The following is a 122,595-nucleotide window of genomic DNA, read 5'->3' on the forward strand; positions in this document are numbered from 1 at the left end:
CCAAGACACTAGGCCATGGAAAGCACTGTATTGCAGATTAGGAGCCTTCAACAATATTCTCTGTTCAGTGGGGAGGACACAGTGGTGTGCTCACAGCAATGTGCTGCTAAGCAGACGGGTTGCTTCATTTTGTAAGTCAGAGCTTTATCAGAGTGGATAGCTTCATTACTAGATAGCCCGAGTTGTAATCATCAAGCCTGGAGGTCACACAAGCATGTATTGCCGCAGCTGGGTCTGTGCCTGACACAATGGGAGATAATTTTCTGGCTAGATGCAAATAGAAAGTGTTTTCTGAAGCCATTGTTTTTTGGGCTGTACTTCCTGCTGGAGTAGGAGGGCTAACAGAAGGATCTGGGCCCATGTTTCTTTGTACATTGAACACTTCCCCGATGCATGTAGCATGGTTTATACGCTACTCCCCCACTCACTCTTTGTAAAGATTTCTATCACTTGCGTTATGCTTGCCCTTTGTAGTTGTTGCTGGAAGGAAGGAGAAGAAAAAGGGAGCTTCAGAGCCTCTGTAACCAGGACTGCTTGAGCCAACAGCAGAATTTTAAAAGGGCATGAATCCCTGCTGCTTAGGCTAGAGGTCTGAACTCATTAACTGAAAAGAGCAGCAGCCTAATAATCCTCTAAGGTGGATCAGCCATTAGACTAGGAGGAGACACAGACCCTGTGCTAAATACTTTAAGCTCTCCTCAGTCTGTGGTTCCTTCTGGGTCTCTCTTGGGAGCAGGTGTGTCCCTTCAAGCAGAAATCATGCAAGGGAAAGGAGGAAGGAATTAGATACTCATGACAAAGTGGGCAGAGACAAAAAGGAGGAAAAAGAAAAGAAAACAGGCAAGGCAAAAAAAGAATAAGGAAATGAACTGTTAACAGTACGCTGCTAAAGAACAAGTGCTCTAAAAGCTTCTATGTTCTGGATTTCCTTTCAGTGCCTTGCAACTCAAGCAAGTGACTGGCAAGTTGCGCACTGCAGTGAGGGATGAGCTGCAGAGTGAAAATTAGTTTCTGAGTGCTGAGACATGAAATTTACCACAATGCTGCACTTTTATATGGTTTCTACAGCAGTCCATGGACTCCTAAGAGAAGTCACAGCAAGAATTCTATCAAACAAAAGAATTAAACTGTTCCCAGAGTTCACCTGTCTAAAAATTACTCTCAAAGGCTATGGTTCCACTAAGCAGGATTTATTTCCATGAGAGTTAATAGAAATATTATACATGCATAAAAAAACCTCAATTTACCTGCATCTACCCTTACAGAATCAGGCACAAACTTATCATGTTGCACAGGTAAGGTGCCAATAAACTGACTTTGGGGTGACAAGGAGGTCAGTTATTCCATAAACAGCGAGTGATTGTAGCTTTCTACTATGACCAGATGTATTTACCCTGACTAGACACATCCTCTTTGGTGTATATGATGCACAGATGTACAATTTAGGATCTTTTCCAGATTCATTGGTCATAAAAGTGATGGCACTAGGCAAGGTCCTTCTGTTTGTAACAATGCCACCAGCCATAGTGAAAAATATGCTTTGAATACACGTTGGATTGCAGGCAACTCAGGTGCTGAACACTATATTTGGACTTAGCTATTTTAAAGTCTTCTCTGGCATCCAGCCTTTTGTCCTATAGCTATTCTGTCGCTAAGACCCAGATTAACCAATTTGCCCAGGCAGTCCAGCTTCAGTGTAGAGCAATGATGCCAAAAGATCCAAGGTGTGTGATACATATACATATACACACACACTTTTTTTTCCAACGTGGAAAGTCAGAAGACAAAGCAACAAGTTTTTGCTCCTGGCAAAATGAATCTTTTAGTTATTAGAATAAAATTTATACTAAGTTTCTGTGACTTAATCTACTTGTGGCCGTGTGGGTGGCTGATGCATTTAAATAGAGTGTATATATGATGCCTGGTGATTATTGGTGAAAATATCCAGGCTGAGGCATATAGCCATGTTGTCATATTGTATGCATGACCTGAAAGCTAGATTTCTGTTTTTTTCCTTGGGAAAATATCAGTCACAGCAACAAAACACATTGACAATCTTTCCTCTCCCCACAGATCACCAACTCTGAAGCCCAAAGACAGATCAGAAACAAGGGCCAGTACTTCCGAGGGTGTTCATCAACTTCATTTGAGATGCTTTATGCTGGATTTTTTAAGGTCCCACTCCTCAGTAATCCTTAGCACCCTTGGGGAAAAAAAACCAAGCAAAAGGACACGTTGAAGAGTCTCCAGGGCAGTGAAATAGGAAGGGAGAGACAAGAAGCTAGCCAGCAAATTGCTCTAAGAAATGTTAGCTTGATGAGTGGAACATGAAGACTTTTAAAAAAGAGAAGTGGTCATTAACAGCCATTTTAACAATCCAATGCAAGTTACAATGCAATTAAAATTTAATGTAAACACAAAATTAGTGAATGCTTTAATTTTTAAAATCACACATTTTTCTGGCAGTGCACATGTTCTATTTTATCACCCCTTACAAGTCCCCAAGACACAATTGAGTATGAAACAGGAAGTTCATCCAATCTCTCATGAAGACATCTCAAATCTCATTGTGGGTAGTATCTAGTATCTCTTTCTGAACTCATCCTTTCCAGTATACTCCTTCTAACCATGGAGACTACAGGGTTACCATGACCAGTCTTTCCACCTTAGCCAATACATAGCATGGTGCTCTGTTTCTGGAGAAGGATACAGATGTTCCTAACTTCTATACAAGCTACCTGAAGCTACAACTACTACAGGTTGAATAATTAACACAAGATGATCCATGTGTGTAATTTACACACAATAGTTACGTTTTCCACACCAGGGTGTTCACACAAACAACATGCAGTATATTATTTCTCACTATGTTGTCTATTATCCAAATCATCTGACAGTGAGCAGTTTATGTAGATTGTATATTGCCTAACCCCCTTTCAGGGGTTTGACATGGATGGAAACTAAAAATTCAGTACCACAAATGTCACCTGTTTCCTCAGGCTGGACTACCATATTCTCTCTGAAAGCATGTATCCTTCCCTCACCTTCCTCCCAACAACACCCCCAAAATCAGCCTCCTAAAATTGGGACATCTGTATTAACTGGTGATGCTGATTTTCTGACTAATAGAAACACACCCTGCTTTCATACCTGTTCCACAGTGCACCATCTCTGGCATTACTATTCAGGCAGCTGAGCAAGTCAATTGCTTAATAGTTCATTATTCTTTTCCCAGGTAGTGATCATCTCTGTTTTTTAAAAGTCTTAATGTTCCACTTACCACACAGACTTGTCCAAGGGCAATTTTGCTGTCGACTAGCTGTGCCTGCTCTCTCTCCTCCTGTTTCACAGCCTTGGGGACTCTTTACCTCTTTTCAAAATCATAGATCCACCCATTGAGACAATCTTCAGCAGAAGCTACAGTTTCAGCTTTAGTTCAGCTGACTCAGCCTCGCTTTCTTGCTTAAGATTAGGTTGTGTCTCTGCTTTATGCAGCTGCAACTCTGGAAATGCTTTTCTGTTCATTCTTTCAAAAATGTAAATATATACAGTATATTACAGGATGTGTTGTATACGAGAAAATATGGTATTCTTCGAGTTTTCTGTGGGACCTTTTCTGTCATTTTTCCCGAGCCGGGGGTGGGGGAAGAAGGGGGTAGGGGTTTTAGCCCTGCTCCTTTTGGCTAGAACTGAGGAAATCTTCCAGTATATATTTGAAGGTAAGTGACAGCTATTTCTTTGGGTTGCTTGATCCAGAACTGAATGTCACCTCTTATGTGCTATTTAAAATAAGTTGTTCCAAAACAAGCCAAAACCATTTGAATATTGTTCCTACAAGCTTTGTCTGCATGTTAGATCCTAGAACCTGTAATACATTTATGATCATGCTGTTTAGCACAATGAAACCAGTACTAGAAGTTGAGGGTGAGCCATGCTTCAATTTTTTTTGTCGTCTCCTATTTGTGGTCATTTTATTTGCATGATAGGATCTGGACATATAAGTTGCACTGGAATATTCCCCAGTGAGCCAGTATAACTCAGACGTGACCACCAGTCCACATATCCATGGTGAGATGAACTTACTCCTCCCCTCAGTTCATTTATGTTTGTGTATTGCATTCTGGGAATAGCAGCACATATCTATTGAACATAATTATTTTTAAAGAAAGAAAATCCAAGGCAGGACATGCTAACAGAGCCAGCTGCAGTGATAAATTTTTTGAATGTTTTGCTGGAAAGTACAATGAATGGCAACATCAGTCCACAGATTTCCTTTTTAATGTTCTTACTGCAAACATGCAGATGGTTTATTCACCGTGTGCTTAGTTTCCAGGGCCAAAATTTAATGCTGTTTTGTTTGCCTTGGACTAAGCTTACTCAGGCACATGAAGGTTGGCTGCAAAATTTCTCATGTTGTCCATGCAATAAAACAAAGAACCAAACAAAAAAATCCACACACCTTCCAGGGAAATTTTCCCCAGGACACCATTGCACTGTTTGTTACATATTGGAAAGCAAAGAGAAAAGGAGCTAGAGGGCTGCATCCTATGAATAAGCGAAGTAGCTTCTGTGCAGACTTGATGCTTGTATATAACCTTATGGTATCCCCTACAAAAGTCATCTGCTCATCAAGCTACAAAATCAGCATGCAGATACCTGGCTTCATTATTACACTCACATAATTCTGCTGGAATCATTATGAATAAGAAAAGATAAAAAGGTTGGAAAGACCAGCTATGTAAAGGTAAACCATTTTGAAAGTATCGAGGTGATCCTAAATATGTACTCCAAAGATCAGGGAGATTTGTGTCACAATTTCAGTATTCTTAGCCTTTAGTTTCCTAGGTATATACCAGTTAGAACCTCAATTATCACAAGCACCATATGTACGAGAAAAATGACACTTAACTGTGTTTTAACAGCTGCATTGTTAAAATGTGTTAGCTTTGTCTTTTGTCCATGGACAAAGGAAGGTGTTTAAAAACATGTAGTCTGGTCCCCAAAGGGGATACCATCCTGTCCCTAGTTTCTTACTAGAAATCTGTATCTTCAGAACAATAAATATAATTGTCTCCACCTCCCTCTGCTCCCTGCCAGGTGCTTTAGCTGAAGTGCAGAGGAAAAGGAATGACTGGCTCCAGGACTAAAAAGTAGTCTCAGCCATATCAGGTTCTTTCCGATAACCAGCTTCTGTCTCTCTAATTTCATGGCCTTTTGCCACCATTCCCCAGGATCTCTGTCTAAGTGGAACTGCAGCACAGAAAAAGCCAACAGTTTATTAGGCACCTAAATATATAGATAAGCAATGAAAATCAGGCATCTGGGCACTTTTGAAAACCACACCAGCAAATCAGGCAGGGAGCAGACATAACAGCAGGTCAGGCTGGGAGCAGAAAGCAAAGCAGCACACCAGGCAGGAGAAGAGAATTTGAGTGGCACTTGGGGAGGATAGAGGGCTAATTTGTGGCCCACTTGCCGAAAAGGTTGCCTCTCATTGGTTGGGATCATAAAGTTATTCTGGATACAAGACTAGACAAGTGTACCTGACTCTTCCAACCCCCTTGGTTTTGCAGCTTGCAGAACATTAAGCTGACCTTGAAGTTACCCTGGTGTTGCAGATAGACACCACTACAAGTTATTGGTGTGATTGCACTGTCTCAGAAAGCCAAGAAAGGTCTGGCTTAGATGTCTGCTTGTTGGATCTTGCCTACAATCAAGCACTAACCTGCTGAGATCACATATAGAAACAGTGAAACAGTTACAGTCACATACAGAACAAGTGAAGAGGTAAAGCCTTACCTTGATGAACTCGGTTGATCCATAGTTCTGCACTTCTAAGCTTCTTGGTCAGGACCAGTGTAGCTCTATTGAATGCTGAACTGGGGCTTTTCTTTAGTATAAACAATATCATGGGATCCTATTACTCTTGCCATAACCCAACTCCTCTCCCTCAGTAATTCCTCCCACTTCTAGTAACCACTGAATTTGGCTTAGTTGAATCACTATTAGCCTTCTCCACACACTCTTTACACCTATTTTCTCTGGCAGTACAGGAGGATGGATGTTACAGTGCACAGTGTTTCCAAGTAAAACACAGTATTCACTGTTTTGACAGCAGGACCTGGTCATTTTACAGTGTACTTATGGGTGAAAGAAAACAAACAAACAAAATCCCTACACCATTTGTGCTGAAGTTATCTAGCAGCAATCTCTTGCAGTTGAGGATGATTATCTTCCACGATTGCTTTATATGTGGGTCTTAAGAGGGCTGACCAGGCCGATCTGGGATTGACAGACTGTGTTGCAACTCAGGCACATGTTTCTGTCCAGGGTGGGTGTTTCCAGATTCTTGGCTCAGTCTGCAACATCTGTTTCTGCGCTTCTGCTTTTCCATCTCCTGTTCTTGTAAGGTTTCTAAGCACCGAGATCCTTGTAGCAGACTTCGCCTCCATTTGGGGCAGTCCTGGGCAATAGTCTCTCATAAACTGATGCCATAGTTACATTTTTTTTCAAGTTGGCCTTGAGGATGTCACTGAAGTGCTTTTTCTGCCATCCTCTTGAGCTGAGAGAATAAGACTTACTTTTGGAGTCTGGAGTCAGACATTTAGATGACATGGCTGGCCCAGCAAAGTTGATGTTGGATGATCATCACCTCCATGCTTGTGGTGTTTGCTTGTGAGAGGATGCTAATGCTGGTGTGTCTGTCTTCCCACTGGATTCAAAGGAACTTCCACAGGCAGTGCTGATGGCACTTCTTCAGCCACTTGAGGTGTCTCCTGGTATGTAAAGTGGGAGATCATGACTCCTTGATAAACCATGAGCTTAGTTTCAGATCTGATGTCATGATCTTTGAACACCCATTTCCTCATGGGGGACTTTTTACCAACTTTAAATTTTCCCAGAGCCTGATGAAAGGCCTTTGAGCCCAAGAACTTACAAAAAATGAGAATTTTTTTTGCGATTTCCTAGTTGGTCTAATAAAAGGTATCATTTCTGAACCACGAGTTCTAGATTTCTGCATTGCTCAAAGGCTGCACTTGTACTTCTAAAGCAATGTTGGATTTATGTTCATGTCACCTTTGTGTGAGAGATGGCTTCCAAGGTACAGGAAACACTCAACCTTCTCTGGAGTCTCACCGTAAAGCTAAAGTTATACACTGATTTGGAAGTGACAGATGAAAACTAAAAAGAAAAGAAAACTCTCTTATTGCTGTGAAATCATTGCTGTGTGCTGAACAGATTCTCACAGCAGGCAAGCAAAACCTCATCAAGCATGGGGATCTTTAGGATAAACAACCTCGCAAATTTAGATGGATATTTCAAAACTTTGGCTACATTCCCTGTTCAGGTTTTGTATGCTATGTCATGAGAGCCCTTTCTGTATAAATATAGACCTTTTCCCTTAAAAAAAAAAAAGGAAGATGTCCTTTGATTTTATTATTTCATTGAAATGTGCAAGTTTTTAGTGCCTTCTTAATAGTCTGGCTACAATGTAGGCAACATATTTTATTGTATTAGGACAGTGGTTCCCAAACCTTTTGGATTCAAGGTTACCTCCCCTTAGACTTGAGGCACCCCTCCATAACTTCTGTTAACCAAGTAGCATCCCATTTTAAAAACCTAATTTATGGATTACAGTACTTGCTTCCTTGCAGAGGGGCCTGGCAGTGGGAATGGAGGGTGGCCCAGGCAGGTACAAGCATGAGCTGGAGCTTATCTGCTTAGTTTAATCTCCTAAAATCTCATTTAGCTTCTCACACAATAGAGCACTCTTCCAAAGATCTAGAGACTCCCCCCTAGGTACTCCAGCACCCTGACTGAGAATCAATGTATTAGGAATTCAGAAGAATTTAGTAAGAAGAATTAGGTTTAAAGAGCAATGGAACTCCCTGTCTGTTCTTCTTGTACTATTCACCTGCAAGGATATATTCATGCAGGTAAGACCAAACTTCCCAACTTGGCATTGAAAAGGTAGCTGTGAAGGAAGTGATACAGTCGCATGCTCTGTGGGTAACTGGGTTTCATCTTCAGTGACATTCAGATATTTACAAGTTGGTTATACCTCGTGTTTGCTCAGACTTTTCAGGAATGATATAGAAGTACATCCACCATCTCTGGAATACGTCCCCTTTGTACATTACTTTGCCATGCTCCATATTTCATACGTTATGCTAAACGCATTGTCTAAATTGCTTGCAGAGCTCTTAGCTCACTCCCCGATCCATGTCTCCTGCATAATAGTGCAATGTGCTATCGCTAAATACCCTACTGGGCCAGACAAAATTAAACGTCATCATTTGCCAACACTGGAATGGAATGAGAAATCGTATCAGTTGTTATTACCACACTTTTTTAAAGATAAAAATAAAGTCTATTTACAGAGAAAAAGTGTTTAGATTAATAGCATCCCCATGCAGCAGGCAGGCAATTTTAACAAGAAAAGAAGGCAGTGGAAGGTACTATATTTCCACATTCCAACTTTGTGTTCAGATGCTTAATGTTTCTGACCAGTTCATGCAGCAACTTCTGTTTGCTCTAGCCACTCAGTACAGTTTGTTCAGTGGTAGCCTGATACCGGTTGAAGTGGGTCATTTCCTATTTAACCTTTATTTTCACTCCTGAGCTAACCACTGCTAATATAGCTTAATTGCCTGAAAAAAAATCATTTCACAGTATTTGCCCTGTAAACATTTAGCTTGGTTTTATGAAGGTCACCCTTCATGGAAATTTAAGGTTGGAATTTTAAAGGACATCACCTTCCATTCTGTTTCACTGGGAGTTGGATATTTAACTCTCGTCCGGTTTGTCATTTTACATCCCCCAAAGACTTTCTATGGTAATTTGGGAAGACAAATTTCTCCCAAACCAAACAGAAGTCTATTTCAATGGCAGCCAACAGACTCCCCATTGAGTGTACACCCAGTTTGCCATCTGCTCTATTTGGCCTCCATATTGCACTACAAACTTACAGGAGGCAAGAACAAAATCCTGGAACACGGTAACCCTCCAGGGTCATCAAGAGCTGATCACCATCTCTTCTATTCAACACCCACAGCAAACATATTTTCCAAGTCTGAACTGAATAAACGGAGTAGTGACTAAGAACACACAAAAGTTCCCATGACAGAGGACAGAGGTTTATGATAATAGCTGCTCTGCAGTAACTGCCTATGTGTAAGCTCTTAGTCCTCCAAAGGAAAGCTAACTAGTGAAGTTTTACCCCTGCTGAAATGGAGTTAAACTGATCACATGGTAGGGCACTCTCTAATCAGCTTTGTCTGGCAGTCAGTTTAGAGTGTAATAGAAAGTTGCTCACTGTCCATTTTGGAGGACAATAAGGTATTGACTGCATGTGGTCAGACAGGCTAATGCCATGATTTGCGGGAATCCTTCAGTAGACTTGAGGCATCTCTCAGAAAATAGCAGGTCTTATGTTGCACTCATTTTTTGACTATGGACACAATAATTCTTTTAAAAAATCCCACAACAGGTCAGAATATTTTTGACCCTGTGGACTCCTATTTGGATCACGTGTAGATGTTTGAACACCTAATAGTGCTACTATTGAAGCATTCTGCAGCATCCTTAAAAAGGATATCACCCCAAGGTGCTCTAGCACCTGGATTAAGAATCACTGTCCTAGCGGGCCTTGACCTAAACCCAAAGAGCTCTTGTTATGAGAGCACTGAGCTAGGGAACAGCATACAAGTCTATTATTGCTTTGTCTAGGAATTTGCCTACACAGGGACGTTACTTCTATGTTACAAGTTCACTAGCTACTCTCCACTAACTCACTTTTTGGGCACTCTTAGCATGAGGTGTCTTAATCCCAGTATTCAAAAAGAAGAAAATGCAGTCTTAATGCATACTAAAAGCACCCACAGAGAGAGTTATTGCAGAAATAGATAGTGCAGTGCAAATTTACACTTTAGCTTACTGCATGGTGGAAGCAAGCCCTAAGGTCTGCAGAGTTCTGCTGTGCCTAGCAAGGAACAACTGGGTCTGAAACCTTTGCAAAGTCGGAGTTATGTGCTTCAACTACTCCACACACCTGGAGAGAAGCTGCCAGCCACGCCGTCAAGAAGGCTGGAGTTCTGAGACAAGGGGTTTATCTTATCAGCATGAATATGAAGAGGGTCAGCCCTGGCCTTGTGGGATGGGGATGCGAGAAACAGGACTCCTCACCTCCATGAAGCAGACAACCTGGCCTAGAAAAGGCAAGGACTGGCACCACCCGAAGACTACCCAGAAGGGAGGCTTAAAAGCACAGATTAGTGGGACCTAAAGAGTAGTCTGGAGACTATTGGGCAGGGGGTGCTCAACCAAGGCTGTGACACTTGCTCTGGTAGCAGCCTTTTTAATCTTGCAACTTTTAGGTGGAATATGTCTCCTCCATTAGAGAAAAAAAGTGTACTTACAGCAAATCAATTATTATAAGTATCCAAACCACTGTGGGGAGAAAACATACATTTTCAGGTGACTGACAATTTGAGCCTTTTGCCATATAAGTTACCATCTGAAGCCTATTCCAGAGCCGTGGTTGAAAATATGACTCATATGTATTTAGTTGCTGGTAGCTTCACAAGTCCTAACAAAACAAGTCTGACTACTGGAGAAACTGCTGCATAAGAAGAGTCATTTTTAGTCATAACCAGTATTGAATACATTGAATTATTATACATTTACCCCTCAGCAGATATCAAACTAGTTTTGATGCTGTAAACCATCCCATCCGAGTTCCTTCCTAGTTTCCACTAACTAGTGCTATTGTCCTTTGAGAGCCAGTAGCAAAAATAAAGGAACAACATAGACTCTAGCACCAATAATCATGGTAGTTTTTCTCCCCCACTCCCAAGTCAACCCGAGCAGTGCTGAGGAGAAAGAACAGCACAGACAAAGTGAATAGCGCAAAGTGACAGGCTGAAGTCACAGAGATACATTCTAGAAAAATAAGAGTGTTGAGTAAATACGTCAAACTCAGCCTAAGGCTCCATAGTACCTCCCTATTGCCAGGTCTGGTAGAGTAGTTCTGCTGTCATCTGGGATCCCTTCTGGGTGTATAATTTCAGGACAAGCTCCTCTCACCTTTCTGCTCCTCTCAGGTGAACAGAAAGTTCAACTCACACTCCCAAATCCAGGGAGTCATATATCCAGCCTTGGGGCCTCTCCCTCATTTAAGGCGTACTAGTCCTTAAGCTTGGGATGGCTTAGACGCCATCTTGTGCATCCTGGACCTGTGTAGGGGGATGGGCTATGTAACCCTCTACATCTGTTCTAATACTATGATTTTTTTGAGTAGCCATTTTACCTTGAGCCATTGCATCACCTTGTGGAGAAGGGAATTCTTGAGCTCCAATCCAAGGACTTAGCATTAAATACCATAGAGCTGTTCATTTCTCTTTCACTGATTCTTGCCTTACTTGTTTATATATTCCCTACACCACATGTGCTTTCTACCATGTCCTTTCCACAACTTCTTTCCATCAAGAAGCTCCCTTTCTGTCTGAGTCGTAGCCTTTTATAGCAGCTGCTTCTAATTGGCTGCTTAGTCACAGTTGCTGAAGGTAAGATCCTTCCCAGGCTGCCGACACGTGGACTGTATGTACCCCATTACATGAATGTAAACACCACATCAAATCTAACATCAAAATCCTTCCTGATTTCCAAGAGCCAAAATGTAAAAACAAAAGAGCCTGCTTGGGAATCAGTAATTCTGTTGGAGCACCAGAGTCAAAGAAGCAATTAAGGGGGATAAAGGTATCAAACAGAAGATAAATTAATTCTTTGTATCCATCTTAATCAAAGATGATGGTTAGGGCTGACTCTTTCCAGGTCAAACAAGGCAACCAGGGACTGATATGTCAAAATAGGAGGCTCTAAAACAGATGTATAAATTAAGGAGCAGTTCTATACCATCTGGTCCTGATAACTACTTGAAGTGCTAAAGGAAGTTAAGCACTTTGTAGATGACCTAACAAAAATAGGTAAGCATCCTCTCTTACTAAAAGAACCGAATACACTGGAAAGCAGGGAGGTTTGGATGGACATTTGCTGGTAATCTTTAAAACCAGGTCTTAGAGGGGTTACTTCAAATTCAGACCACAGAGGTTTTCTTCCATACTAAGTAAATTGGTTGAAAATAAATTACAGAAAGTATCAGACAGTCAGATGAACATGAAGTGATGGGGACAAACCCAAAATTGCTGCTGTAAAAGCTCTCTAGTATCCTGAAATTCATTATTTGAATCACACAAACTGTGTATGTACTTTTGGCGGCAATAACATAGTGCAGTGCTTCTGTGAAAACTAGGCTGTTATATCTGGCTATGCTATATGGTTAAGGAATGCCTTACATAAAAGTCAGTTGGCCAAACTCAGGTCGCAGATACAGCTCATGTATGCAACACACTGAAGTAAGTGGGAATTGCATATTTAAGAACTGCATCTGGCTGTTTTAATTGCTGTGCTGGGATGACTTTATTTGTATGCAATCATAGGATATTTTTTGTTATTCTACAGCATCATACATTCATGATCCCCCTTCCTTCCAGAAGGCTATCACACAATCTGTGTGGAACACTTGACCTGTAACTAAATATACCCTTTCCCCATAAAACAGAAAGCCAAAGCAAACAGCAGTACTACATGAGTTTTTTAGAACAGGTAGACCAATAATAATGCCCAAATAGAAAGTGAAAGGACAAAAAATTTAGATACACAGAATATCATTATCTAATCCAAAATTAGGTCAGGGACTAACACTCCCAAGTAGCCAGAACATCATACAACAACGCAGTTCCCCCTAACAAGATGTTGGGGTCAGGGGGCTATTACTGACTGGAAGGCATGAATACTAAATGTTGAATTACCAATAGCATTTCCTGTAGCAGTTGGGTTCTGACTTGGAGGTCTTCAGGAGGCCTTCTCTGATATGACCCTGCTTAGCTTGAGATCGCTGCCCAAGGTGGCATAGTATTAAAGCCTGAGAATCATTTTCACATCTAAGACTCTTCTAATGGTTAGAATCTGGGTCACCCTGGAAATTGCTTTTCAGCATCTGGATTGCTTGCCCTTTTCTCTTATAAGAATGTACCAGTGAAAAGACAGACACTTGCTTTGCCGGTAGATAAATCTGAGAAAATCCTAATGCACAAGATGAAGGCTAACATGGAAGCAGTGTATAAATGCCTCAGGAATCTGTTGATGTTAGAAATGTCTGCTGTTGTGCCTATATGTCTACTTATTTCCATACTAAAGACATTTACTGTATATGTTTGCCACAAGGGAAAAACTACAGCCTACAATTCAGCAATATTACTGGAAGAGCAGTACTGTGTTTGTCTTAGTCAGAATCCTGCATTTCCAGTTATATGCACAGATCCTCATTCTATAGCTCTCACTTTGAAAGACTCCTTTAAAAATTGTTTCACTTCCCAGCCAATTAGTGAAAGTGCTCATTACGATCCCTCTGCCTGTAACACTAACTTTCAACAGTAATAGAAAAGATGCATTCTGCTTATTGCGCTTAGCAAAATAAATAGCTGTTTTGGCACAAGGGGGAAAGGGTTACCATGTACAGACTAGTGAGAGAGGGTTGAGATGCAAATACAGCATTTCTTGTAAAGTAAATTAAGCTAACAACAAGGTAACAAACTGCTGTTAACATTAGATTATCTCGTTTGGCAAGAAATGAAATCAGAAGAGCTGGATTGTCGATAGCCGAGTGTTCAATAAAGCTAATGTGGTTCAGGGAAGTATAGCATCCATCTAAAAAACAGATGTAAAAATCATACTGGAAGAAGAATCAGCACAGAGATAACTACAGCGTTAAAGAGGAATGGAAAGGAACTTTCTTATCTCAAAATCAAACTGAGTCACTAGCAGCCATTGGACCACAAAAAGACCTTAGATTTTTACACTTACAATCTAGAGTCTAAATACCACTTTGATCTAAGATAAGGAGGCAAATGGCGAATAATTCCTAAGTTAAAGCAAGTTGCATGTGTTTTGTCAGCATCATGGTGCTGCAGTGATTCTGTTTGACTTTAAGTAAGAATCATTAAGGCTCAAGCAGAAGGGTCATTGGGAGTCTTATTCTGAATGCAGGGACTGAGGCAAAAGCTTAAATGTCATACTATATGCCAGTGGTCACTAAACTGATTAAGCTGTGGTTATCTTTAGCAGTAAAAAGGCTATCTGCTAATACTAGATTATTAGAGTCTAAAATGCCATTTACTCTGCTCCGATTCCTTGAATGAATATTTATGCCAAGTGATGACTATAACACCATCAAAAGGCTTTCGTGTTCTGTTCTTCAGCGTCAGTGATTATTCAATAGCAAGCCTGCACTTCAGCACTTGTTTCTATTAAGCAAATGCACAATGTTCAGACAAAAACTCGGGATTGTGTTTTCCTTCTGGATTTTTCTTGCCTTTTTTCTTTTTTTTTTAAAGAAAACCTATTCTCCCTCTTACAACTGTGGGTCACAGTAGGTGGACCTTACCTAATAGACATATAGGAACAGGGCTATACTGACATTACACAATTTTGCTCACACATTTTACATGAAACAACTGGACATTTGCTGTGCTCTGATCAAAAGACAAAACCATAATCTGTGCTGGGCTTTCCTCTACCTTGCCCTCTCAGGTTGACTTTCTGCATGCAACATGAACATGGGGGTGAAAGGGGATGTGACATAAAGGGAACTCCTTATTAGGCCTAAGGAATCAGATTTAATCAGATCATAGTTAATCATTTGCAGCGACAAATTAATAGTCCGGCTTATCGAGAATGAACTATCCCTACATGTATTGAGGTGATCAACCACATTCTTTATGCAAATCACAGATGATAACGTTTAAGATGGCATGCTTTCCTGTGGTAAGGTATAGGAAGTCACTGAAAGGCATGATGAGCAATAAAGTGTTAACCAAAACATATGTCCTTGCAGTCTAATTTTGACTCTTTGACTAAAAGTGATTCTAGCCTTCAAACATTGAAAATAATATTTTTTTCATATTTCTAGTACCTGCCACCATGACTTCAAAATGCATCCCTAGTATCACGAGGAGAGGACAATTATGTCCCTATTTTGGAATGGCCAGGAGAAATGAGAGGCAGAGAGAGAGGCTCACCTGCCTAACTGGTGGGAACACAGGAAACAGAAGCATTACCTGTGATTCAAAGTCCTAAACTGTAACCCCAAGAACATTACTAGTGAACAGTACTTCTGAGTATGGCATGTACTCTTGCATTTTGCCCTAATGCTAATGATCAAAACCTAGGCCTGAACTTCTAAACATAGTTTCATAGTTGGTAGGGTCGGAAGGGACCTGCGCAGATCATCAAGTCCAACTCCCTGCCATGGCAGGAAAGAGTACTGGGGTCAAACAACCCCAGCAAGGTGTTTGTCTAGCCTTGTCTTAAAGACCCCCAGGGTAGGAGCCAGCACCACTTCTCTTGGAAGTTGGTTCCAGATCCTAGCTGCCCTGACCGTGAAGTAGCATCTCCTGATGTCTAATCTGAATTTACCCTCTGCCAGCTTGTGACCGTTATTTCTAGTCACTCCTGGTAGTGCTTGGGGGAACAGGGATTCCCCCAATGCCTGCTGGTCCCCCCTGACTAATTTGTAACAGGCTACTAGATCCTCCCTCAGCCTTCTCTTGTGGAGGCTGAACAGGTTCAGGTCCCTGAGCCTTCCCTCGTAGGGCCTGCCCTGCTGCCCCCTGATCATGTGAGTGGCCCTCCTCTGGACCCTCTCCATGTTGTCCACATCCCTCTTGAAGTGCGGCGCCCAGAACTGGACGCAGTACTCCAGCTGCGGCCTGACCAGTGCCACATAGAGGGGGAGGATCACCTCCTTGGACCTGCTTGAGATGCATCTGTGGATGCATGACAAGGTGCGGTTGGCCTTTCTGACTGTATCCCCACACTGCTGGCCCATGTTCATCTTGGCATCAATGATGACTCCAAGATCCTTTTCTGCCTCTGCACTGACGAGAAGGGAGTTCCCCAGCCTGTAGGTATGGTGCCGGTTGTTCCTCCCCAGGTGCATCACCTTGCACTTGTCAGTGTTGAATCCCATCCTATTCTCATCTGCCCACCCCTGTAACCTGTCTAGGTCCGATTGTAGCCTATTCCTCCCTTCTAGCATGCCCACATCCCCCAACATCTTAGTGTCATTGGCAAATTTGAACAGGGTGCTTTTTACCCCCTCGTCCAAGTCACTGATGAAGATATTGAACAGTGCGGGCCTGAGGACCGAGCCCTGGGGGACCCCACTGCCCACATCCCTCCAGGTTGAAAATGACCCGTCCACCACCACTCTCTGGGTGTGGCCCTCCAGCCCGTTGGTGATCCATTTGACTGTGTGGGTGTCCCCCCCCAGTTTCTTAATGAGAATGGGGTGAGAGACAGTATTGAAGGCCTTCCAAAAGTCCAGAAAGACTATGTCCACTGCTACCCCTGAGTCTAAGGATTTGGTGACCTGGTCGTAGAAGGCCACCAGGTTGGTCTGACAGGACCTGCCTCTAATGAACCCCTGTTGGTTGCCCCTAAGCATAATCTCCCCTGCTGGCCCCTTGTGGACATGTGCCAGAATAATTCTCTCAAAAAGCTTGCCCGGGATTGAGGTAAGACTAACTGGCCTAGTTTCCCGGGTCCTCCTTCCTCCCTTTTTTTGAAGATGGGAACCACCTTGGCCCTCTTCCAGTCCTCTGGCACCACCCCAGAGCACCACGAGTGCTTGTAAAGCTGTGCCAGGGGTCCCGCAATGACCTCAGCTAATTTCCTCAGCATGCTGCATAGAAGAGCATGCTGATAGGAAAAGCTAAGATAGAAGAGTCAGGATAACTATATATAATTTGACCATGGGTTTTTGGCATGTCTGATTGCATGAAAATGTTTTACATGGAAACACGGGCAACTGGTGCCTCTCGAATCTGGGCGGGGACCTGCAGAAGCCGGTAGCGGTGACAGGGACAGGGCTAGCAATTACCTGCAGAAGCCACTGGTGGCGTTGGTGGTGGGGATGGGAATGGCAAGCACTTGCAGAAGCCACTGGCAGTGGCAATGGGGATGGCCCTGTCGGGGGGGGCGCATGCCCACTCATGCCCCCCCACCAGTCACCTATGCATGGAAATATGCAAGTAAAATAGAAGTTTGCCTGAAGGAGATGCACCAGAACTGAAATTATGGAGTTCTGCCAATGGCTGGCTTGTGATAAGGCTCATGAGCTTTCCCCTTCACCATCCCATCAGATACTATCCACTTGTCTTTTTTTGTAGGGATCCATGGGCCATGATGTCTACAAAAATCTTGGTGAGGGTTTAGCATTGTCTCATTGCTTCCTTATGCTCATCCTTTCTGTTTGCTATAATTATCTGTTGTCTCTTGCCTTGTTCTTAAATTGTAAGCTTCTCAGCAAAAAAAAAAATTGCTGTTTATACAGTGCCAAGAACAGCACGGCCCCTGATCTACAATTGGAATCTCTAGGCTCTCACTAGTATACTAAGTGTAAAGGCTGTGTAAAATGCAAAAGACACCAGAAATTTGTGCTTTACAACTTTCATTTGGGATAGAAATTTTCCAGTGATCATGAACACTTTTTACAATTGCATGCAACGGTCTGTACAGATGGAAATAGTCTTTTCCACTCGGGCATTCTCAAACTTGAATAAACAGGCTAAAATTGATGATGCTCTTTTTTCTTTTATGAGCTCTTGGAACCTGTATTTTCTAGGTTCTCCACTCCTTTGGTTCACTATTAGCATGTTACATGATACTGTTATAACAGGCATGACTACCAAAGAGAGTATTGTTGTCTTTCATTGTTTTTTTCCTCGGCCATTGTGACTGGTGAAAAAAGAGGCAGGATGTGAATTGGGGAAGGAAACAGAAAAACAAGGCAAAAGAAATAGAAGAGGGTGCTGTAACAGCACATGGCAACTTTTGCCTTTTGTTAATATTGATTGATTTCTGCCAAGTCAAAATTTCATTTAGCTTTGTTGGCAAGCAAAACTGGTGTTATACATCTCAGCCACATTCATATGAATGTCTCACAAGAAAGGCTACAATCAATCCTTCCAAGTCTTGTTATGTACCACTATCCTTCCATGATATAATACTCTGAATTCTGAGCACTGATGCAACTGATTCCTCACTCCCTTTTTGCACATCACAAGTTGGTGTACACTCAAGAGATCTGGTCCTGACCAGCTAATGCCTCAGCTGCTACATTCTGCAGCTGCGCCTTCTCTTTACAACCTGAATTTGACCAGACTGAAAAGTCTATAAAAAAACCAGGCAGGATGAGAGCTTAAGGACGAGGTCTTTGTGGGGAGATTGTACCTTTTCCAAGGATTTTCTTTGCCCTGCCACCAGTGAAGAGATACTAATGTTATTGCGTGTGTTAGTCAGTCACTGTGTACGTAATCACTGAGCCATGTGATAGCATCCTCAGTGGCCATGTGCAGTTCTTGTAGCTCACCACTGAACTCGAGCAGGGAGCAATCATCAAGAATATGCAACATGGTGTCACTTGCCCTTGAAACCAGGAAGTGAAGCAGTACTAAAAAAAAGATGTTACTATGTTTAGCTTCTGAACTTCAAGGAAACTTAGTTCTTTGATTAGGGCACATCCACCAAGTCTCAAATATGGGTTATCTCCTTTTTGCTGTTTATATCCAACACATTCATTAGTTTTTCTAACCACCCCCAATCTCTGTAGCAATGTTTTTATGTTTCTGCTACTTTACTTTTAGCCCTAATCTCGCTCCTAGACAGCATTTTGCTATTTGTAGCTATTTTGGTCAGCGTTCTGTGAATTTCTTTAAATCTTGCTTTGCAGTTTTTCATTTACACCAAACTAATCCACTCATCAATCTAAGCCCCATTTTTGTTTTTGGATGTCACCTTCATCTGATATCAGCCTATAATCTCAAGAGGGGTGCCAGGTTGCGTTTGCTGCATCATACGTTGCCACTAAACACCCCTCTTAATTCATTCAGTTATAAACAAGATGGTAGAAGAGACATTTTAATGGCATTTTTGGTACGGGAAGACCTTTATCCTAAAATTCACTTCAGTTAAATCTGAACCCAGGCAGTTGTGTGCAGCAGGAACAGCAAGCTACAATTTTGTTACTTTATCTTAAAGGCTCTGTGAATGCTTTGTCAGTAGAAAATATGATTCAGTAGGAAAACGTTCCCATGTGTACAGAGAGAACTTTCTGAACAAGACACATTTATTCTTTTTATGTGCCAACTGTTTCAGTACAAGACACAATCATGTGGCCTTACAAGGCACCTCTGGGAGGGCTCAACAGGCTGGTTGTCTTAGCATAGAGAAAGGATTCTGATTCGTAAGAAGGAATCTCTCTATACAGGAAACAGCCATTTTATTAAGCCAAAGATCTAAACAACCTAAAAGCAACTGGATATATTTTTTTCCTTAATGCTTTGCGCTAGTGGCTACCTTCATTGTCACTATAGGATGGGAATGGGTAAGTGAAACTGATAGCCAGATACCTTGGCAAATGTTTCAAAAAGACATTTTCCATGCTTCTTTTTGTGAAAGGCTATTATGCTACATAATTTTAAAAAGTCCATGTTTCCTAGTGAGGGTAAGTACTGTTTCCTAAAGGAAATTCCTTAACTGGCACCAAACCCCAGGTAGACGTGACAGGGGAGCTAACAAAGCTGAAATTCCTGCTCTCTCTATTAAAAAGATACCCCATTATACAAATGCAGCCATTTTAGATTATGAAAGGAACCACAGATATCAATTTTTTCTGTGAATTTGGTGCACTTAAAAGATGGGTTAGCCTGGATACAATAGCTCTTTTAAATTCAGGAGACAAATAGTTTGAGTTGCATAAGTGAAGAAGTTCCCTTTACTGTAACTAGAAGCCCCATATGATCATGCAGTAAAGTGCTAGTGTAAGGAAACTATTTACTCCTCTGAAATATTGGTAAGTGGGATTAATTAATACCAAATATCTCTGCTGAAATATTGGTAAGTGGGATTAATTAATACCAAATGGAGCAGTGAGTTGCTAAAAAGACACCTATAGACAAGGAACGGAGTAAAGACCAAACAGTTTTTTCAGTAGGCCATCCCAATTTGAAAATACCTGCCTCCAGAAAAATGAGAATGAGCTATCAAGAGGGGTTCCAGGCTACATGTTGCAGTTTATTAGTCCATTAGTAAAAGCTCAGGGTTTCTTTTAGGTTTCAGGTAGTGGTCTTTTTTCCCTCCTCCCCCAGATTGGGGTCTGGATGTACAGCAATAGGTATGAAAGTCCAAAATCCATATATAGCATTTGCAGTGCTGAGAAAACAAGCTGCATTTGATTCAGGACGGGTAGTTTAATATTTAAAGTTATATTGGTACTTCTTTACAGATCAGGAACAGAAGGGGAAAAAAAAACAGCAGCTGGAGACGAACACAAGTAGAATTTAAATATTTGTTCAGTTACTTTTCTCAAGTGCTACCTGCACTTACACAACAGGGATCCTAGACAGACGTAAAACTTCCTCGGTATAGTAACAAGCATTGCACATGAATTGTGTAAGCTTGTAAAATAGCAGAGTACAGTAAATTGAACAGGATCCAGTGCTTCTCTATAGCAGCTGTTTAAAGCTGACCAAAGATAAACCAAAAAAAGAAAAAAAAAAAAAATCAAACAGCTTTTGTTGTGTGGGAGGTCTAGGCACCTAGTACGTAATAACCAGAGGAGTCCATTAAACAGGTGGTGTAAGTTCAAAACTAGGTTTCATTTGAAGTCCCTAGCATCAAATATTTTGGTGCCTGTTACTTGGGAAGCTGATGCCCTGTATAAAAACATTAAACCCTTAATCAAAGCCTTTGAAATGAATAGTCTGATTGGTCATTGACCACCTGTTGTCAGGGCTGCTGCGATTCCATTCACTGGGATTCAGACTACAGAGATACTGTATAGTAATGTGTCAGTAGGGTTCTTGGTCATCACACTGCTGTCTCAATTGATGCATAAGAAGAAAGAGACCAGTGCCCATAGTCAACAATTGAACACATTATTTAGAGTAGTCTCTGTAGAGATTGACCAGGGATATGAAGATACTCTGGCCCCCTCGTGCGTTTCCTCTCTTTTTAGGCCATTGTTATTTTGGAGATTAATATTGATTTGGTTCCAAACAAGAGGCTTAGGTTTCAGACCAGCACTTCCTTTTCAACTATTTTTGAGTTTCTTTACACTCTTTCCTGTGATTTTATTTTGTGCGATTTCCAGGGAATTGTGCATCATACACTCACAATATATACATTTTTATTTATAATATAGTATATATAAATTATATTAAATAGATATTTTATATATTATTATACATCTTACACATTGCCCTCTTCCTGCCCTTCCTCCCCCCTTGACTATTGGAAACAAAATCACAACCAAAATGACCAGGAAACATTCATAATTTTTAATTCACACCAGTAATAAAATTGCATTACATTTTTCATAAAATAAATGTTCCAGTTTATATACAGAAAACAGACTGTACAGAGCCCTCCCCCAGACCTCAAAAACTCACAAACATACAGGCAATGCAGTGCTCAGCTAAGCAGGCACAACTGTACATCTAAAATTGTAACTGCTTTGTGTTGGGGGGGGGCCGAAGGGGGAAAAGTACTACAATGTATATAGTCCTTTCTGGACCAAGAATTAAAAAAATATTGCAGGCAAGCTGACAGACGCCCCTCACTGCTTGTGTGGTCGAACGTCCATCCCACAGTGCTTCAGTGAAGCAGGGTTCGTTATTGAACTTGGGATTCAAAGCTTCCGTTAAGCTGCCCTTCCTCATAGTCCATTTGACACAAGATCATGTTGTTCTTCAGGAAAAATTTGTCTCCCACACAAAATCTGAAATGTAAAGGGGGAGAAAAAAAAAAAAGTCAGCTATCTAAAATGTAATTGTTTTTTTAACCTGGTGGCTCTATACTGAAGGGGAAAAAATGACAAGAGAGTAACATTCTAGATGGGTTATAAAGGACATCATCAGTTTTGCCTCTCAGATGAGAATTGGAGAGGGCACAAGTTCTGTGGATGAAGACTGATCTGGGAACCAGGACAGCTGTGTTGTAGTTTTCAGTGAACAATCCTCTAGATGAGCCTTGGTTAGCCATTTAACCCCTCCCTCCTGTCCCCACAACCTTTGTTTGTGCTGCCTACCAAGATTGTAATTTGGGACAGAGACAGCCTCGCACTAGGCCTGTGCAGAATTTAGCACACAGGGCTTCATTCCAGCTGAAGCCCCAGGACATTACTATAACTAAGAATAATTTGACAGGAGGATGAAAGAAATTTGCCCCAATTGACCAGACTTTCCAGAACACAAACAGGAAAGTCAGAGAGGTTTTATTACACGGGAAAAATGAGGCATTCTTTGGTATTCATATTTCCATAGCCTTCGAGGTGAGGCTGTATTTACACTAATTTATAGGCAATGACAGGCTATTAAGTCCTTTTTCACCCCCTTATGTACAGTACAGAACAATAAATAGAAATTTCCTGATGGCTAGACTCTTAACCTTTATCTTCACTGAGAGGAGCATAATGTTCTCTATATACCATGTAAATTGTTCTGTTTGTATTAAAGTTGACAGAGAGGCTTGTGATATTTAGCAATTTTATTTGACAATTAATGTAAAAAAAAAAGTTCCACATATAATGCTGGAAAGGTTCAAATTGACAGCCAATGACCTCTTCATACTTCCTGTTTGCTACACACATGCAGGCTAATCTGGGTGTGTGTATAATTTTTAAATTTCAGTGTATTCCTGTTCAAGGACAAATTTTGTCTCAACCCATTCAAAAGGGGGTCATAGCAGAGCAAGACAGAATAGCATCCTCTACTGTAGCCTTTTGAGCGGGTACAACAGGCTAAGTTCATCCATGCTAAGGCCAGTTCAGAAGGGCAGACACTGTAAGTATCTGTCCTGTAAGGAAGCAGTAAACAGCAATTTTAAGACGACAAGGATTTTAGCCAGGGGTATAGGAGGAAGAACACAGACCCTATGCACAACAGAGCCCACAAATGCAAGATAATTCCTTCCTCAGCAAATTAATTTTAAGTTGTCAAAATCTGCCTCTTCCCAGGGACTGGCTGGAATATTTTTAGAAGCTAGAGTTTTTGCATGAGGCTAGACATATTGCATTACAAGAGAGGTGTTCCTTTAGGTAAGCCCTATGACATCCCAGCCTCTCCTATGGGTCAGCGGATTCCTTGCATAGGAAGGCAGTGAAGTTGTGGCTTTCTTATTTTGTGACTTAAACTAAGCATGCTGCAAGTCTGTGCTCTGTATAGTGGTTTTGAAATGTAACTACCTAACTTGTAGTACAGAAGAGAGATAAAAGCTGCTTATCTAAGATGAGACTGAAGTTAAAAAGTAGCCCTGTGCACATTCTTATGAAAGTTACAGCCCCACCAAAGGTTTTGCTCAATTTAAGGTAAAGATACAGCTGCTTATTTCTTGTTACTTACTATTATGTTAAACTGAGAAGAACTTAACACCCGAGGAGAAGTAATGCAACCTGAAGTCCTGCCACTACTACAATCAACAACTGCCTTCTGTTAGACCTAGCTGGGGTTTACCACTGCAAGGCGGGAGGGAATAAAAAGCCTAGGAATCGATTCATAAAAGTTGTGTGTGGTTTTACTTTGAAAAACTGAATCAAAATTGGCATCATGGGTTCCCCAAGTTTGTCTCTCAGAATTTATAACACCAGGAACTTTTTTTCTTTTAACTGCCAGTCCTGCACACTCAGCCAGGACCCAGTGGGCATCTTCCTTCTCGGGCATCTTCACCAACAATAGATTTAGCAGGCCAGCTTCCCGCTCTCAGTTCCACTTGTGCACACCTGGCAACTTTCCTCAGGGCAATGCGCAAAGAGAAAAGAATTGAGCTTTCAAACTCAAAGTGGCCCTCCTTCAGAAAGACCCATCTCACTGAGCAAGTATCAGCAGAGATCAGAGCGCCACAAAAATGGAACCCACACCTTTAAAAAAGGAACATGGAGTTAAGGCAGAGAAATACTGCTCAAGTCTAAACAGCAGCAATGTGCTTTGAAGAGAAGAAATGACAAACATTTCAGATGGCATAACATTTAAAAAGTGTTTCCTACTCTTGTATTATGACCATGCTAAAAGTAGAAGCAAATGGTCCAACAGAACATTGCTGTTCAGCTTTGATGCAAAAGGGGACAAATTTATAGGGCAACAGGGTAGTGTAACCAGGGGTGGGCGAATGGGGAACCAGCCCCCAGCACCGACTTACAGTGGATGCAAGAATGGTGACCATCCCAAGAAGCCCCTGTAGTGGGGCAGCTTCACCTGGGATATGGGAAGCCCATTCTGCAGCCACAGTAGTCTGCTGCCAATGTGCAGGGAGCCGTGGCAGGTAAGGTTCTGCCCCTACCTTCTGCAAATCAGCACAACAGCATTTCCCCCTCCCCTGGCCCAGGGTGCCTTAATAGCTAGTTATGCATCTTGGGCCAGAGGAGAACTGGCTATACCATTCATAGCCTTTCCTCAAAGCCCAGCCCTGATGTTGTAGTTTTCAATTATATCCAGATTGAACAGCAGACTCATTTCCATTGGGTTTCAAAATGTGACCAGTCTCTCAGGAACAACTGACTACATGACACTCTTGACATTAGGGCTTTAAAAAAAATCTCCTGAGAACCTGCACAAGATTTTGGATTCTTCAAGTTTGAGCCATAGCATGATACAGCCATAGGCCTCAGCTCTGCTTGTGTGACATGTCTTCAGGCAAAAATATGATCCTAATTCTCAAAAAAAACCCCAAATCAAAACAGTTTAGGCTTCTTTGCACTGCACTGTTGTTCTTTCCTGACTATGGCAAATACCTGTCCTCCTCTTGTGTGAGGATAGTCTTGGAAAGAGTACCAAAGCACATGCAAGCAGGGTAGGTCTTAACTGTACACTACCAGGAGCAGAACAAAGGGAGAATAGTGTTCTGTATTTCTTTGTTCTGTAGGGCCATGTTGAAATAGAAGAGAATGAAATAAAACTTATCTTTCACAATGAGAACTTATGTGGTGCTTTTCTCTATAAAATGTTTTTGTGAGCTCCCAAGGAAAGCACAGCCATTGTTTAAATTCAGTTTTAGCCAACTAAAAGTACAATTACAGCCTGGTATTTTCCTTCTGCTTAGGGAAACAGGGTAGTTAGGATTACTTACAAGTTAGTTTCTTGTCTCCCCTAACCTTAACTTTGCTAGTCAATCCCACAGTCTGAGCCAGGTTTAATAGCTGGAGCACCATTTTCCTGTGTGGCAGTGCTTGGGATCAGTGAGCTCTAGATGATGAAGCCTGCCACTGAAACGCATGGTACAATATCTGAGGAACCAGGAAGAAAGCACAACTGGGAACTCTGGCTTGGGACACTATGCCCTATTATGAGCACCTTCTCAGGAGTGGGGTGGGTGGAATAAAGTGCTTGCCACCTGCTGGCATGGACACAATGTGAATCGGCTTCCCTGAGCTTCTGAATGGCAGTAACAGGATGTCAGAAGCATATTTAAAAAAAGACAGGATTAGCAAGATCAGGTACCAATGTACTTTGATGTAATTTGTCTTCAAGTTTGTCTCTGTCCAAACACAATAGCCACTAGATGTCACTGTAACCACAGTGGAATAACCTATCAAATTAGACAGCTTGATTTATTACAGTTGCCAGCATTAATAGGAAGGCATTCTACCCAAAACAAGTAATACCAGCTTTGTGCTTGATACAGTGACTTCAATTAAAGCCACCCAAACTACATACTGAGTTCTTGATCCTGCTCTCATGTGTACTGTTGTAGTGGCTGGGCACAGCTTCACTTACTTCAACAACTTACGCTGGTGGAAAATTAGCTTGAGGAAAGAAAGTCAGTCCCAGTATTTTTGTGCATTCTCACCAACGCAATATGGAGCTGGCGGGGCATTGTGCATGGAGATGCATACTTTGCCATACGCACATTTTACAGTGCTCCCTCCCTCCCCTAAGTGTCCCATACTGACAGATTTCAGGGTAGTAAACATGACAAGTTATACATTTTAAAGAAAAATATTGGCTTTGAAGCAAGTAGCACTGGACTCCCCTAAATGCACCAAGAGCTGCATCACCTATCTGCATCTCCTTTTCCTAACACATCCTTCACAAATAAAGTCAGTATTAGAGCTGCCTACTTGATCCAGCAACTGGCAAAACACCTCTCGACTCCCAAGACAGAATCCAAAGTACAACTGGCCTTTGTGCATTGAACAGTTATCATTCCCCCTACTTAACTAAAATGTAGCAATGTGTTTTTAGTCCTGTTTTAGCTGAGAGGAACATCAGAAGTTTAAAAAATAGACTCATGTCTAAAGGGGAGAATGTGCTGCATGTACTGCAGCAGATTTCCAGGACTCAAACTTAGTTCTACTAAGGTCACAAGAGAAAGCTGAGCCCTAAAACCTTGTCATACCAGTCCTGACATCCAGTCAGCTATGGACACCAGTAAGGCAGGCAGAATTCACATGTTCTTTTACTGTACATCCTTCAGTTGTTATTTGAATGAATCTCATTTTGGGTTATACCACAAGCATACCTAACTACAGTAATTAAGCAGAAAATGGAAGGGAATAGTTCCTCGACTTGGAAAGGGCTTGCCTTAAAATCTCTCTCTTGTCCCTGCCTTCTGGGTCTACTACAAGACTGATTTTAAGCAAACCTGAGTTAAAAAGCACACAGGCAAAACAAAATCCTCTATCAACGGATGTTCAGCAGACAAGCTAGATGCTAAAAGAACTCAGATACTATTCATGTGACTTCAGAGCAGCTGTGTAGTACACACTGAATCCAAATGTGCAATCTTCTCACCCACCAAAAACCTTCTGATGGTAAGGAGCAACTACAAGCAAAAGGACTGCAGGGTAGACAGGTATTGTACAGGTAACTACACAAAAGAGAACTCAACCAGTTCTAGCTGGAGAGTTCCTCTTGCTTGAGAGTCTCAGAAAAGCAGTGCAGATCACACAGATTTTTCTGTTCCATGGGCAAAAAACAAATTAGTTTGTGTGGCATTTTGTTTCATTGGGGGGGGGGGTGTATAATAACTGCATCCTCACCGCTGGTTGCAGAGCTGGCAGGCAAAGCAATCCAAATGGTAAACATTATCTCTGGCCCTCATCACCATCTCAAAGGCAGGGATCAGTTTACTGCAAGCAGCACAATTCCCGGTGGTACCAAAGAGCCTGCCAAAGAAGCACAATCATTAGAAGCCATTTTAATTAAATGGTGGAAGGACTAATTAAGTGTAATTAGCAGTATCAAATACTGTATTGCACCAATAAATAGAAGTTGCCATCTCCATTTCGCTGACCAACCAGTGTGCAGGAACTTGGGATAAAACTGCCTGGTGAGCAAGCTCTGCCTGTTGAGATGAAACTTCACTCAGCTCGTGAGCCTAGGGCCAATTTACTGGCTAATGGAGAAAAACATTAAACACTTAGAATGTTATTTTGGGGCTCACAAAATTTCAGTCACAACAAACTCTCTGGTTATCTGGAGTAGCAGGGTTTGTTCTCTGCATATCTTGCTCTCTTTTCTCTGCATTCTTGCCCCATTTGCTCTTCACTGTGACCTAATGGACTGACGAGACTGTCAGTAACCTAGCTATGTCGGGCAAAAGTGCAGGAGACTTACAAACTTTGCCACCTCTAGCACAGCTCAGGAAGACACTAACTTATCTCCTGCATAAAAAAGCAGTGTGCATTCATGTTTTACGAGCCACTTTGCAGGTTTTTCTTCTCACTTCCCCACCTCTGTTCCTAACCCTATCCTCCTGGGAGCCAGCTAAGCTCTTATACCAAGGCATGGCATGTTGAGCTGTTCCACTTCAGCTCCCAGATCCTTGAAGATAGCCCTTCAGCACTGGAAGCTTTGCCATTTTCATCTTGGCTTTCCCTATCTGTCTCCCCAGATGTCTGCTGCTGTTACCGCTCCCTCAGGGGGATAACGAAAGCTACAGTATCACTCCCCCAGCTCTGACCCTCAAAAATAAGTCCCTGCAGACCTATGATCCAGAACCACTCCTTGGTGATAGGCACCACCGCACTTCTAAATTAAAGCCATTAAAATCAGTTTTCAGTTGCATTCAATGTAGTCCATGAAGCAGAAGTTTCAGCTGTAGATTGTGAACAATCAACATACATGTGGTTAGTTAATTTCTATTTAGAAGACAGCTTGAAATTTAACCTTACTCTTGAAGCAATATGGAAAACACCTCTCTCATACTAATCATTAGCTGTGTGTACAAACACATGCTTGTAACACTTCCCCCCAAACACTGAACATATTTGGCATCCCCCAAAGTTTTGAAGCTAGATCTTGTGAATGAAGATGCTAGCTATTTTCATGAGTACCTAGGTAGGAGAGAGATAGCTAGCAGTCTCAAGTTCGGCAGAAGGCAATACAAGGCAGCACTTTATGAACTCGCTCATTCAGATGAAGTAGGCTGAAGCCTATGAAAGACTCATGCCTCTCTAAACACATTAATTTATGCAATCTGCCCACCTGGACAGGAGATGTAGAAGAGTTAGCCCAGCATACATTGAAAACCTTTGGCTGCTTTCTCAGCCTGTAATTTCCTCACTTTATCAATGCTACTGATCTGTGTAGCAGGATCTCTGAAGTGGTATGATCCTCAAAGAACTAACCCCCCTCCCCTCTTCTCCCTCCAACCGTTTGTGGGGTTTTGGGTACATAAAGTAAAATCTTATTTCTTGTGTCACGTGTTAAAGTACACATCCATCGTTCTTCTGTTATTCCTGAACGAGCAGCTCCTGGAATTCTAAGAAGAAACAAGAAAGAACAGTTTTCTTTGGGAGACTAGACATTTTCTCCTGCCACCTTGCTAAATGCCTATAGTACAGGGGCTATACAGAAATCTCATAAAAGAGTGATACAAGAACTATATAATCTTGCTTTAAGACTTCACCATATTGGGTCAGAAAACCTAACAAAGCAAAATGGCAGAGCATTTAAGTCTGTATAGCCCAACATAAGGCAAATGGAAACATGTTCACCTTATGGCACCACACAACACAGGCTCTAACTTCTCTGCACTGCAAGTTAAATACATATTAGAAAGCATCCTCTTTTGCTTCTGCTCTCAGTTGGGCAGGGAGATTTCTAAGGAAGAATATGGATCAGTAGCAAACTGGAGCAGAAGGTGCTGGTAGCCCACAATTTCCTGCCTGGAAAGCTCCAGGGCTAGTGTGGTTATATGAAGTCCTTTATTTGAGACAAACTGTACAAGGAGATTCTAGCCTCCAATTTGTTTTTCCTCCATTCACAGTTATTTTGCTCAGTAACACAAAAGCATGCTTCTATCACTCCTCCTTGTTACCGTCTCCTCCCACTGTATAAACAGGACCTTTCAGACCAGCAGGGACAGTCATCTGTTTTGGTTTCCTTTCAAGACCAGCAGATTGGGAGTACAAGGGTATTTACAATTTTAGAATGACCAAGTCACAGCAAACATTAAAACCCACCCCCCAAAAAACACCACAGCAAGAACAGCTAACCTGAGTGAACCAGCCCAATATATCTGGTAGAAGAAAAAGGGAAACTTAATCCTAGATTTGTTCCAGGCACGGTACTGCTGCATGTGCAGCCATCAAATATCCATTATTCATTAGCATCACAGTTGTGCAGAGCTCAATCTAGATTAAACAAAATAAAGGGGCCCCAGACAGCACCATTTGCATTGTTAAGCAGGCGCTTTTCTTCACGTTCCAAATAGGATACTTCTCTAAATGGAAATGATGGGGAAGTTTGGACAGATGTTCACTTAACTATTTAAACAGTTAGCTTAAGAAACATGAAAAATGTATTTGGCACTTAATTCACCTGTCTTTTTTCAGGGGACTGACGGCAAACAGATTGTTTAACTGAGCTGAATGTTTGCGAGAGACCTGCAGCTTATGTTCTGGCCAGCTGAAATCAGTTGTTTTCTAATGTCGACATAAGCATAACTTCCAGCTACTCAGTGTATTAAACTTCTTTCCTTCTACTGAGCTGCAGATATTCCCCACTATCCTTTCTATACAGATGACTATTTCACAATCAGGGTGGCATCCCATGTTCAATTTAATGCTAAGTGCAGTAAAACAATCAAGCAAATGCAAGTTCAAGGAGTATAGCACATGTTAAATGCTCGTGGCAGTTGCAAAAGTTGCTCCCTTTCAGGCCAGGTTTATATCCTAACACCCAACTTTAAAAAGGTTACTACCATCCAATATTTTGCAAATGAAGTGAAGGTGCAATAAAGCTCTCATTCTGGCAATTCCCTGAAAAAACAGGATTAAAAGTAGGAAGCTTTTTATATCTGTATATTCGCTAAAGCTAAAACACACACAGACGTTAAATGCTGGGGTTACCTGGGGACTGGCAAAACGGGGGAGGGACAGTCATATGTGTGCAGCTTGAATGGCAATTAACTTGAATTAGCCACTACTGTCCCAGGGCAAAGTATTAATTCAGATATTTCACAGGTGCTTAACATGGGACAATGAGCTTGTCCATCTGTAGGATCCTAGGATAAAACACTTTATACTAGGAGAAATCCAAGGCCTGCTTTAACTTGTAGCTCACATATCAATTCTCTATTGACCATCAATATAGTTCTTGGTAAAACAGCCACACACTGGTCTCCTAGATATATTTTCTAGCAGAAGGAAGCTTGTCATTTAAACAGAGTGCAGGCTTACTAGAGAAATGCATCAAAAAGTCTGCAGTACTTAGGTGATTTTAACTGGCATGATACCACCAGCAAGAATATGACTTGGAGATGAAGGAGTTTTTTTTAAGCCAGGCTTTAAAAAAACCTGCCCCCTTCCCCCCCAAGTTAAAAGACAGCAATTTTTAAGTGCAGATTTATATCTCCTTATGTAATGAGAGGATCCAGCCAGCTTGTAAATAAGCTTAGACTATGCAGATTTAAAATTTAACACAATTAAACTTTTACCCTGTGGTAGTAATTATGTTTAATGGCTCTTACCCTGAACTTAACCATGTCTATTGTCGTCAGCCAATCTGAAAGTAGGAGTTTGTCCAAGGACAATTTTCTGTAGTTTATAGGCACACTAAAAAACTGGCTAGTCTATACACCGATTGGCTGTTGATGTCACTGTGTATAGTAAAAATTAAAAGCTAATTGGCATACGGAAGCAGCAGCGAATATGAATGGACTGATGAGGAAAGAAGGGAGCATTTTGTGGAAGTGCTATGTGAACGTTAGTCGCTGCTTTTATTTAAAGAATTATGAAGTCCTAGCAGCGGTCTTCTCTAAAACAGTCTGGAATCGGCAATTCTCTGTATGTACTCTGAATCAATTATGTGTATAGGAGGAACAATTATGCAGAACTTATTTATTTTTTTTTATGAAGGGGACAAACAAGAGGCTTACTGTGGTAAAAATGGGAAAAGGGCTGCACTTCTTTAAAATGGGCATGATTTCCTACACATATCTGTCACTTACAGAGGCCCATCAAGTTTTCAAGAATTTTCCTCATTGCTTCACTCACATTTATTTGTGGTCCAAAATCCAAGACTGTCAACTTATTTCCTGCACTACTCTAAACCTACCAATATGCACAACCAGATGTCTAATTCCATGTCCAGGTCCCTAAGATAACAGCAAGCTAATGGGGGGAGGCAAAAAACCCCCAAAAAGTTTTGCTGTGAAAAGTTTGGGAATGTTTATGTTAGAAAGGAGATGAACAAAAAGGATACAAGCATAGATAAAAACAACAAATGATGGAGAGAAGATGCATTGAGAATTCCTACTCTCCCTATTTTATAAAAGATGAGAGGATAGGGAAAGTTCAATGAAATTAAAAATGACAATTTCAAAATGTATGAAAGGAAATGCTTTTCCTATTTAAAGCATAAGACGTTGGAATTTGTGGAAGTTGCAGGAAGTGGAGGCCAAGAAGTTTACAGGATTCAAGAAGGGTCCAAATGTGTAGTTGGATAACTGGTATAAGCTAATAACAGATTTAACAGGAGAGATTGAACGCCCCATGCTTAGATTAATCCCTAACTGCTGGGATTAGGCCTCTTCTTCCATGCTCTTTTGAAGTTTCTGGTGCTGGTCACCATCTAGTTGCAATATAGATATGATGCAGTGCAGGAGTTGCTACGTTCATTTGTCATACCTTAAAATACACAGCTATGGGAAGAACAGCTTTTTCACTTGTACCAAGTGAGCTGGACAGACTGCATCAGTATTATTTCCTACAGCATGCACATGATGCTATTAGAATGAGACATTTGGGTATCTTTAATGTGAATTGACAAAGGTACTGAATATGCACATAACTGTACAGAAAGCTTAACTGCAAAGTCAAGACTGTCTGACATCTCTGTAGCCTGCCTTTGTCCAGTATACAAAAGTAACCTATTCTTACCATGTGTTTCTCTTTCTGCTTTTCTATTTGAAAATTGAAAAAAAAGAACCCCACTAACCAACAAATAATCCCATCACATGCAATGATTACGTTAGGCAAGTGCATCCTCCTCAGTGCAAGAAAGTTAAAGCTGCAGTGGAAACTGCATCAAATTAAGGATAGGAAACATATTTTGAAAATAATTAAATTGGTCTTTTCAAGATACCTTTGACTTCAGTTGCAGAGAATGCATGTCTCATATGCCAAAGGGTTCGTCATTCATGGATAGCTTACAGAAGGAATTGAACCAATGTAATATAAAGAGCCCTCTGCCTGGGTGACTGCACTAGCTTGGAAACTAGTAGCCATAAATTTTGGGGTTGCTTAAGGGTAGGTCTTCATTTAAACAGCCTGTATGAAAAAACTGGCCTGTCACCAGTTTTTGGGGGGAGGCATTTGTACTTGGTATGAAGCTCTTCTACTTATTGTAGAGAGTTTAAGCTCAGCCTTTGTCCACTGCCCCAACTTCCCATTATAACCAAATCACAACTTTCCTGGATACTATGTAAACACACACAGAGCCAAGTTTCCAAAGTGCTAGAGGCATATTAGAACGTCAAAGGCTAAGAGAAAGAATTAGTCCACGTGGGGGTTTTTTTTGTTTTTTTTTTTAACCTCATTGAAGAGGTTTGGGAAAGAGTCAAATAAACTAACAAACCAACTGCACTTTGGCATTATCCTGGAAAGTGCCGAGTTGCACACGTGAAAAAGCCTCCAGACCAGCTACCATGTATAAAGTAATCTTTGCTTTGACACTTCAAATTATGACAATAAGATTGAGATGCAACTATAGTTTCAAAGCAACATTTTCACTGTCATTCTGTTTGGCCACAGAGTTCAAGGCAGGGAAAGGCTGTGCACGGTATGGTCTTGACCATTTGAGGCAAGTTTGTTTAGCTAACCCTAACACTTTATTAGGCTTCTCAAAAATAAAATAAGAACAACACACAACAACCACCACCACCACACCTGATTAATCGTATTAAAAAAGGAAAGTTCATGTGTGGCTAGAAACAAATTAACAGAAAACCTTTGAAAGCAGATTGCTGATGAATGATATGTACCCTAGAGAGACCATATATGCTGTGTATTTCCTGAAAGAGCATCACTGCCCTTCTTGGAAGATTCTTCAGCTTTAAAAATCCTTTTGGAAGATGAAAAGTAAATTCAGTTGCACCAACACTTAACAGATGAGCTCAAGTTCCTCTACTTATGGAACAGATGAGATTCAACTTTCAGAGCTTTGTACTTTGAATGTACAGCTGCAGCTGGACCATTTGGTTTGGTGCCATCATCCTTCCTTACATGTGGAAGCTCACTAACTAGATGAAGCTCTATGCGTTTCCTTGCCAAAGGGAAGCAACACTTATCTTCAGAAGTCACTTCTTAGTCATCTAAATAAATCCTACCTATTTGCTGAGTATGAACCTTCTAAGGAAAAAGCAATTTACTATTAAACAATTACAAGTTGCATCTCTAGCCAGCACTTGGGCAGAACGGAGCAGACAGGAAAGGTTGGGTATTTAATGTATCTGACTCTAGGAACTCTCAATGCATTGCTTCTGCCTGACCCTATTCCAACTGAAATTGGGTTAAAGGCTCGCTTGTAAGCAGTGTCTTGGATTTATTAATAACCATATAAGCTGAATGCCCTCGTTGACCCCCTGCCAAAAGCTGGGATAAGAAGATCAATCCACTCCTAGTCTATGCTGAAGCACTGGAGTACCATACCCAATTGAAAGCTGATCAAAAACACACAAAGTCAGTTAAGTGTCCTGTTAACTCTGCTGGGAACTGGATCAGGCTTCACAGGAGAAATATCTGTTTTAGGCAGCATTAGAGTTTTCCTTGGCAGCATCTTTGATCAGGTAGATTTGTTTAGTTTATCAAAATCCAACTAATCCTAGTCTGTGTAACAATTAACAATATATAGAAGTTAACTGCTCAGTTTGTCATTTTGAATCTGATTCAGGAATAACTTCACTGAAGTTTAAAGAGTAAAACTGGCGTAAGAGGGGAACATCATGAAGACTTCACGCTAAAAAGTCTAAAATAGGCTGACTGTGCCACCAGGGAAATCCAGATAGGGTTCAGAGCGATTGCCTGTGTCCTTCCCACTGAGTGGATCTTCAAATCTGTAGATCATTGAAAAGAACTAGTATTTGTATAAACAAAGCAGCACCATGAAAGGATTTCTGTACTTTAGTGGAATAGTCGCTTCCAATACTATTTGCGTATTCAAAATAAACACATTAAGAGGAAAACACACAGGGAATCATCACTATTAATTGAACACTAGATCTATATGTTCCGAAAAATGTATCCGGAAATATGTGTCTAAATGCAGCTGGAGACTAAGGCAGGAGTACAAGAATAACAATTTCAAACACCTTAAGACCTGGTTTCATTTTTCATGGTTTATGAAATGTGAAGGTTAACAAACGTTCCTTCAGAAGCAATGACGACAATTTATCTCGAAACAAATGATTAAGCTATAGTCTGCTAACAATTCCTGAAGCACATTTCTTCTGAAGAGTCATTTGAGGACATGTATACACTCAGGGGTGGCACCAGCCTTTTCTCAGTGGTGGGGCTAGTCAGAAAATTGGGGCACAGAAGGGGCTGTGCTTTACATCTTCTGGCCAAACGTTCGCTTTTTAACAATACCCGTTTAAGGCGCTCTGCCTGTGCGGGTGGGAGTGGTGTGTGTGGCCGCAATGCTGGGAGAGGTGGCTAAGGGGGGGGGGGGAAGCTAAGGTGAATTTTGGAGGTGGCTATAGCCTCCCCAAGTCCCCCTCTCCCAAGCACTTCCCTTGTACACACTACTGAAAGCCTGCTACATTGGACAACAGTCTGCTTCAAAGCAATGAAGGCAAAGCACATGTCCAGAACCTATACTGAGGTTTGCCCCACTCTAATGAAGAAGAGAAAACATTCAGGCTAAGTACAGACAGTGAAAAAAGCCCATGGCTGAATCAATTCAGTCTTTGTAAGTTAATCTAAGATGTGTAGGTTGAACAAGTAAGCAAGTGAACAGACATTCACTTTTGATTCCAGAAATGCAGCCACGTGCCTGCAGTAGCCCATGTGTAGCTCAGCTGGAGCAGACAGCTTGAGTCAAGGCCAGCCCACATCAAGGCCAGCCCGCCCACCTTCTCAGGGGAGGTGCAAAGCTTCCTGGGATGCTGGTGGTTTGTGTGTTAACTTGAGTCAGGAGAAGATCTGGGACAGAAGTTCAATAAAACAATTTAATCTAAATCAGTACTACATCCATCCAGGTTTATCTTAAACCTGTTTCAGCCATTTTGAAAGCAGTTTGTGTACGCTGAATTCTGCTGTTACAGATTTGAACCGGTTTCAGATCACTTATGCTGGTTTGCGTAATTTCTGTCCCTAGCCTCAGTGTATAAAAAGCTAGTCCTCACCCAACTTGCATGCATCAGCCACAGGGGCTTAATTAACAGGATAGCTCTTCTTCCATGAAAGATCTGTGCACTGTGCTGACCACTACAGAAAGCTCCAAAGCAGAAGTAGCAGCATGTCAACAAACAGACCAGTGAGGAAAGCAGAGCTCCTAAATACACAGTCAAAAGCTTGCATTAAAAAAAAAAAGTGAGCACTGAAGCTGAAGCAACATCAATCATTTCATAAAAAAAAAAAAGGACAGGAATTTATAAACATATGAACACCATTAATGCTCATAGAAAATATAGCCTTTGTTTCAAGCAAGTTGCCAGAATGCTAGGTGCCTTTACATCAACAGTAATAAGGCCTGTTGCAGGTTAATAGATTTGGGCCCTGACCAAGCAAAGCAGGAAGGAAATTCCACAGCTGGGTTGCTCACTATTCAAGGGGCAGTGCTTTCTCAAACCACAGACTGGCACCTTGAGCTCTTTAGATTATCTCAACTATTACAGTACCACATGGGTAAAAACAGCCATTCCAAGAGGCACTCTGCTCTTCAAACAGACACCAGGGAACTCCAATAGAGCACATGCTCCTACATTTAAATTGTAGGAAGTATTTTTTCTGATTTCTTTTACCTTTGCTCATATCGACAGACCTCAAACTGGTTCACTGCTTTGTAAATAAAGCCGATGCACCAAATTATGATAAATACCCAATGCTGCTCTCACCAGAAACTGCATTCAGCAAGTGGTCAATAATTAATTCCTCTGAAGGTCATCATAATGCTGTAAGTCATCATTATGTACTTATTTGAACATAGCTGTAAATTTATAAATATAGATTTAACAGAAAATGTCATTATAATTTGCTGGTAATTCACTTCTACTTGGTCTAAAGCATGCTTTCTTTTTTACCTTACCTGAAAGAGCATGGGTATTGGCTCCAAAGCCATTAAAGGAGTCTAACAAGAAGGCTCATTCACTGGGACTAAAGCACAGAGATCTGAGAAGCAAACAAAGGACTGAGGAAACATTTAGAAAAGAACAGTTCTAAAGTCTGTGGGCAAGAGGGAGGCTCTCCAGCCTCAAGAGAAAGTGGTCCAACTTGAAGGCTGGCCAGGTTGGTAAGGGAGATGACAATGGATGCTCACTGTACCATGCAAGGCAACCAGGGCACGCAACACAAAAGACGATACTGAAAAAAAAAAAGCAGAAGTGTCTGCAAGAATGCCTAGTGGTGAGCAGGGCAAGGAAAGTGTCTACTGTATTTCTAGTCTTTGATGAATAAAAACAAAAATCCTGTTCAGCTGGTTATTAAAATTAAAGGACAAAATGACTGGAATATCAATAGTTATTGATATTTTGAAAAAAATCTTGGCCCTGGTTAACATTTGTTTTCTATAGTTCAGGAAAGCCTGAACTATAGAAAACAAAATGTTAACCAGGGCCAAGATTTTTAAAAAGCTAGGTACTTAAAGTTTGGCTTCAAAAAGTCCGTAATTTAGTTACCTAAAGACATGTTCCAAATGTTCAAACAAACTGAATACCAAGGAGATCAAGCCAATTTCAGCAACAACAGTTACCATTAGGCACCTCAGGTGGGCATCCAACACTGCTCCACATACTGCTTTTACAGAAGTCTAACCAAACAACAGTTTTGTTAAGTACTTTTTGTGATGGTACCTGACTGAGGCCCAGAGACAGAGTAATGCTACTAGTTAAATACCAGAACTCCCCGTCTTCCACATGAGCCAGGATTAGACTCGACGTTTGGTACTTTATAAGGAATGCAACAGATAAAGGAAAGCACATTCATTCAATTTTCTGACATCACAGAATGGGAAGGGCTGCACTAATCAGGCTTAAATGGTAAGATCCACAAGAGTCCAAGGAAAAGCCATAAACAGAATTAGCAGTTTGAGGAAAAAGAGAAATGGAGTAAAATGGGTAAAAACTGGTCAAGAACTACATACTAAAAAGATGTACTTCTTCCTGGCAAGAGGATCGGTTCTACTCTTCTGCTGGGTATGTTAGGATCCTTTTGCACGTGAATGAAAAAGGCAGTAGTACAGTTTAGAGATGTGACTAATGACAGAGGTTGAAATGCAAAGCTCCACAAATAAAGAGTTGACACAGATTTGAACAAAAAGCCAGGAGGTTATTTTTGGCAGCACAGAAAAAGTACTACTTTCATCAAATCTTACTAGATTAAAATTAAGAAAGAACTTCCACTGAACTAGAAAATAATTTAAAAAGAAGTCAGGTAGACACATTTGCACATGGAAATTTCATCATTTGAAGTAGTTAAAAGGAAGTGATCAGCTAGACATCTAGAGGCCATTTGGGAAAAAGCCAGAAGTATTCTGTATCCTGTAGGGATCAAGCCAAATGACTGGGGGGAAAAAAGAGGGGGAACCCCACAGTTTCTTTATTCATGCTACCTAAAAATCCTTTATTATAGAGAAAGCCCGAGTCAATCTTACCTGTGCCAGTCTTACTAGGGTACTTGCTACTTGGATCACTACCATATTGCTTTACAATTTCTCCGTGTTTAGCAACCACCCATCTTCCCTCAACACTTCTGAGCTAAGATAGTAGTAATGTATTGTTACAACAATTGGTCTACCAGATGGAGAGAGGTACTTAAGTCATGTTCGTCTGAAGTCAGGCAAAAGGTAGGACAGGGTGGCACTTTTCATTCAGACATTTGTAAGTAAGTAGAAGCTTACTTTGTCAGTTGCCATGAACAGACAGTCAGAGGCACTAAATGACTCACCCAAGGTGCAAGAAAGATCAAATTAAAATGCTAGCCCAAAATATTCCCTCAAATAATATCCACAGCAAAAATGAATGAATTAATAAAATTCTTCAAAGACTGAAATAGGTCACTAGTCAGAAAACTTAAGATACTTGGGTTGAATTTCTGACTAATACAGATTTAAAGTCTTTTTGGAAATCTCTTAATCTGCCCTCTTTTGGCTAATTAAAGTAGAAGGTGGCAAAAACCATGTTCCTAACTCAGAAGAGTGTTGCAAGGGTAAGTTGCAAATAAACCTGATGTACTTGCATGCTAATGCTGATAAGTGATAAAGGCAATATTGTTGATATCAGTTTGCTTTTGTAAAGCATTTTACTTGAAATGGGACCACTTTCAATTAAGAAGCTACAATACAAAATCTATATTCATAGATTCATAGATGTTAGGGTCGGAAGGGGCCTCAATAGATCATTGAGTCCAACCCTCTGAATAGGCAGGAAAGAGTGCTGGGTTCAGATGACCCTAGCCAGATGCCTGTCTAACCTCCTCCTGAAGATCCCCAGGGTAGGGGAAAGCACCACCTCCCTTGGGAGCCCATTCCAGATTCTGGCCACTAACTGTGAAGTTCTTCCTAATGTCCAGTCTAAATCTGCTCTCTGCTAGCTTATGACCATTATTTCTTGCAACCCCCAGGGGCACCTTGGTGAGTAGAGCCTCACCAATTCCCTTCTGCGCCGCCACGATGAATTTATAGGCAACCACAAGGTCACCTCTCAACCTTCTCTTGCAGAGGCTGAAGAGGTTCCAGTGCCTTAGTCTCGCCTCGTAGGGCTTGGCCTGCAAGCCCTTAACCACATGAGTGGCGGTTCTCTGGATCCTCTCCAGGTTATCCACATCCCTCTTAAGTGTGGTGCCCAAGACTGGACTCAGCAGTCCAACCAGCGCCTGATAGAGAGGAAGTATCACCTCCTTAGTTCTGTTTGTCATGCATCTGCTGATGCACGATAAAGTGGCATTAGCTTTGCTGATGACTTCGTCACACTGGTGACTCATTTTCATCTTGGAGTCTACTAGGACTCTGAGATCCCTTTCCGCTTCCGTGCTGCCGAGCAGGTCATTTCCTAGGCAGTAGGTGTACTGGACATTTTTCCGCCCTAGATGCAGCACTCTGCATTTCTCCTTGTTAAATCACATTCTATTGTTTTCTGCCCATTTGTCCAACCTGTCCAGGTCTGCCTGTAGTTGTTCCCTGCCCTCTGGTGTGTCCGCTTCTCCCCACAGTTTTGTATCATCCGCAGACTTGGACAGAGTACACTTCACTCCCTCGTCCAAGTCACTGATGAAGACATTGAAGAGTATTGGTCCAAGGACCGAACCCTGCGGGACCCCACTGCCCACATCCTTCCAGGTCGATACCAACCCGTCCACCACCGCTCTCTGGGTATGACCCTTTATCCGATTTGCCACCCACTGGACTGTGTAGTCATCCAAGTTGCAGCCTCTTAATTTGTTCACCAGTATGGGGTGGGATACTGTATCGAAGGCCTTCCTGAAGTCTACGTAAATGATATCTACCCCTGCTCCTGCATCCAGCTGCTTTGTAACCTGGTCATAAAGAGAGACTAGATTAGTCAGGCATGATCTACCTGCTATGAACCCGTGTTGGTTTCCCTTCAGCATAATTTTTCCTGCTGGGCTCTCACATATGAGAGCCTTAATACTCTTTTCAAATTGGAGGGGTTAGATCTGACTTATAACAAAGATTACATATTTTGAAAACATGCATAGTAGCAAAGATTCAAGCAGTGATGCTGGAGGGTTTTTAAATCAAGTAGAAAAAAAAAAAACATACTACAAGGTTCACTGCCTGGAAACTGAAGCCATGAAGGCATGTTTAGATTAGAGATATAGCAGTATTTTTGTAAACTGTGGAGACAACTGGCTAGTGGAACAACTTACCAAAAAGTTGTGGTGAATTCTCCAACAATGGCCATTAAAAAGTCAAGACTAGATTTTTAAAAATAGATTATATATTTCAAACAGAACTTAAGCCGGGAAAGTCCTATGACCTGGAAAGTCCTGTTATGCAGAAGCTTAAATAAAACACCAAGATAATTTCTTCTGATCTCATAATCAATTAAAGAACCTGGACAATCAATCAATCAGAGACTGAACTTGAGGCCTTAAGGCAGTTTTTCCCCATATGCAACCATGCCCCGTTTTACAATTCAGCTAATAAACTGGGGCAGAACAAAGCCTAACCTCCTTCCTTAAAGCACCTCAGTACTTACTGTCATTCTCATGTACGTATCTTCAGTTCCCAGCAGACATCAGCTAAGCCACCCTCCCTTTATTGTCCAGATTTACCAAAAACAGTCTTGCCTGCTGTCCAGAAGCATCCTCAATTCCCACTTCACCCACCTCTTTTCCTGATGTTGCTAGTCTCTTATTCCCAAGTTCTCTCTTCCCTGTCCACATTCTATTCTCCTGCGCCTCCACAGCTCCCAAACAGTTCTTTCCTCTCCATTAAATCCTACTAGACTCTGCCCCCAACTCATAAAATATCACCTCCACAAAGCTACAATTCAGGGATGCATCTTTCCCTACATAATTATACCTGCGTCTGCAGCAGTCGAAGTTTTATGATTCTCTTGACAGCAGAGACACTTCACATGTCCTCTTGAGAGTTTAAATTCAAACAGCAGAACAAACTGTAACTATAGGAAAGATGCTCTGTAGTCAGTCAGTAGAATCAGAAAGCAAGGATCCACTTCCAAAGACCTCCAGCAGTAAATGATAAAAGAGAAACGCATAACTGTTTCCTCTTAGTTTTCAAGAAGGAATTTAGCAAAATATGAGTTAGTAAATTTTAACTATTATAAGTTTCCTTCTGATGTCAGGATTTCTTTCCCGCCTTTATCCTTTTTAACTATACCACATACTTTAAATTACTGTCACTATGGCCAGTCACTGCCCACTTCAAGGTTAGCCGTCATTAGAACACTTAAAAAGTAATAATTTCTTGCTGAAAACATACTTGGGGTTGAGGCTAGGGAAGGAAATGTTATGGGGACAGGTGCTATGGAAGTAAAAAAAGGTAAGGAAAAACCAGAACTAATAAAAACCAACAAAATCCATCAACAGTAAGCTCATACAACATAGCCCTTAATAAGGAAGTTGTATTAAGACTTGTTATAGGAAACAACTAATCTGAGCTTCCATACATGTAACCATGCAAAAAAAAAAAGTCTCCATCTTATTTCTTATAAAATAATGCAGATGAGTGTTGTTCTACACAAATATAAAAGTCCCCGTTGGTCATTGTAAATTCCTTCTGTAGAAAAAATACTTTAAGAAATTTAATTTTGTTTGGTTAGTTACTGAACAGACAAATACTTCACAAAGGGGAAAACCCACTGAAGATGAACACTGAAGGTCCATTGTAAAAAAAAAAAAAAAAACAAACTACTACTGAAGAGGCAAAAATAAGACAAGAGTTTCAGGGTCAGACACTCAGCTGATGTGTACCGAAGTCAATGGCACCATGTGGGGCTAGCTGAAGATTATCCCTGTATTTTTTAAAGTGATAAATATTATATTCCATAGCAGGACCGTAATACCAAAGCACGTCCTCCCCTCTCTACCAACTAAGCACTTAACGTTGAATCAAAAAAAAAACAAAAACAAACAAACACACTTGAAATGCAAATTAAAACCCATCTTTAAAAAGGAGATGGTTCAGCTACTAAACCAATGAGTATATTTATTTACAGTCTAGGAGTGTAGCAAGATAAACATCTTGCAGCAACTGAGAGATCAAAGAAAGAGACCATAGCACGTGCCTATATTTACCTCAGGTAATCTCTGCGGCAAAGAATAAGATTTGCTTTCGTGTAAAGAGTTGATCCAACCTCTCCAAGACGGCAGTCACAGCAGGCACACTTTAGACAGTCTTCATGCCAGTACTTATCCAGGGCCTTCAAAAGGTAGCGGTCCTTGATCTTTCGGTTGCAGCCAGCACAGCCCTTCTGTTTCCCTTTGGGTTGCACAGATAACATTGGCACACCTATAACAAAAACCAAGCCAGAGTGTTTATGAATCTGAAGGTATTTAGATAGTTTAAGTTGGTGCCCTGCATTACTGAAGTATGTTCCACGATAGCTGTAAATGGTGTAGAACAGGGCTGTCCAGCTGGTGGCCTGTGAGGGGTTATGTTGAGGCCCCCAGGCTCCTGCCTGGCCACTGCAGCTGGAGCAGCGTGGAGAGCAACAGCAGCCAGAGCCTCAAATCCTCCCCTCCCTCTTCCAGTCTTCTCTTCCTGCTCCTGCTCCAGTGGGGTGGGAGGCTGCATGGGCACACAGCCCAGCATGGAGGGAGGAGGGGGTGCATGGAAGAAAGGTATCCTGTGCTGCAGTGGCGTGGGAAGAGGGTCAACACTGCACAGCAGTGGGGAGGGCAGAGGGCAACAACACTGGCAGGCAGTGGAGTGGTAGAAGGGGTAGGGCTCACAGGGGCATGCGGTGCCACAGGAGGTGAAGTTCCACGTGGCGTGTGGCCTGGGGGCCCACAGCTCACCCTGGTGTAGCGGGTAGGTCTGCAGCCCCCATCTTTTTAGAAATTCGGACAGCCCTGGTATCGAGTACATTCTGTGATCACTGTATAAATTTTATGGCCTGTTAGATCTTGCGGAGTCCATGTCCTGTAAGGCTTTTGGTCTTAAAACCTATGCTCATGGGAGCACAGGTTTCACCTCCCAAAGGACATTCACCTGCAAAGATGCAACGAACATGTGCCAAATATGGAGCTGATGTTGTATTCATGCTTTTTGATTCCAATTTAAAAAAAAAAAAATTAATTAAATTGGCTACTCTTTCAACATTGGTCTTTTTCCTCATTAGACTGACACCAGGGTATTACATAACTTACGTAATGAAACAAGGTAACCATTCTATATGAAGATTAGAATGGCAACTACTACACATTCACCAAAGCCTCAAGGTGGACCCACAGTTGAGGTGAGTAATGGTGGGGCAGAACAGAAAGGAAAACAAAGGAAGGGCACGCTACCCCTTGATTCCTTTGCAACCCCTCTACCACAAGGCTCCTGGTGAAAGCTAGTGTAACAATTAAGCCTGTGCGAAGTGGCAAGTATTTGATTCAGATTCGGCCAATTTGCAGGGACAGTAATTCGATTCAACAATTCGAATCACTGTCCCAATTCAATTTGGCTGATCGGATCCAAAGATTCAGCACCAATTCAGAGATTCGGCCATAGAATGAACAGGCAGCAGTCCTTGAGGACTATGGACACAGCTACCTCCAGCTGGTAAGCCTGTTGTGGTGGGCAGAGTGAGGAGGGAAGGGGCATGAGGAGGTACATATCAATGCCCCCACATGGAGGGAGGGACTGGGGCTGGGACAAGCTGTCCAGGCAGGGGTAGGGGCCACAGGCAGAGCTGTCCCTAGGGGCGTCCAGGGCCCATCAGCCTGCGTGGGGTCAGGGGCGGGCGAGCTGCCAGAGCTGGCAGAGCGCGGTGGCAGCAGAGCCGGAGGCACTCAGCGGCAGTGGCACATCTTGGCTGTGGCAGGGCCTGTACAGAACTATCTGCAGGGCCCCCCAAAGCAGGGGGCCAGGGGCAGTTGCCCCGATTTGCACCCCTCCCCCAGGGATAGCCCTATGCACAGGACTTGGGCAGGGACTCTCCCACCACTGCGTGCCACCAGTCCACAAGGGCATGGGCGTGTGCCCCTGGATCTGCGCAGGGTGGGCTGGGCCAGGCTGCGCTCTGGAGAGGTGGCAGAAGGCACTAGGAGTGGGGGCTATGCCCTCCCACTGCTCGCTAAGCCTCCCTGTGCCTCCCAGACAAGCTGCAGCTTCACCCTGGCTGGGCAAGCGGCAACAGGACATGGGGGTGGGTGCATGCACCCGGATTAGGCCTGGCCCAGCAGCAAGGGCTATGGGGAATTTTAGACTGGCTGAGGACCCCTCATAGACCCTGCTCCACTGTGCTCTGTGGGGCAGGCATAACCAGGGCTGTGCTCTGGGCTGGGGCTAGCCACCTGGAGTGCAGCCCTAGGTCCACCCACCCCATGAACCACAGGCTGGCTGTGGGCAGCTGGAGCCAACCTCCTGGAGCTCACCCTAGCCCAGCCTGCCCTGCACAGATCCAAGGACACATGCCCACTCCCATGCCCTCCTGGACTAGTGGTGTGTGGCAGCACAGTGGCAGGAGCCCCCCTCCTGAGCTGAGCAGCTCGTCTCAGCCCCAGTCCCAATCCCTCCCTCACTGTGGGGTTGTTGATCTGCCCTCCACCCACACACCCCTTCCCTCCCCTCTCCACCCACCACAACAGACTTAACAGTTGGAGGCAACTGTGCCCAGCGTCCTCAAGGATTGCTGACTGTTTAGTCTATGGCCAGATCTCCGAATCGGGCCGAAACGATTTGGAGGCTTCCCATTCAATTCGGACCTTTTAATTGGTCTCCTGATTTGATTTGGATTCAGAGATTCAGCTGCTGAAAAATCGGGCCAAATCTCTTGCAAATTGAAAAGGCTACCAAAGCTTTGCACAGCACTAGTAACAATTATGCTCTACTAACCCCTCCTATCTAAGGCATCCCAATGGTAACTGAGATTAACAAGGCCACAATTATTCTTAAACTATTTGCCCTGACAAAGCTTTGGGGTTGCCTATATCAGGTGTTACCTAGATGTTTCCACATAGCCAACAAAGCACAACTTTCTTCCCCTGTCACTGGAGAAGGACCAAAATCTAGTTCAATGGGTGCCAACATATTTGGCAGGCATGCCACAAATTAACTCCATATCCTCCCTGAGGGCCACTAAGTTCCCTTTCTACCCAATCCGCTGCTGTTCTGTCTGCTTCCTACCCTGTACTCCCTGCCTGATGCACTGTTCTGCTTTCTGCCTCTTCCCTACCTGCTGCTGTGCTGCCTGCCATCTTCCTCATCTGTGCACACACAAGACCTACCTGTGCCACTTGGCAGGTTGGTCATACCTGACCTAGACATTCAAAAACTAGAAATCCCCACTATCTTGCAAAAGGTAGTGCAAAAAGTCTTGGGGCGTGAAACTGATCTAGCTGGCCTAGAGCAGGGGCTGAGTTTTCAGTCAGGGGTATCTATGGAGAAATCAGTTTTTGGCCAGCAGGACCCTGCATGGGCACAAGGTCACCAAGAGCCTATTTGAGCCTTGCCCCCAAGCTGGGAAGATGCCATTTCTCTAGATGCTTCTCTTTCAAATTTCCAGTAAGCTGCTCCTTCCTAGTGCTTCCAACTTGTATCCAGCCTACATGGCTCTCCTTTTTGGGGTTTCTTTATCCAGAAGTTCAGAAGAGAAGTAGGTCATCTGTTGTCTTGCCAGTATTGGTGAATGAGCCTCAGCCCTACACCCTCTCAGTATCACAGAGGAAAGGGAGGGATTTGTTTTGAAACCTAAGGATGCTATTCTGAGTCTGACAGAGAAAAGACAGCAAATGGCTAGGGGGTTGATTATATGCAATGATCCAACTGAGGGTCCAGAATGCAATTTTACTTAAAGCTTCAAAATTTCTACCATTGGCTTTGCACTTTTCATGATTTCATCAAATGCAACAAGGGTGGACCTCCACTACAGTACACACTTGGCCTGGCTGAAGCTGAGGAAATACAGTGTTAGTGGTTCTAGCTGTAGCAGCAGGAGACACAAAATCTGCCCTCACACAGTTTTAGAAGACAATTTTGATAACAAGCTTTACGTCCTAGAAAAAAAAGCAGCATTATAATGGAATTATTAACAGCCCCTTAACCAGAGTGGTACTAGTTACTGCTGCTGTAATAAGTGACATTTGCTGCTTTCCTTAAAAGCAAGGATGACCTGAGGGTGCCTAACACTCAGCACATGTAAAACCCACCACACTTACAGTAATAATTGCTTTGTCAGAGCTGCAAGCAGATGACAATAGCACTTAAGACACTTCTGCAGGAACAGTGAGGTATCGATCCATTTGTTATGGAAGTGGTCTCACTTCTACAGAGACAGGTCAAATAACATTCAAAAACTTTTAAGAGACTTAAAAAGCCTTCCTATACAACTTTCTTAGTTGATATCAGCAAACTTTTGACACTGATGACAAAAGCATGAATATGTGAAAATCTAAATTTCTGTTCAATCATGACACACAGTGCATACTGCCGCTCTGAAATAAGTGTCAAGCTTCCCAGAAGTAGGGAGAAACAGTTTTGAACAAGTATGCACATTTTCCTATAGAAATCTCAAACAAAACAGACCCCAAAAACCTAGAAATTTTAATTATTTTGGGGGGGGAGGGGGAGGGGAGTGCGAAGAAGGAGGAAATGATATGGAGGTTTCAGAAACTGAACCTTGGGATCAAATTTTGGAAGCAGTGTGATAAGGGGAGGCTCACTAGAAGAGTCAGGAAGCGACTCCCTGGGTTCTGCACACAGTATTTCCACATGGTCCGTTTCTGGAGCAGAGAGAAGCAGCTGCACTTTTCCAGGCCTCTTTTTTTTAATGTTTCACATTAAGACATTACCACATGCCATCTCAAATCCCACTCCAGCAGTTTAACACAATAGGCAGAAAGATCTCAATAACCTGTCAGGACAGAGAACTCTGCACATATGCATTTGTACTGTACAAGTCTGTTTCAACAGTAATATTAAAGAAACATAGTTTTGCTAAAGTCTCTCGCCGTGTCTCAAAAAAACCCCCTAAGAACCAGGTTCTCCCAGAGCTGATCCTATCCCTAGAAGACAACAGAAAACAGGATCTTCAAGTACTAATCATGCAATCCAAATTGTTGAATTAATCAAGCTTGTTACATAAAATTCAAGTTTCTTATGGTCAAGTCACACAGTAGATCCATTATTTCTGAAGTCTGGAGAGAAAACTCAGTGAACTATCTTATGCATCAGTGTATGGGTACTTCAATTCCAGGAGGGAAATAAGAGGTTTGTGAAAAGTTGCTGGGGTAGCAAGTTATGTAACTTCAACCATCTCGCAAAAAGCTTTAATTTTATTTACCACCCAAACACACATGAAACAATCGATTTTCCCATATTTCTTCCCAATCTCTCATTTGCATGCTCTTTAAAATGGCTGCCCCAAAATCCTCTATTCTCAGTGCCACCCGTTACCTGGATAGAGAGCTGGGAGAAACATTCATTCCAAGACTTTCAGGCAGGAGAACTTAAAAAAAAAAAAAAAATCAATTAAAAATATCTACTGCTTGTTCAGCTGGTAAGTCATGCAAGGGAACAGAAAAAGTTAAAACTTGACAGAAGTTTAGATTACTCTTCTGCCATGACAAAGAACTCGTTTAATGATACCCTTTTTACTTGCTTCAATATATAGCATGTTTGTCCATGACAAGGATTCAGTAGAGAGAGAACTATCATTTTTCCCTTCAAGCTGACACACACATTCATAGTCTAGTCTGAGGAAGTTTCCTGGGCAAGGAATGACATCAACTTTTTCACTATGGCACAGAAACCATTTACCTTTCATAGTATACAAGTTCATGTAGGAAGCACAAGTAGTACCATACCTGGGCCTGGCAGAATCAAAATCAGCAGCTCAAGCCTAATCAGCCTGTCCTCTCCCTAGTTGCCTCTCCCTACTTCCTTAGAGAACCCCCCTTTTCTTGTAGTTACTGATAAACTAAAACTTCAGTTTAGCAGTAAAGTTTAGCCACCAACAGAAATTCACTGGAACTTGAAATACTAACACCATGGTAAAGTTTCCCCACTGTTAAACGTCATCAACAATTACTTTTTGCTTCCATTCCTATGATGCCGGACACACAGTTTCAGCAATTTACAGGCCTCTTTCTCTAGCTTTGTCCACATGTCCTTCAGGATAGCCTGGAGATGTTGCCTTAGACCCTTCAGTTAAACACTGAAGATTATTTCTACCCAAAGGCCGCTTCTTCCACCTAGCTATTTTCACCACCCCCCTCCCTGCAATGGACATCTTTACATGTGCTCCAGGGGTTGGAGGGGGGCGGGGGCGGAGGGGATGTTTTAATTAGAGCACCTGTAGCAGCAGCTCATGCATTCAGTGGCCTGCACTTCAAAATGGCAGCAGGGGTGCTTTAACTAAAGCTTGTTCAATGAGCTTTAGTTAAAGCACCCCCACTGCCAATTTTGAAGCATGCACTAATTAGCACACATCAGCAGACTTGGTTAATCAAATCTGCTCTGATGAGCTGTAATTACAGTGCACTGGAGCAGAGTCCCTGCATGTCTACAGGCGCCCTAAATTTAATGAATGCTATGCCTCCAAACAAAGTAGCTACCATGGGCGGTGTTTTTTAAAGCATGCAAGTGACTTGTGTTTCCAAATCATCCAAGTGGCCTTGGAAAGTAAACTCCAGGAGAATAACATTCACCCTCTCTCTGAGAAGTGGGCCTCCTACTAACTGGTAAAATCAGGCCCTGAATTGAGGCAGTGAGTGATGGGCAAGAAGGGAGGGGAAAGCAAAAATCCTTTTCCTGCTGTTTCAACAGAGAAGTTACTTTCATCAGACGAGGGGGAAACTGAATGGATAAGAAGATTTTCCTTGTTAAATGTTAAGCAAGGCTTGGTGAAGAGTTAAGGATGACTAGTGGACTGACCACGGTACAGTTTCTTGTTCTTTATGTGGCCTCCAGACTGACAGCCTCCTGCTTCAAATCTGTTCATGCATGTGACTGTCTTGAGAGGCTCATGCGAACAGTCTTATTTTCTTCTAATATCTAGTAGCAAAAACGTGAAGATTTCTTTACAATATCTTAGCACATATTTGGTCAGTGTTCAGCAGAGGGTTTGCTACTGAGGAAAAAAAATAGTGTTTCAGAGATCATATGATGTTCAAAGCTGCTATTCCCACTCAAATAAAATAACAAGCAAGGTCAGCCCATGCCAGTCAGATTCGGTGGTTTGCAAGGCTTCCCTCCAAGACCCCAACCCATCTAGAGGGAAAATAAATATAACTACAGAAAGTTCTGGCTGTAATTAGCAAGCTGACATGGCAGGTAAGGTGTGAAACAGATTTCCAACTGCCAAACTTGATCAGTAAGGATTTGCAGCATGCCTGCCATTTTGTTTCTAAACAAAAAAAGAGCAGCGCAGCCAAAGCATTTCAACTTTACAGCCAGAGCCCTGCAATAAGACAGCTCAGGGATTAACACCAAATCCTTCTTTCCACTTTCTTTTCCCCCACAATCAACCAACCAGGGTTTAGAAGGACTCTTTGGGCAACCAGTAGACAGACAGCAACTTATTTTTCTTGGCAAATCACAAGACATAGTTCATGCTGACCACATGGATGGGGCATTTGAATGGGTGTTGACAGGACGCACCCCATTCCCCATGCACAACATGAGCCAGCATTCAAACTAAGAGAACAATTGTCAAGCTAGGAAAAAGTAACAATCCAATACTTACCTGTTTAATAGACAATCAGACTTAATCAAAATTCCTTTGTAACAAGTCCTGAATATGGAATGTCAAGTTCCTTTCTCTTCGCCTCCTGTTGCTGGCCATGCACAGTACCTTTTCTTAGAAACAGTAGATGAAGCCTTGCTATTTTTGGCTACCTATATTCCCCTCCTTGCCCTTTACAACTTAATAGACTTGCTGCTGGTAAATACAAAACAAAACCTGTACTGAGTGCTCACAGCTCCAATGCACATTAAAAAATTATAGACACCACCTTTGGTCAGACTGAAATTTATGACTGCGTCTAAAGAGGCTGTTATTGTACTGGGTAATCTAAACTTTACCTCTATTCAAGGGCTGACAAGCTAGCTTTAATCAGCCCATATCTTCTCTGTCTGGGGTCTTTCTGTAAAATTATTCAACTGGCTTATACCACAAGTGTCCACTAAAAATACCCCTGAAGGTTTCTAAACCATTTTATTGATATTTTTCTTTGCGTGGCAATCTGTTTCAGTACTTCTAAGGGCGCCCTTCATAAAGCTTCACTTGGAGAGGCAGAAAACTTTTTATAAAGGCTAGACAATGGATTTAAATAATAATTATCTGCTATGCTGCTACGGTATAGTTCTCCACGGTGCTCTGTTCTGCAAGAGCTACTGGTCCCATCTGAAAGCAGGGAAATTCACCACCTAATTTCTTTAATGCAACTCTAAAGGTTAATTGGTCTGAAAGAGTAATGTGGGACTTCTGGCTAATGATACATGCCTCCAGGCCTCCTGGCTTTTTTGTGCTTTATACAATCAAGTCCAGAGCATATTACACAGGTGAGATCACCATGACTTTTCAACCCCCCTTCTTTCCTTCCCCCAACCTACCAATACCTCTAAAATGCTTCATATTAAAGCAGCAGTAGCTGAAGGCAGTTCTGTTCCACCTGCATTTCATGCCTTGTTAGAGGGGGCTCAGTTAAGTGCAGCAACTGCACTCCTCATTACCACTGCAGAGGACTAAAAACAACCCTAATGAGGAAAGAGCGTACAAGCGTACAGCATGGGGTGGGAGGAGGAAAGTCCTCCCACATTCCCTAAGGAATCTGGCCAAAATCTTCAATTTGCCGTTTATGACAGCTAATTAGTTATTCTATTCAAAATCTTTGCTTTAAATAAAAGAACTAATTATACACAAAGGTCAGTCCCCCACCTCCTGTGAAGCACACATAATTGGCTTATTTCCCTAACATTGTGTATGTTTTACACAATGCTTTCAGGCAGATGGCTTTAACTCTTTCCTTTAGCAAGTTCTTAAAAAAAAAAAAAAAAAACAACAACCCCAAACCACACCCCATAAACCAAACACACACACCCACACACCAAACTTTTCCATATAGCTGCTCTTACTAAAACAGCATTTCTCAACAGAATGAGTAGTCCCACACTAAATATATATATAGAAAATATATAAAAGAAGAGTCATTCACTAGTAAGTTTCGATAGATACTGAAACCTACTAGTAGATGACTATTTTTTCGAAGGAAAGGCCCAAGGCTTCAGATGTTTGTGTAGCACCTCACACAAGGGTAGCTGGATTCTACTGTATTCATCATTTTGTTCTCAGCTGGGAACTGTTGTTTAAAATGGCAAATATATCCTTTGCTAGCATTTCGAGTAAGAGGCCAAAAGCCTGAATTTATAAACTACAATTGCAACAAATAAAGAGGGCAGAGGTAAGTGACTTCCCAAAGCAGTTTAGAGGCTGGGGTTTGGGACAATAAGACGATAAGACACATATTTAACCAAGTATTTCAGAGTACTGCTTAAGGAAACAAACTTTATTTCCAATATCTAATATTCTCATTTAAAAATAAAATAAAATAAATCTGTACTCTTGCCCCTAGCAAACAAACGAACTAGGATTTGGCTGGCTGAAAAAGATGAAAAGGCAACTGAATAGTAGGAGTAATCTTATTAGCTTTTGTCTTCGCATTAAGCAAGCAGCATTCTCAGTCTTTCATCAGAGGATCTGACATCAGTTATAAGCTTTAGAATCTCACAACACAAATGTAAGTAGACCTAGGCAAGCATTCCCAGAAATGAAACAAAAGATTCAGTGTATTTTAAATATTAGTTTTAAGCAAATTCAACGCGACTGCATTCATAGTAATATTGTATCTGCCTTCAGGAAATATTCTAGCAAATACAGTTACTATCAGGAAAAGCAAACTAGGCAAACATCCTATTTTCAGCAAAATGTGAATTTGGAATCCCGAATTTCTGCAACAGGAACTTGGATTTGAGGAGTTATGGTCACTCAGTGATTTGCATCTTTTTCATGTACTCTATTGGTATCCAGTTAAAAACAACAAAAGTTTGAACGCTGAATACCCAAAACATAATACTTGTGAACAAGACTGGTCATTCATCAAAATTATTTAATTAATAACCACCACAGTATACTCACAATTCCAGTTTTATGCTACAACACTGAAGTAGCTTTAACAATTAATTTACTTTTGTGCTTTCCTTTAAGTCAATAGTTCTCAGGCCTTTTAGACTCAAGACACCTTTTACTAAATTCAAAGTACCCCCTGTTAGATACTAGGCTCACCTCAGAAAACGCCAGCTCTTAGCTTTCATTAATTTTTTGACTATGGAAAACAGATGGAAAAAGTGGTATTTTAACCTACTGTCAGTGAGATTCATTGCATATTGCCTGCTTTCTGCCATTTGGTAGTTTTGGTTGCAAAGGTGGCTTAAGTTTAAGATCAACTAGTGATTTTGGCTACTTGAAAATCTTTAAAATCCTTAAGGATCCTTAAAAATGGCACATCTAAGGCCCTGTTTTTCAAAAGGTGTGCTCAAGGCAGGTGTTCAAAAACTGGCCACAACTCAGTCAGCCAGCAGGAGTTGCAGATACTCTGGAAGGTAGGCTGACCATTCAGAATTACTTCAGTTAATTTCAAACCATTTCTCTAGTCTACTGAATGCAATTCAAGAAGGACACATGCAAAGTCTAGCACTTAAGACAGAACAATCACATGTACAGATACAGCCTGGGAGATACCTGGCTAGGCTGCATTACTGTACTACAGAAATGGACCTGGGGGGATATAGTGGACTGCAAGCTGAACATGAGCCAACAGTGTTCTCTTTTTGTAAAAAGACCCAATGGCATACTGGGCTGTATTAATAATAGGTGTCATCTGCAAGTCAAAGAAAGTTATTCTTCTGCTCTGTTCAGCACTGGTGAGGCCTCACCTCCAGTACTGCATTCAGTTTTGCGCTCCGCACTTCAAGAAAGAAGCAGACAATGCTCCATAGGGCAGCAAAAATGGCAAGAGGTCTAGGAATCATGATTGATGAGAAAAGGTTGGAAGAACTGGGATTATTTTATCTGGAAAAAGAGAAGACTTGGGGAAACTGAAATATCTGAAGGTTGGTTATGAAGAGGATAAAAATTGGCTCTTTGTGACTGCAACAAACAGGATATGGGGTAAATCTCAAATTAAGCAAGTGAAACTTAAGTGTCAGGAAGAACTCTCTCACTATACATTTGATTAAGCACTGGAATAGATTACCTGAAGAGACTGTAGACGCTCACCTGTGGACCCAGGCAGGAGGTGCTGCCCTGCTGGGTGGGTGGCAATGTCAGAACCTGCTGGCAGTGTCACAGCTGACACTCGCCTGACGCAACAGCAGCTCCTGCCTGGGTCTACAGCTGAGTATTGGGCTCCTGGCGAACTAGAGCTTTGGCTAGGTTCTGGGGGGAAAGACTACGCCACCCACCGGGTGCAGCAGCAGCTCCTGCCTGGGTCCACTGCTGATGCCGCCAGCAGGTTCCAGATTGGGGCTCTGGACGAGAGCTTGTACCACGCAGGGAGGGCAGTGGGTCAGCTGTAGATATCCCTAGAAGGTTCTGCATCCTGGCTCCTGAATCTGTTGGTGGGCCAGTTCCAGCCCACAGGCTAGATTTTGCCCACCCCTGGGTTAGACAAACCTTGCAGATGGTTTAGACAAGGACGACCCTTGCCCTGAACTGCCTGAGGCCCTACCAGCATTATTTCCCTACTATTTTCATCTATGACTTGCATAGAAATGGACCCTAAAACACAGTATCTGGATTAGGGTTGAGAATCCAGTTGTTCTTCCTCTTTGTGAAGTACATAGCGGACAAATGCTTAATTTAGGTCAATGTCCATTAAGTAGTGAACAACCTATGGCTATTAAAAAGCACACGCAACAGGCACTAGGTAGAATCCACAAGGATTAAGGTTGCAAAGCATTTTCCACAAAGAACTTTTTCCATATGCTTATAAAAGTGTTCTTATGTCAGGATTTAAGTTTTACATAACTGGCATCTGTCCAAAATTGTTGGTTTGTTGGGTTTTTTTGTGTGGTTTTTTTTGGGGGGGGGGGGAGGGGCGGGGGGAAGGGTGGTTTGTTTTTTGTCTAGTATAAAAGGCTTTAGTAAAATCCATTCAAGAGTTTTGAGTGGGAAAATGAAATAAGACCTACATTTCTCAACTTGCATTTCCCCATCGCAGAACATTTTAACCACTTTGTTTGCTATAGAAAAATTGGTTGAGATTTGATGCTTGGCGTGGTCCTCTGTTTTAAGAATTTGTACTTTTGGTTTACGTTTGATCAGAGGGAGGGGAGGGGAAAATTAGGGACCGGGAGAGAACGAACATAAGGGAAAAAGTAATAAACAAATTACCTTTAAAATACTTCATTAGGAACAGGAGAAAATCATTGGTGGGAAAAAATAATACCAGTTCAGGGAGTTAAGGTTCGCCTCAAGTTCCTTCCACATGTTTCAAGATTCTGAAAACTTATAAAAGTTAGCATTAAAACAATATTAAGTTTCTAGGTTTTAGCTGCCAAAGGAAACAAGAAGACTATAGAGAACTGTCTCCAGACCAGACAGACAAAGTTGACACCTCACCCTTCCCTTCTCCAACCGATAAAGATAATTTAAGTCCAAATACTGAAATAAAGGCAATTCTCTCTCTTTCTCTCTCTTTAAAAAAAAAAGGCAATTAAATGTAAAATAACCCTAGATTAAGTTAAACTCCCAAGGAGAGCCTTGAAAAGAAGAGTTAAAAGTCAGCTCTCAGGTCAGGGTCAGCATATTTTTTCCCCTTACTTTCTAGCTTAAAGTGTGCACCTGAGTTTCTTCCTGTCTGGATTTCAAAAAATACAGAATAAAATAAAGGGCATGCAATATAGTGAGCTCAGTTTAACAGTGAAACCTTAATACTACACATTCACATGAGTGTTTTTGTTTTTTGTTTTTTAACACCATTATACACATGAATATTTTGAGGTGAAAAGAGCTCTATCATTGCAAAATCATCATCATCATCTTTTCTTCTTCCTTTCTGCAGACATATACAACGTCAGCTTAAGCTTTCGGCAACCTTAATAGAATTTCAGCGCCCATTGCCAAATGGCCATTTGATGTTCTGCTCTGTGTACACAGATGAAGCAATCTGTCACAACCCTTAATGCAGGCTATGATGACTCTCCAATCTAAAGCTTTCACATGCCTATAGAAATTTCTCAAGACTTTTGGAGCCTATAATAATTTGTGCACTACCGCAGAAGAATTTGGAATCAACCAAAGTCTAGTATTTAATGAGATATGAATATATGCTTTTAAATGTTTTAAAAAGGAATCATACTTAAGCCAAAGGCAGTATTTAAAGCCATCAATCACTCGAAAAGTTGGGCCAGGAGACTCCAAAAAATACTGAAAGTTACAGTCATCAGAAATGTCATTACAGGAGGTCAAAAGCAAGCTCCCCAACAAGAGGCTTACCACAAATCAGTGATCCACCCTCCTGCACCAAAGTTAATGCCTGTGACACTCAACTCTTCACCTTTACCTCAGAAAGCACAAAGGCTATTGAGGGAATTTGCATATTCCCTCAATTTTTCTAAAGATGAGCAAGAACCTACATTTAAAGAAGGCAGACAGTCTTTCCCCTTAATTCGATCCATGTAACAGATACAAGTGCTGTTGACCTTCTAGATGTCATGGAAAGTACCTCTATAATGAATCAGGAAGATGCAGTTATCCTGAAAACCTATGCTCTTACTACCTTTTCAAGCAGCCACCAGACAAACCCATTTGCTATTAAAACTTGGAAAGGGGGGAGGAGGGGGTCATTTCCTCTTCTTTGTTGAAAGGAAAAAAAAAAAAAACCCACCTCTTTGCAAGACCATTTGCATACTGAGCTGTCAGACCATGCACTTTCCATTAAAGAGATAGCATCCCTTTTCATAAGTCCATTTGGGATCCATTTTAGCGTTATCTAAAAATCAAATCTACATGGTAATCCTTTTAATGTACTCTTGACTTTTAAAAACAGCTTTATGTTCCTTCAGGAAATGTTTTAAGCCATTACTCAGTAATTACCATTCACCCATGAAAACACTGATCTTTTACAATATATAATCAGTTTGCTGACTTAAAAATAAAGCAGTCTGGAATTTCATCTCATGAAAGTAGTGGAGGAAAACCAAGGTTACTAAAGGAAAATAATTTCCCAAGCAGCCAATATATATCAAAAGTGATGTGTTTCTCTATTAAACATTAAGATTCTGTCTCCCACACCCACTCAAGTTACCTTCAAATCTCCAGATGCAAATAAGCCTAGAAATGGTGCATATATAGAGGTCAACAACAGACACACAGAGACAGACAGACGACAATTTTCCACAACTGAATAAACAGAAATGTGGCACCTCAGTTGTAACTGTGCTTTAACTATAAGTTTTAAAAGTGGTGATCATGGCAAAACATTTGTCAACCAGTTGAGGGGGCCGCACAAGTTAAGCAGAGAAGCAATATTCCTAAAAATAAAAAAAAATAAAAAAAGGCATAGGATTCGCAAAACCATATCAGATGATTTTTGCCACACACAGGTCCAACTGAAATTAGTGAGAGTTACATGGCTAAATCTCCCACGCAGGTCTGGAAAAAAAAAAAATCTCAGTTTCATTATATTTTTTTAACCAATTAGTTGTGTAAGAAATGTATACATACCAGGGCTGTGTGAAGCTTTGGGTGCCAACTGTTTTGGAAGAGATTCAGTGGCTGAATCTTTGAATCTGAATCCAACTGGGAGACGAATAAGAAGCTCTGAATCAACTCAGAAAAGATTTAGAGTGCTTCGGAGAGCTTCAGAGACTCAGGTAGTCCCCACCTGCCCCTGCAGGGAGCTGGACCTGGACTCTGTGCTAGTAGGTAGGGGTTGGGGGAACCCCCCCAGGCTCCATCCCCTGCCTGCTCCCCCCCCCCCGACCTCTATCCTCTCTCCCAGTCCCATCAATGGCTGTCCCACCTGGCCCCAGAGTCCCAGCTCTTTTTTTTTTTTTTTTTTTTTTTTTTAAAACCCTGCACTCACCAGCTGCTGTTGTGGCCATTGGTGCTTCTGGGGTCTTGTGGCAGAGTCCCCCATGCAGCACAGGGCAGTGAGGGGGCAGCAGGGATGCCCCCCCCCAGTGAGTTGGGGTTTTTTTTTTTTGTTTAAAGAGCTGGGATGCTGGGGCATGAGGCCTGCTTGATTTGGGGATTCAGCCAAATCAATTTGGGACAGTGATTCAAATCACCAAATTGAATCACTGTCCGCAAAATTGGCTGAATCCAAATCCAAAGTGAATACTAGCCATTTTACACAGGTGTAACACACACACACACACACACCATATTCTGGAGTTGCAGGAACAATTTAAACATGGAATGAGTACATCAGAAGTTACTGGCTTACTATCTGCACTATGAATAAACAGAGTTTACCCACTCTTCAGGGGCACTAGATTCACCTCAGAACCCTTCAAAATGATCTCCATTACCTGTGGTAGCACTTCACTGCTGGAATATATACATATAGAATGATAGTTCCAAAATAGTCCATTAGTGTCCTTCAAAAGAAGCCTGCAGCTTGTTGGGAGGGAGCAGGGAGAGTTTTAGCCCATCAGTAAGTCAATGCCTACAGCACATGTAATTAAGCAAATGGAAAGGTGTCATTGTTCATTTTACGTATCACAATTATCTTGTGCAATAAATTTAACAAGGTAATTTTAGAGTCCACTCTGGAGCTAAAACCACACACACTCAGCATCTTTATTCTATATATTTATATACAGAGGGCAGACGAGCTGGATTGTAGTCTAGGACAGTGGTCTCCAAACTTTTTTGATCACGCAACCCATCAGTAAAAAATTTTTGAGCACGCACCCCTAATATATGTCTATTTATATCAATATAAATAGAAGTTCTATTATTTTCTTTACGCACCCCACTTTGGAGACCACTGGTCTAGGATACTATGCTGCTATACAGTAACAGGCCATAGCAAATATGCCTCCAATTTTTTGCAGTGCCCCTCTCCCAGGCCTTCAAGAAGCCCACCCCCCTGGTACTGTACTTGGCACTACTTAGTATCTTAACACTGTGCAAAGTTTCTCCCTTCATTCCAGGCTCCCTGCCCCATTCCAAGGGCATGGGCTTACCAGGCTTTTCAAGTTCTGGTCCTCAAACATTAACCTCAGACAAAAAGATGCCTTCAGCATACCAAGCTCTTTGGTTCAGTCTGATTTGCAATGAGATTGGGGAGGGAAGGATGGGGAAAATTACAGTATCATCACTAAGGGCTTCTGACACTACTGCTACACGTTGACAAAAGTAACTCCACTCTTGTTTTACTGTCATGGCAAAACACTATTAGGTTGAGCAAAACCAGAAGCCTATATAGAAGTTAGGGCTCCGAGATTCTCTAAGTACATCACAAATCTTTACCATTTGGCAATTAACTGTAAAAAGCTACTGTTCTCAGAACATGATGAAAAAATTAGTTTAAAAATCAGCTTCTAGATCTCAGCATTGCTTCTACTCATCTGCTCAACTGACCCACTTCTTGCTTAGACAAACATACATTTTAGCAGCTTTAAAAGGCTTGGAGAACACACAACAGATGCTACAATGTAACGGTTAATATCCTGTAGGTAATGCATGTTAATGGAAGTACCAAAGCTTTGACCCTGGATGAAACAGGGTCAGGGGCAGATCTGGGAGGAGGGAACAGTGGTCACACCCCCTTCTGCTGCTGTTGTCACTGTCTCCAGCTGAGCCCAGCACTCCAGGCAGTCTCTCCCTTAAGCTGGAGCCCTTGGGCCAGTGGGAGACATCCAAAGGACTGGGCAGGAACAGACACAAGGATTGGGAGAGCCACCCACTGCTATTGCTGTCCCTGGCTAATCCAGGTGTGTGTGGAGGGGGGAAGCCCCAGACCCATGCCTGCCCCACTCCAGCTGCTGCTCTGCAGGGGTCTAGGCTACCAGAGAACAGTGTCAGCGATGCACAGGTTTCTTCTTCCTGCCACTCCTCCCCACCCCCCAACCTCACAACGTCCCTGATGCTTAGGAACAGATGCAGGAGGAGGAACCCACCCACTGCTGCCACTGTCCCTGTTTGATTCAGATGTAGGGTGAACCCCAGAGCTGCTCCTGCTCTGCTGCAGCCAAGGGCCACATGGAGCAGCTCCAGTGTGCTAGGCTTGGCCAAGGGCAGTGGGAATAGAAGGAATGGGTTCCTCCTCCCATACCTGCTCCCAGCTCATGGGAAGACACCCAGGGTGGGGGGTAAGCAAGGAACAAATGCAAGAGGGAAGAACTCACCCATTGCCGCTGCTGTCCACAGCCAAGCCCAGCACTCAGTCTAGCCAAACTTCTGCCCATCAGATCCCATGAGGTAAGAGGAGCAGCTCTAGGGTTCCCCTGTCCCTGCACCTGCTCCCTGCCCCGCTCCCAGTGACCCCCGCTGACCCAGAGGCTTCAACTTTCTCCCCATCCTCCACCATGGTCTGAGCAATGTGCAGCACCCCCCTTTACTAAATTCTAGATCCACTCATGAACCTGGTTAATGTTTGAATGGTTTTACTACTTATCTGTACAACAAGGATGACCAGCCTGCAGCATGCTTCCCACAAGTGGTGAAGGCAGACTGTGCAGCACACCACCGACTGGGGAGCGGGTAGGCTGCAGAAAGCAGAGCAGTAGATTGGACTGGAGGAAAGGGATGGGCATGGGGGCTGCCTAAAAGGTTGGACTTCCCTGCTCTACAGAAGCATGCAGTTATAACAGTTCCATCATAACAGCTTGCATTATGAACTATCTTTTGAAATAGTTACAATTGTTGTCAGCCTATACCAGTAGGGGCCAACCTCATTGGCAAGCATGGCACAAGTTACATGCAATGTATAAGACTGTGCCACTAATAATCAGCCATCAGTATTGCCCAGTGTCACCTGTGGCCATTGGGATTTGACAAAGTCAGTGGCACCTACCCCCACTGTTCCTGCCAAAAACACTCCAGCTGGCATTAAGCCCTGACTCTCCTTCCCTCTCATCCTCCTCAGTCTGCCATGTGCCAAACACGCTGGGTGCCCATGGCACTTGTGGCATGCACGTCACAAGTTGGCCGCCACTGGCCTATGCTGTTGAGGTGATGTTATGGGGGCTGTTCTTTATTTACGGCAGCAGTGTTAATAGCAGCCATGTCCACTGCTTTGGACATAGCCATAGCACCAGGAATTTTTTTGTAACTAAAATTGCATCATTTTCCTCAAACAGCTCTGCAGGCACAAGCCCACCTTCTGGTGGCTGAGCTGCATCCACACCAGGAGTTCTGCTGGCTAGGAATGCAAAAAAACCAAAACTTTATAATGTAGACAAGGGGTTAGCCCATGCTTCCTTACCCAAATGTCTTGTAGGAACTTGGGCTCAGAAAGTAATGAGGTTAGCACATTCTGCCCACCTCGTCCTTTCATCTACTGGGAAAGCTTTCCGCCCCCTCTACACAGGAAAAAGCTTGTTAACATTTGTTGGAGCTGAAATTAGCTAGTAGACATCCACATCTCATAGATCAAAGGGGCTCTTCTCTTATTTTCTTTGGTAAGACAGGCTTCCAATGTACAATTAGCCATTTATGCTATAAGCCTAGATGTAAACACTTTGAAGAGATTGATGAAAATTACTAACTGCTAGAGTGGTTAGATGGGGCCAGCCTTGTGTGTCCCTTCAATAATGTCATCTCTTTTTAGGGTAAATCACATGCGAAGGTAGCCCTTGAATGTTCCTGCTCCAGACAGCTAGAGACTCAGGATAGCAAAGTGGATAAAAATTGCAAAGAGCCTGAAAACCTTTATATAGGGTCATTTGTTGACTCGCCCAGAATAAAGTGAGTATTAATGGTGAGGCAAGTCTGAGTGACATTCAGTTTGCACTCTTGTGTTCAAAAACATGCTGTAAAACAGTATGCATATAGAAAGCATTACCAGTATCACAGTATTCAACGTCAGAGAAGTCAGAATCACGAGACATTCCTTCCCTTAAGGCTGTCCATTGGGTTATGTTCAAGATGATCCCAAGGGAGCCACTTTCATTAGCCTACAGTAGCTTTCTAATCCTATTCCTTGAATCTCAGACCACCACTACTCAAAGAATTTATGACTTGCTGCCTGCACACTGAATACAGCTCACACTATGCTCTTTTTCTTCCAGGAGTTGGGATTATTACAGCTGCTCCATGCAACAGCTGATCCTCTTAAGACAGAAGTCGTCTCTTCTTCAGGTCAGTTATTTCTACTCAAATTGATTCTCACTGCATATATGAAATATTTTTTTTAAAAAGAGAAATCCAAACCAAGATCGACAGACTCCAAAACCTAGAATCTGGACTGACTCTACATAGGTAGAGTTACTGAGCCTGAACATTTCTTCTGAAGTTTCACTTAACTCCCAGCAATTTCCTACAGTTCCCAATAGCTTGCAAACTACCTACAGTCTTTTGACAACTTGTGATGAGGAATTCCATGTAGCATCCTTTACCTTCTTTCCATTTCAACAGTCAAGTCCCAAAGGCTTGACTTGGTTTGTTTTGTGTGTATACCTCACCATAAAAAACATGAGTGACTCGTGCCTCCCAAATCTGGGGGAGCATTGGCAGAAGCTACTGATGGTGGTGGCCCCATCGGGGGGGTGGGGGAGGGGGGGGACCAGCCTTGCAGACAGCATCAGTGTCAGTCAGTCAGTCAGTCAGTCAGTCAGTCAGTCATCGGGGGGTGGGCACTGGTCCTGTCGGAAGGGGGGGTGGGGACGTGCACCCCCATGCATCCCCTTCCAGTTGTTGAAAAGAACCACTTTCACCTAACTAATGAAACAGAGTCTTAAGTGTCCTGTGATCTCTTTAGAAAAGTTTGAATCTCCAGATGAGTCTCAATTTCACAGCATCAGGAAACTGAGTGCCAACGCACTGAACCAGAACACTAGAGGCTAGCAGGAGTTACAGACAACAATGCTAACATCAGGGTTATTTTAGATTAGAGTACTTCAAAATCAATTTTGGATTCAAACTTTTAAATGCACTCTCCAGAGCACAGCGAAAGAATCTGCACTCAGTGGATATTTTCAAGGCTAATTTTGTAAGCTTGGGTGGAACTCAATTCTTATCTAAGGAAAGGATGCAACTAACCTTTGTGACTGAAGTACTGAGGCTGGGTCACACAGAAAATTATGCATGACACCATCAATCCTAAAAAGGCACAATATACTTAAGGCGTTGCTCATTAAAACCAGACACAGAAAGGCACTGCAAGTATTTTTGGAAGCTTTGTCTTAATGGAACGTAAATGCTGCCAAGACTATTAAAATCACATTGTCACCTTTACTCACGTAGGGAAGTACCTTACTCCATAAGCAACACCCATTTTACTCACAGAATAAAGGAAATGCTTCTCTTGATCTAGGGAAGCTAAATCCATCCCTGAGCGAAGTATTCTTACTGTCCAAAGACAGACAGACTGTGGAAATTTAGCTGCAAGACTAACAATTCTGTAAAATTAAACATAGATTCAAAGTTCTACAGAAAAGCAGTTATTGTTATGGAGGGAAGGGAATTTGTAAGACACAGATGGGGAACTAAGGTCAAAAGTTCAACCTTAAAGCAATTAAGATGGGTAAATTTGCTCTGCAACTTGACACAAGTTTGCTTTGCATTCAGAACTTTTCACCAGCATTAAGCATCTTAACTTGTGTATAGAGAGATTATAATTAAAACCTGTCAGGCCTAAATTAGTCATTCATAAAAGGTTCACTAGAAAGCTTTTAAACCAGACTAAATGTTTTCTATTAAAATGGAAGAAAGAAAGAAAAGAAAGAAAGAAAGAAAGAAAGAAAGAAAGAAAGAAAGAAAGAAAGAAAGAAAGAAAGAAAGAAAGAAAGGAAAGAAAGAAAGAAAGAAAGAAAGAAAGAAAGAAAGAAAGAAAGAAAGAAAGAAAGAAAGAAGAAGAAAGGAAAGAAAGAAAGAAAGAAAGAAGAAGAAAGAAAGAAAGAAGAAGGAAAGAAAGAAAGAAGGAAAAGAAAGAAAGAAAGAAAGAAAAGGAAAGAAAAGAAAAGAAAGAAAGAAAGAAAGAAAGAAAGAAAGAAAGAAAGAAAGAAAGAAGAGAAGAAAAGAAAGAAAGAAACGAAAGAGAAGAAAGAAAGAAAGAAAGAAAGAAAGAAAGAAAAGAAAGAAAGAAAGAAAGGAAAGAAAGAAAGAAAGAAAGAAAGAAAGAAAGAAAGAAAGAAAGAAAGAAAGAAAGAAAGAAAGAAAGAAAGAAAGAAAGAAAAGAAAAGAAAGAAAGAAAGAAAGAAAGAAAGAAAGAAAGAAAATCAGCTGTTTTCAGCTGCAATAGTTTTTCTTAACTAGATAGCGTGGAGAGATTAGACAAGTTTAAAATCAAAGTTCTGTGAATATCTGAAGCCCACTTAAAGGTAAAGAGTGTGGCAATTAGGAAAAAACCTTTTAAAAACATTTAACAGCCTACAATCCTTTGGATGAACATAAGCACTCCAGAAATCCTATAAAAAGATCCTAAATTCCCTTCAGAATTTAGAGCACTCCCTGAAGTGCTCTATTATGCTCCCCCTGGGATAGGTGGAATTATGTCAATCTGCAACAAGAAGCTGGGCAGTTACCATGAGAAGCATCTAGCTAGCTTTCTAGCTAGCTGAAATAGGCTACAGTGCATACCCTATGCTGGCTACTCAGGTTAATTTCAATGTCTTCCTATTACCCACACTTTCCTCATGAATTAAAAAGACATGCAAAAAGAAATAACCTTGTTCTTTCAGAAAAGAGAAAAAAACCTATCCACCCAAATGTCAAATAGCACCACAAACTAATCAGAAAATGTCTCTCAAAAAAACCTAAACAAACAAACAAAATCCCCTGCAAAACCCAGCCACAGAAATTTTGAGCATTTCAAGTTCATGGATTATAACCAGGTTTGGAAAACAAGAGTCATTCCAAGGACAGGGCTGATGCAAAGTCCAGTTTACTACTTCCAAGTCATGATGGGGCCAGGGACAGGACATTACACAAACTGGTTTAAAGTGATCAGAAACTGGTTTAAAACCTGTAACACAGCGTAAGTTCAGTGCACATAAACCAGTCTCAACATTCCAACATGGTTGAATGTAGTATCAGACTTACTTGATTTGGGTCAAGTCATTTTATGCAATGTCTTACCCCCCCTTCCTGGTTTAAGTTAAACCAGAGTCTCCCAGCACCCCAGATGCTTTGCAGCCCTGGGCAGGGCTGTCTGCTCCAGAGAACAGGGCTGGCCCCCTCCCCTCTGCTTCCTAGCCTGAGCTCTGGCAGAGACAGCAGGGTCTGCCTGGCTTCCCCCTGCCCCACCCCACCCTCACTATTCACACCCCCTCTCAGCTCAGCTCTGTGGAATCCTCAGCCCCGAGGGAATGTCTTTGCAGTTGCAAACTTGTTCAACCTAGCCAGGTTAGCCTGACCTCCAAAGACTGAACCATTTTTAAGCTCAAGCTTTTTGAATATCTGTCCCTAGCTACGAACTTTTCTTCCCCATCCACTTGAATAAAATAAATTTAATGCTTGGCAAATGCACATTTATTGGACACAACTAATGCAAAAGTGATCATGGTTCTCCTGCACTGCTCTTCAATTGTGACAATTCTTTCTTCCTGATTTTGGAGATCGAGAAGACAACTCAAGGTCTTAACAGGTAATAAGTTACCACATTTTTCAACTACAGACAAAATGGTTACATGGTGGGGCAACAAGTTTTGAACTACCTCACATTACACCCATGACTAGCTGCTTAAGAGTGTCAATATAAGAAACAATTGTGTTTTTTAAAGCTAGGGAATAGATGTCCCTATACGAGACATTCACTGTCAAACAGGCATTTGACTGATTTTTATACAGGAAAAGATGTCAGTAAAGTAGCAAGTTCTTTCTTCAATTGTTATCCATTGTGGGACTATTTATTAGGAAAAACAGTTGATCCTAGAATCATATGGTCAGGTAAAAATTTAGTAGCAGCCTCCAGCAGAGAATGACATGAGTGCCATGGGCAAGTGCTGTACAAGTTCCGGTACAGTCAAGTGTGGGGTAGCTCTTTGAAAAAGAAAAAAAGCCTTAACCTGTTCCTGAAAAAAAATCAAGCTGTAGCAACTGTGCTCTCCCTAAACATACCCCACTTATCTACAGCCTACATTTGTTGCTTCACCACGCAAAATATAATCCCCTTTCCAATCCACCTCAGCTCAGTTGCATTCTACATGGTACCTCTTTTCAAAGGAGCGCTTAAATTACCTGCAGCACTGGGATTTAAAAAAAATTACTCTAAAGCAAGCTGGAACCTGCTAAGGCAACTGCTTATGAAGAATAATTTGTTACTTTAAAAAAATGCAGCAACAAGTCTGCCAACCACATTTTAGGTGTTAAATTAAGATGCCTACACTCTCATTATTTCACTTCAAATCTCAACACTATCACAATTGTCCCTATTTCTAGTTTGCATTGATGAGTACCCAGAGAGGAAACAAATCTCTGCTCTTTATCCACAAGAACAACAGATTTAAAATCATAATCTTCAAATTTAAGGATGTTTTTGCCTTTTTGTTTGGGGGGGGGGAAAAAAGAGGGATCGACTAGAACGCCACGTAGTTACATTTTAGTCTCTATGCAACACCACTGTTTTGAGAAGTAGAAACGGTGAAAATAAGGACTTGAAATCTGTTCCTCTAATTTCAAGGAAGCTAAAGTCAAAATGTTCAAAGTCTACTTTTTGCAGAAGGTACTGGAAATTTTGCAGGAATTCAGTGCGTGTTCTACGCTTTGGCAAACATAAGAACCTTTTAAATCACCGTTGTGTGCAGCAAATCCTATGCTAATCCATACACCCCAATTCAGCCTGAAACCCAAATCATAGTTTAAATCTTGCCTGGATCTCAGGCCACAGGCTTTTCAGTCCAAGCATAATGAGCAATGTCTGCTGAGCTGTGGTAGCTCACAATGTAAAATGCATCCTAGGATGGGAAGTCAGGAAAGACTGTGTTTATTCTCAGCTCTGCCACTGACCCACTGTGCAGTTTTGGGCAAGTCACTTCAGCTCAGTGTTTTTCTTTTCATCCACTCCCCCGACTATTCAATTACAAACTTCTGTGGAATGCACATTTATAGAAGTAGAGTGTAGTTCTTGTTGAACTTCAAAGTCGTCCTGAGCCTCTCTCTCTTCCAGAGTCTGATCAGGCAAATTCAGTTAGTAGTAAGTTCACTTCTCCTGCTTAGTAAATGGCATCAACTTTGTATTTTCACTGCCCTAGGCTCTTCTAAAGTCTCAGCTTCTACCAAGATTCCCAGAAGGTCAAGTATCACTCTCTCAAGTGTTTTTTTCCTCATGAAACCTGATAAAAGGCAGTCTTCAGAGAGAAGCATCTGTACTAGCAAAGCAGCTTCTCCCCTTTCAAGGAATTTGTCTTAAATACCCATAACAGGGACCCTGCTAGCCTTACAAGTACACTACTTCTATTAAAGTAGCTCCAATACTAGAGTTTCAGACATATCCTGCAAAACATGGGGGTGGGGGAGAGAAGGGAAGGGGGATGTTGGACTAAATTGGTCCTGCTCATTACTCTAGCCCACAGGCCAAACCCAGCCTATAAGGCTGTCATCTAGCCCATGGGGCTTTTCACGAGTCTGGTAGTTTGGCAGCAGAGGACCAGCGGCAACAGGAAGCCAATAACACGTCTGGGTGGATCCGGGACAGGGGGAGGGGGTGCTGCTGTACCCCACTTTTGATTAAATAATGTTGGCATGGAAGATGCCCATGTGTGACTTCTTTTATTGTGGAGAAGCTGCTGCACATTAGTTTCTATATGGCTCTTGACAGAACAGTACCTTGGTCCAACGGCAAGGAGACCAGGACAACTGGGGATTTCATTCTGCTGCAGCATTCATCCACCTTTGCAGCTGTTGATATTCTAACATCTTCCTCTGCCTGTTCCACCACTGAGGACTTGCAGACCCATACCTAGGGGCCAGGCAGGCTTATTGATTTGATTACTCGATTAAAACCAACTGCCTGGCAGCGGTAGCAGCATTTCTACTCCGGCAGCAGTGAGGAAGTGGCTTGACTTCACAGCTCATTATGATCTACCCAATTCCTTCTAAATTATTCATTCCACAGGTGTTAACAACCCTTTCTGGTGTTAACAACCCTTTCTGTTTTTAGTGGTCTTGATGTTCCACTAATTAAGCTTATCTTTTTTTCTGCCATCCAGTAGTAGCTCCTGGTAATGGAGAGCTCCTATTTCACAAGCCCTGCAGACCGTTTTTCTCTCTCTAGGTAGAAGTGTTAACTCAGGTGAATATTAACTTGGGCATGGAAATAATTTTCAGTGAAGCACTGAACGTACAGTCAGGATGCTGAAGAGGGCTAGATTTAGTCTATGAATCTGAAGGTGTACATTTAATTCTAATGATTAGAGGACTAACAAAACATCTTTTGATTTATTTTGGCCTTGTTTGTTGTGATATAACAGGTGATTTAGCAAAAACAAACAAAACTTTATTGGAATGTGCATTAATTTGCTTCATTCATAAACTGAACAACACCAGCCCTAGATCCCTGGCATAGTAATAAAAATTATAGTTTCTCTTGGCCCATAGAAATTATATATTGTGTAATACATGAGGGTATCTGCACCAGCAAAACTCTCATAGGGCAGAATTTCACATATGGACAGAATTATCAAGCAGGCACTTACGTTACTCCCTACATAACCCAGTTATTCTTCCCCTTCAAAATACATTTGGAAATAAAGCCTTTCACAAACCGTTTCATGGGTTTCCATTTCGGGTAAGGACAGTTAACCCTTACTATATTAGTTGACTTGAAAAAATCTTGATCTCAAAACTAAACTTGTTAGTTACTTGTGAGTTTACCCAAGCTCAGGAATCTATAAACTACAGGTTGTGGCCAAAATAACTCTTCTGAAAGCAAGCTCTTCATCAAGGCTCTCTGCCTTTAGATCTAGATCAGGTGAAATTCATAGTTCTGCAGAGTTGGGTTCACCTGGTGCCAGTTACGAGTTTCCCTAATAAATTGTCAGATGATACCAAGTTGTGGGGACAAGTGGGTACATCAGAGGACAAAAGTCAAGGATTCAGGAAGACCTTTACAGGCTGGTTCTACAGACTAAACAAAACCACATGTTCAATGGGGACAAATACCAAGTCCTTCACTTGGGTAGGAAGAACCCTTACCATATCTATTCAATGGGTGGTGGTCCACTGGCTGGCACTGCATCCGAAAGGGACCCAAGGGTATCAATTGAGCAGAGGATGATCCAAGCCCTCCAGCATGATGAAGTCACCAATAGCGCAAATGGAACCATGGCGTGCATGAGCAGGTGTGTTGCCAACAGATCTAGGTGTTCCTCCCCATCTATTCAGCATTAGTGAAGCCTCAGCTGAAGAACTGTGTCCAATTCTGGCCACCACACTTCAAGGAGTATTTGGACAAGCTTGAAAGGATGCAGAAGGCCACCTGCATGATCAAAGGCCTGGGGGACAAGCCCTATGAGGAGAGACTTTGGGATCTGGGTTTGTTCAGCCTGAGCAAAAAGAGGCTGAGAGGTGACTTGATATCCACCTACAAATGTGTCAAGGGAAAACACCAGCATTTAGGAGAACAACTTTTCAGAAAAGCCCCCCTCAGGGAAGACACAGACCAACGGACGCAAGCTAGTAGAAGAAAAGCTTCAGCTGGACATGAGGAAAAACTTCTTTTTCATCCAGATAACTAGAATCTGGAACACTTCCAGTAGAGCTGGTGCAGTCGCCATCTCTGGTGGTCTTTAAGAAGAGGCTGGATAAATACCTCGTTGAGCTTGTTTGAGCCCTCCTGCCCATGGCAGGAGACTGGACTTTACGATCTTATAGGTCCCTCCCAGCCCTTCTTTTGATGATTAATAAGTACCCCTTTGTAACAACAGAGGGTCTTTATCTGCAGTGGATCCTAGGTTCCCCAAAATGCTAGCTCTCTTACAAAGGGTTTTTCCAGGGGATTCTTCACAGAATGCTGGTAGCCAACCACCACCTCAAAGTTTACTGGCAAGAACTCCCAATTCTGCTCTTTGAAAGCATCTTCTATCAGTCAAAGGAATCCTATCTGCTGCAAGGCAGTCTCCCTTATTGACACAGAAGAGCAATGCAGAGGCACCACTCTTTCTAAAGACGATTAGAAGAAACTTTCATGTCATGGTATAGCAGAAGACTCTTCAAGAGGTGGTTCCATGTGTTCCTGCTCTTGCTCCATTTCCCCTTTCTGCTGCCAATTTGATTCTGCCCGCTGCTTCCTTGGAGGGTTTCCAACTCCCATCTTCCCTAGTTTTGGTTGGTTCTCAAATCTTCTCTCTCTATTTATAAACAGATCTGAAGATAGTTTGTCAGGTTATTCTCACAACTTAGTGTCTGCTGAAACGACACCTCTGATAGTTGCTTCCCCTCACTTCTCAAGAGACACGGCACTCTTCTGATCATAGTCCAAAAAAATAATGGTGACAGGGGAGGAAGAGAGGATAAAGGTAGGCAACACATGACTACATCTCTTAAAAACTTATGGAGGGCCTATTCCTAATTAGACAGATTTAGAGGGCACCAAAGGGCAAAATGTAGACCTTATATGAGAAAAATATAAGGTAAAATGGACCCAAATAAGAGCTTGTGATCCAGAAACAATTCTCCAAAGGCAGTTTAATTCAAACATATTCACTATACTGAACTACACACTTTCCTTGGATTTTTGTGTGTTTTTTCAAAAACAAAAGACAATCCCTCCCCCCTACCCAAACTTGCTCATCAGGATCTGGGGGAATGTCTGTTCACCAGAGCACCCCAAGGGATGACAAGGTTGAATGGTCACAAACTCCTCCATGACTGTTTCAGGCTGGACACAAGGAAGAACTTCTTTACTGTCCGAGCCCCCAAGGTTTGGAATAGACTACCGCCAAAGGTGGTTCAAGGGCCTACCTTGAACGCCTTCAAGAGACGTTTGGCTATTTATCTTGCTGGGATCCTATGATCCCTGCTGACTTCCTGCCTCTAGGGCAAGGGGCTGGACTCAATGATCCTCCAGGGTCCCTTCCAGCCCTAGTGTCTATGAATCTATGACTTACTAAAATTGAGACTGAATTTCTAGTATGAAGAGTTTTAACAAATTTCTTGGTTTGAAAGAAAAGCAAGGAAGATGCTTCCCCCTCCAGTCTACAAATGTGTCACCAGATCTTCTGCCCATAAAAGCAAATAGTTCTCATACAGAAATGGCCGGCAGAGAACAATACTCCCTCTCTCTATTGAGACAATTAGTTCCAATAGACTTCTACTTAAATGTGTCACCAATGTTGCTCTCCTCCCTCCCCCCCCCCCAATCAGTTTGACATGCTGCTTTTGGATCCTATAAAACTGATGCCAATCATTTTTCAGCTCCATTGGTTTATGGACATTGCACTTTGGCAGAGAAGGTCCATATCTGGATACAGGACTTTGTTTTATATTTTGGAGGAATAAAAGCCTTCAGGAACAGCAGCAGGAGTCACTTTGCACAGAGAGACATTACATTTAAAGGGATATTTAATGTTTTCAATTAATGGCATCTTAATAGATATGTCCAAATTTATAAGCATCAGATTTAACAGGGGTATGAAAGGACTCAAGGCCTCCTTTTCTCACTACAAAAGTAATGTAAGAGATCCCAACAATGTTGTTGACTGCATGGTTCAAAACAAGCCCCGTAACCTAGAAGAGAAGTTTTCAACCTTTTTCTTCCTGAACCCCACTCTGGCATGCTATAAAAAAAAAACCTCCATGGCCCACTTGTGCTACAACAACTGCATGGCCCCAGAGGCAGCAGCCAGGGTTCAGCAGTGGGGAGCCCCAGGCCCCACTCACCTGAGTAGCAGCTGCACACCTGCCCACCCACAGCACCACCCAGAAGCTGGAGGCTGTGGGGCCAAATGGGGTGTTCCTGCCCCAGGGAGCTGAGGTCCCCCCTCCATAGCAAGCTGGGCAGACACCCTGAAGTCTGCTCGTGACCCCCAGGTAGGGAACTGCTGACCTAGAAGAAACATGTTTAATATCAGGACTCCTTTTCAAAAAAGCTGTAGGGAAAATATGGAGTCTCCCAATATACAGATAAAAATGTTTGCAATGGCAGTATCGCCAGTCTCCCTCTCAACAGTCTACCATATCAGGAAACAGTAACAGATCTTGATCATATCCTCCCATGGATTATTAGGAAAACCTAATGGGGCAGAACTTTATTCATTTTCCCAGAAACCCACTGTACAGAGTCTTAAAAACACTCATTACTTTGCAAGCAAAGTATGTATTGTGTTGCAGGATTTTTGATTCTTTGATGCATCAATAACATTCAAAAAACAATAAAAGAATAAGCATGCATTTCTGTTGCACTAGCAAAAAAAAATTTCTTTGCAACCAAAAACAAACAAAAAAACCCATGGAAAATAGATAAGTGACAAAATGTATGTTACTTAAATGCTAGTAAATTTTTAAATACTCAGGGATATAAGTCTATAGTTTGCAGGGCCATGGTGCACACATGGTAAAAACCAACTGCCTACTTCGTAAAAAAGCTTTTACCAACATGATAAAAACTGATGCATCCAATTTTATCACTTGTTTGGACAATAAGAAGGAATGCTGAGAGATCCAAAACTAACTCATTCAAGACACCTCTGACACCAGGTCAACTATTTATAAACACAAGGACAATGAGACTATAGTTGCTCTGGTAATATCTGAACAGACTATGAGAATATTGGCACTATTTTAGTCCTGGAAGTTCCAAAGTGCACTCAAGCGTGTGTGCATGTGCACATGCAATTACACTTGTGCTCATTTAGTCTTGGTAAAGAGAAGATGGGTGGGGTGGGGGAAGAGAGGAAAGCCATGGTACAAAAAAAAAATAGGTCTTATACAATTCTCAAGAGTACAGTATCTTTTTTGTGGCAATAATTACAAAAGAAAGGATAAAGTGTGGCAAAAAAAAAAAAAAAAAAGAGGGTGAGTTGCTACAAGTTGATTTTTTGAATGAGTGGTTTCTTTGTCTTTTTTGTTTTGTTTTGTTTTGATTTCTTCCATGCCACCTCCATAAATTCTTCACGTAAGCTTTAGAACAGCTACGCTGAATTGCTAAGCAAGCAGTCAATATACTCCCACAAAGCCCTCACCAGGCAGCTCGGAAGAGAGATAGTTTCTAAATTAAATTAAACTGGAAAGCCTCTGTGGATAGGAATAGGACTTGTAACATTCTAGTTATCACTGAATTATGAACTACAGGTTATAAAATGAAGTGAAGAGTTTGGAACATTTAACATGTTAAAATTCAAGGAACACTCCCAATCACAATTTAGGTCTCCTCTTGTACATTCTTGTGGATGCTCACGAGTCTTGCGGATTCCATATGCATCTTTTCACCTTTCCCCTTTATGCATATAGCATAACCTCTCGCTTGCCAACAAATCTGATCATGCATACATAAAAATAAAGCCCCTCTTATCCTTATTCCTTTTGGAAAGAGCACCTGTAGCCTTGGTTTAATAGAAACTTGACCATAGTTTAAGATTTTTCCTCATCACTGTTACTCTACATTAAGCCTCCTTGGGTAGGTACAGACATTACACGTAAACTAGTTCAAGTGATCGGAAACTGGTTTAAACCAGTAACAGAACAGACAATTTAGTGTGCATAAACCAGTTTCAAAATGGCCAAAAGTGGTTTAAGATAAAACCTGGTTGAATGTAAACTTCACATTTGGCTCAAACCAGTTTGTGCATTGTATGTCCCAGCCCCCTTGCTGGTTTACGTTAAGTTAAACCAGGCCCCCCAGCATCCTGGCATGCTCTCTGGGCTGGGCTCTCTGCTCCAGTACAGCCAGGATGGCCCCACCACTCTGCAAGATCCCATTCCAGGGAGGCGCACTGCAGCGAGGCAAGGGAAGTCTGGCCCCCGATGCTGCCATGTGCTGCTTGCCACAGCTCTGCCCACTCGGCAGCAGGGGCCCCTACTGCCAGACATTATGACAGGCTGCTGTCCCCACCAAGGGCCCTGCCCCACCCTGCTGCAGTGGCCTGGAGGCACAACCAGCCTGTAGGGCCTCTTGGGGTGGACAGGGATAGGATTATTCCCCCTCCCTCCAACATCTTGTGGAAGGGACAGCAGGGGCCTATTCCACCACAGGGAGCAAGCAAGTGACGATGGGGGGGGGAGGGGGGGGGGCGCCGCATGTCTGTTCTGTTGCAAACCAGTTCACCCTCCACAGGTTAGACTAACCCACAAAGGTTGAATCAGTTCAGGCTCTGGCTTTTTGAATGTCTGTCCCTAGCCCTTCTCACTCATTTCTCGCTCTCAGGGGCTTCACTCTCCAAATGAAACAAGTGCAGGGGGCAACCCATCTATCTAATTCTGCAAGTCAGCAACAGATAGTTTTTCCACTAGTCACACTGGTCAAAGGGTTCACAGTACCAGCAACTTCAAGTGTCTTGTAAATTTGGGGGGGGGAGGGGGGCAAATTCCACAAATCCCACTGATATCAACTGGAGCAGCAGATAATCCATATCTGAAAAATCAGACCACTGATTTGACAAAATATGGTTTTAGAAGACTGACTCAAAGCACTCTAAATTGTGAACACTTTGACCACTTCTTTATGTGCTTGCCCTGCCAACTCCACAATCATTTTATAATCCCTAGCAAAGAGCCTGACTATCAATAAATCCCCACTTTCGATTAAAGGATGGAATTAGGAGCCAGCAAGTCCTGCTTCTGCCACTGACTTGGGTTAGCCAGAACATGTGGCATATCCATTTGTCCATTGGTAACATGGGAACAACAATACTTGGCTACCTCCCAGGGTGTGGTGTTGTGCTATCTAGCTCTTTGAAAGCATTAAGTAAAGGGACTTAGGTGGGTAAACCTAGTATTTGAGCAAGGACCACCGAGTTGCAGAGAATACATTTTTAAACTCACTCAAGGAATTGTGTAACATGATTAAAATGTTCCCCCAGTAACTCCACCAGGAACACAGATCTAAATTTTAGCAAAACACACTATTGTCTGAAAAAGAAGTGACAAATATTAGTGGTGAAAAGGCAGTTTCTTTCCTTTTAAGTGATGGAAAGGTAATTTGCATCATAATTACAACCAAGGCTATGTAACGTTACTTTTAGTTAAAACAGTAAACTACTATAATAAAAATGTACCTGGGGAATATTTAGAGAAAGCACTAATGATTTCTTCCCTAGTGGTTAATAAATTCACTTCCAGATCAATTTGTTCATGATAGAAACTTGAGAGCATAAACAGTTACACAAGCACATTAGAGTGTGTCTTTCTCAGTATAAATGATTTATTGCAATGATTAGCAGCACATAAACAATTTAAAATACAACTCTAATTAGTTTTTTGGAAGAAAAGGAGAAAAACCTTCCTGACTCTCTTTTCACATTATGTTTTACTTTTCTAAGTGTGTACTTTTTAATTAAATCCAAATGTCACAATAAATTTAAAGTGTTTTATTACCACTCTGGCTAACTAAGCCATTCATGCAAACACCCATTATATTAAACCAGATGCAGAACTGAAAATGGTTGGGGAAAAGAAGGAGGAAGAAGAAGAAAAGGTAGGCAATCATTTCTATATTTGACAAAGATTTGCACAAAAAGGTTCAAATACAATAAGATTTTTGGCAAGCACTTTCAATCTTAGCCAGAGAAGCTGGTCACCCAATTGCTGTTTAATGCCATTTCCAACTTGAAAGCTCCCAGATCCATTAACCTTTCCCATTTGGAGGCAGAACTGAAAATGGGATAAAGGAGGACAAATTAACTGTGTGGAATTTTACTACAACTTTCTACAGCAAGTCAAAAGAAAAAGGGGGGGCAAAAAGAGGAGAAAGGGGCTTTGCTATTTATTTTGCAGCATTTAAAAAAAATGCTTTAAGCTCTCTCTCAAGAAGGCTGGCAGCAAGTCACTTTAAATTGCGAAGACATCTGGAAACTGGTCTTCACAAAGCACCATGCTACATTAAGAACATTTTACCTGCCTTTTGTAATACACGGCAGCTTTGGGGCTCGATACCAAGGGCCTGCCTACAAAGGTCATACAGCATCTACGTACTTGGAGTAGAGAGAATGGGTCCTTACCTGTCCAAAGCACCTGGCAGAAGACAGCAGCAATGGAGTTCTGTACAACTTTATTCCTTGGTCAATGTTTTCAGAAGGGCTCTGTTCCCACAAAGGGGTGTCATGGTGCAGGTTTCCAAGTAAGCCCAGCTCTAATCGAGTAACTAAAACAGGCAACCATATTCTCAGAATGTCCGGTATCAAGCTCTTGAAAATGCTGGCCTTAAGTATCATGAGGGAAGCTGAAAATAAAACAAATTTGAGTCTCCGTTCCCCTTCTTCCCTCATTTTGGTTTTGTTTTCCTAAAGGTGCCTGGGTAAGAGTGCCTGCAATGAAGGTCACTCTTTCAAATGCACTGTACTGAGTGGAGGGAAGGAACCTGGCCCCATATCTCCAACAGCAGAGATGGATCCAGAACCATAATCATTTATGTGCTAGTGCTCAGCGGTTTGGCCTAAGGAGGAAGAGATTTAACATTGTTCAAACAAGAGCCCCTTGTTAAAGAAAGCATCTACAGTTATTAAAAATGTGTTAAAGAAAATGGGAACTGCACAGATAAAGCTTTTGACCTTGCTGTTCAGCATGCTCTTGAACATTTTAGCATAATTTATCTAAATTAAAAAACCCAAACACCAAATTTTAAAATGGCACCAAAAGCCCATTTTTTTCAAAAGCATGATTAAGAGACAGGTCAGGGGTTGTAAATTAGTAATTACTACTACAATTAACCAAAATCAGACAGACATATAAATTGTGCATGTTACTGCACTTCACATCAAAAAAAGCAAATGCAGGCTTTTGCTTCTCTATTCCAGTCGCAAGTTGAAGAACCACTGGTATAATTAACCTTCGCCACAGAAATGGACCTGCCATTTTAAGTTTGTAGCACTTGTTTCTAGAGGGAAATCTGCTGCTGGTTAATATCTGCAGCTATTAAGTTATATTCTTTACTGATGTTTGAATTCTCTAGTAACCAGTATTTTGATTTTCCTCTGGTCTAACATCTTCGTGCATCTGTCGTAGTGATATGTTTGCCCTCAATCTCTTATTTTAATAGTGCTAAAAGGGAAAAAAGAAAAGAAAAGAAAGAAAAGGACAAGAAAGGCCAACTTCTGAATATCCTTGTATTGAGAGGAGGTCATTTGCCAAAAATGCCACCTGCTAGAGTCCATATTGTTTGTGTGTAAAAGCCTATTGAGAAGTGCCAAGGACAGAATACAAAGGATTTCAAAAACAGACTACTTAACACTGGATGGAGACAGATATACTCTGTATGCAACTAACATCTTTCAGATGGTTTTCCCCTAGATTTTGGGGGCAGAAAATAATTTAACAATTAACACTTTGTTCTCGCTTCAAATCTCTGAACTGTTTTTTAAAGTTCTTCCAAGGAAGATCACAAAGGAGCGCAGTAGGAAACAATAGACTCACTACTGGTTTGAACTATAACTAAAATATTTTTTCCCCTTGGCCTAGCCTCAAAGCTAGCACCTTCCATAAGTTTGGGGGGACAGTCTAGGTCCAAATCTTGTTTAAATATCCCCAGTTCTGCTCAGCCACCTAATTTCTTCTGTTGATTATTTGTACATAAAAGTTATGAACATTTGTGGTAAAGTGAGTGTTTGAAAGGGCTGGAAAGCAGAACTCTCCCAAGCTGAAGAAAATCCATTTGTTTCCCTTAAATTTACAAGTGTATTAAAAGCATTTGCCATAGTAGTGCAGATTAAGGAGCAGGAGTCATTGGCATTACAGTAGCTTATTACTGACACAGCAAGGCCACACATCAAACACTCTTAAATGGGTCTAATCACTTAAAAAAAGGTATGCTGCAAACAAACATGGAAAGGCCAAGCTAAACGATACAAGAATGCAGGAATTTTATTTATTCAAAAATAGAGAGAGAGAGGAATAAATATTGCTGTTCTTTGAAAAGACAATTGTCATGGGATCATGCAGAGTTCTCAAGAGAATAGGGAGGGCAAACAATACAAAGCTGCACATCCTCCTCCAGTGTGAGGAGCTGCAAGATCCTCTCCATAAAGCCAAGGCTCTAAAGCTCCAGAGCTGTTTCTTTTTAAAATACAGTTTACTGGCAAACCATACTACTAAGGGCAGTCACAGGTTTTGGCTGCTCAAAGACAACTTTGGTTGAGATGCATAGAAGTGTCCTTTTGTTCATTTCTTCCTTTTCTTTACATCAAATCCTCTCTCTCAAATTGCAATCACGCAGGCAGACTAAATCGGTTCTGCTTCTGGCCCGCTAGCACCAGGGTGAGATGGCTAGAATGGCTCCAAACTTGTTGGCCCATGTCTTCAATAGGCTTTTCAATTACATTAGAAATACAATCAGAAGCCATTCGTCCAGTGTTGACATAGAGGAGCCAAGTGCCAGACAAATGCTAGTTCTTGGTCATAGCACCATGGGGTTGTTGAAAGCATTAAGCTATATTTGTCCCCCCCACTTCAGAAATGTACTTTATGCCAAGGAAGAGATGATGTAAAGACAGATGGATGTCCATTAATCTCATTCTCTTTAGGTTTTGTTCCTATGGAAAACATGCAAACAATTACAAATCTAACTAGTGTTTAGCTTTCCTGGGTCTCCTCAGTATAAATGATTATGCATCACTTAAAACAGCTCATTAAACAATTTAAAAGCTTCTTGGCCTTTGGACTGGTTGAAGTTACTTTTCCCTGCTTGTTTTAAAACTTGCAACCCCAGGGCCAGAATATAAATTTACTTTCATCTACTTCAATTATTTACACCAGTGATACGTCTGGAGTACAGAGGAAATTAATGGTATGTCCTCCCCTCCCACCCATTTCCTTTTTCATCTGGTAACCATGAAGAAAAGGGACATAATGCAAGTACTTCTACACACACTCCATCCTAATTAGAGAGTCTTGTTTATATTATATTTCTATTTTCAAGGGGTACTCCCTGGCTTCCTTATACATCTTTGAGCTGCATTTTAAAACATCATGGTTAACAGATCTTCCAGCACAGTGAGTTTCTTTTAGTTCTCCTGGTGGTCTTCCAGTTTTTACGTTTGCTTGAGGGAAACACCATTGATTGAAATACACTGTAAAATGTACCAAATTCAGCACAGTGTGGAAGCACATGGTGTACATTAAAAACAAATTACATGTTGGTACTAGAAACCTGGCTAGATTAGCATTTGGTACACATCTAGTGTGAAATATTCTGTCCAAATCAACTTGAGCTCAAGTGTTCAGAAGTAGCAGGACCCAGTGCACTGACACAGAGCTTGGGAGACTAGGGCTCTATTCCTAGCTCAGCCATGCTTCTGTTGCTACTCCAAATCCTTTGTTAAGTTAGTCTATATAAAAACTTAATTTCTTTTGGGCAAGGGACAGTTTCGTATTAAATGTACACACAGCTCCAAGGACACTGGAGCTACAACCTTGATTTGGGTCTCCAGGCACTATAGTAATACAACATTATGTCCCGATTTTTCCACATAACGGAAATAGTTTACTTCAGGACATAAAGGCTATGTCCAGATGTGCATTGACATTTGGTTCGCTGAGGACAACTGGAGGCCAGCAGCTGGCCCCAGCAGCCTTACCTGGGAGTCCTGGGGCTGCAGCAGCAGCAGCAATTCCACCATACAGAGTCTACCTAGCACTGGAGTGCTGCTTCTGCTGGCCAGGTCCAGTTTTCAGCGGCGCACATTGCCACTGTGTGCACCGCTCCATGTGTGCCAGGGAACAAGCCCCCCCAAAACAAACAAACAAACAAAAACCCCTCTGTGCTGCTCCCCTGCAGTGCTGAAAACAACAGGACATGCAGTATGTAGCGTTGCAGACATGTCTGAGGCACCACATATTGCACAGCCACGCTCATCTGGACCCAGCCAAAAAGTGTCTTTAAAAACAAAAGAACAAAACAAAACAGAACCCCCCCAAAAAACAGACCCCAAATAGCTATTTTTCAAAGTCTATCAAATAGTTACGACTATTACTACACTGGGTAGAATGTCCCTGACAGAGCAAAGACAGCTATATAGTAGTTGCTGTCAGCAGTGAACAGAGTTTGCATGAAACAAAGTACACACAGTATTAAGACTGCTTTTTTGCTTAAAGCAAACTGAAAGACTTCAGCTTTTAGTACCATAAACTCTTTCAGATACTCAAGTTGTTCCAAATGCTCAAAGTCATGAAATGCAAGGATCAGGTTGAACACTAACTCTTTTTGCACTTTCATATTAATATTGTCAGCTACAATACACTTTAAATTTGTACAAGGAATTTAAGTACATAATAGTCTTTAGACTTGGCTTCATTTAATAGATATTTGTTGAGACTTAAACAAGCCAAGTTTGAATAAGTGAGATCATTACATTTTAAAATAATTATGAATATTTTATACTTAAATGGAATGAAATGAGACAGCCTGTTGTTCTAAGCCACTTCAGATGTAAACTGATATAAGAAACAACATGGGAGTTTCTTTTCAGACCATTATGGTAGCTGCAAAACTGGCTTGCTTTGTAGATCTTAACAAAAAAAATTGAAGTCAAGTCTGAGAATTGTTTATTTTCTTTTAGTAAGCACTGAAGTGCACAATGATGCTGGGGGGGGGGGGGGGGAAAATCAGGAAAGAAAGCTATCTAAAGGCAGGAACAGGCAAAGTCTGGCCCATGGGCCGGATCCAGCCAGCAGTGGACTCCATTTCCCAGCACCCCCTGCTCATGTGGCTGGGTCTGGTTTGCATGGAGACCCCAGTAGCAGCAACGCTGCGATATGGGGTTTCTGTGGACACTGGCGCCAATAGCACTGACAGGCAGCAGTGGTGCCAGCCTCTTCCTGGTTAGGGGGCTGAGGGCAAGCTGTGTTGCATGTGGGAGTGGGGCAGGCTCAGCTGCCACTGCTTGTGCAGGATGGGCAGCAGTGGCAGTGCTGTTGGGAGGGGTGGCTACAGGAAATTTTGGAGTCACTATAGCCTCCCCACAGCACCACCCCTGCTGGTAGGGCATGCAGCAAGGCACGGACCTGCTCCAGAGCCCCTCTATGGCCCAGGCAGGGATATGCAGGCAGTGGATCATGGCTCTGAACCACACTGTCATCGCTGCAAGAAGCTGGGACACAGCCACGATCTTCTGCCTGCACACCCCTGCCTGGGGCATTCAAACTGCAGACTGCAGCTCTGCCCTGGCTCAATCTCGCTATCACCACCACAAGATCCCAGCTAGGCTCCAGAGTAGCTCTACACCCTGCCGTGCACCCTGCCAGCGCTGCTGGGACTGGTGTCCACAGAAACCCTGGTGCTATCACAGTGCGGCTGTTATTGGGGTCTCCATGGAAGTCAGCCTCAGCCACGTGGTCAGGGGCTGCTGGGAAATACGAGTCTGGCCAGCTGACCAAATCTTCTATTTTGCCCACCCCGATCCAAGAATATACATATGTGCAAGCTACACTTTCATGAATAAAATAACTAGGAAGAGACTTCAAGAATTCCAGTCCCTCGCTCAAGGCAGGAACATTTGTCTAAATATCCCAGCCACATGTCCATCTAACCTCCACTTAAAAACTTCAAAAAAACGGGAATTCCACCACCTCTGTAGATAATGTGTTCCAGTACTTATATACCATCTCAGTCAGAAGAGTCTTCCTAATATCCACCCTAAATTTCCCCATTGCAATTTAAGCCCTTTACTACTTCTCGTCCCCTGTCAATACAGATACGTTAAGACAGTCTTAAGAGGGATTAACTTGGTGAAGGTTTCAGTTTTATGTTTGGTTAGAAAAAGTTTATCTTTTTCCTCATGGGCATCACCAAAATAGAGATTACACCACTGTTAAGGACTTGAATGCATCTAAGGAACTGGCTAAACAAGACAGCAAGCCAGGTATTCCAAGCATAAATGCTGAACTAAAAAAAAGACAAGAACAGAAAGTAAGAGTGGCATCAGTGTTGGAATAAGATATGCATTTCAGGGTATAGGTTGTAGCTGTGTTGGTCTAAGGACATAGGCAGACAAGGTTCTTTGAGTAAATCTGGTATCTTTTATTTGACAACTAAAAAAATAGTTGGAAAATGTATTCTTTGCAAGCTTTCAGGTACAAATGTCCTTCATTAGGCAGAGGAAGGGCATTTGTATCGGAAAGTTTGCAAAGAAGAATTTTTCCAACTATTTTAGTTGGTCTAAGAAAAGATATCGGATTTACTCAAAAGAACTTTGCCTGCCAGAATAAGATCAATGACATTTGTTAAACTATAACATTTGATAAAAAAAAAAAACAGACTGACAAAAAGAAACACCACATTAAAGTACTCTGTTTATTGCATGCAAAATTAACACAATGCGTAAAGCAAAGTACACAACGGTTAAACTGCAAAGAGCCTGAAATTAGTATATTTTGATTTTGGAAAAGGGACCAGACGGAGGGCTAGTAAGTCTCTGGGTATATTTTTTTTTTAAAAAGGAAAAGACACATCTTTACAATGAACTCTTCCATCCAAAATCAAATGTCCATCACTATTAAATGTTATTAGAACAGCTCTCCTTTCCCTCCTCTCTACCCAATCAGCAAACACAGTATGCTCTCTCTAGCTTGTTCGGCGTGCTGCCTGGGCCAGCTATTCTTACCGTGGTCATGGCTCTGGATACACGCACAGCACGAGTTTCTTCTGTATGCTGCACTGTAACTCTGCTTAAAGCAACACAGAAATAGCATCAGGCACAGTTTAAGCTGAGCTGTACACTACAGCAGCGCCTCTCTTGTTGCTCCAATTCAGAGTCTGTCAGCATTTCCATCATCTCCTCCAAAGCAAGGCTTTTGTAACAGTCACAAGACAAAAAACGGCCCCAGGCTTTAGTTTGGTGTTCAGTCTCAGCCCACAATCTTTTCTTCCTTCCCTTCCATCACATCCAGGCAATATTAGGAGGAAATCCAGAAGGGAATGGAAGAGAAACCAAAAGCCTTATGTTAACTTAAATACCAACTAGAAGGAATGCTCCCTGTTGGACAGCACTTGCATACTATCATGACAGATAGCTATAAATCCAAAACAAATGGCCTAGATTTGATAATCCTGTAATGGTGGTCACTAATATCTAGTTACAGAAAGAGCCAAACAAAAAGCATCTGAAATCTAAACTTTGCTTTGAATTTCTGATCTAAAAGTTTATCCTCAATGTAGCCCGCAGGCCAGATCCGTCCTGTAAAGTGGTCTCTTGTAGGACTCCTAGAGGTCTCAGGATAGGCAGGGGCCAGATCCATCACCTAATTCCAGGATACAGAGCCCTTGTTGAGTATTCATTTTAATGGCAGCAGACATGCAAGCGATGACTGTGTTAATTGCCATGGGTGACAGAGCTGCTGTGTCAGCTCAGGAAGCCACAGGGGTTAACAATGCTTGCCCACAATGTTAGAGGTGGGTCCAGATCTGACTTGTGAGGAGTTCAGCAGTTCATGTCTGGTCTAGGGGACCAAATGAGTTTGAAACCCTTGACTTATACCATGGTGTCAGTTAGGTTTGGGTAAGATTTTACCCACCGCTGTTTTAATGCAAGTGGAATAACCCTAACCTACTTATTTTAACTAATTTGAAAGAAAAGTGCAAGATGCAGAAGAAGAAGAACAGGAAACGGGAGGGAGCAAGAACTTCCTCAGGCTGTACTTGGTCTCAGGTGAACTAATTCTCTCTTCAAAAAGTCCTTGTAGGAACTTGAACATCACTGGCTGAGTTGCAGGGCTACTGGCACTAAAACAGTTCAGTTCCCACTGTCACACTGCTGAGCACAGCTACAGATGTGGAAAATACACTATAAGGTTCTGTTTCAAAGGACTTTAAATAATTTTGGTTTCCTTTGTTTGTTTTTTTGCTAGTAAATGGAAGCATGGTCCAGCAAACCCAAAAATTGGGCAAGATAACAGGAGCTACAGCTAACATTAGTTGTAAGGGCTTATGTGTAAAGAGAGGCTGGAGAAGTACATCCCTATGGTCTGTATGTACCACATGCATGCATGCATAGGTTGGTTTGGACAGGGATGATCCTGCCTGTGGCAGGGGTTGGACTAGATGACCACTAGAGGTCCCTTCTAGCCCTACTTCTCAATTCCTTGACCTACATTCCCAGCATTTTTAGTGAAATTAAGCTTCTATTAGAGCAATGCTGGGCGTGCACCAATAAGCATTCTTGAAAGAGTAGTGCTGGATTTGCCCTGGACACACCCCAAACAAACATCAGCTATGGGGTTTTTTTTGGTATTTCAGACATGTGGAGCACAAGAGGAAGACTGCAAGAACATATTTACCTTCACAACCCATGTCACAAGTGACCACGTCCATTCAGCTTCTATTCAACTAGATGGAGTCCACATATAGTATGGTATAAAGTTACCGTCTACGATTTGAAATCAGTTCAATTAAAGCTGTACATACAGAGTAGCATTCGAAATCAGTTTTAACTTAATTCTTAGCAACTAAAACTGCAAACAGTGTCCTGACCCTTTCAAGTTAACTGGAGGAACACAGTATTTGCAGAAAATCTTCAGGCTTTAATCAGACTCTCAGTGGGTTTTAAAGGGATACTACAACATCAGTTTGTAAACATCTCTACAGTGGAAATAAAGATTACTTCTGAGCTACCCAATTACTCAGTCCCAGAAGATGCATCATACAGTCATAATGGAATGAACTATGAAAGAAAATTACATTTTAAAACAGGTGGTAGCAACCTCAAACCTTGACTCAGGTGTCTGCAGCCAGCACCGTACCTCGTAAGTCATAAAGTAGATTAGTTTCCTAGAAATTTGTATTGGAAAATGCCCATTTGGTCAGTCATCTAGTCCCTTCTCCAATCAGAGCAAGATTGTTCCCAAGGGCACATAATGCATTACTCAAAACTGTGCACATATTAAAAGCATGCCTATAATCAGTTCAAGCTCATTCGAAAGGCAGGTATGGTATTTAAAAAGATCAACAGAACTTCTCTTTTAGTGACTCATTATGTTTCGTTTGTCACATCATTGCAAAATGTGAAGAGAGAAAGCAGTAGATGGAGCAGCTTCCAGTAACACAAAAACATGCTGTAAATGAGCCAAAAATCAGGGAAAAAAAGTTGGCGAAACAGAGTAGAGGAAGTAAAAGAACATTAGTGAGTTGAGCACTGAGACTTTAAGTCAGACACTACCATTAAGCAATCTCTTTTTGCATTACTTTAAAAATTCATTTTAGCATTCAAAGTCACTACACTTTATTTTGGAGAGAGATAATTACTGACTTAAAAAAAAAATCTGTTATTTACTCTGGAGCTATTACAAACTAATGTGTAACAGACATCACCTGATGGGCCACAAAGGCTCTAAAGGCTTTAATAGCCTTACAGGTCAAGACCTATTTGAAGGCTTTAGGGTTTTTGGATCATTGATCCCAAATAGAGCACTGCAGGCAGCACCTGCACAGCAAGTTGCATGCATAAAAGCCTTGATGTTTTGTGAAAGGCTGCAGCTTATGCATTTTAGCACCAAGACCTACAGAAACAGTTTGCATGTCCCTAAATTTTGTGTCACCTGCAAAGCTGTATTTTAACAGGCATCCTTCAAAAAACCATGGGGGTGTGGGGAGGAAACCATCTCCTGTGCCATATTTCGACCTTTTTGGCAAAAGCAGTCAAATGAAGTAAGAACAGGAAAAATGACTGTTTTTTCTATTAAGTTAAGGCACTCTCAGGTAGGGATCTGATAGGCAGATTTTCTAGTAAAAATGAATTCCCATGAAAATAGAAGTGGTATATGAAAATAACAACACATCCTCTACAATATGGCACAAATTCCCCTTCTAGAACATCTAGACCAACAATACATTTTTCTTCGCCATGAGAGTTTCTCACAAGGATGAAACTGAAAAAGAACAGTGCAAGCATTTGGTTCTCTCCATCCAGTTATTTGGACCAGAAAACCTACCGGGGAGTTTTTGCAGTGGCAGAGGGCTATCACTTATCATTTAAAGAGCAGCATTCACATTGTACAAAGGTAAATTCAGTAGGTTTAGGGATCACTCTTATCTATTTTAGAGTATAAGTGATGAACAAACACATCTTAAAAATGGGGGATGAATATCGGACATCTCCATCTCTCCCAGCTCCAGGAGCTGAAAGTTACCGTATTTTTCCTCCTGAAGGGAAGGCTACCTGGGGATGGAAAGCAGCAGGTTTTTTAAATTTATTTCCCCAAGATAAAACACTGGCCCAAATTCAGTTTTCTGATAGACACAATATTAAGGGGTATTGTGTTTTTATTAACGATTTTTCAGATCCTATTTGCTTTCACATGCACATGAATACAGATCACTATTCAAAGCTTAAATTTAGAGGTGCTTCTATGTATGACAGATTACTTGGGGGGGGGGGGGAGGTTGAGAAATAGTGAATGCATCTGCAAGACACGAGACAGACCTGCTATGGAACCCTAAGGTAGTCAGCTGCCAATCAAAATCATTAGCTCATATGAATCTCTTTAGAAATTAATTGTTAAAATATACTCTTGGAACATCTACAAGGTAGATTTTCTTTTTTAAAAACAGAATTGTATGTAGGGCAGAAGGACCATTACACAATATTAAAATGTCAGAGGTTTAAGCTTGTGTTGGTTTAGTCATAAGTTACCAACAACCACTGATGGCAGACATAAAGCCTCCCTTAAATTATTAAGCATAAAACAGCAGACTGTAATATTTTGCTAAACTGAAGTACAGACACAGACAAAGATGTCATTTCAATATTTGAAACCAGCAAGTTTAATTTAAAATAAGAGCAAACCAATAAGCTCAGAAAATAGCAATGTGTGAGAGGAAAATTACACTGCTAGAGAAAAAAGTGGAAAGACTTAAGAAATTTATAAAAGTAATCTCCAAGTGGAAATTAGAAATCAACCCCTAGAAACAGAATAACACAAAAGAAATATTACTGTCCACTTTCTAAATCAATATAACACTGCTACACGACAGAATTACCATGGTAACTCAAGTAAAAAGAATAAAGCAATTCTTATTATTTCAAAATAAAATCACAGCCTGAAGCCCAGCTTTTATTACAACTGCTGATAGATCGCTGGCTTGTATTTATCTGAAATATTGCTTTTCAATCAGTTATTTTATGAATGTACAAATTTCACTGAGCAGCCAACTTAAAGAGTGCATGTTAAAAAAAAAGAAAAAAAAAGGCAAGCCAATGAAATCGATTAAACCTGAACATAAACATTTTTAAAGGGGCAGTTCTGTTACATTTTCTACTTAATCCAAATTAGAGAGAGAGATGTAGGAACAAAGAAAGGGGCGGGGGGAGGGGGGAATTAAAGCTTCTTCAGTCTGACCTCTAAATTCGTGCACATGGATTCTTAGGTCTTCCAAAAAAAAAAAAAAAACAAACCACGCACATCCCAAGTATTCTAGCAGTCACACAAGGACACCATTTCTGTACATGAGAAAGGCTATACATCTATTCTCTTGTGATCAGAGTACAAGAAAACATTGACTAAACAAAAAGTTACTCAAGAATGTTTTGACTTGCCCTGCTGGATACTTTAGAGATTTAAACTCCTGTTTGTACAGTGTGGGAAATGCATCAAGGCTAGGACACTAGTCTGCATTAGACATTGAGACCATTCTAAAAGCAGAGCTCAGATAAAGTTCCCTCACACCTTCAAAGCTGGTGTTCCTTGTGCTAATGTGCTTAAAAGGTGGCAAGCCAGCAGGTTACTTTCTGCTCCCCTTCCCCTCAGATGTTCAAAAGAACATCGATCAGGAACTGAAAGCAACACTTCTCTTAAAAATAGCAATGCTTCCTACCACCCCCTGCCATTCTTCAGGGGAATAAACCTTTCAGGCTTGTTGAATATGCAGAAGTTTTAACTAGGGCAGGTGCAATGATGGCAGCAACCCTGCAAGTTTCACTTTGACAACCACTGCCTAAAAAAATTAGGCCCCAGCTATAAAGCAGCACCAGCTACTGCAGGATACCACATTATAACCATGTCAAGATATTTTTGTGGACCATGTATGAAAGAAGTGTTTTGGAATTTGGCATTTCCATGCATGGAAGAAAAATGTGTTCTAGAAGTGTTTTCTCTCTCTCTCTTTTTTTTTTTTAAAAAGCCTTCAGAGTGGTGGCTATGGGGCAAGTCATTAAATGAATCTAACTGTTGTGATGCCCAGAAGCAGATTAGCCTAGTGGTAACCTAAGCACACAGGACAACGCTGTAACTCTGTGGTCAACTCAGCAAGAAGATGTACCACCCCAGCAAGAGACTAGGAAAGGAGTATTACTAATAATAAAGTGGCTTCCAGCCTTGTCATGGACCAGCAGACCTAACTAATGTCTTCTGCACCTGGTCAGGGGAGTCAAGGCTATTCAAATTCTTCCTCCTCACTTACCACACCCCATCTATTTTGCTCACAATAGCGAACAAAGAGGCCCACAGCCTCTGTTCTCCCTCACCATGACTGAAGTGACGATCTGAGCAGCTCCCACTCACCTGAGGAGTAGCCAGAGACCTCTAGACTACCCAACTAGGGTACTTGAATTCCACTTTTTGAAGCCTCTCTGCTATCTCTGGTTTAGGTACATCATAGAATCATAAGAAAGTAGGACTGGAAGGGACCTCACAAGGTCATCTAGTCAATTTCCTTGCTCAAGGTAAGATCATCTCTGACTAAACAATCCCAGCCATACATCTGTAACCTGCTTTTGAAAGTTTCCACAGATAGTGATTCCACAACTTCTCAAGGAGAGGTACACTGTACTGTAGAGTATGGTACAGACGCTGGATGTGCTGTAAGAGTACTGAGAGTGCCTCTATAAAAGATTCAGTCTATCACAATTGGATTTTAAAAGACAGATGGTTATAATGTGTCACTACATTGTGCCTTCATTTCACCATCTGCAAAATGGGTCTAATAAACCAGTGTATTTTGGAAGGAATTCCTTTACGTTCCTAGAGGTCTTGCCAACAGAGTGACAAAAGTGTGTCTTCAAGACAAATACTAAAATGAATCTTAAGTCACATGGAGGCTGTCTTTTGTATTAAATGTTTATTTGTGGAAATGATGCAGTAAGAACATCCTCTCAAGTCAAGTGGCTTACTAGTACTGTGATACAAAAGTAACATTACTCCCATTAAAGCAGATCAAGAACTGCAGTAGTATTTAGGTCTGTCCAAAGATGCATGCTGTGCTGTTGTGTCCTAAGAGTCCCTATAAAAATTCAGTCTACTACAATGTTTTTAAAAGGAAGATAGAAACAATAGAGCCTTAATTTTCACATGGACTGCTTGGAGGTCCTACTATATACTCAAATATATGGTATCTATTTGTATTTAGAACACTTTTTCTAGAGTCTTTAAAGCAGCTGAGGTCTCAAGCATACACCAATTAGAGAAAGGGCAGGAGACAGAGGAGAGAAAAAAAGTCCTGTCTGTCTGACACACTGAAATAGGACACTCTAAACTGCACTTAGTGTTCCTTTAAATGAAAAATGGCTAAAGTAGTAGGTTGCAGAGAAAGAGACGCTAAGTAGAGATAGTTAGAGTTTTTATTCAAATAAAGTCTTGCCCCAGGAGATGGAAGGAGAAGCTTGAAATATGGAGATTTAGATTTACATGCATTAAAAGCATCAGTGTGACACTTTTTGTTGAAGAAAAAATCCAACCTTCGTTGTTATACATGACAAAACAGCAACCAAATGTTTGCTTTGATCCCAGCGCATAAAGGGTGAAGCTTTTAGGCAAGGAGCGGCAGGTGATCTCAGCTCTTCTGCAAGTCCTAATGCTCCTAAAAGCCACTCTTCCAGTTTCTGTAATTGGGCATCAGTAGTTAATGTAGTATTGACTGCATTACATGCTCCTGTGCATCCTCTCACTAATGCCAATTGCATCACCTTGTACATTTACCATATTGCTTAGCCAATAGCTGTTAAAAGCAATCCAAATCATGAATCATATAGGAAACTTTTAGCAAGACACGACATCCAAAGGAGACAATTTACAGTTGAGTTAATCTGGGTACATTAGTGAGACATGGATTCAGGAAGACAGACCAATTTATGTTACTTTAGTTTTACCCTTTATTGGTTTGTATAGGCAAATGAATGGAAGGGCACAGAGTAAAAACAGATATAAAGAGAGTTCTTTTCAAAACAGAGCTGCATTCTGTGCAGACAGGTCAAAGGGTTTGAGACTGATGCCTACTACAGCCTTTCATATCCATAACAAGGTACTTAGAGAAATCATTTTCCATAAAGGAGGATAAAAACGAATATATAATGGATTCTATAATAATAAATAACGTTAAGTATCCCTAACTATAAACATATTAGGTAGGACGGAGATGCCAGGATTATCCGAGACATGTATGGCACCATCCATCCTTGAAGTTCCTTTCAAACATCTTCAGAACAACAACAGGATAACGAAGCTCACAGAGTAGTTGATCTTTGTTTATTCGTAGAAACTCTTCGAGGTAGAGAACATAACTCCACACTGGCTAGACACTATATGAACCTACTTGAGCAGACACAGGGCCCCCTTTCAGAAGCTGCTTTAACATAAAGTCAGCAAAGATGACTTTATTGATGATGGGATTTTTAGGGGGGGAGGGGTGATTTTCAGTTTTGGGGACTTTACCCACCACAACTGAATGAAACTGGATACTACAAGAATAATGACTACAATAGCTGATCCACACTAACTAAAAGGTAGAACCAGCCTAGAAATAAAACAGGTAACAGGTGACATGGATATGAAAGAACACTCTCTCACTAGGTGTTTGTCAAGAACAAACAGTGAATTGTAGTGACGTACCTCAAGCTTTAGTAGTGCCACTCTGCTCTTCTGCCCAAGCTTCATAATGACAGAACAAGTTCAGGCTGGATAGAGGGGTGACGCTGAAATATGAGGTGCACTCTCTAGTGCAAGGCATCAATAATTTGCAAGTTGGGGAACAAATGGAGAACTGAATACCTGTCTGAAGTATTACAAGCGGAAAACAAATTGCACGTTTTACATAATCCAGAATGCTTGGTTCTCTAAGCACTGTTTCACAGCTCCCCTTTGAAAAGGTTGCACACACAAGGAAAGTGCCAAAACAAAACATTTTCACTAGCTGATCAATTTAAACAGCTGTGGTAAAGCTGCAGTCACTGGCACCATCATTAACAATTTAAAGCATGGCTGCTTTTGTCTTCCTTCCCAGTTACATTCTCATTATGCTTTTTTTTATTTATTAGAAATACAGTCCTCCAGAATACATTTCTATATCTCAGACCCATAATAAACCAACTAGGAACATCCCTGGCTTTGCCCCAAGTGGATGTTTACATGGGGAGGTGCATACTTGTTAAATTTTGAACCAGATTCTCCTCATTCACTCATACATATGCATGAATCTTACACTTTTCTCTTTTAGGAACAGAGCATAATTGTTGAAGCCCACAACTACCTAGCATTCCCAGAGACATCTTTCCAAGTTTGATCAGCAAGATTACAACTCTAAATACCAAAAGAATTCACCAGTGATCATTCAAATAAAATTTGTTCAACAGTATCTATGAGCTGCATAATGTGCATTTGTACAAAGAAATTTATTTGCAAAATATATTCAACAACAAGATAAAAACCTTGTGCTTGCTTATATATTTGTGGAAGTGATACCCAACGCCAGTCTTGAAAACTTTTTGTGGACCTGGGAGTTAGGCAGGAAAGCGACTCACACACATTAACAGTCAGTAGAGCATTCACAAGCCACAAATAGGTCAAACTGTAAGTCTACTTTGTGGAAAAGTGTTATAGATCTCCCCTTTCCCCCTCAAGTTAATAGTGAATAGGTGCTACATTTACTGAATAAAAATCACTTCCTATGCACAGTTCACCACACTGGAAATGGGGTGACAATTTTTATGCCATCTAAAACAACATTTCTGTGTTCTAAATGACCACAGTTCTGTAGTTTTAAAAACATACAGACCCGTTAGAGTTTTACTGTTCGGCAGTTTGCAATATCTGTAGCGTATTCTCTCCTTTTACCCCACCATGCTTAATGCCATTATTATGATTTGAATTGATTTAAAATAAAATATCTTATTTGCCATAAACTTTCATAGACTTTACCAAAGATAAAATGCTTTAAAGGTGCACTCAGTACTAGTGCTAAAAGAGTACTTATTCTTTAGTAGCACTTTGATAGTTTTCCAATGAAAGCCTAACTTTGCTGTAAGCCTAATTATTTGGCCTAGGTTAAACAAAACTTTGAACAGGAAATTCACATTTACAAATAGTGCACAACTGTCTCTAATGTCTCTAAACCTGAAAAACCTAAAAAAGCTTCCAAATGAAATCAATTAATCCGCCAACCATGATAAATTTCTTAACCATTTAAGAAACATATTTCAGACTCTTCTGTGACCCTTTATCGCCAGACCTAATGGATTACTTTATTAATAATGCACTGCTCTTAAAAGGAATTTTTTTTGAAGATTCTACACTGTAAGAAGAGTCTCTTAAGAGTGGCTACAGCAAACAGATTGATATTTTATTATCTTTCACAAAAACATAAAAATTGAATACTAACCTAGAAGAAGATAAATTCTGTTGCCCTTCCTGTGTATCCAGCATAATTGTATTGTGTTCAAAGCACAATTAAAGCTAAATAACTTCCAAGATTCAGTCTTTCATCTTCTGTCCCACCCCCAAAGCTGAAGAACTGTTTCCAGCTTGTTTTAAACAAATAATATGCCTTGAAAACAATGGTTCCATAGGTCCCAAGAGCACCTAGAAATGACAAATAACAAAGGTTTGAAAAGAAGCCTTGCTACTGTTTTTTAATAACCTATTGCAGCAGACAATAGTGACCCTGATTGCATGGCAGGAGTGTAGCTATAAAACATAATTTGCTGCTATCAGAAGTCTAAACTTCTCTATTTCCATTATGGAAGTAGTTGCCCATCCATGAGTTGGGAGAATGGTTCTCAATGTTTACACGGAACTCGAACCAGACTTAACTCTTCTTGCATTCATTAAATAAAGTGGAGATCATTTTAAAACCAATTTGTCAACTGTCATCTGATGCCGAGTTTGCCAATTCCTATGGAAGGAAGTACTCCTAGAACAGGCTATACTAGGTTATCCTACCCTGTAAAATTTGGGCAAAATCTGATCTTTTCAGTGCCTACTGGAATCACACCTTGTACAAATTTATCCATCGAGTCACGCTCTACTCTCACCAGATACTTGCTTTCTTGTCTTCAGCTCCCAGCAGCGCTACAAGTTTTTATTTATACTTAGTTATTCCTGTGCATTTCTGTTCATGCTACTTCTGTGCTTCTAACTGTACCCAGTTTCACACACACTCATCAAGATTGTGATCATTTCCTTTCAGGATTCCAAACGAGACCCACTGCAATTAAAATTTAGACTGCAGGAAGCATGACTGGCCCTCCCCATAACTATACATGCAATTCCATCAACAATGGAAATATCAGTCCTTCACCACCAGGAGATCCAGAATGTTTTTACCCTTGGAATAAAGGTGATTTCTAGGAGGATTTGATGTTGGGGGGGAGGGGTGGACACAGGAAGCCAGAGAGTGATGAGCCCGAGGGAAGGTTCTAGATAGAAAGGAAGAAAGCAAGTAAGCATGCGCAACTAGCAACTTTAGGAATTTAATATTAGATAAATCAGGAAGACAGTGAAATTCTACATGCCATGTTAGCAGAAAGAGACTCTGCTGTTTTCACTTGACACTCATTTCCCGCATCCCTCCTTGTCTGGTCCTTCAGTAAACCTGTCTGGGAAGTTTGCCATTTCCTTTTTTAGTATCATCAGCAATATATGGAACACTTTTTTCCCCTCTGATGACACTATTTCCTATTAAGCTTGTATGCGATCTATAGCTACCTTGATATTGTCCTTACAGACATCCATAGATTTTATAGACATTAGGACTGAAAGGGACCTCGGAAGTTTATCGAGGCCAGCCCCTCGCCCAAAGGGCAGGAAGTCAGCTGGGGTCACAGGATCCCAGCAAGATAAACATCCAGTTTTCTCTTGAAGGTGTTCAATGGCAGGCTATTCCAGACCTTAGAGGCTTGGACAGTGAAGAAATTCTTCCTTATGTCCAGCCTGAAATGGTCTCGCAGTAGTTTATGACCGTTTGACCCCGTCATCCCTTGGGGCGCTCTGGTGAACAAATGTTCCCCCAGATACTGGTGGTCACCCTGATAAACTTGTAGGTGGACATCAGATCACCCCCAAGCCTGAGCTTTTCCAGAACCCCATAGCTCTCAGCCTCTTGTCGTAAGGTCTGTTTTCCTGACCTACGATCATGCACGTGGCTGTTCCCTGGACTCTCATGCATATAACAGTACTGTCCTGTGTGGACTGCCATGACCTGATCCTGTTCCAAATGTGCAGCACTTCATACATTCATTTATAAAATGAATCCATGGCCCTATTCTCCTGGCTGGAGTCCTACATCACCAGTTATTCTTTTCATAGGGTCTGCAGAAAGGAGGTGGAAGATGCACCTTTATTCATAGCATCATAGTGGGGCCCCTACAGGATAGGCTTGGCAATCTGGTGATTGCGGCAACCAAAAAAAGCTGACCTCTTTAACAAAGTCAGAACATCTTGCTATTAGATAAAGTTTTAAAAAGTTTGTGTGGCCCTATTTCACCATAGGGTGAAATATTTTGATGCCCAACCAAGAGGTTAATTCTCCTTATGCTTTCCTCCTAACATATGTGAATACTGTTGGATTATCAACTGATGCTTCAACACACTGAGGCAATCAAGACACCCAGTTCCACTTGTTAAATATTTTAAGAGTATCCAGATTAAACTACTCCTACAGGTACAGCCATGGTGCATAGACATCAAACCTGGTTTGGTTTTTTGTTGCTTCTATGTTGTCCCCTTATTTAAAAAAAAAAAACAAAAAAAACCCCCGAAACTCCTGTTAACCGCTTACTTCAAATCTAGTTTCAGATACTGTAACATTCGCTGCCACGCTAGTAACCCCCCCTCCAATCAAAACATCGGGGTGAGGAGGTTGCCATTCTTGAACTATCAAGCCCTTGCTCATTGATTGGTCTGTCATAAAGGTCCATATACTAGAAAAGGAAATGTAAATGCAAGGTGGGAGACCTAATTTCCTCTATTTAACTTATTCAACTCCTATTTTTAATGTGTGGTACCCATAGTTTTATGCTGTTGGGTACTGGCACTAGGATTAAATGTGTTCTGACAACTGCTTTCATACATGTAAAAAAAAGTGTGATTAACATATTCTTTAATATTTGATTTCAACACACTGTCTGGTTACTATAACACATTATGCAAAAGGAAACTTTTTTCCCCCCGCATGACTTTCATGGTTTCTCTTAGTGCATTTCATGCCACAAATGCCGATTACTAAGCTGTTCCTTATTATTAGCAAAGATCATAGCAAGGATAAGCTGCAACATATTCCTAATTATTATTATTATGCAGATTCTTCTTTTTTCTTGCATTAAGCATTACTTGCACATAACTTTAAAGTTTGATCCCTACATAACCCATTACCAGTTTTACGCAGGTAATAGCACTCCCCCAAACACAAAGAATTAATTTGGGCTATGTTGCATGCTATACCGTCATTGTATACTAGATTTCTGAGTACAAAGTGTGAACTGAAAAAGGAAGATAACAAGATGTGGGAGAAGCTTCTTTTGTTTAGAAGAAAAAAAAATTTAAAAAACCTGAAAAAGCAGCACACCACGTGTGGTCCAATAAAAAAAAAAAAAACCCACAAAAAAAGCCAGCCAGCCAAACACATCTTATTCATAGGAAGGTTACAAGAGGAGCCTTATACCTCTAATAAAGTAAACTCAACTTTACTTTAGTAAATTTAACTTAAGACTGCCAAAAAAAATAACTGAGCACCTTTGAGCACTGAGCTGCTTCAAATCCTTTGAAATCCAGTCAGCTTAAATTTGTTTTTTCTAGCATAAGCAATACTCAACCACTTAGTCCCAGCCATCTGCAAGGCTGATCCAGAAGATGTCTAACAGATGCTTCGGACCTACTTCATTTTAAGTTCTAATATGGTTACAAGAAAACTGATGAGAATCAATACAAAACTGGAATTTCTAGTTTAAAGTATCAGGATTCCAACTTAACTATTACAGTATTGCTAAGAATGCACATGTATGTTACACCTGTAACAAGTGACATCATGATTTTTCTATTGAGACAAGATTTTATGAATGTTCATAAAACACAGAAGAATCAGACAAAGCTTGGTGAGGGGTTCTGTGTGCGTGTAAAGCAGCAGAAAAATCCTGGTGAAAAATTCCACACACATTTTATCCACTACACCAAGCATGTCAAGCTGAGGTTGGAGTGCTTGCATGCCACTCCATAAATAAGTCTAAGTAGCTTGGTGCTTCCAAACAGGCTGAAGTGAACTGATCATGTAAAATAAATTATACTGAGTGATGGCAGTCCTCCAAATACATGAGAAAAGGCAATGCAAACAAAGCTGAAGCTAAAAATGCAGACCATAATTTTAGATATTGTTTTCAATGTTGAAAGACTTCATCATGACAATTACCCAACCATCTGGTTCAAAGTCACCAAGAGGCTGGTTTTTTTGCTTTTTTTTAAATATTAAAAAACCCCTTTCCCTCTTCTAGGTGTTTCCCAGTAGAATAACTTCATTTTGACACCAGAAGCTAGACACTGGGGGTGACAGGGAATCATCCCCTTTCAGCTTATTTGAATTAGTTGGGTTCCTCTATTATTAGTGTTACATGATTAACTTCAATTTTGACAGGAAAAAAATAAGTCATTTTGAATTACAAATGGTATGAGTTTCAAAAAAAGAAAAAAAAAAAAAAAAAGAATTTTTTAATATAAACATTTTTTTTTTTTGAGCACAACACATGTAACACACCCAAGTAATAAAAAAATGCTGCCAAAGTGTTAAACAACATAGGGTTCCACATAGAACAGAGAAAACCTGAATGGCTCTCTCTGTCCATAGACATGAAGAAATTCAGCGCTTCTCTGCCTCCAAATGACAGCTGCCTGTGTCCAACTTTCCAGCTGTTCAAGACCTGTCCACATAGATTAACATGCTAAAAGCTATCAGAATGTACACTACCTAGCAGCAGATAGTAGTGGAGAGAACAATGAAGTTACCCATTTATAAAGTGAGTAAGAGAGAAAAATGGAGTGAGTTTGGGGTTTTGAAAGTCAAATATGGACTTCGTTGGTATCTGTTCAATTAAAACACATAAGTACCTCGGAAATGCTGTTAGCAGCAGTGAAACTTGTAGGGAAGTCTGATAGAATAAAGGGAAAGCTTAAGAAGCATTCCACCATGCTTTCAAGGTACAAACTATTACATCTTAGATTCAAAGTGCTTGTTCTATGTATTGCATGAAATGCGCGTCTAAATACAAGTTCTCCTTTTTGCAGGCACATCAGGTCCTTCATAAAAGAACTGAGGTTGCACAAGACAAGACCTGCCAGACAACATTATCTTGTCTGAAAACTTGTGATCAAACTTACCACAGTCTTCCTAGAAACTACCACTCACAGAGCAGTTCTGTCATCTGGCCAAGAGCAAGTGGCATTCAGATGAGGATGACCAGAGTCTCTCTACCTTGTTCTAATTACCAAGAGACTGCCTTAATATGATCTAGGACTCTAGAATTGTCACACCAATTCCTTTTCTTTTATGAAGGACCAGTTATAGCTTAAAAAAAAAAAAAAAGCACACACTAGGTCCTAAACTTAGTCAAGCTCCCCCTTCAGCTTCTTCCATTAGAATTCCCTCCCTACTGAATCACACTCTCCCACTTCAAGAGAGGAGTAAATTCTCACAATAAGCCAATGCTTCCTTGCCAGAGCAGTTTAGCAGGCCTATTAGCTTATTGTCATTATGTTTATAGCTACGAAGAAGAGCAGTAAATGGGAGATATTAAACACGTAAATTAAAAAGACCCAGATGGCATGCAGTGGGAAGAGAAGTCTCCAAATTAGATTTGCAAAGCTACCAAAACAAACGGGCAGAAATGGACCACAAAGAAGAACTGTTTTGTCATTCACAGAGAAGACGAATCCAAATGAAGTTAATATATGTATACATATCAGCTCATTCCATGTCCTTCAACAAACAGAGAACCCTGAAGTAAGCCCTTCCAGGCCAATTCACTTTTCAGTTTTCGGGGGGAGGGGGGACAAAAATAAAAAGCAAGTACACTATTATAAGCAAAGGAGAAAACATTAAAAGACTGAAGGCAGAGCACTCAAGATGCACATACAGACCAGGACTATTTGTTTTCATGTAAGGAACATACAGAACACCCCATATACAGGCTTAAGCAATCTCAGCACACCTACCGTCCTCCTTGTCCAGCACCATCATCTCAGGGATCAAGAAGAGTCTGGGGGTAGATGCTTCTTTGCCAGCAGGCTCCACTCAGAAGAGACAAGAACTAGTCTCTGGGAACACAGATGAGCTATAGTACAGCTGATCGTTCTTCAGCAGTGAGTGAGCTCTAATTACCCAGTTGTCCAGCTTTTAACCTAGATTGCACTCAGTTAGAATTACATTCAGAAATGAAGCACTTTGCAGATACAAAAGCAGTCTCACCTACTTTTGTACCTCAGAATTGCAAGGAACTAAAACTGCAATTTAGAAAAAAAGGGAGATCAGAGCTGTTTCTTTGGTTCTCACCTTCTAAATGGCTCAATTTGCACAGTATAATCTGTTTTAATGTAATTGCATTTGATAGCTCATAACCCTGGCTGTTGCAACTACACAGCTTTCAACCTTATAAAGTGTTTTCCCCTTGGATTTAAGCTGATTCTAAATCTAAAATTATATTCAGAGAGGGTAAAATATCTAAGCCTGACTACTGCTGCCACTGTCTCTCAATTTGTGAGCTTTGCACATTTGCTACTGAATAAATGCACATATTTCCCAGGGACCCCTTCTTATTCTCCTGTCAGGGTTGAATGGTGATTTTAAGTCTTCTCAGCTCAGCAGCACCACCTGCAGCACAGCCTCTGTAAATTGAGGTTTGATTGCTACTGAATTATTTTGAGCATTTCAAATATTACTAACTTTGCCTCTGTTCAGTCCTGTTCATGGTTTGTGGGCTACTTTCATTTATGAATATACTCAGTAGTAACAAATTCCATCTTTAGTCTTTATGGACTGCAATTGACCAATGTTCTCTTTTTGCCTATGCATTTTATTTCTCCAAAGCATGATCACTTTACCCAATATGCTTACTTAAAACCGGAGGGGGTCACTTGAAAATGGCTAGTAGGTTTCAATATGTCAAAGAATCACTCCCTTGCTAAAGTTCTCTGTGTAAAATTCGAAGGGCACAGCCTTGGCACATTGTCTTCTACAATTATTAACCGTTTCACAGACATGTCATAGCGTACAACTCAATTTAACATTTTTGGTGCTCATTTCAACCTTATTTTAGTACGCTCACTTAAAGCTTCAAAATACAACTTGCAAAATTCAACACTGAATGCACTTCACTTTCAGCAATCCATATATTATTGACTTCTACAAGCCAAATACAACGGTAGCCCATACCTACTGCTCTACCTGTTCACATACACCATTGTGCCAGTTAATTCTACTAATGCCACATTATTAGAAGATATGATCTGCTATTCTTACTTGCACAAGTAGACCATTACTCTCAATTCTGTCCGTAAATGTTCCAGGATCAGGTCCTTTAATGCTCTGCAGGATCAGGTCCTTTAATGCTGAGCTAAACAGCATTTCAGCTGTGTCCATTTTTTTTAATCCAAGAAAACATTTTATTCTCATTTTAATGATACTTTTCCTTTCCCTTTACAACTGATACAACAGCACTCTTTAAAAGCATGATAGCAAGCTCAAGTTATATATCCTTAATACCTATTTTTAATTAGATTCCTTATCCTCAGCTCAAATGGCTTTTCCCTCCCCCTTCATTTTGAACACTTAATCCTAACAGTCCTTGAACATATTTGATGTTAAATGCATCATCATTTTGCATAGAGTCATTTCATCCAGCACTTAAAACTACTATTCTTTTTCCTGTAATATTAGTTTGCAAGAGCCAAAATTATACCATAGGGTAAGAGTGCAACAGCTATAAGTGATTATTTAACTAAGTTAAAAAGGAACAGGAACTGTAACACCAAGACGAGAAAGCTAGTGCCCAAAAGTTCCGATTCAAAATTGCTTAGCACAGAAGTAGGATTTTCTAAACTATAATATTTTAGACTGACTTTTTAATGAATTGTAAGTTTTGTTTTGTGTACTCTCACTCTGCTCATACCTCCGCAGCTTGTTTTGGGGCAGTTTTATCTTTCAAAGAGAAAGGATTTAAAATATTTTTATTCATAATTAAAAGTAATGTAGATTCTCAACTTTGCTATAATTGTTGACTTTTGTAGTAATTGCACATGCACACTGACTGACATAATGCACCTGCCTAAAATTTTGTGCAATAATACGCAGCACTGAGCTGGTATGCGTTTTATCCCTACATTGCTTCCACATGCCACATAAGTTTGTACCAGCAATAACCCAAATGATGTTTTTCCTTGAACTTCTTTCATTCACTTCACTTATTTCAAACTCCAGTGGAAAATTTTTTTTTCCAACCCTTAACCTACTTGAAAGAACAATTAACAGAAATCAGCCGTGACTAAGATGGTATTTTGGCATTGGTCACAATATCCGAGGGCAGCTCATTGATTCCGACTGCAGAGAACAGATGGTTAAAAACATTAAATCAGCATTTATATTATTTGAGGAATACCTATAATTGCCCCATTATTTATAAAGTATATCAGACACTGGGCTGGTTAGTTTGTCTTAGGCAAAAGAAATGACATAGATATAGTGGGCCAAATTCAACACTGATTTACACCCTGGAGTTGTACAGGAGCAAGTCCTTAAATAATTCTTTTTTAATGAAAGCTTTTAAAGGGTGTTTTGGGAAGACATGCACATACGTTTCCATCTTAAAACGGTATCTTCTGATATCACATTATGTTATATCAGTCAAGTTATACCGTGTCACTTCAGACATATGAAATAATGCTACCTCACTGACATAACTTGACATAGTGCCACAAACTATCAAGTCAGGGAGCTGACAATTTTTTTAGCCTCAGCCTTTGCCCACAATGATATAGTTATTGTTGAGAACTTAAGAAAGCAATACTGCGTTTCAGTTGCTTCTATCAAAAGCAAGAAATATTTGCCAAGGAAAGTTTCTTCTTACAAGGCAGCAAGCCGATTATTAGACTGCGTGTGGTGGCAGTGTCATGCTAGGGCTACCATGCTGCCCCGGAGCCATGATTGCTACATGTACCCTGAGGCTGGGAGAGCAGTCTCTACCAAGACCGCAACGCAGCTTGACAACTAGCTCTCAGGGATGCAAAAGCTCGGAGCACATTACAAACTCTACTTCAGAGAACGCCACTCTTGCTTTCTGTGTGATACCCCAATACCATTAGAGAAACGACAGACTCCCCAAATGCCAGCTTTCCATTTGGCAGTGCACAGCATTTTACTGAGCTACGGCAGTGCCCTCTTCTATAAACTTTTTTATTTTTAAACATTTAAAAAAAAAATAAACTGGAAAAAAGAAAAGCATTTTACATCCATTGTCGTCAACGCTAGGATTTTTAGGAACTAAAAACTAGGCCCGTTCTTTTCAAATGCAGGCTTTCAGCTTGATATGGAAAGGAACTGGTATGGCTAAGCGAAAGCCTCCATTTTAGTCGCGTTTGTAACCCAGGCAGATCCAGCGTCTCTTCTAACATTCATATTTAAGCAGACAACTGGAGCCCATGAGTTGGGCAGAAAGAAGGAAAGAACGGCTCAAGTGTAATATAACCATCTCCTCAAATAGTTACCTCTTAATCTCACTTTCTCTCCCCAATTTCTAACATCCTTAATAGGTGCAATTTCTCCTCTAGCATAAGTACCCTGTCAACAGTTTTGAAGATTCCTAGGCATTACTTCAGTTTGTTACTCTGATCTCGACATCCCTCTCTCATCAGGGGGTTGTTTCTTACTTCTCTTCTTTTTAAGTGCATCCCATTCTAATTTCCTCTTTACCTCCGCTCCCATCCCCATTATTTCCTTTCATATAGCCATTCATGAGATCTCCTGGAAGGAGGGCTGTTGAGAACTGTCTGGATAATCAATGGTTCTAGTTTCACTCCCTTATGCCATCATCATGCCAGCCCCCAGCTCCTCAGGCTTAATGAGTACGTCTGCAAGACTTGAAAGAACCCAAATATCCCCATTAGGAGACCCTCTTTAGATCTCGGTCTTTCCTCACAGCTCACCTGCTTCCCTCACTTCTGCTGTGGAAGCAGTATCCTGCTGTTCCCATCAATCAGATTTAAATCAGATAGGGGCTAGCAGGCACCCTGTGACAAGAAGTCAAGGGGATTAAGACGTCACCTGGTTTATTATTATGAAAGGGTGATAATGGTACAAGGGGGGGAAGCAACCCGTTTTCTTTACGGGAAGAAAAAATGGGCACTGCAACACTTGGGGAGTCTGAGGAAGTTTTGAGGGAGGCAGGTGGACAGGCAACCCCCATCCTGCCCGAGCACAGCCTTCTATGATTTAACCCTTTGCATGGGGCGGGGGGGGGTGAAAGGAAGGGGCTCCTCAGTGAGGCCGTCTCCTTCCCCTGGCCGGGAGCCTGGTGCCTCGGGCGGCTCCGACAGAGGGAAGACCGCCACTGAAGACAGCGAGCGGCGCCCTCCCCTCCGCCGTGCTCGCGACTCAACGCCGGCCGCAGGCGGAGCGCGGGGGACAGGGCTGGCGCCGGGGGCTGCGGCCAAGCAGGCGCCCCCCTCACAGCGGGCGCGGCCTCCCCGCCCAGCGCCTACAGGGAGCGGGAGCGTGTGCGGGGCAGAGGTCCCCGCGCCCCCGGCAATGCCGCCAGCCCCGCAGCAGCCCCGGCCCGCGCCCCCCTCCCGCGCCGCTCAGGGAAGTTGCGAGCGGAGCCCGCCAAGGCCGGGGCAGCTTCATCCGCCGCCCCCCGTTTGCAGCTCCTCTACCCCGGCCCGCGCGATCACGCGGGAGTAGGTGGTGGGAAAGCCTCCCCCCACCCACACACATGAAGCTTTGATTTACAAGCAGGGGCCGTGGGACGTGCAAACTGCGCACACGTGCGGATGGACACACGTGCACACACGCGCCTGCATGCCCTGTACATACATGCGCAAGCACATACGGGCAAGCATGCGCATCCGCACACGGACACACGTGTGCGGACACGTGCACACGGATATACACGCACACACGTGCGCGCGCGTCCCGTACATACACGCGCATCCCGAGACACACGGGCATACGGACAGACACGCGCGCACGTCTTGCACATACACGGGCATCCAGAGACGCACCTACGTACGGACAGCCACCCACACGTGTGCACACGGACAGACATGTGCACACACGTGCGTGCCTGCCCTGTACATACGCGGGCACCCGGACACGCCTGTGCATACGGACATCCATACACATCCACTCGCACGCACGCACCCACACGGACAGGCATGCACACGTGTGCGCGCCTGTCTTGTACATACATGGGCAGGCGGACATCCACACGCATGTCCCGCACATCCACACAAGTACATACATGCATGCGTACAGCCGTGCGCATCCACACACACGCGCGCGCAGATGCACCCTCCGTCTCCCCCAGCCACCCTCTCCCATTGAGCAAGTAAATTCCCCCCCTCCCCCCCGCTTCATGCAGCACTTGAGGGAAGCTCCTCAAGGAGGGGAGGGGGAGCCCCGCACCGTGGGACGAGCCCGGCAGGTGACGGGCAGCCCGCGATGCGGAGCGGCGGTGCCACGCGGGAGCCGGGCCGCGAGGCTGCGCCCGATGCCTGTGCCCCGCGCACACGCACGCACACGCAGGGACACGGAGCAGGCGCCCGCGGCCGCCGGGCCGGGCCGGCCGCACAGCAGCGCCAGCGCGCCCGGGCACGACCGCCGCCGCCCCCGCCACCTACCGTCCTCCTTGTCCAGCACCATTGTCCCGGGGATCGAGGGCAGCAGCTGCCTCCTCCGCTGCCGCTCCGTGTCTCCCCCCACTCCGCAGCCGCCGCCGCCGCTCCTCGGCTCCGGGGGAGGGGAAGGGGAAGGAGCACCGGAGTGTTTGCAAAGCGCTGCCGAGCGAAAAAGGCACCCGGATCGTCCTCCCGCTCGCTCTTTTCCTCTTCCCCCCCCACCCCCCCGCCCCAGCCAGCTACAGTTGCACGACTTTTAACCTAGATTGCGCGGAGCTAGAATTACATTCGGCACCATAAAGCTTGCCTAGTACCAACGCGGTCGTCCCCCCCGCCCCGCAACTCAAACGCCAGTTTGGAGATGAGAAAAAAATGGGGGGGGGGAGAAAAAAAAAAAGAAGGTTAAGGGAGACAAAATAAGAACCCCCCGGGCTGGCTCCCCAGCACTCTGTCCTTCCTCAGCCTGCACCGCCAAAAATAATAATACTAATAACAGTAATAATAATAATAAAAAAATAAAACGTCCTAATATAATTGCAATAGGATAGCTCGCAATCCCCCCTCTCGCTGTTGCTACTGCAGAGCTTTCCAGGTTTCTAAAGTGCTTTTCTCTTGATTTCACTCTAAATCTAAAATTATATTCAAAGGCTGGGGGGAGGAAAGATGTGAACCTATCACTGAAAGCAAAAGCACTTGCTGCCTGCCTCTCTCGCTCTCTCAATTTATGTGCTTTGCACTCTCTCCTGCTGCTGAATAAATGCACACATTTCCCAGGGACCCTCAGATTCCCCTGTTAATTAAATCAATTCATTATGCTCAGATCTGATTAGCAGCCCCTTCCCCCCCTCTTTGAATCAATTATTCAATACACAAACATAATTGCCTGTGCCAGAGGTGTCTAAGTATTAGCTTATTTAACTCCAAGGACACTAATTACCCCTAGGGCAAGGGAACTTTTCTCATTAATTCTGACAAAACACAAAAGCACAGTTAAAGTGTGTGTGTATATACGTGTGTGAGAGAGAAAATGGGGGAGTGTATAGGCAAGGAAAGGAGGCATTGCTCCAACACACGTGTTACTGTATAAATAAGCCCAATTTTCTTTCTACCTATGGCATTAGATTATCCCCCACATCTCCCCCCTACTAAACTTTTTTTTTTCTTAATAAGGAGCAGATCTGCATTGCAATGAATGTAGGTGGCAATGGTGGATTGAGAAGTGTTTGCAACTACATACAAAAAAGATGTAAAGGGCTGATGGGGGAGCAAACTAGAATTTGCAAATAGTTTTGTTTATCAAAGCAGAAAACTGGGCAGCTGACAATTTTCTGTATTTTAAAAAGGTGTGAAGGAAACGGCCTCATGAAAGCAGCAGATAAGATGACATAATATAGTATGTAGCAGTAACAGTTCTGAATTGTTTTCAATCTGAATTAATATCAGTGCCCACTATTTAATGTACTTGCTTCTTACATTTATCATAATGGGCTTCATTTCCATTAGTTGAAACTGGAACAACAACAAAAAAAGAGAATCTGGACAGGTCTAATACACACTGAAATCAACCATTATTGTACTCAGTTTCCAACAGGACTTGTGGTTTCCAAGTTACCCAGATTTTACTTCCAGGTGAAGCACCCTTAAAACGTAGTAATTGATTTTCCTAAATTAGGTTTTTCTTTCTAGAGACATTTATTGTTAGTGTCCTCAATGTGCACAGAAGTATTGAAGATTTTCTTTTTCTTTCCCCAGGCGATGCATGAGCCGATCCATTAATCCATTTGGCTTTATATATCAGGAAACTAATATTAGCTTTGCTCACATACTAGCTTTTATTTAGGCTTCCCTTTCTCCAGTGTCTGGCCTTTTTGTAGTTTTATTCAGGCTAGTTCCTCTTGAGGGGACACAGACAATTTTTGGTAGATTGGGGGGGGGAAACATGCCAAATGCTCATCGCCTAGGATTTTCCCTTCTCTCCAGTTCTACATCGTCAAATTCACCCATGGTCAGGACAACCATGATTAAACTGGCTCATTTGGCAACTCTACCCATTATCTTTAAAGCACACCTTGTACATATAACTTAAAGCCAAGGCAAAAAAAAACCAACAAAAAATCCAGTAAGTTTGTTGCCAAGCAAGCTTAACTGAAGTACACTCATTGCTTGCAAGTATAAATATGACTTGGAACATAACGTTGTGTTCCATTAGTGCAGTTTGGTTTTTTTTTTTTGTTTTTTTTAGGAGTGTAAGGATAAAAATGCCTTCAGCTTTGTAATGCAACAAACCCTGTTAATTTTCTGTCCTTTAATTTCATGTGGTATATACTGTACCCACAGGAACTTGACCTGTCTAACTCAATGAATTTTTTTTTGAACACAAAGATCAAGAAAGACCAGAGCTGGAAGAAAAAAAATTCACATCAAAATACTTCAGAAATGTTAAATTTTAAGGGCCTAATTGTTCCCCCACTGTAGCCAAAGGAAACTTTGTGTCTCAATGGCAGTAGGTGCAGGGCCCAGCATGCAGCCTTATTGTGAATTTGTTAGGGAGGTGGGTAGACTTTTGTCTAAGGATGCTTTTAGGAAAATGTAGATGTTTGGTTACCATAAGCTCAAGGTCACTATGGAGAATGCAAAGGGTGATGCGGTGAGAAACTGAGGAAAGGGGCTAAACTGTGAAATGAATATTGATTTTGGTATCATCTCTCTGGCTGCGATGCTGAATTCAGAAAGACTGTGGTCACTAGGGAGAAGAGAGAGAAGAGGAAGCAAGAGGCAAAAGACAAATCCAAGTGTGTGGGGGAGCTCACACCATTACAGCCAGACACAAAACATTGAATAATTCCCCATACAAACATTTTACCATTTAAAATCATGGTGTAATATAATTGTAGGGATTTATGTGGACTTTACATGTTCACCTTTTATCTGACAAAAAAAAAAATGAACTTCAATGTAAAGTCTTGAGATAAGTAATTTTTATGGTGCAGTGGAGCATTATTTTGGTTGTTTTTTCCAGTTGTGCGTGTTCAATATCGGTTCAGAAAATAAAGTGTTTTCAGGTTTGAATAAATATTCAAAGGCCAGGCTGGCAATCTCACAAGGATAGACTTTGTTGAGAGTTTTTCCCATATTATTATTATTTGTATTACAGAAACACCTAGCAGCCTCATTCTACCAAATGCTATAGAAACACATTAGAGAGTTCCTACCCAGAGAATTTACATTCTAGTAGACAGCATAGACAAAGGGCAGGAAGGGAAAGCATACCAGGTAGCATGCCAGGTTAAATGACGTGCTCCAGGGCATGCAGTACAGTCAGTAGCAGAACAAGGAATTGGACTCATGTCTTGCAACTCCCATTCCAGAACTGCTTAACTACAAAACCATACCACCTCCTTGTCTGGTCAGAATTAGTAAATCTAGTTGCTAAAATGCTCATCACTGCCAGCTTGTTATTTAACAGTATTAAAATAAATACTGCACTGGCATCTCCAGGGCCCCACAAGGGGTTAAAACAGAAAATATATACTGCAGAACAAAAGTTAAATAATAAGGGGCAGCCCCCATACAAAAAAACTACAATTTAAGTAGCAATGCAATTCAGAATGAGGCAGAGGTCTAGAGGGAGGCAATGTTTTACACCAGGCCAAGGGCTGTCAACCGGGGGTACGCGTAACCCCAGGGGTACTTGATAAGGCCGGAGGGGGAATGCACAGGTGAGCAGGGATGAAGCATCGCCTGCAGAGCAGCATGGGATGCTGCATGGCATCACCCACCTGGCTGGATGCGGGGGGCAGGGGAAGCTCGCCCACGGCAGCTGCTCCTGCTTCACGTTCAGCCACATGCCACCGCCACCCCCCCACTCCGCATTCAGCCACCAGGGGTACACTGATCCAAAAAGGTTGACAACCTCTGGTTTACATTATTAAAGAGCATAATGCACGCACGGAAGGTGGCACACTTAGCATTGCCCATCTTAGTTTCAGGGTTTACTGATACTGAGTTTGACTTTGTAACATCACTAATGTTGCTTCAGCAGGGTATTTGGTATTTATTATTCTAGATTTTTCCCTTGGCGGGGGGGGAAGGAAGAAGATCCATCATTTTAATAGTAAGTGATCCTACTGCAAGAGCTATCAGACCTACTGCATGGACCTCTACCATTTCTAATGCATCACTGCTAAGTGAAAGAGACTTGTATTTGCCGTATTTTATACCTCGCTTTCTCAGAAATAAACTGGAAAAGCCTTCCTAGTGCTACGTCCATAAAATGGGGTATACAGATGAAGCTTTGATTTATAATGGGCTGTGGCATGTGCAACATCTTCATCACTAGTCAATGTGAGAGATATTCCTAATTCAGGGCACCTTTCCCTAGGTCAAAGCATAGATGAGGAAAAGCAAGAGGAAATACTATGTCTAAGGCTTGTCAGGAGGTTTATTAGGGTATGTTAGCACACACAGTACAGATGAGAAGTTCAGGAAAGCAACAAAGGAGTTTCTAAGAAGTTCTACAGCACCAGCACAGAGACATATTCTCAGAGATGTAATTCTGGGTGTAGTTTCATGGATTCAACAAAAAGGACCTCTCTGAGCCCACAGACATTTTCCTTGCTGCATTTCTCATTTCTGCTGCCATTCACAGAGGCTACAAAAGAAGTTTTTAAAATGGTCAGGAAGGTTTTTAATCAGGGTAACTTTTTTCAAAAACTCATCTCCTTGAAAACAGTTGACTCAGCCTTGATCAAAAAAAGCTGTAGGAGAAACCATGAAGCTGTAAAGATTCAACCCACCTTGTTAAAGTTGTAAAAATTGGAAAATGTTAAGCAACCATGGGAAGGGGCTTTCTACTCCTCCTATTAATTAAGTTGCTTGGTTTTTTTGTGGAGGGTGGGAAGTCCAATTTTTCGTAAATAAAAACCTTGTGCTAAGACTGCAAGCACTTTTGGGGCTCTCAAGGCCAGAAGGGTCCATCTACATGGATCCATTTGCAGAAGCGGAGTCCTCTTACCCTCCCGTACTTCTTTTAATATTTCAGAAAAGGAGACATTTATATAGTTGTGTTTGAACTGCACTTTCTAAGTACTAAGCCTCAAACCTGCACATAAATTTTGCACACGCAGTCCCGCTGATTTACTTGTACATAAGGATCTGATCCTTGGTTAGTATATGACTTTACAAACAGGAATACAGACATGTTATCCATGAGGATAAAAATCCACTTCACTCAGATTACAGCACATACAGACAACAGCAAATTAAAAAGGCGCTAACTTGGACTGTACCGATTTTTGATTGAATGTTTTTGTGCTAGAAATGCTGACAGGTTGAAAGCAATGCATTTCATGGAAGACTGTCCATCTTGATGAAATTTTATTTAGCAAAAAAACCCCAGAATGGAGCATTCTGATGAGGTCAAAGACCTTTTTGGAACAGAACCTTTCAGCTTTCCATTTCAAAACAAACTTTGTTCTGTTTATTTTATTTTTAACAAACGTTTTAGAATTGGAACAAGACAATTAGATTACCCCTCAATAATTATCCCTCTTCCCTGGAAATTCATTTCATGAGAAATTTTAAAAGTGTTGCAGCAGAATTCACCACCAAATGGAATACCAAGTTCTGCCCACTAAATTAGCTGCAAGAAAAATTCCCTTCACAAGTGTCCACTTCAGAGTTTCTTGACTATTCCTCATTAATATCCAATTAGATTGACCACAACTCTTATCTGTTATTGCAACTCTGTTATCCTGTAAAAAAAACAAAAAAACTTTTTTATACCTCTCTCATTAATTTTTAAAATGTGTATCAACTACAGCCTCAATTTAGTACAGCACTTAGCCACCTGCTTAAGTGCTATGGACTTCAATAAGACCCAAGCACCTGTTTAAATAGTCTACTGAATGTGAAAGCCTGTTTATATTGTATAAACAATCAAACTGTTTAGCCTTACAAGGTGTGCTTGAAATAAGTCATGTAAATATTTTTGTTGACTGTGGGTTATTTTTAGATTAAAATAATATTTGTGTTGAAAATAGCATATTCCTTTTGATACCGAGAAAAGGAGGTAGTGAAAGATAACTTCATAAAAGAACAGCCTCCAGAGACTGTGAGATCCCTACTACTGTAACAGAAGGTGGGCATTTTACTCATTAGGCTATGCAATCTAAAGGTAACTTTCTAGGGGATTAAAAGGTGCAGGTACTGCAGATATTAACTTAGTTACAGGACAGCTTTGGTGCTGTTCTCTGAATGGCACCAAATGTTATGTTAAAAGGAAAACAAACATAAAAAACAGTAAGAGCTAGGAATTCAGTTTGCTGCCTTTTTCATAACAAGTTCCATGCAATTTATCATGGATTTGCTTCCCATTCACGTATGCAGCATCCCAGTCGGAGTGGAATCCACCTATAGATCTCCTTTCCCTCAAAACCCTCTTGTAGTCAGCTATCCTATTTGCTTCTTACCTGGCTGGTAAACTAGTTATTTTGACTGTTACTGGAACAAACATAGGTTGTGCCCAGTCCAGTGAAATTACAGTCCATTTACCAGATACATTATTCATTTTCAGTAGTCCAAGCTCCCTGAATAAATCCACCCTTAGGGGCTGCTTGTTTGTGGTTTTTTTTGAAACATGTAAGGAAAAAGGAAGTGAGCGTAGTAGGCTCTAACTCAAGCAATCAACAGATATGAGTTTGCCCCATCCCTCTGCATCATGAGGTTTTGGAGTTATTTTTAAAATTTACCTCTTGATTGTTTTAAGCTTTTACTGTTCACTATTTACCACATTTCCCCCTCTGCAATCTGATGCTGGTTAAGAACAGAATGCCATAATGGCTTTTGCCATCAAGTGAGCCGTTTCTAATCTGGCTGGGGTTGCTACCATGATTCCCAAGCTAAGTGTATAGGAATTCATAAATAATGATGTTCCATCAAAAATTAGCCAGAAGACACTCCTTTTTCAGTCGACTTTAGAGAAATGATTTGGGGAGAGAGATGAGAGAGTCAAAACACCCAAGATCAGGTATATGTCAGGTTGATAGAGTTTACTTCAAGTGGACCACTTCCTCTTCTCCAGGTTTATTTTCCAAAGCAAATATTTAAAGAAATGGCACAGAGTTCTCCAATTACCCAAAATTTAAATACAGAAAGGTCTTAACATTTTCCATTACAAATTGAGCTCTGTTGTTGGTGTATTCTCATATTGCCACCTATATTGAGTGGGCCTGATGTTACGTGGCCTTTCTTTACCAGCTAATACGCCAAGCTTCACTAGTTACCCTAATGGTTTCTTGGCATGTTGTCCTTACTCTATAATTTCACTTTTTGGGACTCATGTAGATGGTGGTGGGAAAATAAACCCAAATAAACCACTTCTGCTCCCACTGGCATCAACACAATCACCTCAGCTGCATTAGAGGAAACCATGGTATTGTGATAATTATCTTGTTGTTCTAGTTACACATGGATCTTAAGGGCTTCTTGTTGACTCCACTGTTCAGATCATGGCTCATCTCATTGTACACGATATCAAGTAGAGAGTGGAAAAATCACAGTCCTGTGTTGAACAAGAATGTGAGATTGCTGGATAAATGAGCCAGAGCCACCAAAATCACGCTTCAGACTCAGAGAGGGAATACATTATTGTTGTTTATTATTTATACTGCAGTAGTACATGGGAGCCCCTGTCATAGACATAGCATACAAACTCAAAACAAAGACAGTGTCTACCCAAGGACAGAATCTTTTTCTTCCCCTTCCTGATGCCAGGAGGAGAAATTTTGCCATGGGTGTAGAAAAAAAGAAAAAAAAACAACCAATCAAGCCCAAGTGCAACAACCCTATTGTCATGGTGAAACATCTTTGAGACCTCATAATGCAGCCACTGTTATACAATGACAACAGATTATGCAGCAAATACTATGTGGTTCCCTTCATCACTGTTGATGTAGATGCATCTCTCTCTCAAGTCTTCAAAACCATGTTCTAAAAACTAAGAAGTGGAATTCTGCTGGTCTGTGTCTACTAGCATAACAACGTGTAAGTGCACAGAATAGATACATCCCAAATGCTGAATACAGGACAAGAAGAGCAACTCATGCTATTTACTCTATCATTGGTAGTGACGGGCTAGAGCACTGGACCTTATTTTGCATGGCTTTTTATGGTGTAATGGTATCTGAATGTAATGGTAATTTTTTTTGATCCACTAGCCTGTGTGGGAGAGGGGAAATGCATCCCTTGGAAAGTGACAAGGTGTAAACATTTTTACCCCCTCTGTAAAATATACCAGATTTCCCCCCACATCCAGAAATGGGGAGATGCTCACTGCAGAGAAAAATTAATGAAGACCTTCTGATGAAAACAGGCAGGTGGAGGCTTTAGTGAAGGCATACATTATGGTGCATGTCTTGCCAGCGTTTCTTAATGAATAATATGTGTACTCAGATGAGAATAATATTGATTGAGGTCTGCGGGGAACGGTCTCTAGGAAAGATTTTTATTCTGGGAACAGAGCCCTTTTTTGGAAGATTTTGATCTCTTCCTCCTGCAACCTGTCTCCTCCCCTCTCTTTGTATTTCCCAAATCTACTGCCAGCCAAAAAATGAAAAGCCTGCCCTGCATCTAATGTATCTATCAGATCCAGAAAGGAATTCATATACCAGTACTAAGAGTGGCTGCACCATTCTCCATAGCTGGTAGAGGGCACAGCAGTGTATAATTAGGACTGGATTACTGCATTCAGAACTGGAGCAGAGAGCAGATGTCATGCATTAATATCGGCATTTGATTCCACACAGTTTCCCTATCATGTTTGTAAAACCAGCTTCCCATCCTTTCATGGATCTATCTTTACATTCACCTTCTCAGGTTTTTGTAATACAAGCAGAAAAGGATCAGTAGTAACATAAAAGCACATATAGGGGGAAAAAGGTCTTGATACTCTTTATGATTTCGTGCAGATACAGTCCATTTCATTCTTGATTTCAGGGGTGTTAAAGATGAATTTGGCCCATATGTTCCACCAGGCAGTGGTTCTAATAGAAGAGTTGCAACATTAGTGTTATAGCAAGTATGTGTGTTAAGATAAGCACCAACACACCCACCCAACAAGGAATAATTCATCATTTCAAGTACAGGGTATCAGTTGTTATCCATAGCAGGTATCGGGGTGCATATGCTCTCCACTACATACTTACCAATTCTCCCAAACTTCACCTCCTTCTCACCATATAAAAAAGACGTCAAGTCTAGTGCCATCTAAATTCCATAGAAAGAAACAAATACCTGACTGGCATGGTTTAAAAATATGTAGTTAGCCATATTCATCTGAAGTTAGAAGGCATGACAGTGTGGCGTATTATAGCACAACTCATTCAGAGCTTTCTAGCTTCTGACAAAACAGGCTGTGGCCTATGAAAGCTCAGGCCCCTCTGAATGAGTCTACATGATGCCATGCTGCCCTGCCTTCTGAGTTGACTTAGTCAGAAACGACCCTGTCTTGAGCAGGAGGTTGGACTAGATCAGCAGTCAGCAACCTTTTAAAGCTGTGAGTCAGACTGACCCAGTTCACATCTAGGTGAGCGGGCAGATCCTTGGACCCAGCTGCTACTGCACTGCTGCTTTTCCCTATGGTGTCATAGGGAGAAAAACTGCTGCTGAATGCCACCAAAGCCTCACATTTGTATGCTAGATCCAAATGGCTCTGCAGGCTGGATCTGGTCTACAGGCCATAGTTTACCAGCCCCTGGACTAGATGATCTACTGATCATCCTGCCTCACTCATAAGTCTGTGGTTCTGTATAACCTTACAAAGGGCTTATATTAAGAGTTTCGTGCCATAGTACATTCTCACTCTAAGATCACAGCAACCAAAGCAGAAAAGAGCAGATGTGCTTCATCAACCTCAGACTGCCCCTACCAACTGAATCCAATCCTAAGATAGACAGTCCCATTCTGATGTGCTGCCAACCAGAGGGAAGCTGCAGCTCAGAGAACTAGGTGGTTCTATGCTACCTTTGCAGCCCATTGGAGGTAGATATGAACCTTACCTTATGATGCTTTTAGTATCTAAAAGGTTCTTGCTGAATAATAATGGGATAACTGTAACAAAGTCCCAGGCATGCCCTTCCTACTCCTGACCTAGTCCATAAAGGGTACAGTATTTTATTGGCCCTACAGTATGCAGGGAAATGCACTAAACCCAGCAAGAAATCCAGATGGCCAGCTCTGTAACCCTTCAAACACTAGCTGGTGTATATAAAGGACAGCACACAACCTAGTACTTTTATCACAGCTTTAGGTCAATGGACATCCAAAGACTAACCACAGTCCCACTGCTGTAGAGGCCTTTTTGACATAGAAACTTGTTATACTCTTCAGAGGGTGCATCTACATGTGCCCTGGACTGTGCATTTGGTCCTGCGGAGTCCAAGCAGTGCACAGTTATTTTCAGATGCTATGTCACCATAGTGATAAGCTATGGCAATGTAGCATCTCATGTGCCCAGACAGTCCATACCAATACTTGTTGATAGGGAAAATACCTGGTGAGATTCATGGCTTATCTTTCCTTTACTGCCCACCCAGGTCACTTTAACTCTAGTATCTAATCTGAATTGTGGGGAATCAAGCAAGTTCATCCTGCTGTAGACATAGAGGAAGTCTTAATGGTCTCCCTTTCCTGTAGAATGTTCCCTGCGCAAAAACATACTATGAATAGCATTTTCTATGGCACCATCCATTGGAAACGGCTCATTCTATCCCTTGACACTCAGAATATAGAAACTTAGCTAAGGAACACAAACTTAATAGACCAATAAATCTATAACTGTGTCCCCCATGCTAGATGTAATTTTAGTTTGTTGGATACAAAGAAAGGTAAGTAGCAGCTCAGGTAACACTGAACCAGCATGTCTGCCACTTTTCTTTATAAAATGGAGTCCACTATAAATAGGTTCTAATAGTAAGGATTTTTAAGATGCTATTTCAAAGTTGATATTATGGCAAACAATGGGATTTCCTTCCCTAATCACTAACAGAAACATTGACTGAATGAGACAGTAATCAGGACATGCCATTACATAGTCATATTCTTTTGATCTGTCAACAAATCGCAAAGGCACGTCCACACAAACCCTAAGACAAGAATACATCCTTGAGTAAAGTGCTGGTGCCTGCCACAGCTTTTCATAGACATTAGGGCTGGAAGGGACCTCGGGAGATCGAGTTCAGCCCCCTGCCCAAAGGGCAGGAAGTCAGCTGGGGTCATAGGATCCCAGCAAGATAAGCATCCAATTTACTCTTGAAGGTGTTCAATGTAGGAGCTTGAACCACCTCCGCTGGCAGACTGTTCCAGAACTTGGGGGCTCGGACAGTAAAGAAATTCTTCCTTATGTCCAGCCTGAAACGGTCTTACAGGAGTTTGTGACCGTTCGACCTCGTCATCCCTTGGGGCGCTCTGGTGAACAAACGTTCCCCCAGATCCTGATGGTCACCCTTGATAAATTTATAGGTGGCCATCAGATCACCCCTGAGCCTGCGCTTTTCCAGGCTAAAGAGTCCCATGTCTCTCAGCCTGTCATCGTAAGATCTGTTTTCCTGACCTCTGATCATGCGCGTGGCTCTCCTCTGGGCTCTCTCAAGCTTCTCCACATCCTTTTTGAATTGTGGAGCCCAAAACTGGACGCAGTACTCCAGCTGCAGCCTCACCAAGGCTGAGTACAAGGGGAGAATGACGTCCCGGGATTTGCTCGAGAAGCATCTATGGATGCACGCCAGCATTTTGGTGGCTTTACTAGCCGCAGCATCGCATTGCAGGCTCATGTTCATCTTGTGGTCAATGATGACCCCCAAGTCTCTTTCTTCTGTAGTGCTAACCAACGTAGCACTGCCGAGCCTATAAGGGTGCTGCAGGTTTTTCCTCCCAAGGTGGAGAACCTTGCATTTATCGGTGTTAAACACCATGAGGTTCTCGTCTGCCCATTTGCTGAGCTCGTCCAGGTCAGCCTGGATCACCCGCCTGTCCTCTGGCGTGGATGCTTTGCCCCAAAGTTTGGTGTCATCGGTGAACTTGGCCAGTCCACTCCTGACTCCAATGTCCACATTGTTAATGAAGATGTTGAACAGTATGGGTCCCAGGACAGAGCCTTGAGGGACCCCACTGGTCACAGGGCACCACAATGAGTGACTGCCATCAATAACAACCCTCTGGGTCCGACCACGGAGCCAATTTCCCAGCCAGCGGATCGTGGTGGAGCCAAGGCCACAAGTGGCCAGTTTGGCCAAGAGGTGATCATGGGATACCAGATCAAAAGCTTTTTTGAAGTCAAGATATATGACATCAATCTCTTCTCCCTTGTCCAGGTGATAGGTCACCTGGTCATAGAAGGAAATGAGATTGGTCAAACAAGACCTACCCGCAGCAAACCCATGCTGGCTATCCCTTAGAATATTAGCCTGGGCCAGTCCATCAAGGATGGCCTCCTTAATAAACTTTTCTAGGATCTTCCCCAGGATAGAAGTCAGGCTAATGGGCCTGTAGTTAGCCGGATCCACTCTCCTCCCTTTCTTGAAGATCGGCACCACATTGGCCTTCTTCCAGTCTTCGGGCACTACACCGGAGCGCCAGGAGTTTTCAAAGATCCATGCCAGGGGCTGGGCTATGACGCTCGCCAGCTCCTTGAGTACCCTGGGGTGCAGATTGTCAGGGCCGGCTGACTTGAAGGTATCCAGCTTCTCAAGATGTTCCTTCACGAGGTCAGCATTTATGGAGGGTAGGGGATCCCCCTCACCCAGATTTCCCTGTCCCATAGCAGACATGGGCATCCCATGCGACTGATGAAAGACTGACGCAAAGTACCTATTTAATAGGTTGGCTTTTTCCTGGGCGTCAGTTGTCAGTTGCCCCACCTGGTTTAGCAGGGGTCCAACATTGCCCTTGCTTTTCCTCCGGCTCCCCACATATCTGAAAAAGGACTTTTTGTTGTCCTTGATGCCTGAAGCTAGCTGGAGTTCAGTTGCAGCCTTGGCTTTCCTGGTTTGCTCCCTGTAGGACCGGACCAGTGTGGAGTAATCCTCCTTGGAGGTGAATCCCGTCCTCCATCCTTTGTAGGCTTTCCTTTTTAGCCACAGGAGGTCCGCTAGGTCCCTGGAGAGCCAGGGGGGCTGCTGTGCCTTCTTGCTGCCTTTCCTCCGTGTTGGGATAGATTTAGCTTGTGCATTGAGGATCACTTCCTTGAGAAGCAACCACTCTTCTTGAACTCCCATCTCCCTGGGGTCATGGTCCCTGAGGGCCTGACTGACTAGCCTCTTGAGCTTGTCAAAGTTGGCTTTTCTGAAGTCAAGGACTTCTGTGTTGCTGACTGACTTGCCAGCTTTACGGCGGATGGTGAAGGTGATCAGCTCGTGGTCGCTGTCACCCAGCTTCCCATCGATCACTAGGTTGCCAATTAGGTCGTCCCCCATAGCCAGTACCAGGTCGAGCAGCGCTTTGCCTCTCGTTGGCCCATAGACTTCTTGAGGCAGGTAGAGGTCATCCACGCACGAGAGAAAGCTTTGCGACCGCTCGGATTTTGCTGAGTGATCTTCCCACGAGATGTCCGGGTAATTGAAGTCACCCATGACAACCAAGGTCCTGAAGCAAGTGGCCTCAGTCAGTTCCCGGGTGAACTCCTGGTCAAGCTCAGGACTTTGAGTGGGAGGTCTGTAGTAGACTCCCACCGTTGTGTCCCCTGTGCCGTATTCCCCACGAATTTTTACCCAGAGGGTCTCTAGCTGTCCATGCTGGTTGCCAACATCAGCTTGCAGGGACATGTAGCTTTCCTTGACATAGAGAGCTACACCCCCGCCCCTTTTGTCAACACGATCCCTCCTGTACAGGGTATAGCCCTCTATACCCGTGGTCCAGTCATGGGTGGAGTCCCACCAGGTCTCCGTTATCCCAATGACATCATATTTCTTTGCACTGAGCAGGAGGACGAGCTCGTCCTGCTTGTTGCCCAGGCTTCTGGCATTAGTGTACAGGCAGGCAAGTGTGCCCTTGGGGGCTCTTGCCTTGCCCACAGATTGTGCCAGGGCTGGGGCAGGGGTGGGCTCCCTTAAGTGCCTTGGTCCACTGGCTTTGCAAGGGTCGCTCTGCAGGCCAGCAGTGGCAGTAGTCCCCCCATCCCCCAGCCGGCTTAGTTTAAAGCCCGGTGGAGCAGGTCAGCCAGCCTGGCTGAGAAGAGCTTCCTCCCCAGGGGAGAGAGGTGGAGGCCATCTCTTCCCAGCAGCTCGCTGCCTCTCTCTCCAAAGAGCGGGGTGTGGTCATGGAAGCCAAAGCCTTCCCGATGACACCAGCGCCGCAGTCTTTGGTTCACTGCGTGGATCCTCCTCTCCCTCCTCAGCCCATAGCCCGAGACTGGGAGGATCGACGAAAACACCACCTGAGCTCCCAGACCCCTAAGCCCCGCTCCCAACTCCCTGTAGCACCTCATGACCTGGCTGGGGGTGCTCCGAGCCGTGTCATTGGTGCCCACGTGAATAAGGAGCATGGGGTAGTGGTCTGTGGGCCGGAGGAGCTGTGGGATCCTCTCCGCAATGCGGGCCCCCAGGAAGCAGCAGACTTCCCTGGCTAAGGGGTCGGGGCGGCAGATTGCCCCCTCGGTCCCCCGCAGGATGGAGTCTTTCTTCAAGCAGAGGAGAAACTTGCTTAGTCTAAAAAGGCACAACACACAAAACCGTGTCCACAGTGAGAAGTACTGTGTCCAGTTCTGGGCACCACACTTCAACAAGGACAAGCTTGAGAGAGGCCAGATGGCATGCTGTGTAAGACTGATCGTACAAGGAAAGGCCAAGGGATCTGGGACTCTTCAGCCTGAGGAAAAGAAGGCTGAGAGGGGACCTGGTAGCAGGTTACCACTACACTAGGGGAGTAAATCAAGGGCTCAGTGAGCAACCGTTCACCAGGTCATCCAAGGGGAAAGTCAGGAGTAATAGCCACAAACTCCTGGAAGATCGATTCAGACTCAACATCAGGAAAAGCATCTTCACAGCCAGGGTGTCCAGACTGTGGAATAAGCCCTCTCCAGAGGTAGTGCAATCACCTACCCTGGTAATCTTCAAGAGGAGATTAGACAGTCACCTTGCTGGGGTCACATGACCCCCAGTTATCTTTCCTGCTTGGTGCAGGGGGCTAGACCCCATGATCTTTTGAGGTCTCTTCTGGCCTTACAGTCGATGAAACAATGTTTTTAGCTAGGTTATCGCTCTGCTTGGAGCAGCCTGGTTCTAGAGAAGTTGTTAGAAATAGTCAAACTTATGTGTTTGTTTTGGATAATTATTAGTTCAGGTCCACTCAGAACCACTCCCCCACAAAGGTCAAGGTTCGGGAAACCTGGAAAGAGATTCTGGATCATTTCCATTATCGGCAAGTCTTCACTCACCCTTCCACTTATTTTCTGCATTGTTCAGATCGCTTCAGTCAAAACCCATTTTCTCACCACCTTGCTGCAGATAAGATCAACTTAGGCAGTCGTATTCTTGTTTCTAGCAATTTGTTTTCCAGACAGTGGCAGGACTCTCAACAGGAATCTTGAATAGGAACAGGGCCCTTCAAGTAGTTCAGTAGAGACCAGGTGGGGCAGTCTTTACAATAAGGTATTTCTTGAGTCAGATGCTCAGATGAACATTTTTCCCCTCTTTGTTTTTATCTACATTTCTGTATAGCACCTGAAAGGTACAGTGAGACACACAGAGAAAAACTGACCATATATGTAACAAGGCCTTGCATAGACTCTAGCATTCAACTAACATTATAAAAATGGCAACACAGAAAAACTGGAGCTACTGACAAACATTTTCACCCTATTATGGTGTGGAAGTAGTCAGACCTCCTCAGGTAGCCCACTAATGACTACATCAGTTTGAAATAAACATTTGTTTTCGGTAAAGCTACTATGCCAAACAGCTGCTAGGATCAAGATACCACTTAAGAAAACTGAGCTACAACTTTGAAGCATTTCAGAACAGATTTAATAGTGGAGCCTTTAAAAATAAAGCACAGAGCTCAAACTGTTCTGCCTGATGCCTTAAATGTGGATTCACTCTACAACACCCTTGCAAATGATCTATAATGCTTTGCATTGCTAGTATATCAAATTTGCATAAATATACCTCAAATATTTATAGTTGATAGATATAAATGTGCATTTAAAAGGTGAATAGCAGAAGTACATTATATACCAAGCTCTTACACAGCCTCTAATGAATTCAAATAATCACACCATAGCTTATTAAATTAAACATTAGATGGATAAAATATAGCTTACCATCAACTCTAAGCACTAAAATACTCTTAGAGGGGACTGTTCCTGCCAAAAAGATAGTAGCAGAGAACAAGAGCACTCAGTTGAAATGTTGCTCTAAGATTAGTGCCACAGAATGACTAACAGTAACGCATAGAGTATTTTTTAGAACAGGAGTTTTTGGAAAACTCTTCGTGAGTACATGAATGCTTGTACTACGTATCTCTCTAATTTAGTTAGTCTATAAGGTGCATATCTACCCTGCCTACTATTTCATTCCAGGCTTTTGTCCTGTAACTTTGCAAGCAAAGCACAAAGAAGAAAAGGAACAGCAAAGATCCAACTCACACTGAGACCTTAGAAATCCCACCACCACCAAAAAAACCACATCTCAGTAGTTTTTGATAATTCTTTCTAAATGAGAATCTAGTTACTAAACAGCAATAAGGCAGCTGTGCGGTTTGGGAGGAAATTTCTGGGGTCAATCCCAATGAAAAACTGTTTTATGCCTACAAAGTCTAGGCAAGAAAGACTGATCAAGATATTTTAAGCAGCGCAAAGATCTTACCCAGAGTGGTATGATATTCAGGATCAATTAAATGTCATCTTAAGTATTTAACCGAACCATTTTTATGTGTGCGGAACAGTTAACTGGAAGGTGCCAAACAAAACTTACATTTAAAATTTGTCATTGAGTTAATCTCAGGAGATTATCATTTTTGACAGTGGGTTCAGAAAGCTTCCAGTACCACAGACTCTGCTAAGTCTGCTTCAGGAACACTACAGCAAGCCAAAGAAAGAAGATACACAGGGGAAATTCACCAGTCTCAAGAGCAAATAACAACAAAAGTGTTGCAATTAAGTCCAAAATAATGCAGGTGGCATCACATGAGGGGGTCTTAGCCAAATGATTCACAGCAAGAGCATTAAGAGAGTTTGTTCTAGTTTCAAGCAAGGAAAAAAGATCCAATTCCCCCTCCCCCCACGTGACAAGTTAATTTGCAGCATGTCATAAAGTGATATAATGAACTACATGCCCTTCCTTCAACAAATGCTTTTCCTCAAACAAATATTATTTGGCATTTCAGACAGTTTAGGGAAGAAAGAGGAAAACGAGGACAAACTGGAAAGATGATCTTATAATTAAGGCAGTGGACTGGAACTCAGGAGATTTGGAGGTTTTTTCCTGGCACGGCTGCATGTTTCCTATTTGACTTTTAGCAAGTTAGTTAAGCACCTAAAGATGCAGACAGGAGTCTAGTGGGATTTTTTTAAGAGTGCCTACACAAGTGTTAAGGGCTAGATCCACAAAAACAATAGGAACATAAGTCTAAAGTTTAGATCCACAATCCGATACTGAGCTGTTACCTAACCTTAGCAGCACCTGAAGACTGTGGGTACCAAAAGATAGTGAAAAGAGTTGCCCTATGCCCTTCTAATAGCTCAGAGTACATACTTTTGAGGCAGGTTCAAGTCGCTCTTCTGCCTAGAGGTATTTGAACCTATGCCTCCCACTTCCCATTTAAGTACTTAAATACTAGGCTGTAGGCTGTTCTGTGATGGGAGGGGTTGCCCTGCTGACAAGGCCCTATTTTTAATGAACTAATGGAACAGTAATTGGCCCACTGAGAACACATGGCTCAAATCTAGTGTTTATGGTGCTTATGTGAGAGATGGAGAATGTGGGTTTGAATACCTCCAAGAAGAGTGGAAATAGGCCTTCAGTCTCCTGTAGCCAGGATGACTGCTTTCACTGTTGAGTAAGTTCACAACAAGTGAGGAGTAGTAGCAGATCTTGGTTGGAAAATTGTGAGCTGTACTTGGGTTTTGAAAAAAGTTGTCTGAATCATTTTTCAGGGGAGGGTGCACGGCTGTGAATCCTGAATGGATGGACGGACTTCTCAGTAGACTCAGAGAAAAGTTGAATTTAAGGCACAATTCTGTCATCACCATTGACTAATGAGGATGGCTCCCTGCTCACTGCACTGAACATCATAGTGCAAATCTCCTTGAGCCAAGGCACCTTTGACCTCCCCCACTTCAGCACCTTTCTGCATGTTTAAGTGTCAAAACACCTTTAAAAATTTAGCCCATAGCGCTCTTTTCCAAAAGCACTGAGCACCAGTAGAACCTGTTAACCTCTGCTGGAGCTGAGGGTGCTCAGCACTTCAGAAAATCAAGCTCTAATATTTTTTTGTCTTCATTTCCTCATTGGTAAAAATTGAAGAAGTAGCATTTTCAGAGTTACGGAACAGCTGAGAGGTCCAAACCAGGATCCAGGCATGCTTATGCCGGACAAATATAGTCCTTGTCTGAAAGAGTTTGCAATCTAAATTCTGTATCAGAGCCAGGAACTGAAGTTCTGATCCCTGTGCCTTAATAAAAGGACTGTTCCCCAGAGGGATTTTGAGACTAAATTAATTAATCTTTGTGAGGTATATGTGTACAAGAGGGATAAGTCTTCTAGTGTTGTTTAAAAATATGGACTGCTTGCAAGTCTGAACAGATGCCAGCAGGCT

At 42.0% G+C, this 122,595-nt stretch overlaps 1 protein-coding gene across 3 annotated transcripts; it reads right to left on the bottom strand.

Annotated features, from left to right (window-relative positions):
• Window positions 1–21,444: 21,444 nt before the first annotated feature.
• On the bottom strand, window positions 21,445–104,479 carry LMO1 (LIM domain only 1). Of its 3 annotated transcripts, none has more exons than XM_090032640.1 (4): window positions 103,792–104,479; window positions 42,554–42,767; window positions 27,152–27,277; window positions 21,445–21,898 (listed from the first exon to the last, which is right to left on the bottom strand). In XM_090032640.1, exons 1-4 carry the CDS (start codon window positions 103,811–103,813, stop codon window positions 21,793–21,795), a joined length of 468 nt encoding a protein of 155 aa, XP_089888766.1. In that variant the 5' UTR covers window positions 103,814–104,479; the 3' UTR covers window positions 21,445–21,792. The 3 variants fall into 3 exon arrangements, with proteins under 3 accessions (XP_089888766.1, XP_089888765.1, XP_089888767.1); XM_090032639.1 differs by lacking the exon at window positions 103,792–104,479 and adding an exon at window positions 98,119–98,769; XM_090032641.1 differs by lacking the exon at window positions 103,792–104,479 and adding an exon at window positions 50,152–50,293.
• Window positions 104,480–122,595: the final 18,116 nt, after the last annotated feature.

The sequence above is a fragment of the Crocodylus siamensis genome, chromosome 2 (genome assembly GCF_052110815.1).
Source record: "Crocodylus siamensis isolate JL-2025a chromosome 2, ASM5211081v1, whole genome shotgun sequence".
NCBI classification, from domain to species: Eukaryota; Metazoa; Chordata; order Crocodylia; family Crocodylidae; genus Crocodylus; species Crocodylus siamensis.

Excerpts from the sequence above, each read along its gene's own strand:
- LMO1 (XM_090032639.1), bottom strand. The coding sequence starts at position 98,143 with ATGATGGTGCTGGACAAGGAGGACG. Across the intron at positions 42,768-98,118 it reads GGTGCTGGACAAGGAGGACG|GTGTGCCAATGTTATCTGTG; the intron begins GTAGGTGTGCTG and ends TTTTTGTTATAG. Across the intron at positions 27,278-42,553 it reads TGCCGCAGAGATTACCTGAG|GCTCTTTGGTACCACCGGGA; the intron begins GTAAATATAGGC and ends CTTCTTTGGCAG.